This window comes from Lagopus leucura, unplaced genomic scaffold (genome assembly GCF_019238085.1).
Source record: "Lagopus leucura isolate 7727_CA_CO unplaced genomic scaffold, USGS_WTPT01 Super-Scaffold_100001, whole genome shotgun sequence".
NCBI classification, from domain to species: Eukaryota; Metazoa; Chordata; class Aves; order Galliformes; family Phasianidae; genus Lagopus; species Lagopus leucura.
Window position 1 is genome coordinate 86,053,176 of NW_024962262.1, and position 144,179 is coordinate 86,197,354.

Here is a 144,179-nt window from a genome sequence, read left to right on the forward strand (position 1 = left end):
TAAACATAAAAACTAAACAGTGACCCAGTTGAAAAGTATGTGTCATTGATGTTCACATTTTTTAACTGGAACACTGGAATACCACAGATTCTTATTGAGAAGTCTCATTAGAGCTCTGGTATTTATTCATATTTCAATAAGAAAGCCCAGGCCACAGCACTAAATGTTGCACAGGAAAAAAAAAAAAAAAAAAATTGGTCCCTAATTTGAGTTAAAAATAAAAAAGAACGAGTAATGAAAAATATCATCCTCTACCCATGTTTCCTAGAATTGGTGATTTATTTGTTGTCTTTTAATTATTTCAATCCCTTCGTCACTCGGTACATTTTCCTTTCTTTCACAACTGCTGTTCACAGCACTGTTCACAGCAAAAAGGATTACTCTCTCAGGAATTATACCTTGATTGGGCATCAGACGTTAATAAACATTAATAGAACTTATCTTTTTAAAAAAAAAAAAAATAAAATTGTATTCACTTTATTTTGTGTCGACAGAACACAAAAATAAACTTAGATTATTTTTTTTTCAAACAATATTTGAGAAAAAAATCCAGAAAAAAACCTTCAATAAGTCAGTAATTCATTAGACAGAGAGTGTGGGGCAAGACTGCTTAATACCACTACTTATTTAAATATATAGTGATAACTTTTTTTTCTAGGACCATGATTATCACTATTTTCAAATTATATCCAGAGAAAAGGCATGAAGTAAACAAGCTCTCTTTTGTTACAGACAGCACAGAAAATATCTACCCCCAACATGCAGTAAGTGGTGTATGAAGCCAAAAAGCCTTTGCAGGAATCAGACTTCTGTAATTGCAGATCAAGCCAGCCCACAGACAGCCTATGACAGAGCTCTGCTGTGGACCCATGAGTGCTTTGCTGATGGGAGAGCTTGCACACTGAGGAATTTATTTATTTATTTATTTATTTATTTATTTATTTATTTATTTTCACCCAAGTTAAAAGACTGTGCTAAGTGCAAAGCAAAATTAGCCTGGGCTATGATTTTTCATACCTTTCTCTCACTTTTAAAGATTGGCTAATGGAGAAAGGGATTTTCTTTAGGAACATAAGATTTTGTGGAGAAGACCTCAGGACTTTTCTGGCTTATTTGGGTTCTCACTAGTACTGTTTCTCAAGTTTGCCAAATCCTCCACTAGCCTGTTAAATGAGCAGTTGTTTGGCTATAAGATGTCATGTAGTGTTAGAGGCCATACCAATAAATGTGACTGCAGGAGTTCAGTTTTCTCCATGAAGCAACAGAAAGCCAATAGGCAAAATTCAGCTGTAACAACACCAAGGCAGTAGTGAGGACAGTGGCCCTTAGATTAGACTTTGTCTCATTCAATGCTGACACTTCATACTGGGAGCAGGCGAAAACACCTACTGGGTCAGAGCCATCATCATATCCCCATACACAGGCAGAGACATTGGATATGACAGGGACATGAGGGCAGGAGGCACAGCTCTACTTCAAGCAGAGCAATCTGACATCTTCCTTGTTCTTCGGCTTTGTGAATGTTTCACAGCCAGAAACTTAGCTTATGTGAGAGCAAAACAAGCAGAGACAAGGGAAGCCAAAGATAGTGACAAGTCTGACAAGATGTGACAATTTCCTTCCCTAGTTCACCCCCCATCTCCAGATAATCAGATGCTCACCAGTATTTTCATTACATCATTCATACTTTGCTCCTAATCACATGAGCTTAATTCTCTCATTAGCAGTACTTTGATGAGTGCTGCTACGAGGAGCAGGAAGTGCCAGATTTGCAGTTACAGAGTAATGCGAAAGTTGTGTTTGCCATTTACTGATTGCTTACAGCATGAGCCTTTGAATCTAACTGAAGACAAACCCTTTGTTTTAGTGGGTCTAAGAATCTTGATTTTTTCCCCTTAATAACTTTACTGAGGAACCTCTGTGAGGCAAGATCTCAGCTTCACACTGTATTGCTTTGGTCTCTCTAAGGGAACTAATAGGCTAAATGCAGCTCCAAAGAGAAGAAGATCATGAAATATTAACTTATTTTTCAAAAACAGAATGAAAATTATGTCTTTTATAGACATTTTCCACTTGCAGCAGAAGTGAGTATGGAAGGGTAAACAGTTTTCTTTACCATTAACTTTAAAAGCATGTAATTTTAGTGCTCCACTGCAGCAGAGAGATCTAAATTGGCCTGTGTTCAGCCAAGAAATAATGTCCTCATCTGAAGGTCTCCTGGCACCCACATTCATTAGCTAACTCACTTCAGGTAAACATGATTTTAGTAAGAATAATAATGTCCTGGGTGATGATCCTTATCAGGAAGTAGGGCTGTGTGGCAGATTCAAAATTGTATATATATTTAGGTTGCTCCAGAAGTAATGTCTCCTATTTATTTCCATGGAAACTACAATGGATACAAAGAGCACAATAACAATATTAGATAGAGCAAATTCTCAGCTACAAAACACTGTTGTTTTTTTTTTCAACACAGTTACCACCATTTGCCAGTGATGAACAAGAACTTACATGCCACACTCACAAAAATCTGCACCAGTGGAGATGACCCACTGTTTCACAGCTGCTTTTATGGTGTCATTACTGGGAAAATACTGCCCATGCAGTGCAACTTTCACTGTGCTACCGTCCGCTGCTTAGTCTCTGTAAATATTCAGCATCAGTGGATGTCAGTAAGTGCAACTTTTTCCTCATAAAGGAATTCCATGACGCAACTTTGCTTCATACGCACTTCCATGACAGACACTATTCTGTCAGACTGTCCCTTTGCTGCCATCTGTCACATGGAAGTAATAAGTAGTGGGATCCTGGTGGGATTCAGCCTCTACTACCATACCACCAACATCCGCCTCTGATGTCATGGGCCAACATAATAAAACAGGAGTCATTACTTTTGGATCAGCTCCTTTACACTCAAGTTAGTTACAGGCGTTATCAGTGATTTATTTTCTAAATGGAAGGAAAGGGAGAAAGGTTATGCCAGAAAATGTTTTGGATTTGGTACTGCTGCAAGTCTTCTGTAGAATCTTGAATGAGGAGAGACAGTGGTTTTAGTCAGTTTGGAAACGGGACCACACTGGCAAGGACTTCAAATGCAAAGAGATACAAGTAGTACTCAAAAGGATCACGCAAACTGCAGAAAGCAGCCTAAGAAAAAAAAACCCTTCAGGATACAGTGCAAGAATTCCTTCAAAGGTAAATCACAGAGTTCTGTGCTAGGGCAAGGATAAGTAAGTGCACAAGATAGGATGAGAAAATGATCAGGAAGAAACTGTGCTGAAGATGAGAGCTGGGATGCTGGGATAATAGCAGATAACTTGATGAAAGCAAACAAAACAAAACAAAACAAAAAGCAAGCTGGGATATGTAAAAGGAATTGTGCTGCTATCCTACCATTTTATTCTGTATTGGAATTCATAGTTTTCGGCATCACATTACAAGAAGTAATTGGATCATCATAAAGAATAGGTCTAAAAATTATTACTGGTACAGAATACATGATTTATGAAGAAAGTCTTGTCTCTTTTTCTTACCTCTCCCCTTATGAGCAGTTAATTAAATCTTTAGATGCAGAAAGCTTTAAGCATTACTATTTTGCCATACTGAGGCCTTCTGATAATAAGGAAAGTAAGGATTCCTTACACTAGGTCAGAAATGCTTTAAATTTGTGAGTATACTACAAATAAATTACTTTTGAAACTACCCACAAAGTTAGAGAGGGTAGAGACGATTTGCTTTGTCTATGTTGTGAAGAGCAAATGTAAGTCATAGAATGCCCAGAAACGCTTGGGTGTAATAGAGAGTTACCCTTGGACATCCACTGAGGCAACAACGTTTTAGGTTGAGATAATGCTACTTCGGACGCAACTTTCAAAGGCAGCATAGACCTCGAGGAAAAAAATGCTTATAAAAATGATCCCAAGGAAAGATATAATAACTTAATAACATGAGAGAGGGTAGATCAGTGGTTTTGCTACATCCTTGTATGAAGAGAAGACAGGACCAAACTTATTCCCAGAAAGAAAAAAAAAAGAAAAAAAAAAAGAGAGAGAAGATGACAGAAATAAAGAGTTAGTTATAAAGACTGTGGATGGAAAAAATGGTATGTAAAGAGAAGATAAATTTGCTCATTACATAGGAGTCAAATTCACAGGTTAGACAAACATTTGCCTCAGGACATTTTCAGTCAAGTAACTTTGAATGGAGAATGGAAGATCACCAGCTAATAAAATGTGAAGTCATTACTTGCAGTACAGGAATGCATTTCCAAAAATATGTACCCAGTACATTCAAATTAGAAGAAGTGGGTAATTTCTTTCTCGGAATACTGAAAGCCTTTATACTTGAAATTACATGTCTTATAAGAAGGATCTGAAGATTCATTGGCTCTAAAAGATATCAAAATAAGGTAGCTGAAGAATAATAAGGATCTAAATTACCTGTAAATAAAAAGAAAAGAGACCCATTAGTCTGTGTTCAGTAATATCCAGGGGCTATGAACAAGTTTTGGAGAACATAATTAGGGAGAGACATGAATAGGAAAAGTGCAGCATCCATTAACTGAAGATATCTTGGATAAGCAAATTCTTTTTTCTTAAAATTTCAGTTTTCCCAACAAAGGAGTTGCTTAATTTCAGAATTTTTTTAGCACATTTGATTTGACTAAACAGGTGCAATATTTGTTAATATGTATACATTCATTAAAATGGTAACAAGCAGAAAAACTACAGAGGGGTCTAAGAACCTACTAAATGAAAAATGACAGTGGCATTTACCAACTAGGAAATTACCAGCATGGAAGAAAGTTATGAGTGAAACTTCATAAAAATAGAAGTAAGATATGTAACGAAAGATGATTGCAGAATAAAAATTCTGCAATATGTCCAATAAATGCTATCGATTTGCAAAGAGTAAGTCATTGAAATATCATGTAAAAAAGTCTGAATGACCCTAAGGACTGGACTCATAACTAAAATGAAGTAAAATATGAAATCAAAGACCATTGACCTAGAAGGTGACAAGAACATCTCCTACAATCCCATACAAACCCTACAAACAAGCTCAATAGTCAAAATAGATAAAGAAGGAACATCAGTTGTCTTAAAGTATGGTGAATGCACCACTTAAGTATTATTGTGAAAGGACAATTGTGAAAAATCAGAAGTAGAAAAGTATAAAATATTGGTAAGTTCTTCAGTGCATATACAGGGTAACTGAATCTCAAGGAAATTTGTACAAAACTATGCATAGGTGTAAATCATTCAGATCACTGTTATGACAGAGTAATTCACAATTCCCACTAAGATGAAATTGTTGCTGATGAAATAAAAACACCAAATAAGTGGAAGATTAATGTAAGCTAAGAAATGTTATCAAATGGACTTGAGTAGATTAATTAATTTTGACCAAAAATTCACAGAAATAAAAGTGACATTTTGGAGCAGGTACTTAGCAAAAACATCCAGGAAGAGTAATCTCAGCAGTGTAGTTCAGAAGAGAATTAGATGACAGTAATGCTCATGGCACTAGAAATAGCACTTCTCTCTCCAAGTGGTCATTTAAGGTTCACAATACAGAGCAGAATAAGTACTTTCACACTTCTGTGTTAAGAGCAGTCAGCATAGTTGTGAAAGGTTTTCTGAATGAATCCAAGTTTTTTGTAGGTTTTGATTTGGGAGTTGGGTTGATCTTCTGGTCAGAGTTGTTTTTCTTCTCTTCTCCATCTTAAATATGATTCACTTATTGCTAACATGTGCTGTGTCTGAGTAGCAGGAGGAAACTGTTCTGCCTCTGAAGCACAGGATAAAAAAAAATACAGCTGGCTTGTGTATACACTTGAAAAAATGGTCTTGCCGCTTTTACTCCTTTAGAAGTGTTGGGCAGCTTGTACTATTAATGCCATATCATTCTTTGAAGGCTGATTCTGATATCTGTGCCAGGAGAAGAAATAACTTTCATCTTTTAGAAGAATTAGTTGCTGGTGCAAGAGGTCATTGCAACATTTTCCTGTGAATCATGGGCTGGATAATAAAGCCAATAGTATAACAAGACTTTGCATCCCACTATTGCCCAGGGACTCTAAAGAATGCAAATTGAAAAACTCAAATGCAAATATCTGTGACTGCACTCCACACAATTCCTATTGTTAAAGGAAAACAATCAGTAAAATTCCTGAGATAGAAACACTTATCACATTAGTGATGCACAAAAGAAGGAATGAACAAAATACCACGAACTTATTTTTCCTTGTTTAATTCACTTTTATATAACTTATTTTAGTAAAAAATATTTATATCACGTTATCTACATACACTGAAAAGTTACAATGGATATTTCCTTGACCCTAGAAAATGCATGGTAGAAGGCTTGCTTATTCATGCAAATGCACATCGTCATATTTACTAAGCAGTCTGCCCTCTAGTCAAAAATTCTGAGGTATCTCCATGTGCTTCAAATGATAAACCACAGTAAGAGAGACAGGGTGAAGCCTGAGTGAAATATTCATGAGGCACAAGGCCAACTGCTAATTGCTTCATATTTTGAAGTGACATAACTAACTTCATGTTCTGCAAATACAAACCTGGACAACTACTGAAGTCAGGAAGGGTTATTCAACACCAGAACAGGTTGCCCAGAGATATGGAGGAATTTCCAGCACTAAAGGTTTTCACAACCCTGTACAGGAACTTGAGTTCACCTCGAAGCTAAACCCAGCCAACTCAACAAGATTCATAACTAAGTTCTAGGCTCACTGAGTGCTACTATTTGAGTTTGTCATGGGGCTTGCCAGGAATGCACACTATAAGACATAGCCATTTCTCTCAATAGGTGCAAGGACTACTTTCCTTGACTTTGCTAGGAACCCTCATTTCTCTCTCCCATGCCAGCACGATTCACACCACTGCTTCACAAGACTTCACCTGGCTCTTGTGCAAGTGGTCCTCTGAGGCACCTGAGGTAAGGGCAACCCTAAACTTGCCCCAGCAAAATTTCTGTGCCAGCTTTGGGATTCAAGTCTGCAAACTTTTTGACTGATCAGCCAAAGCGCTCAAGTTTGAGCTTGCCTAAGAAGTGTTGGTATGAGAATATTGACTTCTCATTTCACACACCTCTGTGATTTCTGAATAATATAAAGAAGGTGGAGCTCCTCAGGTATGTTCACTGCATCAATTACACCCCTGATTATAGCTGCATATTACAAAAAACACAGTATTGTAATATTCTTTTATGATCAGTTATGTCAAGAATCAATTTACACTACACTACTCAGTATTTTTTCTAAGAGTAAAATACTTGGAAACATGCTTTTCTTGTGAGCCATTAGAAATCAGATCACCAGAGAACAAAGTAAGTGCTTCAGCTGATCTTTCTGTATGTCTAAAAAAATAATAATAATACCAATGCAAATTCAGCTTCTGCTTCTCATCTTTGAATTACTTTTTAATGTTGATAACTTACCATTGCTTAAGCTTTTCCATTTCAGCAATGTCGCCTTTACTTATAGAAAAAATGATCGAATTACTATATATATTTCATGGCAACTGTTTTCAAAATTCTCAGCAGTCAATTGGGATTTTTTTAAAAGACAGCTCCCCAACCAACAGCAATTTCTGAAATCAAGGCCCAAGCTGATACATCAGTAGTATCTGTATATCAGAGAAATCTCATACTAAGTTCTTACACAAAAGTCTCTTGTTTAATAAAGAACTTGTTGTACCACAAAGAAGAGAGATTTCCAAATTGTCTTCTAATATAGCTGCCATACCAGTTTTCAATTAGCTGGGGCTCAATATACCCAAAAGGGCCCAAGTTATATTAGAGGGGGGCCTACAGTAAAATCAAGATTTACTTTCACGAATATGTTATGTATATGTTCATGTTTATGTATGTAAACATATGCATTAAAAAGCCACACTAACATTAAAGATGATCTCTTTTCACACATATGAGATACCAATTATTCACCAGTGAGTTCCACCTTTTTTTGCTACCCAGATCTGGAAGTTACACGAAGATTTACATTATCATCTCTGTTTCTCCTGAGCCCTTCTGAGTCCTTATTAACAATGCCAGAAGAGCTTTATCTCCATGCAAATTTGTAATTTTAATCATAACCTTTTATTTTTAATAATTCTGTCATTCAACTTTCACCTCTGTCTGGTGAACGGTGCCTCACCATTGCTTCACAAACACAAAGGGTATCAGAAAAGGGCCATCTCAACTTCAACCAAAGAGATCAATTGTGCTTTTTTGTTAACTCAGATAAACTACCCAGCACAGTAAAGGAATCTTCCTATTCAAGACCAGAGTATAATCCAGACCATCACATTCTCAGAACATTTTCCTGCTTTTACTTTTGTCCAAATGAGTACTGTGTACAGCAGCACACAGTCATCTAGATTTGCATACTTTCTTTTTCCCTCATAAACCTCTCTCTAGATGGTTTGATCAGAGAAGAGAACCTTTCACAGATTAAGGCCTAAATTAGGAGTTATTGATCTTGATGTTACTGCTCAGGTAGCCAAATAGATGAGAAAATAGTAATTCTAGCCTAAGGCATGCTTTATCTTGAGTAAAATGAAAACTGAAAAATTGAATACTTCCTTATATGGAATTGTGAATCCATTGCCAGCTCTCGGAGTCTCATCTTCTTTGCAAGCATCATTCTTGCAATGGTGCAAAGTACTGAGAAGCTGCTCCTCCCAGGCAGAACATCACAAGTTTTGCTGACTGATATTTCCATTGCTTCTCCCTTTGATGCAGATGCCTCACTGAATAACATTTTCATTTTGTCTAGAACTATGGCAACCATGTCAGCTGCCAGAAGGCAGCTTTGGTTGACAACTCAAAAGACAAATTCTCAGGCAAAACAATTAGTGGTAACTGCTCTTTTCCAGGGAGGCAGACTTTTTGGCAAATTGCAGAACAAAGTCAGAGAATTCAAATGAGAAACCCAGCCTGCTTTGCCCAAAGGAAGGAATGAAGATTTTTATAGCACGAAAGAAGGAATTCTTTTGGTCTCCACTGTAGCTCCAAATACCAAAGCTGTTTGTGGCAACGGTCTGCACTGAAAAGTGCTCCACAATAGCATGATAGGCACTGTGCCACCAGGACTATACAAAGTGCTACATCATCAGAAGCTACCCACAAAAGAAGCAGTAATGAAGCTTTCCTCTGGGTACATTGCATTGGCAAACTTGCTGCATCTCAGGACCAGTGCTACCCACATTAGCTTGTTCAGTTGGATGAGGCAGCCCTCTGCCATGCTACAGAGAAACATCTGAAACACCTGCTGGTTTTGGCACAGGATCTTCTGCCAAAAAGGTCAAGTTCACCATTTGAGGCAGACACAAGCAATGCCCTTCACTATTTTCACCCAACATAACTTCCTCCTTCAAGACTAAGAAAATGTACTACTACAACAAACTCTGAATTTCTTCAGACCCCCATGCAGAGTCTTTCCAACGAATGCACTCTCTGTAGTTCATAATGTTAAACTGTCTTTCTAGGTACCAGCTCCATATTCCCCCAGCACTGGCAAACAGCATCAGCCATACCTAGGAAAACCATGCATTACTCATTAGCAGCACAGTGGCAATTGCAAAGTGAAGACCTCCCAAAGAACTTGTTTAAATCATGCCGAGAATGTGATTGAAATTGGTTGTGAATTACTGAGCTTAAGATGAGATTTCCTTCCCCGCTCTTGATTTTCTGCCTGAGTTGCCCTCCTCGTATGTCCCGTGTAGATACGTTATCAATTTACCTCTTTTTCCTTTAACAAGCACTGGGAGTTGGTGCCTATTTTTAAGTGCCCTCTTATTTAATGTGTAATCCTATAGCTTTGCTAACCTATGCGTTAAATTAAGTTTTTTTGTTTGTTGCTTTTTGAAATATTTCAGACCTATATTATTTTATTGGTATGTTTTATTAGAAATCTGTTAGATTGATGCTCTGCATCTATTCTCTACCAACAGTTCATGAGTACAACCATACTTACAGACCAGTTTGAACAAGACGCAAAGCAAAACTACTGAGATGATTCCGTCCCCAGGCAGCTCACAAGCTAATTCATATACAAACTGTGTTGGCTCATTTCTAGTTAAGAGTCAGAAAACTAATACAGTTTAATAAGATATGTGCACACAGAGAAACTTTTCACTGATAAAGCACTCACTCAGATTGCCTGTTATAAACAAGGGGGAAATTTAATCTTCTTTCCTCTATATTTAATTTAATGGTTTGCATAATTTTGTTTCCATTGTACTTAATTACAGCTAATACTATTATTTGGTTTCCATTTGTTTTTGCTTCCCGCTCTTGAATGAACAATCAGTATTTACAGATTAGCAACAGTTGTAAAGTGCCCTGATTTCTCTTCCATTTCAAAGTTACGAGTGAGAAGCTCATTATATTGGGTGCTCTGGCATTTTTGGAGTAGCTTAGGCATTCACAGTGCAAACCACTGTTATTCATACTGTTATAATTCCTCTGCAGTTAAGTCATTACTAGCAATCAGAGCAGGCTTGTAGTACAATTCCTTTTTTGGGAATGTCATGTGAGATGCCCAGAGCAATATGAAAAAATAAAGGCCAACTTGTCTGGCTGTGGAGGGATTTATAGCAGGCCACTGGCAGAGATCTGCTGGGAAGTATTAAGAGCTCCTGCTTAGCTGATCGTATAAACACCCAAGCCAGCAGGTGCATTACATTTGTACACTATCTTTTTCCTTCAGGTGCAGTATTAAAACTCCTGTCATCACAGCATGTTTATAGAAACTTGAATTATAATGGCCTTTTCCTGCAGATGGCTGAGCTCAAGTTTTTGTTAGGTGAACATGAGATTCATTTAAAATCACTTAAATGTTTTCTTTTTGCCTATTAGCAAATGACAATATTGCTAAGAAAAATTGTACTTTAGACATTGCTTTTTGTTTAAAGTGAGAAATAACTCTCTTATAGTAAAATCTGCTGACTATTAGTTACTAAAGAGGGTGTTTATTTCCAAACAGATGGACTCAAAGCAGATTCCTTCCTTCCAAAATACAAAAAAAAATTCACCCAAAATGAACCTTTTGGATAACAAGTTCTAAAATTGACTACAAATTTTACTATGCATAAAATTTACTTTTTTTATGTGAAGAGCTATAATGAAAGTCAAGAATTAGGTTAATGGATGAAATGATATCACAGAATCATAGCTTAGATTGGGAGAGACCTAAAAGTCCGCCTGGTTCCAATGCCCTGCATTGGGCAGGTTTGCCACCCTTTAGATCAAGTGCCCAAGGTCCCATCCAACCTGGCCTTGAATGCCTCCAAGGATGGGGCATCCATATATCTGGCAAAGAACACAGTAAATTATCACAGACAACCTGGAACTTGGTATTTTACATGAGAAATAAACTAATAAACAAATAAACAGTCAAAAACCCCACCAGCTTCTATCAATGAAAATGTTTGCTTAGGCAATCAAGGAATTAAAGTCAGGAATGGATAAATAATTGTTTTATATGTAATTTTAACTTAGCTCTCCATACAAAGTTCTTTAGTACATATACTTCAATTGCACAATCACATTCTTTCCTGCTTTTCATAGCATTGCATGTGATACATGACTATTTTCTACTGTAATACTTGGTGAGTCAGTACTGTAGAAGAAACTGAACACGTTTGTTAGTGTGTGTATTTAATGGCACTACAATAGCGTTGAGAAAATTCTCTCTTCCTGTTGTTTCCTTTTATGGCATTCAGGCAAACAAAACAGAGTGAGACCTTAGGACAGGGAGGAAGGATGATTCTTTAGGCGTGGCCCACAGTCATTCTTAGGAACTTGAATTCAGCCTGAAATCCATTCTATTCAATCTCTGGTGCCCTGCTGTAACCTAAGTTAAGGCACTTAGGGTGAAGTTTCAAATGTGGCTACTTTATTTTTGCTTTTCAACAAGTGATAGTGTCACTAAGAAAAAATCAGCTTCAGAATATGATTTTCTATTAAGCAACCTCTTTCTGCAGTTGATATCACCCACATCCTGCATGACTTTCTTTTCAGGATGCCATCTCTTTCAATTTCATCCTGGCTATTTCTTGAACTCTTCACACTGTGAGAAAATAAAACAGTACTGAGGAAAAATAAGTTTCTCTTGGTTTAAAGCAAAGAACCACAGCACTCATCAGGGAGTGAGATGAGCACCAGCACCAGCTGAAAGGAAACAAGGAGACAGTCTTTTGGCAGCGACAAGGTACCAGATATCTAAATTTGGAACCTCAGTTTTACTCTTTAACCCTCACGCACCCCTTGTCAACATTAGTCTGTTGCTGTTGCATTCATTAGTTCACAAGGACATAAGCATGCTCCTTACAAATACTTTAAAAATGATGGGAAAATTCTTTCACTACAGTAATAAAAAGTCATACTTCACAGAGAGAGAGGTTTTACACCAGTGTCTTAAAATAAAAAGTCATTGCTTTTGTAAAACCCTTTACTGACACATAGTTGGTTTTATACCTCCATGCAATTCCGCTGGCAGATCCAGAAGTGTTAGCACTCACAATAAGGTAGAGGTCTGCAGTAGTAGCGGTGGTCAGAGATGATAAGCACCTATCACTAAAGAATCTGATGCAAGAAAAATCTGTATCAAATCATATGCACTGTGCTGGAGACTTCCTTGGCTAGTACCACCTTAAGTATATCCTCCCTCCTCCTCCCGATAGTCATCCTGGCATTTAGCACTTGCAGTGCAGCAAAGCAGACACTCTCCTGCTCTGTAACTTCATATGTTACACTGATTGCTCTCATCCGTGATCTGCTCACCAGCTGCTCCTGAAGCTGGAGGGTACTAGGGAGGAGGCACAGTGCTCCCTAGCATGTCAGTGGCAAAGGCTACTTGGCCCTCTTCGTGTTAAGTACAATTTCCCACTCCAGTGCAGTTGGAACTACACCCAGTGCACTATAGTGCCTAAGGTATTAAAAAAGGAGGGGAAAGATAGAGGAGAGTTCTGCAAAGACTTTGGCAAACCAGGCACAAATAACTCAATACTTGCCAGCGTTAGTCCCAGTGTTAGCGCCAGACTGTGAGCGATGATTTTGATGACAGTAGGAGCCTTGCACATAGTGATTACTAGCTGCCAAACAGGGTCCTGTAACTGAACATATTCAAATACCCTAATCTGAGGGATTTGAAAGGCATGAAGGGATTTCTTGAGGTGCAATGTGGGCTTGGTGAGTGTTTATGAATTTGAGAAGTCTTTTTGAAAGGGCTGATCTCTTTTACCCAAGATTTTTACTTATGTGAAGACAGTGATTTGTGACATCAGAATGCTCTTTTCTCATACACCTGGGATGAGGAGTCATGTCAACAGGGTTTAGCAACTTGGCATGCAACCTTTAATCAGCTGTTTCTCACATTAGTAGAAATGGTTGGACCTGAATGGAGATATCAGCAAGAGAAAATGAAATGATATTTATGGGAAATGAAATACATGGGAGAAAAAGAGGATATGACGGATGTAATAGCAGAAACTGCATAAAGGAGATACATTTTGTAAGGTTAGGAAGAGCTGAATTTAGGTTTGCCCAGAAGATTAAGGGGAAATTGAGCATGACTTTCTTCGAGGCAAAGGTTTTTTCTGCAGAACGCAGTAAAGATCTCCTTAATGGTAAAAGAAAAGACCAAAAGTATTTTTCTTCTCAAGATAAATTGATGTCTGACTGCAGTCAACAGGAGTGACTCCCAGGTCTTGTTACTGGGAAGGAAGGACTGGATGGATAAGGAATAGTACCTACTTTACTAGTTGTTGGCTACATTTGACAGTATTTCATGGGTTATTTTGCTTACTGTGCTGGTTCAGGTGAATTTTTCTCCTATTTTCCAACCACTTTCAATCATCATCACCTCATCCTGTGCCTGAAATCTGTATTCCTAAATAATAATAATCCTAAATGTTAGCTTACAGAAACCACTCTCTACTTGAAAGGGATTCAAAATTTTTCCTTTAATTCAGTATATGGAATTAATGTCATTGAAGTGACAACTGTTAAAATTTTGGCCACATATGACTTTTAAATATTTTTAAAGAATTTTTCATCAAAAGCTCTGACTGTACTCTCGGGAGCTTAAAATACAGTGATAATGTTAAAATAAAATAAATCTCAAGAAATAGGAATATGAAAGCTATTTTTAGTCTGAAAAAAACTTGCTTTCTCCCCATAGGTAAAATGTGCAAAAACAATTTGTGAACTAGGATGTTCTGTACTTCAGTCTGTAGTGTCTTTACCAGCATTTGCGAAGAGCTTTGCAAACAGTCTCTCTGCTGTACTTGTTGTAGTATCATTACCAATTAGCAGTTGTTAGGAGTCCAGCAACCATCTAGCCACAGAGCAAACGGATGCCTGGGGAAAAGCCATATCCTGAAAGGTTTCTGTAGTTCGTTTGGAGTTCAGCCTCCACAAGGCACCACAAATGTTGCACAGTGTGCTCCATTTCAGTGAAGCTAAACTACGGTTTAGTTTTCATTATTCTTCAGTTTAATGGTGAAAATATGAGACTGATGATGGTGGCTGAGTGTCAACAGTCTGTATAAACTTCCCCTAACAGCCCAGCTGAGGTTCCTCTCCCAGCTCATATTAGCCTCCGTGTTGCACAACACGGGGTCTCCTGAGGAGAAGTAGCAGATCATGCCAAACTGTAGACGGTATAATGGCAAGGTGGGGAAAACTAATTAGGTGTCACATTGAGACCACCAATCTAATTTGACTGTGAGGTCAAGCTGGCTGAAATCTTGTCTCAAGGCTAGATATGGACAAAATTTGTGAGACTTTCTCTTTTTTTTTTTTTTTTTAATAAAGTCTATTTTTTTTCCTGTTTGCACACAGGAACTAGGCTAAAAGTCTCAAAAATGTGCTCTTAGTTTCTCATTGAACCACTTTTGTTTGTGAACACAAATAGGCATGTGTAAAGGCTGGACTGCCTGTGTTTCTTCGTACTGACAGGCCCCCTAGTGTGATCAGATCCAAAACTTAATTCATGCTTCTTTTTCATTCTTTTCCCTGTCTTTTTAGATTCAGTTTTCTTTTTTCTTTTTTCTTTTTTTTCTTTTTAATTTAATTTTTAATTTAAAAGAAAGGATTTGGCAAACATTTATACCCATCAACATAGCACAGGGCATTTTGATATTAACACTCTGGCAAGAGAAGATTGCAGTATATGCAGATTAGTCTTATAAACACGCCCTATACCAACTTTTATGGCCCAGGAAAAAGCCTTTCAAGAGACTGTCATTTCCTGGTGGGTGGTTTGTGTTTTTTTGTTTCTTGGGCACAGCTCTGAAGGGTCTAATACTTTGCTCATCCACTTCGGCTACAGTCTTTGAAGAACAAAAATTTTTCTGAGAATATTTCCCCCCAGTGACAGGACCTCTACTGCAGCTACAGTTCAGATGGGTTTCTCTTTAAGCACTACATAAGAATCTCATGTAATGTCATCCATAAAGACTGTGCTAGAGACAACATTCAATTAGAAGCCCTATAAGCCCAAATAAAGAAACATGCTTTGCATATTGAGAGTGACAGAGGCCACACATTTGAAAAGTCAAACAAGAAGAATACTGTTTTCTTCTCCTCCTTTTTCTTTCTCTCTCTTTTTTAAAGACTTTCTCTGAAGGGGACAGGAAGCCAATTTAATTCCAATGATATAACATTGCCTAAACTGGCTGTGGTTCAGATCCTAGTAGTGACAGCACTGTAATGCTATGCCTTTTTTTCTGAAATAAACTTGTCTGACTTAAGTTCTCACTTCAAAGTTACTGAAAGTTTAAAAGGGAAAAAATGATGTTTACATTTAGCAAGTGCACTGATGTTCTAATCTTAAATTATAATCAATGAAAGAATCAGAAAAATAAGAGTATTCATGTTAGCCTCTGGGAACTAGATAATGAACGACTTCTTTTTTGTAATCATGAAACTTTGACACAAGAACGAAGAGACACCCATTATTAACTTCGTGTACAACAGAGACCTTGACCTTTCTTATTTTTCTGTCTTAAGCCCAAGCACTACTCAATTCAAAATCAAAAATTTACAAAACATTCTGATCTAGAGTATGTGTGTCTGGCATTTGAGAAATGGGACCATCTCATAACAGAGACAAGTTGTTGTTTTCCTCAAAAAATATCCACAGGAGGAAAACTCACAGATATTTTGCTGTTCCTGCCAAGTGAATTTTCATGCAAACTACAAATGTTTTCGTAATAATGTATTACATTTTTTTCTGAATTCATCACAAGGAATAAACAAAGATTTCTTCCTTAGCTTTGTTATGTGGAGATATAAGGGACCTTGATCTCAGTGTGCTCATCTCAACTTTATTTCTTTTAATTTCAACCTATTCTATCTATGAAATAGAACCAATTTTACTAATGTGACAACTGTCAAAAAATGCGATTTTCTTCTTGACTAGTTATATTTTTACCATATATTTGTCAGTGTATTTTAGAAAATGATTACAGGTTAATCACTCAGAGGTGGTAATGCACTGGAACAGGTTGCCCAGAGAGTTTGTGGATGCCCCATTCCTGGAGGCACTCAACGCCAGGCTGAATGTGGCTCAGGGCAGCCTGGTTTAGTGGTTGGCAACTCTGCCCACAGCAGGAGGGTTGAAACTAGATGATCTTTGATATCCTTTTCAACACAAGCCATTCTATGATTCTATGTGCATGTCTGCTGTAAGTCACCATCATTACCATCACCATTATTTATATGCTCTTTAGAGTAGATTGTCTGCTCTCGTAGAATAACTACTGGTTTCTTGCCATAAATTGGTGAATCACGTTTTCTATGTCTCATATTTTTAATAGTTGTGATGTTTTCTGCTTCCTTTTGGAAATCTTCAGTGGCTAGATTATTTTTAACCTTGGTAAAAAAAGTCTAAGCTAAGATGAACAATCAAGTAGATGATCTAGTATGTTCATTTGGAAAAGGAGTAAATATCCCTTTCCAACATACAGATTTCACAATTTTCATTTTGTTCCATTTTGTACTCCGTTCAGTTATCTTTTGTCTATTAGAATGAAACCATTCCTTATAAGAAGAACAAAATTTGCTTTGTTGACGTTTAAATGCATTTGTTGTGTTTATTTGTCATTTTAAATATGTAATAAAAAATATATTGAACTTTATCATCATACAATTGCAAACAATTTATGAAATATGCCTTACTCTCTGCTAAGATAATTCATTTCAAATTCTACACTGAAAAGAACGCATTAAAAAGAGACATTTCTAATTTATTCTTGTGTTTGCAGCTTGTAGAGGAGTGATATTATTCCCCAGACAATATGCCTTGCTTTTTAAAACAGCTGTACTCATGATCACAAAAACAGAGATGCTAGTTGAAATTTCTTTCCAGACATGAGAAATCAAGAGAAAGATAATGTAAATTTTTTTTTTCTTCCACTTTTTGATTGAAAAATGAAATAATTATGGTCTTCTGGTTTTTCCCTACATACTAGTGTTTTTCTATGATGAGTGAGTAGAAGCTTTTGTCTTAACAACTTTTGATAGAAAAAAGGAAAAACTATTTTACATTAGAAATTCAAAAACTTAAAACTAGTTCTTTAGTGACTTTTATCATGATACATACGTTTTCTTTGATTTAGAATCTCCTTACTAACAGAGAGGTAACATTTTTCTAGCTACTGTACACTGTATTTCCCATTGCTCATGTTCACCAGATCTCCATACATCACTACCCCTAGTCAATACAGAAGGATTCTTTAGACCGGTCTTATGGCAGTGGCATTTGGGGGAATCTCAATTATGCAGGGCATTCACAAATGTATGTTGTGCCACTCACTTACTGTTACAAAGGACCTATTTTTTAAGCTGTCAAAGAAACACTTGTGGCATTACAGAAACAAGAGAAAAGCTGTCAATTCTATTATTAAATTGACATTCCACACATGCTACTTTCTGATGACAGTCCATAATAAAGTTGCCCTATTTCTTTGCCCTCTATTCATGTCACTACCTAAAGTTTGCTCTCTTGCATCTCCCTCAGACACTGACTGATAGAGCATCAGACATGTAAGCTCAACAAGAGGTCGTCATTGTGGTGCACTGACAGACATTTATAACACCTGAAAAAAAGAGGGGAATGAAGGTCCTGAAGAACCCTTGGTACACTAGGCCATTACAATGCATGGAGCAAGGACAGTGACATCTCCCAGGGTACTGTCAATCAAAGAGTACTGAGACAAAACCAGACAACAGAGACTATTGTAAACCCATTGGAGGGAAAAGGGAAAAAAAAAAAAAGCATAACAAGTCTTTGTTTTGACCTTCAGAACAGACACATCTGTGTTACTCTAACTGCTGCAAGCTTACAGGATAGCATGGGTTGGTCTGACCCCAATGGGAACAAATTGAATGCTAATTCTCTTGTACCCTGATCTCCAATGAGGCTGACAGTGCCAACTAGACTTCTTGGGAAAAGGAGCACCAGCTTTCCATGCTTCTTTGTTTTTAGATTCATTTAAAATACATAGGTTGAAGAAGCTTGGATTTCCCAGGTAAGCTGTCTCACCATGCATCCTGTTGGGAATCTTCTATGAAGACAGCAAGACAAGAGTAGCTAGCTCTCGCCCTCAGGGGTGTCTCGTTTAGTAAGAGCTTGTGACTGACAGCTGTTAAGAAGAATGACAAGATATTTTACATCTGTTTAGTGTCTTGACTCTCAGCCATTCCTTTCCACACTGGCTATTGTCATTCCTCCTATATCCAGGAATCCTACTGCTGCCAATGCAAATGTCAGACCACTGCGGAGCTATAGTGCAATGCAGCATACATTATACAAGAAATGAAAAGTGGATTGGGGTCACTGCATAGGGGAATGCAATGTTTCCAAAGTACGTTCATTATCCCAGACCTAAGAGTTTGGACCAATAATAACACCATTGGCTATTCTGTTGCACATACAAAACTCAAGAGTGAATCAAACACACAAAATTCTTTCCACATTTATTTATTTTCCTTGTAATTTACTGATGTAGTTATTTTGGTGCAAACTTTTATAATTCATCCACTACAGCACATTTGCAGCACTAGTTATGAATGGACATAACATCCATAGAACAATCATTAGGGGTTGGGATTTTCATGATTTCTCTATTCTCATCAAATCTGCTGACTATTAAGCAGTTGTTTTTCTGTAGCTTGAAAGAAACAGCATACAAAGTGGGTTATAAAAAAACCATGCATTTGTTTTGGAAAAGAACAGATAAATTAATCATATGACTTCAAATACCAATTACAACCAAGAAGACAAAATGTATTATAACGGAAATGTTTTGTCTAATTAGTAAGGACAGTGCTTTTAGCACTAAGTCTGGCCCGACAACTGCAATTAAAGAAAAGGAATAAAGTTCACAATGTGAAACCAGAAATTACCTGCCTGATGAAGACTATCTAAACCACAAGAAATGTACACTTCTTAAAATAAACAATAATTATAATGACCCCATTCAATCTTCATCACTCTTCAACCCATTCCAAGTCAAAAGACTGTGTAAATTATGAGCTCTTCAGCATGCCTGGAATGTTAACAAATCTGGGCTCTGGAGCAGTTGGTGGCAAGTGAACTTGGAAGTTAAGGATCATTCACAGGATTTTAGTCAGCAATAGAAGTAACGTCATCCTTCAGCTAAACACATCTCATGCCCTTTTAGGCAAACCTAAATTCAGCTCATCACTTTTCCACAAAGGCAAAGCAATCTACTGCACAACAGTGTTCCACATTCTTGGTGCATGATTCTAATGCATAAGAGAAACACAGCACTTCTGAATTTTCCTTGTCTTGCATGTGAAGTCCTGTCAGCTCAAGCTAAGAATGTTCTGAATAATACGTCAGTGATCTTCTGGATATCTTTTTAAACCAAGAAGATGTGTCAGTATTGTTTTCTTCAGGAATTAATAACAGAATTACATGTGAAAAAGCCGTGAGATTCTGCATCCATGTTAGTCTACAGAAGAAAATAGAACGCAGTCTAATTTCCTAGACTGCAGATCTGAAAAGTCTGGAAAAGAAGATCTGAAAAGCTGGCAATTAAAAGGGGTATGAAAGCCACATGAGGACAGCCGAAGTACAGCACTACTAAAAAAAGGAATTCTACTCAGGTGATAAATCTTAAGTATCATAGCAGTCAGCAGAGGTAAATACTTTCCTACTCATTACAATCCCTTTCAATCTTTGTGAAGAAAAATATGGAGAAAACACGTGCACCCCCATACTCTCTCATATACCTAGTGCAACTGGGACAGCTAGTGAAAACAAAGCCATTGAGTACATGTGAAATTGACAATAAATCATTTGGTCTACATATTGATAGAATTGCTACTGAATAAACACTTCAGATAAGCAACTAAAAAAAACCAACCACCCAAGCTCCAATTGCCTGTTTGAATTCCACTCAACAATTATAATCTGACATAAGCAAATCCATTGATTTGATACCAAAAATTCAATGTAACTGCTACCAGATTGGCATCCTGACTAGAACTCAACACCAATGGTGTCACGCACATGGACAGTCCCATACATTCTCATTTCTTCAACTCTTAAAAAATCTGAAGGAGTACTCATGCATATTCTTACAAAACATGATGATAGAAAAGCAGTAGGAAGAGGCAAGGTTTGCATTTTGCTCTTTATCTTCCAAGACCCACAGAGAAAATATTAGGTCTGATTTTGTTCTTCAGGCACACAGCTCTATTTTTCCTGTACAATGTAGCTGTTGGCGTAACATAGGAACAAGAGGCTGGCAAAATGGTATGAAACAAGTAGTCCAGATCTTTTTCAAGCTCTTCCTGCTGCCACTACATAACTAAAAGCTTAATAAAATGTGCTACTAAGATGCAAACATCTTGCACACATTGAAGTATTTTCTTTATTAACTTAAGTGATAAACCTGCCCATTCAATGCACATGTTCAAATATTAGCAATCTTGACCATCTGAGCAAAATCTAATATAAAAAACGAAGTGATTTTCAGATGATGATGATAACATCCAACATACTCCTTCCCAAGTCCAAAACTTAGAAGATGGAAAAAGATTTCTACAATCTGCTGGTTCACAAGAGAGAAGAAACTATTGTGTGGGTTTGAACTTTGGTGTGCTGCCTTTAAGCATTTGGTGGTACTCACAACTGCTTAAGAAGATATTTGGAATTCCAACATGAAAGGTCTGTTTCATATTTTAAGCCCAATAAATCTCGATCACAGCTCTCAATTGAGACAGCAGTCTGGCAAAACTACATGGACAGCAGACACTTTACTGTGGCTCTTTCTCCCTTCTCAGCCTCTCATTCCCTCAGCCTTTCCCTTCCCCCTCTTTCCCTTCCTCCCCCTCCCCACCCCCCCCCCTTCAGTTGAAGTTCATTGTTGCCAGAAAAAACAAGAAACAGCGTATCTGAAATTTAATCTTCCTTAAATTTGCAGAGCAGCCTACAGAGAAGATTAACTACATAAGCTGGACATATTTCATTATTCCTCTTAGGACATGCATAATGACTTTCCCCCACTCAGTGTTTTCTGTTGCTGTTGATTATTGAGTTTCACTCCTCAGTAAATTCAGTCTCAGCAAAGGTAGGACTGTAATTTTTTCTTGTTGCTTTGTTTTGGTATTTGTTTGTTTGCCTATGTCTTTTTTTTTTTTTTTTTTTTTTTTTTAAAAAATTTTTTTTAAAAATTTTTTTTTTTTTTTTTTTTTTTTTTCCCCAAAGGATAAATATACAGGTGCTGATGTGGAGATATTTTTGACAGATGTACATACTAAGAGCAAACAGCAAACTATCTGATGCTTAATTACAACATGTAAGTTACAGTTCAGTCAACAGATGTGATAAGAAAGTTATATTTTCAATGCACTTCAGAAAAATGTCTCACTATGTCTTGCTATATTGGCCCAGGAAGTTGACAGCTGTAATGTGCTTCTTGTTGCTCACCAGTACTCAACTGACAAAGATATTGCAAAAGCTGGTTGAAGAATGTCTAGGTGATACAGTATAGTTCTTAAAACTAACTTTTTTAAGACCAAAGACTGTTTAGGTATGAACTAAGCCTGATGAGTCCTGTAGAAACTCTGTGGTAGTCTGATATTCTTGGGTGAATATCACTTAGGACTTAACACAGAAAAATGAGCATATTCTGTGAGGAACTGATGTCCTCTTGTTTCCTCTGGAGGGTCTTCCTTAGAAGATCAGCATGTTTACAAATCAAAGTGACAGCAGAGTAAGCCAGTAAACTGATGAAGACATTTCATTTCTAACAATATGATGCAGACTTTTAGTTACGCAGATGTCTACAGCTTGTAGACAGAGAAAAGGCAAAAATTGACATATCTAAAACCTAAGTGTAAATGAGTTTTCTTGCAGCCAAATTTAGAATTGAAGCCAGACATTCAATGTTATTACTGTTCATAGATTCTTTGCTTCGTAAGTCAGAAATGACAAATATCAACAAATTGCCACCTGCTTTGATACAAGTTTGCATCACCTAATTCCTAGATCAATCCTATAATATTGGTGACTGATATCATCTCCATAGGCAAGCTTGAAATTCAATACCTATGTAATGTCTATCAGAGATAAGGTAATTCTACAATGAGGGACTAAAATAAAACAGTAACATCTTGTGTAAGCATGTGCATGACTGAACAGTTTTAATTTTGGCAGGAAAAAAAAAAAGGCAGAATAACTACCACTTTAATTTTTGGCTCTGCTTTCAGTACTCATAGGGCATATGTGAGAACATGTGTGTATCCAAAGGGATAGAAGGAAAAGAAAGCTCTTATCAAACTAAGCAAGCTTGATCCATCTTTCACCCCAAACTTCCCACAGTTCTGGATGCAGAATTTTATTTTCCCTTGTATGGCAGATTTAACAGCACAGTATATTACAAAAACTCAAAATATCCACGACTTTGGCAATTTTATATGGCAATCTACTTGTGCTTAGAGAATAAGTACAGAAGTTAGTTAGAAAGCCTGTTCTGAATGTTAATGGAAGGTCCTTACAGTGGAAAAGGGCCCTATTCATAGTAGTTCTCTAGCTCCTGTTTGTGTCACACTGAAGTTAATGCACCTAAGTACAGTTCTCATAATAAAAGACTTGAGTGGTAGACCTCATACATAAATTATACACAAGACATTAATACAGATGTAGAAACAGGAATGCTTAGGAACATTTCGAAGTAAGAGGAACAAGTTTATACCAAGATCTTGGCCCTTACAAAGCTCCATCTAGATAATACCTGTGCCATGAGGGATAATAGTGATAGCTCAACTAAGCACCTGAGATTTGATTTTGTAATGCACAGTGCAGTAACACAGAGGGGTAGCTCTGCAGGCAAAGTATGAAGAAATAGTCTGCCCTCTGCCTGGCCTCGTCAGTCATATGTTTCAAGCATCCAGGAAACAGAATCTTGGGGGATGTACGGAGGGGAGAAATTACACATAAATTAGGTAAAATACCAAAACAGATTATGGCACTCGGCTTTCTTCCCTTTAATGACTAAAGTAAACCTTTTGGCTTTTTTTTGGAGGTCAGGTTTTGTTTTCATTTGGTTTTATGAGAATATGTTTTTATTGGTTTTGTAGTATCACACAGAATACCTTTCAGAACAGACCTGCCATTAAATGGTATCTCTATAAGCCAATGCAACAGTAAAGCCTGCTGAAAACAATGTCTCTCCTCCATCACTGCCATGATTTCAAGAAATTAAAAGTAAATAAGACCACATTTTCTACAGAAGCTTTTTCTTTCCTAGAGAATTTGTTGTGTTGTATGACTGGGATTTTCTCCTTATTTTGAAGGCAGGAGAGGAAGAGTTTAGAAAAGACAATCTTTTCAAGAATTCACTCTTCTAATATAAATTGTCAACAAGACTTCAGTTTGCAATAATTTTTCTTTAAAGGAATTTGATAAAAACAGGTGGGCACTCCTCTCAGCAGGAAACTTAAGAACTTCATTTTCTTAGCAGCAGCATTCAGAAGTCCTTCCAACGACACTTTTTATAAAGCAGTTACTGTATCACAGGCCAGAATAAAGTGAATTTACTAAGTCATAGTTCTCCTCAGATCTAAATCTGTCTTTGAATGACCTTCCTGATTTAATCCAGATCATAAACATGCTGAACATCCTTTCCTATATACTTGGGAGAAGTGACTGAAATGGAATGCAGCATCAGCACTACCTTTATTTGTAATTTATCTGAGAGGTGTTCCTATAAATGATAAGCACAGTTCTCTTTTTTCTGTTTATGCTTTTACGAATGGCTCATCAAACCCACTGATATCCTGAATAGGTGTTCCATTATAAAAGACATGGTGTTTTTGCTATTGTAATAATGTGGGATTTATTATTTTTTTTTCTGCAAAAGTTATTATGTTTTCGAACTTAAAAATACTAAGAAAAAAAGAGGAAAAAAAGATGAAAAACTAAAGAGAAACAAATTTGGGATTTTTTTCATCTTTTTGCTGCTGTGTTGTGTCTTTTTCTTTTCTTTTGTTTTGTTTTTAATGGAAAAATCTAAATTTAGATGCCATTGAAAATCTTGATATCTAGACCTCACCTGTCCTAAATTCCAATGCCATTGGTGCCTTATCCTCTGAATCTGAGGGTCAAGTAAGCAAGATCTAATGAAATATAATTGTAAGACATGACAAAACAGTACAATAATGCTGCTTCACTATCTGGAAAAGATTTGGTAGGCCTACCTCAAGTGTCAAGATCCTGTAGGGTGAAAATGCTTCAGAAGAAAAAAAAAAAAAAAAACACATTTCTTTGTATCCCTTAATTCTGTATTCCATCACATTTATGACTCTAAGGAAAAAAAGTGGGAATTTGAAAAGATGTGGAAGAAACAAGACTTGAAAGGAACGGGCTCAACTGAAAGCAGACACTGCTAGAAACAGAACTGTGCATCTCATGCCCTTAAAGTTCTGCCTCTAAGAAGTATATTGGTTGCAAAGCAGTATATCACTTGTATTACTTATTTCTTTCCACAACCTGACATCACAGAACTAAACATCCTCAAATGAAAATGAGGAATGACCAACCTCCGAGGAGGTGCTGAAAATTTTTTTACCAAGTACAACCCAAATTAACAACTGACAGAAGAATATGATTTAGCAGCCTAGTTTGAAATGTCAGTGCCTACTAATGTATTTAAATATGTATTCTAACCAGGACAGGCAATAATGATTTTCCCAGGCTGTGTATCATTTTCTATCATTAAGATAATAGCTTAGGAGGCTGGATATTGGACTAAAAGAATATATTTCTTTATGTTTGTGTTTAAATAATTTGAAAGTGTAATCCTCAACAAGCTGCATCACCAAAATATTTGTAGAGGTGTGTGGCTTTCAAAAAGGCAGTCCTTGTCTTTACCAAATAAGAAAAACAGAAGTGGATTTTCTACTAAGGCCCATTGTGAGAACAGAGAACTGCAGCACTCTCCTGATTTTAAGTGCCCAGGAATGCCTGGGTATAGTTTACAGAAAAAAGATTTATTGCTTCCAGCTGGGAAACCCAAGAAGGGAGGTATTCCTAATATAATTTTCTATATTGTGTGCAGAACAGATATAAAGTGTATCCATGATACACAGACAACACCAAATACAAGAATAAATGTCCCTATTTACAATGGGATAGAATATTTCTACTTACATGCAGTTCTGACGTAAATTGAAGTAAGGGTATAGCACATTGTACAAGAAGAAAACAACTGTATTACTGATGGCAGGAGCTCTGTGACCTGACCTTCAGATTTGAACATGCAGCCTACCTTGACACCACAAGCATGCTTGGAGAAGGCAGCAGCTGTGCCAAAATAACTGCAATTTACTACAACACTGGAAGGCATAAAATATGAAAAGCTCTTCAGAAAATATCCCTAGTACCATGTCATTAAAATTGTTTATCTGTTACTAAGTCAAGAAATTAGGGCAATAAAAGATGGCTGTGGTGGAGGACCAAAGAACACAAATCTATTACTGAGGCTCAGGGACCAGCAAGTACTTGTTTTCTTTCAGGCATGCAACCTTGTTTTATTTCTCTCCTTTCTTCCTGTAATTTACTTCTGAACTGAAGAAGAATCTTTCTCGCCAGATCTAACCTTGCTCTTTCTTCAGCTCCTTACACACCTGACTCATTTCTTTATCTTCAGCTTAAAAAAAGATCTACTTCTGGCTGTGCAGCACACCACTCACTTGGTGGTTAAGCTCTTGAGCAGGGGGACAGAACAAACCAATTCATTAGAAGTGCTCATGGAAAAGCCAAGATGTCCTGTGTTCACTTAGCCCAATAAATATAGAAGGTCACATTTTTTCAATCAAAACATTTTTCAGCAAAAGAAGGAAAAGGCCTCTCTTTCTGAAATGGATACTTCTGGAGATAATGTGTTTTGTTCAAATTATTCGTTTTTGTCTATGGCTAAGTGAGTCCAAAATATTTCATGCACGTTTCTGAAAGCCAAGATTTTATCAAAACTTTTCAAAAAAATTGGAAAATATAACTGGAATTCTGGGTTCTCAGCTGTTTTAGTTGATTCTTTCTGTTAATATTTTTAAACAAAACATTTCTTGATTTTGTCTGTCTTATGGAAAATGCTTACCGTTTTCTAATCAACTCTGGTTACAACAGCTATGGGTTTGGGCCAAGGAGTCTAGGTACCTTCCAGAGTAGAGAGCTAGAAATGACTTGGTTGTCTCACTTGGCCTGCTCACAAACTTTGCTTTCTTGTGGGTACTTTGTTACTACAGTTCACTGATCCTCAAAACCTAGCATATACTCATATACCACTATTTCTTCATGGCAAGCATGCAGACAGCATATTTAAAAAGACCTTTCAGCAAGCCAGTTTTAAACTCGGTTTCCACGAACACTAGGAGACATATAGGTCTTTATTTTATACTACTGAGAGCCTCAGAGCAGATTTTCTTGAAAAACTGCTTCAGTGTTGAGACCTGTTGAAATTATCCAAGACTTTCTAGCTGCTAAACTATTCCTTTCCATATGCTGAGTGTCCACTTTGAAACCCTTGCTCATTCTTCCCTGCATCTGGCATGAATTTCCAGGGGGGCGGGGTGGGCTCTGCGGTCTGCACGAGAGGAGCGCAACTTCACAGCTGCCATTTCCTTCCTCTGACAATGCAAAAATATCTTCAAGGGGGGAATCCCATTTAACATGCAAGTGGTAATACCAAAGATATTTCGGCTTCTCATCCTCTTTGTGACAGTGTCCTGAAACTAAACAGTGCAGCTAATATTAGCCCACAGGCTCCCCCCCTCTTGAGTGTTCGTCCCTTTTCTTAACTCTTGTCATGACTGAGCTCAGTGTAAATACTATAAAATCAAAAAGTAGCTGAGCCATATGCAGTGAACAACATATTTGACGCTTTTCATCCTCTTTCAGATTTTTTTTCAGCCAGCTTTGATTTTTACACTTCAGATTACATTCAGTTTTTATATGCTGGGTAGAAAAGCTATCACAGAGTACATTTAAAATATTTTTTTCATTGCATTTCTGGCTCCTGGCAAAGCTAGTCACATGAGATCTTTTGCAGTAGGATAAAGAAATCCAATCCAAAAATATCAAAATCAGGGTATTGCCTATAGGTGTAGCAGAAACACCAAATTTCATTATCTAAATAGAAAGAGCAGAGGCATCTGCAGGTATTAAAGTTTGACCAAAATGAAATGTACAAGTAACTGTATTCAAAATCCAAGATGTGTATTTTGTGAAGAGAAGAGAAAAGGAAGACAGAAAGCACAAATAACACTGAGGGGATTTAGCTGCAGCAGCTGGAACCAGTGAAGACATCAACCTTGTCTCCTGTGTGGTAAGGTATTCTTTGCTTTTTTAACTTAGATATAAGCAACATTCAGCTTGCACGTAGCTATATGTAGGTAACCATTTTTACTGACAGTAACCACAATCATACTATCCCTGAAGAGAAGTTTTGCCAGCACCTTAGTCTATCTCTTTCTTACATGATTATATACATGATGAGTAAAAAGTCACTGCTCCCTAGCACATCTGAGGATACTGCTACTGTGGACTTTCTTGCTCTGCAGGCAAAGATAGTTTGAGATACCACAGATGAGCAGCATGGTTATAAGCACCCTACCGACATCATGGGATTCTGTGGGAGCCAACCCCATGCCATGTTGGAGACAAGCAGCCCCTATATGACAGAGACAAAATCTGGCATACCTTGGCAGTGTTGATTACCACTGTGCTGCGATCACATTCTGTACAGACAACTCATGATGGAACATCTCAAAAAATTTCACTGAGGTTCATTGCTGACCTCAGCTAGATTATGCTATTGAGGCCTTAGGGAAAATGGCAGTACCATCCAGCAGGTTAGAGGTGTCCTCAGCTGTGGTTTGCCCTTTCTTCTTATCTTCTTTCTTCTTGCCTTTTCAACTCTGTGTAGCAAGGAAAGCTGACAGGGTGGCTGGCTGCCACATCTGCCCAAGAGGCAGGAAGACTCAGTGTCGCTTTTCCCTCTTCACACACCCACAGCCCAGCTGGGTCCAGCTGGCCCCATGCACCCACTGAATGGGGAACTCTTGTGCATTACAGTCACTTAGACTACCTGAATTAAGCAATAATAGACTAAGTGTTTTAGAAGAGCTTTGCTTTTAAAGGGGTTTTCTTCACATGGTGAGTTTCTCAGCAAGAAATATTTTTGATCAAACTGCTAACCTGCCTTATCTTACAGGAGGCTGTAACAGTCAGTGCCTTTCCACAGTGCCATGCTTGTTATCAATTTGTATGGGAATGCCTATTCTTCCTCTTCCAACAATGTAAGTTATACAAGATTTGTTCAAAAACAAAAAGCAAGTACAGATGTTTTTTGTACAGTGTAAAACATTTAGCTGCCTCTCTGCAGTTCAGAAGTCAATGTTCATCACATATATTATTATTGCATTCTTTATATCTGAATTTTGGCAAATAGTGTTACTACAGCCAATCACTCTTTAAAGAATGAGTGATCACCCCTGGAAAAATAACAAAAAATACTACTTAACACCCATTTAGTGCAAAGAATTAGTATCTGTCTGTGAATTGTATAGCCTGGAGGGATCTCAAGGAGTCTTGGGTGACTCAAGATAAATTAATTAATTTCTCTGTTTTCCTTTACTGCAGTAAATAAACAATGGATAATTCTTACAAAGGTTTTCCGTCTTTACCCCTTCCCAAGCTGTGCATGCTTAGCTCCATAGAATCTGTCTCCTGCTATCACAAACTTTCAGTACTTTGATTCAAAATTTGCTAATCATTATATGCGGTTTCCTCATCCCTATACCTAAGCAAAATTAAAATATTAAATCTCTCTTAAAGTTCACAATAGTGTTCTCATCATCAGCCTTTTTGTAATAGCTGAGATTTACCCAAAACACTACACAGCTGGAGCAAAAATGAGTTTTCACAGAGTGATATACATTTTAAAAGGGGGATTTAGGATGACTGACTTTTTTGTGTTTGTTTTATTTTTTTGGTTCTTGGCATTAGGCTTTTTTTGTTTGTTTTTAGATGAACATAAATTGAAATCAAAAGTGAAGGACTCATTCCTCTCTTGTGCCCTCTTCTCCACAACAGGAATACCATTTCAAGGGGGAGAAGAAGTAGTAAACAAAGAATATTTTTTGTTGATGGGTCAGTTACAGTTCTATGTAGGCTGAAAAGTAGATTGTAATCCTGAGAAACGGCAGCATACTTTTGTTCCTCCCTCCCTGCCCCCATCTTGAAAACACACATGGCTTGACAAAATGCCACTAGAACGTGCTTGAAAACAGTGATCTCATTGTGAAGGCTGAAAACTTAGGGCTCAGTATAGTTGGATGATTGAGAAGCACAACATGCTCAACAGATGTAAAAACTGTATAATTCATGACTTTCTCAAGTGGGGAATGAGCTTCCACAGCCAGTTACTAAACCGCTGCAAGAGGTGTAAAATATCCAGCGATTTCCTATGCGAGTGCACCAACTATTTCAGATATGCACATACTACTTGCGAGTTTTGGCTAGTGGTCACTGGGGTTATTTCACTCTGCTCTGTTCTGTACTTGTTTGGGGGTATTTTAAGAAGAGAGGAAAGACAACATTTTATCCTTGGTTTTCCTATTAAATGATTGTGAGGCATGAAGGGGGGGATTGGAACTAGCAAACAAACTCTAAGCAACATAATTCTAGGAAAAAAAATAAATTAGAGATTACAAACTTTGGACTTCCCACTTGTTCTAGTGAGCTGGCAGAAAAACCAGCTTAAGCTAACTAGGTTTGTTGTTCCCTTGGGTCTGCAATCTTGCATAGACCTCCCTGGCAGATGATGAAATTTTGGAAAACTAAACTGAGGCCCACACGAACCCCTTTCCTTTTTTCAAAGGGCTTCCATGACTCTCTCTTCTGAACCTCAAAAACCAAAGCAACTAATTTCCAAAACTTTTCTAAAAATGCCCAGACTTTGTTCCTTTAAAATTGAGCAGTTCTTTCTGCTACTGCATATAGTTTCTGCAGGGCCTCACAGGGGAAGACTGCTGATGTTTCTTACTTCCAGATCCAGCAGGCAGCTGGAAGACATTTTATCTTCCCATACTATAGGTTAGAATAATGTCAAGGCTGTCTAAATTGTGCCCAGAGGACTTCTTGCTTGCTAAAGACTGTCATTCCTACCCTAGCTGCATCTTCTCTGGCTCCAGAAGTATTCTTCAAAATGAGAGTAGTTACCCCTGCCTTTGTAAAATTACTTCAAACAAAAGGTTCATGTGCCTGAAAATTAACATTAAACAACATTAAATCAGTTTATAGGTACAATCAAGGTATATTGCCAGCATCTGATCAGAGGATACCCCAGAGAGTTAGCCTGGGAAAGAGAAAAAAACAGCCTTGGCACATCAGATGTGTTCCAATATATGTATGTTTTGAAAGAGGAGCTCTTCACAAGAAGAGGATGACTTAGGCAGAATTATGGCATGCCATTCACCTACTAGAGATTTGAAGAAATCTTCCCGAATTAACACGCCTCTTTATTTTAAAATTTGCAGAGCCTTCTAGGCAGCTTGCCAGCCTTCACAGCTGTTGGCAGGTAGAAGAGAATGGAATGAAAGATAAGAGCAGAGGAGAGAATATTCCTTTTGGGTATATGCAGCCTCTCAGGGCAGATGTTGACTTAGAGATTTCATTTGGCACCTGTCAGAGGTTACTGTGATGTCCATAATTGCTGTCCCCAAGCATTAGTTTACCACTGCTGCCATGCGGTAACTATTTGTGACACTATTTTCAGGCTTACTGCATTAAAAAGACTTGTATCTTCCCTTCCTCCTTTACTGTTTTGGGTAAATTTTCTGATACACATTGCATGTACAAGCTGCATGATTATTTCTGAACACTTCTGAGGCTGTCCACGTGTAAAAAATAATAGATTGTCCAGCTGTTATATGCAGTCAAATTCTTTGAGCTGGAATAAATCAGCTCCCCTTCCCCCCCCTTCCCTCTTTTTTAAAGCTTCAAATTTGGCAGGTACTTCCTTCTGAATGCTGAACTCATGCTTCTCCTTGGTTGGAAAATTTTGATTTCACAGAACACAGCTCAGGAATAGTGAGAACAGAAGTATGCAGTTATTTTTTTTCTTTTTTCTGTACCTTATGGAACTAGAGGAAGGTTCATGTCTCCAAGTAGACATAGACTCACAATAGAAGAATGGTCTCACTGGCTGAGAAAGAAAATCTTTCTATCACTTTCTTAGGAGAGTGAGGGCTGTTTCCCCACAACCACTGTCTCATCTTTCTGATGCAGGCAAACATGTCCTTGTCATTCCACTGTTTTGATTTCTGTCTTTCATGTCAAGAAGCAGTCCCTTGCTTCATGCACTGAATGAATCAGTAAAAAAATGTTACATGAAGTTGATTAAGGCTAACTACGAAAATAGACAATTTGTCCTTGGTGACTTTCAGCAGACAAAAACATGCCACAGTGCTGTAGTTGGTGCTGAAGTATACAGCAGGCTGCAGAGCCCTGGCTTTCTTCCAGGCTTCACAGGCCAAACTCACTGCTTGGTCATATGGAGAAACTTTATGAACCCCAAGCTTGTTATAGTTATGCCTTAGTTTATAAAATAAATAAGATCTCATTTTAGATTTACTTTTTCACCTGAATTAATCCTGATAATGACTTTTCTGCACAATTAATTCCTGTATTCCAAGCCCAGGTTCATGCATCAAATACCCACTATCTTTAATGAAGATTCTCAACATTATCAGAGTACGGGAGAAAACCCATGAGCATGCTTGCCTCTATTCCTGCAAACTCTAGTAGACTTGTAAAAACTGATTTTAGAAAATCAGGAAAAACAAGCAAATAAATAAAACAAACAAAAAAACCACCAAGCCACTCCAAGCTCTAGAACCACTTAAATTGTCACAGCAGACACAAAAGATTGAATTACTGGAAATGGCACGAAGCGATTTACATTGTGCACTCACCAATAATTATCACACCAAATGCAGTGGCTTCTCTGGTTGAGAAAGGTTAAGGACAGTTGGACACTTACTAAGAAAGAACACGAAATCCAGATTCAAAAGTCTGTCTACAATGCACGTTTGTTTCAACATACAATCACGAAATATATTTTTGTTATGTATTACTGCTGAATATCAAAAGTATGTAGGAAGCCAAGAAGTGACGATGTCAGAGAGTTGTTCATGATTTCAGTGTTTCCACAACTAAAGGGAGCTTTCGCAGTCCAGACATGGATCCTCCCTCTTCACTCAAATAGGCTTTGCTATAGGCTAGGCTTTGTTTGAGAGCTAAGACACGCTAAAACAGCATTATGCTCATCTTCTGATATACTGCACAGGATCCCCTTGGTCACAGTCTGGGTAAAAAAGGGCTGCTCTGATGGCTGTGAATTTTGTTGAGTTCACTGAGAGCAACATCTCTGACTTCAGCAGAGACAAACCTAATATGTAATTTTTTGCATCTTTCTTTCATGAAAGAAAGTCCTTTACTGCAACTTCAAAATTACAGGAACAGACACTGTCAGAATTAGTTCATCATCAGTCTCTTGAATTCATGTCAGGAACAGGGAATGTTTAATACATTTTCACTCAATAAAAGAGATACGTTATTGTGCATTTTCATTTATGCTACTCTCTCTCCAGAAGACTTGTTGTTAAAAATCAGAAGCTAGATCATCCATCTCCATGGAAACTGGGAGAATATATCAGTGCTGAAGGATGTATTTCATATGTGTTGAATTAAATAGTTTACACCAGGGTTGGTGCTTTGTTCTAAAGACTTTTTGCTGGACCTTCAAACTTTGTTACTTGAGGCATAGACTCTCTCCACAATGTGACAGTGAGAGGTAATCTTCTTCAAGTTACATTTGGAGAACCCTTTCCTGTCCTAAACTCTCAGGAAGGTTAGGTTGATGTAGGCAGTTATTCCAAGGGAAAAAAGCATACTTTAAATATTTGAGTGGCCAGCTTTGCCTTCTGTGACCAATGTGTTCTAAGCCTTACCAGCCTGTGCAACTACCTTTGAGTTATTGTTGCAGTTCAGTCAATCGGGACTATTCAAATTATCAGCTTCCAAACTGCAAAGAAGGAATTATTCCGCAGTGATGATCCATTCTGTGTAACCCACAACTTATGCTCTCCGTAGCCATCTCAGGCTCACCAGAAATCCTGGAAAACATCTTTACCTGTGGTTACTTTCAGGCAGGAAAAAAACTGCACAGAAACAAAGCAAGTCATCCAACTGCTGAAAGACTTCTGTCTTGTTGTTGGTTTCTTAGTTTTTGGGATCTGGCTTAGTCTGAAAGGCTTTGTCATTATTTATGTTTTTGCTGCATTTATAATTATCTGTGTAAGTATTTGGTTGAGGACGGGCACTTTTAAAGTTGAAAGTAAATATTGGCTACACTCAAATTCCAAAATATTCTACATAGCAAAGTCCCTCTGAAAGCGTTTTGATTGACCTTGCTTGGCATTACTGCAGCATGATTACCCTCTGTTCTCTCACAAGGAGAGAGAAAAGTTGAATACTTCATTCAAAATAAGCAGACTGTTTTGCTTTAAGTACTACTTACTAAAGCAAACCCAAAATAATGAACTAACTTTGATTCTTAAATAAACATCTTTGAGATTGTTATTTTAACACATCTGGTAACATGAAATGGCCTCTTCCAAGTCTCACAAGCATCCATATCTCCTAGTCCCAAATCCTCATAAGCACTAAGTTCTTGTTTTCCAATTTGTCTTTTGGAATGAATGACTTTAACCAAATCTGTCACTGAACCTGCTGTATTTAAATAAGTGACTGAAGAGCTAATAAGTATAAAGGAGAACTGAATACTAAATTATTGGAAATAATGTATGAGAGATAATTGCAAGAATATGTGAGAACACTCTAATATATGTAAAAAAAAAAAAAAAAAAAAAAAAAAAAGAACAAAAAATCAGTTATTTTTACTCTGAGAGCTATTCCAGTGTGCAGCTCTAATTTGCTTGCACTGGATTATTGGTAGGTTTCACTGCTGGTGTCCAGATCTAGAAAGAAGATAAGGGCTGTTAACAAGAAACTCTCATACTCGGGGAAAATCTTCTAAGTCCTGAAGACTGTCAAAGAACAAAATCATTGTGTGATGTAGGCTAGTCAATTGGAGAAAAAAGAAAAGCCTCTTGAACACTGTGGGGATGGTAAATGTAGATTCCTTGAGGTGCTCTGGTTAAGTATATATGTGTGCTATTTTAACAGTTCTTCTAATGAGAGAGCAGATTGAACAGATAAAAGAACCTTGAAATTCATCTTTAATCATTCTAAAGATTAATTTTGTTGAAAGTAAGACAATTTAAGAATAGCTTATATAAAGCTTAGGTGAATTAGAAATACAGAATTCCTATTTTTCAAGAAATAATAGATGAAATAATGGCGAATCATATTCTTGTAAGAAGGTCCTGACTTATAATGATACCACATAGTACATGGTGATTTTAATTCACTTTACATGTGATTTAGTGACATTTTAGAACTACAAACATATCACAGAATCATAAAATGGTTTGAGTAGGAACGGGCTTTCTCCTTATGAAAATCATGCAGCTGCAAGAAAAGCAATAACAAAAAAGAACATGCTTTACATGTTTACATGTTTTTATCGGTTTTTGATCCACAGCTTTTGGCTTCTACAACTCTCATCAGTGATGCAATCGAAACTAATTCTGAAGTCAGAAAATCCATTTTAACTTATCAATATGATTGAAAAATGCTTTTCCATAGAATAATCATGTTAATTTTTTCATTCTCCGTAATAAGTCAAATTTCAGATACACAGATATACACTTCACATTAAACTTTAACATGCATTCACTGGTTAAACTGCAAGCATCAGTTTCTCCATTATCTTGATACATAACTGTTAGAATATTATAAACAGAATTCATCTTTGACCTTTACTCTCCTGTGAGTCTTCGTATCATGTTAACAAAGTGTTAAAATGAGAGTAAATTCTTTATCATTCTATAAAGATTCTTTTATCTGAGAAAATAAAAATTTCACATGACATTTTAAGTCCCATATTAATCTGGTAGAATTGAGGTCTGGAATAATACAAAGTTTCCAGGGAAGTCCTTTGTTTTGTTGAATTGTATAATAAGATCTTCTATCTACAAAATTCAATCATCAAAAGAGAAAACACCTCAGTACAATTTCTATGCAATCAAGGGAATACCTGTTATCAAAGCTAGTGCAAATGTAAATCATATCCTGAAGACTTTCAGACACTTTCCAATATTAATTTTTCCCTGAAGAGTATTTATCTTACTTTTTAAAAATAACTCAAAAGTGAAATAGCATTGGAAAACTCTTTTCCACTTACCATTGGAATCAATATAAAGATGAATTCTGCAGTTCATTCATACAGATGCATGGTTTGCCAAAATATATCAAACTCTAGAACTAGTTAAAGAAGTTTTAGGTTCATGTGGTATGTCACTAAAATCACTGTGGTCTTTTCTTATGAAGTAGGGAAAGATCCCTAATTTGTTCAAGATGGCACAATCAGAACCTCAAACCATCTTTCTGTCTGTGTGGTTGCAGTTAGTCAGAGAAGAAAAAACTAAGTTATTCTTTGATGAACCTACTAAGAATTGCCTGTTAGTAAAGGAAGTTTTTTTTTTTATTAAAAAGGATTTGTGAATTGTGCTGGGGTAGGGGAGAGGAGATCAGCCTGTAAATCTCATAATGTACTGAGGAGTCATTATCAATGAAATAAGAGTATTTTACTGCATGTTAGTGTTATCTCCCTGAATAAGGGAAGCAATGTCATCCAAGAATATAAGAATAAAATCATCATCGAGGTCTATCCCAGTAAAGGCAGAGTCACCTCTTGTTTTTTGCTTCCTTCTGTATGGATATTATTTCCATAATCCCTATAAAACCAAACAGGGGAAAGCTGCTGGTCCTGCATGATGCTAGGGAGAATTAATAATTTGCTTTAAGCTGGAGTAATTAATAAATGAGGTTCCCATTTTAATGAAAGCTACTATTTCCTTCACTTTTCTGGGGCAGAGAATGCCAACAGCATCACACAAATGTACTGACAAGTCTATTTCAATGAATTTCTTCATTCAGAGTAATTCCTAGTTATTACAAAGTGTGAGTCGACAGGAATGAAGGTAGCAAAGATTTGTTCCTAGGGTTGGAGTCATTTCTGCAGCAACAAGGTTGCTGTCTAAATTTAGACTACAATCTGAGCAGCCAACAAAGTAATCTCTGGAACAGAATGCCAAGTGTGATGATAGTGACTGCTACCAAAACATCTGAACCAAATGGCAGTTTTAGGCTATTCTTCTATCTTTATGATGAACTACAGTTATACTACTGAGGTGTAGTAGCGGAGTATTACAAGAAATGTTATTTCTTTGGCAGGAGAAGGGAACAGTCATTTGTATGCCCACCTTACTCTAGTATGGGTTCACATAGAACCATGGAATGAAACCCCAATTTATTCTTTCTTTCATAAGCTTCTTTACTGTTGTCACTGGGGAAAATGGAGAAGAGTTTGAATGGTGATTCAAGGATATTACTGGAATTCTTCAGTAACTTGGGTCAGAGTTTAGTTGCTATTACCCATGTCTGCCAGGTTGAGCTCATCACAATGCAAACTCTTGGCCGGAATTAAACCCACACATGAAGAGTTATGCTTGCAAGCAAAAGAAAGTGTCATTTCTGGGATGCAGTTGCTACAGAATTGTCTCCAATGGTTAAAGGCATGCATTAAGAGATTCTCAAGGAGAGGACACAAGTTCAAGACTTGCATTCCATATTGATTCATATGCTGCATTGCCTGTAACAGATATTGCACTTCAGAGTCCATCATCTCCTCACTGCTGATGATCTGACTCCAATTACACCACTTTTTGCCCTTTCTTTGCAAGATTATGAATCTGGAATTAATCTGAATTAGAAGTAAGCAACCTACAAGAACTGCAAGAATCTCAGGTTTTGCAAAGGAAAGCCGAAGTTTAGTTCTGCTCCTTCAGTAACAGCCTTTAAGATTAGGCTCAGGTTTATCTGTACATTTAAGTATTACACTCTCATTCTCACTCTCATAGCATTCTCATTTGCTACCAGCAACTCTGTTAGGCACTCGTGTGTCTTGAATACAAGTATTCCATCTTTCTCAGGTTCAGGCTAAAACCCGTGTAATTCAGTATTAGCTGAACCCAAAATGACAGCAATCTAAGGCATTCAATTTTTCCTACTCTGTACAGACACATATACTTGGGTCTTAAAACTAAGTAGTCAGGTAAACAACTATCTTTGTAACTTCTCTCTGGAAAGAAATTACAATTAAATTTTATTGACTGTATTAACTTTATCTTGAGTAACGAAAGTCTTCTGACCCTTTTCTAGTTATAGAGAGCACTCAGATGCTGTCGTGGTGAAGACAAGATGCTGAACAGAATTTTTAGGTGACTGGCTTTCTGGTTGAATTACAGTTCTTGTTAACACTGCAGTGTTGTTCTGAGGAGATTAAAGACCATAACAAGTGGAAGGAAGGAATAGCTACCTAGAACTCTCATATTTTCTCAGCCTGGAAAAGAGAAGACTGTGGGGAGTTCTCATTGTGGCCTTCCACTATTTAAAGGGACTTTATAAACATGAGAGAAATCAACTTATCAAAGGGAGATAGTGGTAGGAAAGGGGGGGAATAGTTTTAAACAAAGGAAGACAGATTTAGATTAGATGTAGGGTGCAAGGTTGTTTTACTGAGAGAGAGGTGAGGTGCTGGAACAGGTTGCCCAGAGAAAATTCGGATGCTTCACAACTGGAGGTGTTTAAAGCCAGGTTGGATGGGGCTCTGGGCAATATGGTCTAGTGCTTGATGTATGGCTGGCAACCCTGCCTGTGGGAAGGAGGTTGAAACTTGATGATACTTGAGGTTCCTTCCAATCCAAACCAGTTTATGATTCTATGATTTAACCTCATGCATACTTGCTTTGAAATAGCAAAAAGAACAGAGGAATGGTTAAGGAAAGCCAAACTTGCTAGACAAGGTGGTGAATGTTGTATTCGGTTAGATACATATGTACTTTTAATGTGTGTGAAATCAGAAAATAATGTCTAGCTTTAACATAGTTTCTCCTCCCACCCTTAAGCATAGGCCCTGGTATGAAAATACAGGTTATCCACATACTCCGGCTGCTTACAGAGAAGAGTTTTCTTGTGAGTTTGTGCTTGTAAAACTTGAAAGATGAATCTATCCCCAAGGCTTTATTAAATACTATTGCTAAGGAAAAGACACTTAATACAAGTATTAAGCTCCAAGCCTGCATTTTAAGAAACCTAACTAAATAGAGGAAGAAACATTCTGGACATCTAATTGCTGTGTGCAGAACTGAGAACCTTATTATGCTTGCACTTCAAGGAGGGCAGGAATTGGAGATGGGCTGCACAGTTCTAGTTCAGAGGGCATAATGGAAGCCAGCAAGCTATTTATACAGTGAGTGGTAACTGGTACTTCAAATGTAAGTGTAAGATGCATGAGAAAAAACATGGTTGCATTTAAAGTCTTTTCCAGGCTAAAGAATTCTGTCACCATATCTGCCCGTCTCCTGGGTCTGGTGTCAGATTGAAGCAGGGACAAAGTTGTCATCTTTCATTTTTGGGCCTCTTACTCCTTAGTCAGAATGGTGCAAGGTCAAGTAAATAGTGGAAGCAGGCCTGGATTCAAGGCACTGGCAAGATCTCATGTGCCAGAAAAGCTGGTTCTCAGGCATCACAAAGAATCCAGGACCACAGTCAGTTGAGGTGCCGCCCAGTATAGAACAGATTCTATTTTTGGTGTTTTAATCTTCTATCTCTCAGCAGGATGCTGCACCCTAGTTGCAGCTTTACTGGAGGACACTATATTGCTTTAGTAGCTGGGATTTACGCTGCATTGGTATTGAAGTTTTGCAGCACAGACTCAACAACAAGCAAAGTGCAGGAGATCAGAAGGCAGTATAGCAGTTGCCTCAGGTATTGCCTTCCACAGACCGTATCCATCCTCAGTGTTCACCTGAACTCTAGGTTGGACAGGAGCACTTATTTCAGTGAACCTTGGCTAAGCTGTGGGAGCCAACAATCGTCATGGCAACACCTCCATGTGGAGGATGCTATTTACCTCAAACACTGGTCTCTGCATAATCTCATCTAGACTGTTACCTCAGTTAAAGTTAGATCACCATGGCACCAGACAAATGACTTTCAGAGAAAAGTGTCTAGAAGTTGATGTGCGTTAATTGCATTTTGACACTGGACATTTCTGTGGATTTAGACTGAAAGGAAACTGTTTTCATATAAAGGGGAATTCTGAAAATACTTCTGGCCTCAAACACCAGTTCAGAAAAAAAGAAGATACAGTTTTGCCTGAATTCTACTTTTTCAAATAAAAACAAATTTATAAAATGTAGAACTGAAGAAATGATGATATTTGGGGCAAATAAAAAACATTTCAGTTAAAATGCAATGAAAACAACGACAAAAGCCTCAAGCTCATCTCCTCTACCTGCTTTTGCTTGAACAAATTAGCATTTTCCAGGGGAAGATCAGCTGTCAGCAGGGCAGAGATGAGGCAGAATCATATCCCTGGGAAACAAAACAATAGCTATGTCAGGGTCTAGCACAAATCAGGAAATCAAGAGAGGCACATAGCAGAAAGAAACTCTAGGTCAAGTAAAGCTGCTATCAACACACGGGTTTGAGAAGTCTGTGTCTTGGATCAAGCAACTAACAAGCATATTTTCAACTTCTAAACCCAAGAAGTACTGAGACTCACATAAGTCTCTAAGCCTATGGAAAGATCATTGACTTCTGGCAGAACAAATGCTCTCTTTTCCACTGGAAGAGTTTGAAGCAGAAAATATAAATTCTGAGGAAAACTACATGGAATGTTCTGCACTAGTAGCAGTGGTATATATTTTTTTCACTGGGACACAACAAAAGAGGATGCCCCCAAAGGTGCACACAAGTTACACAAAACACTGTATAAAGGCAAGCTCCACAGATGTTTTTTAAAAGACTGCAGGACTGGCAGGGAGAAGGATAACTTTACTTCTCAAGCAGAGCCAGAAATTCTTCCCTTTTTTAGGCAGTCACATAGTTGTTGCCATTTTTCATATGTCATATATCCAACGGTCAAGTACACTCATACCAATGCATACATGGGCCAAAGACCCTCTGACTCTAGAATTCAGTGCAAATCATGCTTTCAGCAGCAGTATTTTTGTGATCTGGAGGCAACGGAGCTTCTCTTCCATTCTGAAAACAAATTGTAATTTCCATATTTCCACAATATCAGATATTTATTTCATAACATATATGTGATATATGTTTACAATGAAAATGCTGAAGTGATACATTTCCTAATTACATTCTCAAAGAACTCATCCAATACGAGAACCTGAGCCACGTCCTAAAGTAATAATAGGGGTCCTCAACACTAGTCTGGGAGAAAATATAAGCCCAAGAGTCATGGAAAATCGTATTACTATTTTTTTCTATGCGATGAAGTGGCCTCTTAGGTGGTTCTTGAACTAATGCAGCCCACAGGAATCCTGTCGTTAATTTTGATAGTCTTTGGATCTGTCCTTATTGTTTCATTAAGAACTGGAAATAAGTCTTGCCTGCTCACATAATTTGAACCATACTGTAGCTATGCAAGTATAATTCACTGCAGTCCAGTTGTCCTGAGGGAATAGAGGCATAAATTCATATTATGTGAAGGGGGTGTAATTCATAACTGCATCCACAAGGTTGCTTGGACAAGTATAACACTATTGATCAGAAAACCACCTGCCTTCCCCCTCCCAGCACAGCCATGCACATGGCACAACAGCTGTACGTGAAGGGGGTCATTTCCCACAGCCCTCCTAATTTGTGCCTATCACCCGTGAGCATGCACACAGAGCTCTTAGGCTTCCATTTTCAAGGTCTCTCTGCTAATCCAGAAAGCCAGAATATTAAGAAAGCTATTAACTACATGAGAAATAATTGGCAAGTATCCAAAATATTTCACATAGCCTTGAACTACTCATGCTACCACTGCCTTCTGGATGTACACTGTGCCACCTACAATTGATTCCCTTAAGTAAGGAAATGTTAGAGTATCTAAAAGAAGGACATCTCTGAAACAAACACACACACACACCAAAAAAAAAAAAAAAACAGTTCACTTGATTTCCAGCTGTCTCCCACTTCCAGTCCCATTCTGACATTAAGAGTGTAATACTCTTCAGTTGCCTAAAAAGACTTAGGACAGTTATAAATAAAGTTAACCATCCTTACAAACTGTCCACCTGCTTTGCAACAGTGAACACATTTTAAGAAGTATTAGGCCCTCCATTTAACTATTCACACTTGTGAAACTAGAGAACAAATCACTTCTGTCACCCCGCCCCACTTCTCTACAGTTAGAGACAGATGTGATGAGTCCAAGGAAGAGAGACACTCATCACATTCCGCTCTCTATATGCCAGTACAATCAGACATGTATACTGTTCCTCTTGCATCACTCAACTTGTACAGTTTGTTCTCAAAATAAGGGAGGAATTTTGCAAATGAATTATAATCATTGGTTATACACAAATATTAGGCAAGGTGGATAATCATGTCCATGCGGGGAAATGATGTCACTGTCTTTTGGAAGTAGGAAAGAAAGATAGATGGGTAGCCAAAATTGCCAAAACAGCCTTCCTCATCAAAGTCACTGCTAGCCCTAAGTCTATGAGGCAGCCTAAGGAACAAGATAAGCCATTCAAGGCATTGGACTCTCCCATTCTGCAGTGTTGGGCTGCAGGTATATGACTGCTTTATTCTTATCATACATCCAAAAGATGTAAGTAAAAGTAATCCAGATGGGCTTTTTTTTTTTTTTTTTTTTTTTTTGGTTGGATTGTTTGGTTGGATTGTTTGGTTTTTTTTTGCTGATGCCTCACAAAATAATTTACAAGCCAAAAACTATGTGAAAGAGTGAAGTAACTATGCTCCATGCCCTCGTCCAAGACTCTGTGGGTCTTTTTGGCTAAAGCTAGCCATCTCTGATATTTTGAGCAGAAAAGTTTACTGGATGTGTACTGTGATTATTTCCAAGTACTTGTCTCTTCTCCCTCCTCTGCTAAAATTCAAAATTGCTTTCTATAAGCTATAAAGAGTGTTTTGAAATAATGAGCCAGAAATACACACATGTTGTGCACAGTCTTATGGATCTTGCAGTAAAGAAAATTGTAGTCTGGGATGGATGAAGGAAGATGAATCAAAACATCTCTCTGTACAAAATGCTTGTGGCTTAGCAGAAGTGGTCTTTTTCTTTCGTCTCATGGTTAAAATATATTGTGTTATGAGCCTGTCTCATGCTAAGAAGTACAGAGAAGAAAACATACTGATCTTTTAAATAGACAGTTGTGAGACCAAAGCTAATCCATGGAAAATTCCAAGTACCTTTGAAATGGAAGAGCTGCATTTCTGTCTCTTCAGAAGTCTGATAATAGCCTCATGCTAGATTTTATCATCAAGAATATAACATTTCCACAGCATTCAGAGTAAGGCATATGAGAAAACATTTCTGAATTATGACCAGAGCACAATCCAAGTAAAATTGAAAGTTCCGTTTTTGCTCACAAGCCAACCACTGCCCACCAATAAACAGGTGCACCCGCAGGTTATGTTGGTATCAAATTTAGCCAGGTAGTTTCAAGTACAAATAGCTAAACCATAGAGAACTCAGTGTAGGCCAAAGTCTGCCTGTATTTTTCACCTGACACCAGTAATGCTGGTCTGCATGTCAAATCCTTCAGGCTTTGTGGTGGTCATTTTTGCACCTTACATGCATCTTATGAGTTAAACTCAGTCTATCCCATTTGTTTTCTAGACAAAGAAGTACCTTTTTTCAAGAAAAGTATGAAGCAATTTGTATTGGTAAATAGCAACTTCTGTCATGAAAATGACCAGGATGCCACAGAGCCTTATTATCTCATGGTTATTTTCCATCTATATGCAGACAAGCGCTCATCGAGTATGAGTAACTTCTGTATCATACACCAAGCTGGAAGAAATTTATTCCCTATGAATACTGGGTGTGCTTTAAGCCACTTTATCAGTGCAATACATATGGGGCCTTGTTTTGTAAACTTTCTCACAAGGAGTCATTGGGTATCTTAATCAAAATAGCTTCACAAATCATATGGCCTTTCACTTCTGTTTTGGCATCTCACCTCCTTGCATTCATAGTGTTGAATAGCTGGTTATAGTTTTCACTCCACTTCACACTAAAAGGTGCCAGAATGCAACTCTAGAAGGCAGCATTAGGGAGAGCATGCAGTCTGCTTATTTTTAATAAGCTCATATTAACACTCCAAGCACTGTCCTTCATGAACTTGTGTGGTACTGAATTTGCATATTCTCAAAATAAGGATTTTTATTTTTTAAAAAGGAAGTGGACAGAGTCTTAAATAGCAAATCTTGCATTTCTCTGGCACCATCATCCTTCTAGTCCATGTAAAAAAAGAAAACCAAAACCAACCAACAAAAAAACAACAACACAGAAATACTCTTTGCAACCTACAGTTTGATCTTTAGATTTTTAATCCTTACTAGCAACAATTTCTATACACAGTATGTATCTTTTAGCACAATTAAAAGAATCAAACTAAATCTCTACAGCAGAGCTCTCAGTCTGATGCTGAAGTAAGATGAGACTTCAGTACTGAAAAATACTTCTGGCTTTCTCAACATTACTGAGGAAGAGGAGATAAATTTTTAATTTTTTTTTTTTGGTAGGTTGTTTTATAATTAGTGCAATAGTTAAATGAGAAAAGCTTCCTCAGAATATCTCTTGTCTTGCACTATACTAGTTAATATATTCACTTCAGAGTCAGCCAACTGGTTTTAATTATATCAGCATGTCACCGTCTTATTCCTAGCAGGAAAGCTGTGGTTAAAAAAAAAAAAAAAAAAAAAGTATGTAGGAGAAATTCAGGGCTGCCAAAGGTAAATTTTTATTTTTTATTGTTTTTTAACACTGAAGTCCAGCTACTCATCCATCACTGAACAGTACATTCTGTAAGTCACTTCATACAGGTGGAGAATAGGGCTCATCTAACCCAGAGCGTTTTACCCAGAACATCATGAGAGTATTTTCCTTTGCTTAAGGCCACGGACGAGAAACTGTTAAGCATAAAACAGCAGCTTTGTTTGTCTCTACAGTCTCACTATAATGCCAGCATTAAAGAGGCTGCCTCAGTAAAAATGATAGCTTTAAGGTATTCAGTTTACAGCTAAAATCTAATACCGCATAAAAGTGTAACATGTATTTTAAGAGTTACCTTAATCTTAGAGCTCTTGTGTTTATTGTTTTCGGAGAGTAAGTACTGATCAGTTCTGATCACAGTGAATTTCCCTACATCTATCACAGTGGAGTGAGAGTAGGAGACTTTCATCTCAAAATAGCAGTAAGATCACTGTGTTACCCTCTTTGGAGGACCAAAGAGCATCAGGACAAGCAGAGCAAAGGAGTGTCACTGTTGACCAACAACAGTAAGTAGAGCATCCCATATGTTTCTCTGATTTATGCCAGAGACTTGGTTGGCCTTGCAAAAGGAAAAGCTTAACTTTAACATTCGCTTTAGCTTCCTTAAGGATTAAAACCACATCCTCTGTTCTCAGTGGTTTTGTTTCATTTGTTTCATTTTTTTAAGCGTGTTTCTTTCTCCAACATTTTTCATTAAAGGTGAAAGGATTTCCCATCCTGGAAATCATTATCTTGCTAGCATATCTACATGAGCCTTAGTGTAAATCTCTACACCCTGTGTTGCAGCAATCTTGTCTCCGCTGAAACATCTGAGGCCCAAATTTAGGCTTGAGCATGCGCAATAGGAGACAAAATTTGGCTTCCCAAGTGTGAAATAGCTCAGTTGTTCACTGACTCAACATCAAAAAAGGATCAGCCTGTTGGAATGGATTCATTTCCAAAACTGAATGTAGTAAGGGAGTGAGAAGAGAAAACATAAAAAGGAATGGGGGAAAAATAAAGGAAAAAGCTCTTCGTCTTTTACAAAGATGAGTACCCATTCATAATGTTCTGTTGAAAATGCTCTTGATAAAACACAATACAAGATTTTTCTAAATTAACCAGGGTTTTTTTGCCATGTTAGATTTCTCCTTTTTTTTCCTCAGAGCTTTGTTACTAACGTTTACAGAACAGTAGTTGACACGGTAATTCTTCACTAGAATTTACAAGAACTAATTCCAATTGTATAGCATGGATTCAAGTACTTCTGAGAACAGGCACAATGTACTTTCAGCAAACAGCAAGGGTAGCATCAGACGTTATGCTGATTTTCATTCCATATTTAAAAGGAGACTGGCCACAGCTTCACAACCCTTAAAAAGAAACCAAAACACAGAGCTCATTCAAGGAGATTTTTAATCTCCAGTTGAAGCAAAAGCCATTTTGGAGACGAGGCAAGATGCCTGGCTGACACAGAGCCACTGCACCTGCTGCCTGCCCTCAGCGCTGATCTGAGCCATGCTGCAATGCTGCTGAGCTGCAGTGGCTTCCACAGGGTCACCCACCAAAAATCCCACTGAGCACCCAGGTTACTTAGTTCCAAGCACAGAGACATTCTGCTGGCTGGTGAAACAGTAGGAGCATTGGTGTCCGATAGGCACTAAGCACATTCCTTGTTGATCTGCTGGTACCGTTGCTATACTCCAGTGCCAGGAGGAACACTGTTACACTGCAATGGCAAATACACCATTGTCCTGGGCTTCCTGCTTCCTTCACGCTTTCCTCTGCACATTCCTCCCATCCGTCATAAACACTGAAAGCAAAGCCCAGGGATTTCACTGAACAGAGCTCTGAGTGGAGAGGATAAAGCTATAGGACCCAAATCCTGGTTACATGAAAGCAAAAGATGCCAAAGTCTTAAAGTGCTTTGGCAGAAAGCTAGCTCTGAAGAACGAGGAATGCAAGCTCTGTGGTCAGTTTAATCCCTGGAATAACTCTGCACATTTCTGAGTAATATTGCACAGTGTCAGTTTGACTATAATGTTTTGATATCTTTAAATTACTTACTGCTGTATTTTGCTTTCTTGTGTTTTTGGTCTTTTATATAAACTTTCCTTCTAAAACAATACAAGAGAAGTGAGAAAATACGTGTCTATCTGAAAAAAGACAGCAAATTTTGCTACAGAAAATCTGAATCCTGGGAGAGAAATTAGTTCCAGTAGCTGCCTGGGCAGTGATGCAGCCCCTGCTAGAAGGGATACATCTGCTGCCTCAAGGAGTTTCTCAAGAAAAACAGCAGTCCAAGAAAATCTTTATTACTGTTATTATTCTTTTTACTGCCATTAACTGAGGCTTAGGGCTGTGAAACCTGCACCAATCTCTTTCTGTATTGTTGTCGCTTTTCTGTGCCCAGAGAAATAATGTCAGCGAAGACCTGGAGAAAGAAGGGAACTGGACTTGCATGAATGGGACAGATGAGCTGGAGCTATTACAGGTTATTTTAGAAATATTATTTCTTTTCCATCTTTCTTCAAACATGGACTTGGCATCTGAATACAAACATCTAGTTTAGCAGAGCAAGAAGAGAGAGAAATGGCTTATGATTCCCATATGTCTCAGTACCTTTAAATAAAGGGATGGTAACACTTAAATAGTATTAAGCTTCAAACAGATGGTACTGTGTTACTGTAATCATCTGTCTAATTATATTGGAATGTGACGAGAAAGTAAAAAATAGGGGAAAAAATGAATAATAAAACAAATAAAGGGGGATTGCTTTGACAGCTCAGTGTTCAGGGCTCCCAACAGGCCACCAATTGGACCCTGAAAAAAGGAAGTAACTTATAAAAGCTAATGGCTGCTCAGTAATGTTACATAAACCTATTTCAGTCATTAATTACCTGTTTCTTTTTCTATGAGAAATATAGACTCGTTTAGACAGAGCAACATTTTTTAGGCTGCATTCATGGTGTATAAACAAAAATTAAAGATCCATTTGTCAGCCAGCATTTCCTTTCTGTTTTTGTTTTTTTTTTCAATTATACCCCTTGGCTTTTTTATACACGTAAAAACCTGTAACAAATCTTAGCATGAGTTCCTGATAACAAATGAAAATAATCTGATTTCCAGAAGCTCGAAATCATTCCAGAGTCAGTAGCTCTATGTACATTTGCACGAAAGGATCTGACTAATTCCCACAGCATTCAGAGAACAGGTTTTCAAGGCACGGATCCAAGCTCATCCACTGTTATTACATTCCTTTATTCTTGGATTCAGAGACATCTCCCATACTTAAAATACAATTAAATAAAAATAAAAAAGAAATAATGAGACAAAATGCTGAGCACCATCAACGTTACACAAAGCAGTATGCAGCTGAAAAAGCTTAACAACGAACAGGAAGAGATCTAGAGCATGATCCACCAAGAAAATTAGTGACACTAATTGAAGTTTTCATCCAGCTGTACAGAGGTTAATGGGGATCTTTTCTCTCACTTCCATGCAAGTGGATTTGGCCTTTTTTTTTTTTCTGTAGTAAAATAAAACTTTTTTTTTTTTTTTTTTTTTTGTCTCTGCTGCATATCTTCTACTATAGCATCTCTGCCTTTTTTTTTTTTTTCACCATCATTTTGTTCACATTTAAAATAGAACCACATTTCCATTGTATAAATATAGCATGTGAATTTAAATCTCAGTCAGGTGAGAACAGATGTTTTCTAATGTTTTCAGGTTCATTGCTGGTCTGAATTCATCCCACAAAATCTGGCAATTCATTACTCTGTTTTAAGATTGCACAGATAATGCTTTTCCACAGACAAGACCTACATAGTTAGTTAAGTTCAAAGTTGAAGAATGCCAGCTTTGCACAGGCATTTTTTTATTTCCATATCCCTGCATCCAGAAGTAATGCTCAATGACAGCTGCACAGCCAGAGGAAGAGTTGTTTCTGATGTTGCATGTCTGTAACTTCAAAGTGAGATGGTTCAAGCAAGAACCACTTCTGTGTTCACACACAGCAGAAAAGTTGCTTTGGCTCTGTATCCAAATTACTTCTTTTAATTTGGCATTTACAAACATACATGCTGATAGAGGATGTTCCTTTTATTGGCTGGGTAGCTGCTTATTTGCTTTTCAGTTTACCTCTACCTTCATTAAAAGTCTGAAATTCAGCCAAAGGCCTGTACATAAATGCAATCATTTAGCTGTACATTTATTGCATTTACAACAACATATTAGCTGTACAGTTCCCCGAAGTTTAGATGATGATCTGAGCATGAAAAAAAAATATGAATACACTACAAGTGTATTACTATTTACGTTCAGGTCCTTTCCCTTTTAGAAGTAACTGCACTGATCTGTTTGATAAAATTTTCTGCTAACATTTTCTGCCTGCTAACGTGTTAGTCATTTCACCTTCCACTGGATTTCTTTCTCCATTTTGTTTAAACACAAGAACGCATCTTTGAATGTCTTGTAATGAGAATTGATAGTGATGTCCTTTTCAAGGCATATAAAGCAGTTGTCAGGAGTTTTAATACAAGAAAGATGAGGGGAACATTCTATGTACTTGCTACATTTCACAGTATGTCTGTAGAAGTTGAGACAGTCTAATTGGTGATACAACTGATTCATTTGCCCACTGGTTTTTAGTATTGAATAGGCATTCAGTTGCTCCATTTATCCTCATTGTATTTCTTTTGTCACCAAAATCCATTTATTTATTTCTGCAACCGTAGTGATGAATGACATTCAAAGGCTGGAGTCACAGAAACATGAAACAGCTACATGACTTTAAATTCTTTACAGTTAGGAACATATTTTTAACAACCTAGTAACAATACTGGAGGATGTATCCTTGAAATTGCTCTAGTGAGTATTTCTGATTTTATAATAGGAATTTAGAAATCTTTTCTGGAATCTTAAAACTTGTCAAGGAGCATTCTAGTTGAAAAGACATAGTGGCATCAACTTTTTAGTTGATAGTGACAGGACATGGGATAATGGCTTTAAACTAAAAGAGGGGAGATTTAGGTTAGAGGTTAGGAGGAAATTCTTCACTCAGATGGCAGTGAAGCATTGGCACAGCTGTCCAGAGAAGCTGTGGATGTCCCATCCCAGGATGCATTCAAGGCCAGGTTGGATGGGCCCTGGGCAGCCTGAGCTGGTGGGGAGCAGCCCTGCCATGTCTGGGGGTTGGGGCTAGGCAGGCTTTGAGGTCTCTTCCAACCCCAACCATTCTGTGAATCTTTTAAGGGTCACATCTGAGATCACAAGAAGGTCATAACAGCATCGATGTATTAATTCTACAGTGCTAAAACTATCATATTAAAACAAAAAGTGAATAGCAAACCAAACAGCACTGGGACATGGGTAAAACACACAGCTTTCTTGAATGACCAGTTTCACAGTAAGTTATACTATTACCCATTTCACCTCCTGCTCAACCTTTTCCCCTCGTTTCCCAGCTTGACTTCTTCAGATGAGATCAGCTGTTCACGGCCAGTCTATAAACAGCTGCAGAAAATTACCCTGCTGTAAATGAGACCTTGCTTGTATAACTGAGAAAAATTAGCTAAATTTTAGCTTCTCTGTTAAGAGAGAGAAAAGCAGACTTCTTTACAAAGTGCACCATGAAAGCAAAAGAAAGGCACAGGAATCTTCAAAGTAGTTTATCAGACCTATTGTATTGTCTTTAAGGGTAGGTTTACACTTAAAGCTTCTGGCACTTCGAAAAAAATAAGACCAAACCTCTGTCAGTATATTCTATCCAAAGTTATTTGCCTTCAAAGCAATTCATACAGTTACTTCTCACTTAACTGTTCAGTATCACTGAAAACTTTTGCACCCTTAATACTAATTAGAATTGTTCCGGTAATGGTTCTCTAATTAAAACTAATTTGACTTTTGTATGTTAATTAGTTTCAACCAATATCAATTGAATAAAATAATAATGGAGTCATCTCACATTTGAATCACAGAAGCTTCAAGCATAAGCTGTGTTGGGAGAAATTAGCTTGTAATTAACAAAACCGTTTAATAATTGCCTCTAAATGTAACCACCAAGCTGTTGCCCAGGATGTGCCCTGTGGTTACAATTACAGCTATCTACGCAGAAATCGACATAGGCAAACTCTGAACAATTTGTCTCAGGATTTCAATTTGCTTGTTTGGTTTAAAACTCCCACCTTCATAATTAATGTTATCAGTCGTTGCCTTTCCTATTACAACATTTTCCAGGGAGATATTTGTTTCACAGGGACACAGCAACTCTGTGTGCAGTCTGCAGTCACCTGCCTGCTGACAGCAGGGGGACCTCCCTGTCCTCCCAGCTCCTCGCAACTATGATTGCATGCAGAAGGCAATTTGTACCAACATAAAGAACTGAATGCATGCATTGTTCACAATATAATTTGCACAGTTCACAAGAACAAATATAGAGAAAAACAAACAAACAAACAAACAAACAATACCCTAGGACCTTAGTGAAATAAATAGCAAAACAATTTTACTCAAGGAGACTCGGTGCTCCCAGATCCACTCTCTGAAGCGCACCTGTTACTGTGCATCCAACCTGGTAAAAAAAGTGTAACTATTGAAGAGTTCAGTTCAAGTGCAGGCTTCACTAGAAAAATCACAGAGGAGTTGAGGAAAAAAAACCCAACACACAAATACAGAAAACTGCATGACTCCCTCAGTAAGGAAACTAAAGCCACGTATGTAACTAGTGACCATATCTCTAAACACTTCCTCAATTCTAGGAACAGAAGTAGTGAAAACACAACATCCATTTAGACCAATAACATTTGCTTCCCTGATTTCAGTGCTCTAGAGCAGCCCATACAAAAGACGCAAAGTTTTAGTGGTTAAATAGGGATGACCTATCTGAGTTCTTATCTTTGTTAGCAGGGAGGTGATGAAATGTGGCAAAGCACCTTAACACTTCTTCTACTTGTCCAATGATATCCCAGGCTGGATGTGGCTCTAGTGGTTGGGGACCTTGCCCATGGCAGGAAGGTTGAAACTAGATGATCTTTGGGGTCCTTTTCAACCCAGGCCATTCTGTGATTCTATGACATGATTTTATGACACATTCTGCCTAGCTGAAGTTTCTAAGCTATTATCTGGACCTTTAGTTAGTTAGCTAAGCTATTTTATTCTGCATTGGAATACACAATATAAGACATTCATCCAGTCATGGACAACAACAGAAATGGATAGACAACCATCATACTGCGATTTGCAATCAGTGTTTCCCCCAAGTCCTTATATCACTACTGTTTGCATAGCAGTGTCACATTCAATTGTGTACTGAGAAAGAACAACTGCTGCAGTCTCTGATGCATAAAAAACAGCCAAATAGTGGTGCTGCTTTTGGATAACGTGCTGGTATTAGAACACTTCTTTAGTAGCAAAGAAAGAATACACTGGAGGATCTTTTTGTTAAGTATCTTTTGAAAACATGTCTGTTTCCCCTACTAATGCATGCAGCCTGCAGAAAGTGGGAAAAGCTATCATCTGTTCTATCATTCTCATTCAAATTTTAGAAAGTACGTCTAGGGCAGCAGTGTGGAGCTAAATAAACATGGTTAAGGAGTGGAGTAACACCGGTGATAGAACTGCGCACTTCTACACCTACCGTTTGCAGGAGTCACATAAACCTGTGTATTTTTCCCAAGAGACAGAGACTAAGAGCTGTTTGCAGTAACTATGGGTTGCATTTGTATCCCACAATGCTTTCTCTACTAACTGCTTTTGGATGGATTCATTCAGAGCTCTGTAATGCATTTATCATCTCCAATACCATTACCTTTCTTAGTTCCAAATATGGTTCTCTTCTTATTTAAGCCTGTTAGGGTCCTTCTCCAAAAGGAGGTACAGGGATTACTTCAGATACACCACCTCAGAGACACAAGTGAGTGAGGGACCTGAACCTAGATCAGCAATAGCATACAGCAGCAAGCAGCATGAATATGGATGGCCCTGGGAGAGCAGGGCAGCCGTAGCCCTTTGATGGTATTTAATATCATCTCTTTCCCGTTTACAAAGATAGCTATAAGTAGAAATGAATAAGCATACATCATTTGCGGTTTTTTTTCTTCGCAGAACTGCTCACAGAAATCAGGCACAGAGCAGTGGCACTCCTGGCTTGTCCCCTGGTCCGACTTCCAGCTCCAGCAGGATGCCGGCCTGGTTTTCCCTTTTCCGGACACTTCCATGGTCCTTTACAGCCCTGCTAAGTGAGTGTGAATGACTATCATCAGTTCTGAATGGGAACACTTCACACCCATTTCGTGCAAGTGTAAATGGCTGCAAAATACCTAGTTGGGAACATGGCCCATTACATCCTCTTGCTAAGGCTTTGCATAGTACATGTCCAGGCATCATATATCAAGTGCAGAAATAGTAGAAATTCTCTTTGTGAAAATCAGTTTTGATGCACTAGAACTTTTTAACTATTTCCAACAGCACACTTGCTGGATTTAAGAGTGGCATGAATAGGATGTGGTATCTATTGTATGTGACCTCCCTTTTTAGGGATCCCTATGAGATGTTTCCAAAGCTGTCTGATTTCTTGGTTTTCTTGTTGAATTTAAAATTCTGATCTCCAAAAATGAGTGAAAAAAAAAGGAATTGGAACATCTTCATGGCTTTCCTTCCATTCAAGTTAGCCAAATTAAACTGTAGCAGCATGAACCCTTCTTACCTTGATCCAAGATCAGTGTGAAGCAGCATCTTCTGAACCAGATGATGAATCGTTTCCAAAATTCTTTCATCTGAGCTATTTTACAGCATAGTCAATAACCACAGAATAACAAAAGTGCTACTCAGAATTTGTGCACCACAAGAATTCATATGACTTAATGACAGATAATAGCTCAGAGTTCCTAAATGTCTTATTCTCTTAGTTCTAGCTTAGTGCAAGCACATTTTGCCTGCAGATGTATAGAGTATTTGGGGGAAAAATACAACATGAATATATACCAATAAGATAGTGTCAACTCTGGGAGATTATACACAGTTGTCACTTCAGAACAAAAAAAGTAGATCTCATGATGAATTCACAGGATTATCACTCTCAAGACTCATGATGAAAAGGACAACATTTTGATGTTAACTATCTTAGATTATGTTAATGATATTAATACAATATTCTAGTAGTTAAAAAACACACACACAAAATGAAAGCAAATTCTTCCTTCAAGTGGTAAAGACATTATATCAGATGGGCCTTGTGGTGATGAAAACATCACATTGCCAATGAAAAGCCTCACTCCTATGTTCAAAAACACCTACAAGTGTGCAAAATCAGCTCTGCAGTCCAGCTGGAAACTTGTCTACGTTTCTTGAAGACAAGCTCCAATGATGGATCTGGTTTTCATGTGGACTTTCATGCTCCTTCAGAAAGGCCTGATTTCACAAGAAGCTGGTATGACCTACGAGTCAGCAGTGTTTGGACACAAAGTGGTGAAATAATCTTCTATCCACATTGGGAGGGTTTGAGTCATACCTCATGGTGTCCCTCCTAGAAAGCTCCTCTAATCCCTTTCTCATTGTCTGCAGTTACTAATGATAGGGCCATAAATTATTTGAATTATAAAAGCAATATGTAATGACAGGTACTGGAATTGATGGTTTCATCCTCTGCCATGTGGTATGCCTTTCTCAAAACAGTGGTTTGTATGATATATTGTGACTTTAATTTAGAGTTACCACCTCATGCCAAAACCGATAGGGTCTCACTGGAGCTCAGCAAAAGCAGTACATAAGTCAGCGAATAATTCCCTCTGGAAAGCCTTAGTGTATGGCTAAGTAATGTTCTTGTTTACCTCATTTAGCCCCCAGTTCTCCAAGAGCTAGCCATGAAGAGTTCTTATCCTCTCTGATATCCAGCCGGGACAAAGTGTCCTGTCTTTGTTTTCAGCCATGAGGCTTGTGTCAAACACACCCTGACAGCTGCAACAATTTTTGGTGAAAACAATAATTCCACTTTTCCTTTCCATCTGCCTGCAGATGGCTTAAATCTGACCCATCAAAAGGGAAAAAAAAAAAAAAAAAAAAAAAAAAAAGAGGAGAAATAGTGTTCCAGCTGAGATGAAATTGTAACGATTGCTTATTGAGAAAATAACAGGTCTGAGATTTGCAGAAGAGACCCCACAATGAAGCTGTATATGAGATAACTGGAGATTCTGATACTGGTTGATCTGGGTTCTCTATACTTACTCTCAAACTTACTTACTCTTCAAATCAGCAAAAAGCCACGTGAAAAGTAATCAGCAATGTATGTCATGGATAACAGGTTTACTTTTTTTCTCTACAAAGGAGAAATTTTGCTAAGAAACACTGAAATACAATCTGAAATACTAGAAGGAAATCATTACTGAAAGGCCAAATTTGCAGCTTGAAGTTTACATCTTGTTACTCAGTTTCAGTGTTCTATGCTTCACTATATTTCAAATCAAAATAATAACATCAACATAATTCCCTTTTTATTACCGAACTTTCACACTGCAGACACTGCTTTGTAAGCACACAGTTTGTTCATGAAGAACAGCAGCTACTGCAGCTAAAGATATACTCAAATGGTTTCAGTAATTGTCCAGATTTGATGACAACTGCACATAATGCAGAATATCATGAACACAAAGCAACTGAAAGAAACTAATTTCCACTTATTATGTTTGGAGTGAGGAATGAAATGTCATCCTTTTAAGACAACAAATAGGCATTGCAGTGGTGAGGACAATGAGAAGTTCAGGGTCTGGTTCAGCCCATGTATTCTTCTTGTCATTTTACATCTAGTTTTAAAGAAAAAGCAACAACTTCTCCATCACATAAAACAAGAAAAAAAAATAACCTCACAACATATGAGCCACAAAATTCTCTCTCTTTCTTTTTAAGTAACAAGCTTTAACAGTTGCCTCAAAGACTTTGCTGTACCATTGAGACTGGCAGTGATTTCCACTTACTGATAGGGAAAATGGGTGGTAGAATCTCTAGGAGATGTCGTGTGAGACAAGAGTTGAAGAAGCAAGAGCTAATGAACCTGTCACTTTTTAAACTAGGAAAATATAGCACAAAGATATCATAAAATGCTATAGATTGCTAGCATCTTATCCTCATTAAGTTGGTTTTTTTGTTGTTGGATTCTTTTGCATGAGTACAGAAGTAAGACTGGAATGAGGTTTCTAATCTCTCTGCCCAGAGAAGCCGCAGATGCCCCATCCCTGGAGGTGTTTAGCACTAGTTTGGATGGCACTCTGGGCAGCCTGATCTGGTGGGTGGCACCCTGTACACGGCAGGCTGTCAGAGTTTGATGGTCTTTAAGGTCCCTTCTGACATAAGCCATTCTATCATTCTGTGTTTCTATGATCTCATAAATATATCTATCTATCTACTTATCTGTCTATCTATCTATCTATCTATCTATCTATCTAATGAAGATAACTGGTGGTGGTAGGATCATGAATAAATGGCTTTGCTCTGGTAAGTCTAAGGAGATGCCAGTCACATAATAAATTCTATATAAAAAAATATTTCCAAAACGCTTAAAACTACATGTATAAAGGTTAGTTCCATTCAAAGTAAGCAGATCATTAAATTTATCACTATGATTTTTCCTAGGAAGTAAAATGCCCTTAAAACCTTTCCAGGATGACTGAGTCTTTAGAAAGTCTGTACATTATGTAAAGGTTTGAAAGGGTATGCTGCATCTGGCATGAGAACGTTCTGGAAGTAAGAAAATCTCTTCAAGCCTACCCACACAAAAATGTCTTTCTCAGCAAGGCAAAAGGACCTTTGAGGTAAACCATGAGACCATGCTAAACCTGGAGAACCATGCTTAGATTTTCCCAGATCATGTATTTGGGATACCTAGGTTAACTGGGAGCATGGAGAATGAAAAGTAATTAATCTCTGGAGAAGACACTATACTGATTCCTTTGCTAGAGTAAACACAGCTTTTTCTGAGAGCCAGGATGTCTTCTGGATTCCCGCTGAATGATGTTCCACTTCCACTTTGCCCATTACTCAGGGCTGCAGCTCATGCCAAGCACTTCCATTTGCTGTGATTGGGACCACCAAGCAAAAAAATGGAGCATACATTTGTTTTGCATCCTCCAAAATTCAGGAGTCCAAGCTTACAGACAAGTTGAACTCACTGTGCACTCAAATGCCAACTGTGTGATGCAGAGCCAGGATACTCACATCGCCAAGCAGCCAGAAGTTTGAAAGCCTGCTCTTCAAGAAGTGGAAATAGAAATGAGAGCAAGGATGAGGTTGGAAAAACATCATTAAAACAATAGGTGGCTAAGTCACACAGAGCATGCTGTGGTACTGATGTACTCAGAAGCGAAGTAGAGTCTCTTTGTGCATAGAGGATGAATTACCCTCTCTGAAAGGATGTCTAAAAAGAAACACACTGTATAATAAAAATGAATAAATGTGAAGAGTCTACTAATGCTATGGACTGAGCTTGTTCTGGGTGACTTCCTACTGCAGCGCTCTCAAAGCCTTCAGTAGGATCTCATGCATACGTAGACCTCAACTCTCTCTGGCTAAATAAAGGACTTGAGGCTGCAGAATTGTCACCCTTTCCTAAGCAACAGATTCAATTCAGGAAATTAAGACTCATACAGTGGTGACTAATGCTTTTGTCAGGCTCATTATGAAGTACTCAAGGATGCTGCAAACATCCTGTGCCTTACATTACCACTCTTGAGTGACCAAGTTCATTCAGGCCCACAGTGTGTCCCACCTCTATTGCAGTAACTGCTGTGTGCTGCCTTCAGTACGTATGCTCCCACACGTTATAGAAAGGAGTTATTTGCAGAAGTTCAGGCAGTCCTTACGGTATTGCACAGACATAGCCAGCCTCCTCCCTACTTGCCCAGTGGGAATCACAGAGAAGTGATTATCTTGGAACAGATGCAGATGCTTAAATAAAGAGGGGATGATGGAAAAAAACATTACATAAATCCTCCCCACGTGAGCAATGAATACACCCCACAGCTGCTAGCTTTGTTTTGCATATTTTACATATTTACATACACAAAATATTTCCAAACATCCCTATGTTTATCTAAAACTCCATCAGTAATAAAGCTGGCAGAACAAATCCAGTGCAAATATACTCACTGCATGAAACTTCTCTGAATTGATTTTAAGATGCACAAGGAGTAAAAGCTTGCTTCTACTGAAGTCAACAACAGCAAATCTCACATCTCCAAAGAAGGAAGACCTAATATACTCCTATACTCCTAAATTGTTCACTCCACAGCAAAGACCAGTCTGAAGATGAATGAGGCAATGTTTCTAAAGCAAGGACAGCTGGTAGATTAGGGAACGGGATATTTTTCTCATGCCAGTTGCCTGCAGGTGGGTGGTGGGGGTAGGTTGGAATGGAAATAAAACCTTCGAAGGAAAAACTGAGTATCCTTCTTCAGATAGTGCAGAGAAGTCAAAAAACAAACAAATAAATAAAAAAAAACCTGCTCAAGCTCAGAAAGGGTGGGTAGCCTCCTAAAGATAAATTAATAGAATGACTTGCATCTAATTTCAACCCCCCTGCGGTGGGGGGGGTCGCCAACCACTAGACTAGGCTGCCCAGAACCACATCCAACCTGGCCTTGAATGACTTCAGGGATGGGGCATCCACAACCTCTCTGAGAAACCTGCTCCACTGTGTCACCACCCTCTGAGTGAAAAATTCCAGCTTAAAAAAGGTAGAGTGACATCCATGTCCATGCTCATTGTCAAGATCATTTTGGAAAAGAACAACTAATCAAGGGAGGAAGCATATGAGCATAACATTTCTGGTTTTAGTCTGTAATACCTCTTTTCTCTTCCAGCTCATCCAGCCAAACAGGGAATGGAGCAGCCCACCTTCCCCAGCCACCCTTCTGTAGGCACTACGTAACCTGAAAGTGGAAAAGAGCCATGGGGAAGAGTACAAGACTGATTCCCACATACTCCCTTGATGAGAAAGCCAAGAAGAAAAGAAGTACAAGAGGAATGCTACTGCTGCACACCATCTTACTTATTATGTAGAGCAGGAATCTGTCTGTCACAGAGGAGGAATTAACTTCTCCACAAAAGCAAACCCAGAAGAAAAGAGTGAAGAAATGTAGTAGATCTGCAGCTTGTGGAGTTTCCATTTGGAATATACTTCTCAGAAGACAGACAAAACAGGATTGAAAAAACCTACCAGCCAGTGAGGAATATTTATCCAGACTCCCTCTCCAAAACTGCTTTATTGATCAACCTCTACAGAGGTCTTCCCCATTGACTTCTACATAGATGCCAAAAAAAAATTCTTACTCTTAAAAAGGACATTTGAAAGAGACTAGGGAGTTTCCCACTGAGAAAGTTCCTGAAAGTTGAGTTTTATCTCTATCTATTTCCACCAGTAAAGAATAGAGTGCTATTCTTAAAAGGGAACAGATTTTTTGGTTTTGGCCAGATATAGAAATCTTTGTTGCTATATTTGGCTTCCAATGTAGGACTTTCTGCTTGCTGGTGGGAGGAGGAAATTAGAGCTGGTGTTATTCATAACTAAATGGGCATGAAAAACAAACCACGTCTCTTTGAACTGTAGTGCTACTATGGGCATTCACATTACAAATCATTTTTAAAGCCTGCAATACCTCTGTGCACGCAACAGCCAACATCAAAACTTTATTACCCGCTCATTTTCCCTCAGTGATAAACCATTGCAGATGTACAGTTATTGTCAAGGCAAAGACATTGGTGTAGTTCGTGGTGGTGATTGTGCTCTGTTTTGTTTTTAAATATAATTTCTCGCTCATCTTGAAAGAAAGCAAAAGTGATGTTCTGAAAGACAGACAATTACTGGAAGGCTGCAGGATCCAGCCCCCCTCTTCTTCCCAACAACCCCAAAAAGAAATCAGCTAAATTAATTGGCATCCCAGCCCAACACACAGCTCAGCCATGAGGAATTCTCACCAGATGTCTCAGTCCCCACCCGGCCTCCCACATCACGCAGGCAGCATAACCCTTCAGAGCCTGAGGTCCTGTCGGGGCGACTGGCCCCACCGTGCGGGGGGTTGATGCAGAAGGCTGATGTTAGCCCCAGCAGCTGGCCCCCACCCACACTTACCTCCCCCACTAGTGTGGCAGATGCCAACCTCACTCCTCACATATTCCATGGCATTTCCCTCATGCCAAGCAGGCTGAGCACTGCTGAGGTTATCCGGCTCCCTCCTGGCACCAAGGGAAGCGTTTCCCCATGGCATCAGGCAGGACCCCAGCTGGCAGTCAGTAAAATCCAAAATAAGAGTTATCTGGATGGAAGTGATGAGATTTTTGATGGATGTCAGGTCAGTAAATCCAACTGAATGGCACAGATTTACATGAATGGAGGCTGTGGTTCAGCTTGAATATAATCAGTCACAAAACAATTCCTTTTCTGGAGCATCACTGCTTCCCCTCTTGTTTTCTGATGCAGTGAGTACATACAGAAATAACACCTATGAGCATTTGGAAACCAAGGCATGGGGCAAGGCAGCTGGAGCTCTACTCTGGTGAGAATAGTAGATGTTACTAAAGGAGAAAAAGCACATCAGCTCACTCATCCCCCAGTTTAACAGCACTGTTGTTGCCTAGAACACGTTTACTTCACTGAAGCTATTTGTGGTTGTCCTAAAGCAAAAGGGCTCTCCCAGATCTTTCCTCACAGACTAAACCACAGTGTACACAGTTCACTTCAAAGAAAGAAGTTTCCTGCAATGTTTATTCCAGCTTTTTCTTGACACTTAGTTTGTACCAAATTTCTAAGTCCTCACACTGCTCTGGTATTTTTTGATGGCTGTCATGTCCCTTTCTACTTCTTTCATGTACAAGCCAAGCAGTTGTTAGGCATCATTTGCTTATTTTGCAATGGTCTTTATCCCATCCTCACCTCCATCGTCCATGCGACTGTTTATCTCCCAGTAGTTTCCAACAACTTTCTCTCCTACAGAAAGTTCTGAATGCAAATTCCCCCTTCCCTGGTCTTCCTTTCCTTACATTTCAAGTTCTTACTCATGGCCCAAGAAAGAAAAGGGCGATTCTGAGCAGAGGCAAAGCACTCTGCTTGCAAAACTCTCTGCTTACTGTCCTGGAAATCAGTCCTGGAGCAAGACATATAGGGAAATTCCTGCTCATCTACTGGTGCTCTGATACTGTATAGCCCATATGGTCAGGATCTTCACAGAATTTTGCAACTAAACTCTTAACAGCTCCCTGCTGATCGCGTGCAAGTGGCAATTTTTCAAAAGCTCTGTGCTTGGCCAAAGTTTGGAGGTTTCCCCTCCCCTGCTGCTGGAACAGTAAATGATATATTTGTGACCAAAATACCAAACGTTCAGCCCTCAATCCAGAATGCAGACATGCGAACATCACTCAATTAAACAGCTGTAAAATAATTTTAGCAAGGGCATAGTCACTTCCTTAATGGGAATTACTGAACTGTCATAAAAAAGAATCAATTTGTGATAAAAAACTTTTATGGAAAACTTCTACTTGATGAGCATCAAAACTGCAACAAAATTATAAAACTAAAAATCTGTTACAGCAAGAAGCCTCAGGTCTACCAGGTATACCATCTTACCAGATCTGATTTTAAAATAGCCTCTCATTTTAGAGCAATTTAAAAGGAGAAAAAAAAAAAAAAAAAAAAAAAAAAAAAGACATTGCAGCAAATGCAACAGACCCTATCTAATGAGAAAGCTAGTGTCTTCATGCAAGAGCCCTTTTAGAAATCCCTTAGATGCTCACCTTTTGCTCTATCCTATTTCAGGAGAGAATCAGTAGTTTAGGACACTTGTTTTAAAATGTTTTCAACAGGAGACAAAGTCTTGGCTGTAGAAATTAATCTCATGAAAAAAAAATAGAAACTCAGGATGCTGTAATTTACAAAGAGATTTATGAGTTCTTCAGTTGCATAAGAATAAAAATAATAAAAAAAAAGCATTAGCTAATTGTTGAGAAATACAGACCAAGCTGAAAATACTACATTAAAAATATAACAATAAACTTCACATTAAATTATTTATTCAGTAATTAAAACAGTGACACTTTTCTTTATACAAAGACTCCCACCAGTTTTGATGAGAAGGATGAATGTTCAGTGGAGGTTTTGAGGGTAGCAGGATTAAGAATGAAGGGGGGAAGGAGAGGGACCCTGACTTGACTGATGGTTTTAAATGATAACTACAAACAGCTAGCAGAGAAAGTGCAGCATAGTTCTGCAGATACTTTACTAGATTACTGTAAACCTCAACTGCTATGAACATTGATTGTATATAGGTGCCAATTACCTGAGCCCAAGCTTGCTGGAATCAATGTGGATTCCAGTACGTGTCCACCAATGTTGGACCAGATCCTGGGCATCCACTCTTTTCCAGCCAACAATGGACTGCAGTTTAGGCATTCACAGCTGGTCCCAATGATCTTAATGGCATCAAAGTCTTCAACAGACTTTGAGGAAGAAAGGAGGAGCAGGGCTCCTGCCTGCAAAACACCACTGTCAGTGATACACAGCTGATCTATCTTGAAGCCTTGTGCCTTTGTGTGGGTGCATAACAACTGTGATGTTTTAATCACCTCCATCCCTAAACTTAAGTTTATTGGGAGCTAAAAACATCTTGCAGTTCAGAGGGAACTCCAAACAAGCTATCACAGGTCCCACCATGGTGTCATGGACACCACAGAAAAAGAACAGCCAGAGGATTATGGGCACTGTTCTGACCAATGGCTGCTAAAACAAATGTTTCCAGAGATATCTTTAATTCCCTTTGGTAATTAGTTCATCCCATAAGAGGGTACGAGTGTAAACTTGCAAGTACAGTCTAATTTTAATGTGTTGTGCAGCATCTGTCCAACCATCTACATACGATACTGGAGAAGAACAGTTCTGCTCACAGAACTACCATCTCAACCTTTGTAAGACCTCTCCTGACCTTGCACAGGCAAGAGTCCTTTAGTCTTTAAAGGGTCCTTTTCTGCATCATAGCTGTCAGATTGTGCCCATAGGGCTAATATATAAAAGCAGTATTTATTTTTAAATACCATCCTGCTTTACATGAGATTTCAGCTCCAATAAACATGCATCAACTTTTTAAAAAATTCACACAAAAACAATATTTATCATCCAAATACCCCTTAAAAGCTCTAAGGCAGATATATTAAAGACAGAAGTCAAGTTTAAAATATATATGTATATATGTAATTTTGAACTGTTTGAAAGAAACAGAAGTTGCTGGTCCATTGATATGGAGAAAAATATTGTACCTGAAGTGAATTAAAATAACTGTATTCAACAAGATACATTTGTCTACTGAAAGGCAACATATTGTATCTCTTTGCATAACTCCTTTGACACCATGGTCATCTCTACACACACAACAAATCAGGGCTTTTGAAAGATTAAGTTTTGGGGAAAGGGGTTGTCTTCTCTCTCTCTCTCTCTCTTTTTTTTTTTTTTTTTTCCTTTCCTTTCTTAATTTTATTTATTTATTTATTTTTTAAGTGTGGAAAAATTCCATTCACTCCTGAGGTTACAGAGAATGCAATAAAATACCTACTGTTTTTTTTTGTTTGTTTGTTTTGTTTTTACAGTCAGATGAGATTTAGTAATGTCATTCAGTTTATTTCCAAAGAATGTGCATTCGAAGCATGAGGGAGGAATGGAGGAAAGAAGGTACTAGGTATAACAACGTGTGTGTGCATATATATATATATATATGTATATAAATATATGCACATACATAAAGAAATGTAGGAGAAGAAGAGCAAGACATACATGATTGATTGGAAACAGAAAGGGTGGGTGCATGCCAAGGTAAGTGATCATAAGCACAGTGGGGAAAATATAATGCTCCCCTCATACAGCCTCTGCTCTCAAGAGGTGTACAACCCGCCTCCCTGAAAGCTGTGATGGGAAATTAATCCTCAAAAGCATGTTTCAAGGCAGGAGAAACAGAATATTGAGAGAATCTTGACATTCACTGAACACACTACAAAAGAGGAATCAGAAAAGCTGATGAGCAAATTGGTGTATCTCGTGAGTAGAAGAATCATTAAAAAGTGCATTTTACTGTCATCAAGCATGGATTATCCAGCTCTCCAGAAATAAAATCTGCTGGGTGGTTAGTAGCTGTAGTATTGCATCATCTTTTTAGGATGGAAATGCCCCAGCTGAAACAAAATGGGAATCTGCTTTCCAAAATCTGGTGGTCAGGTTGAACATCCCCTGCCTTCAAGCAAACAAGACACAAAAACTGAGAGCAGATTTCTCAACATTACCAGGAACAAAATAAAATCCTGGATAACTGTAAGGACTTTAATGTTTAGGTTTTCTTGAAATAAAACAATAGTTTCCCTATGTTCTCCCAGAAAAAGTGACAGAGTACATCGTGTTTTTATAAGACCTCAGAAAATGAATCATCCACTTTCTTGGGACAGCATTAGAGTCCACCACACACACACAGAAATGAAACTCCTTTAGTAACACATTAAGACACATAACTTGCCCGTAACCTGATTTTAAGAGTCTTTTATCCTATCTGTGGAAGCATGAGCAGCCTTAGTATTCCCTTTTCTTTCTCACTGCCATCAATGTGCCATAAGTGCAACACTGCAAGCAAGCACTCCTCTCCCCTTTCAAGAGCAGTATTAGCATAGCATCTGCTTCTCATAAGCACATTTCTGTGAGTGTAAATGTGCGTGCATAGACGCATGTGTGAGAGAGAAGCAAATCTGCTCAATTTAACTTAAAAACTTGTCACAGAGAAGAATATATTTTTCTTCTCTCCAATCCTTCAAATCAGAGAATAGGAGCAGGGCTACTGCTACGTACTCAGGCTTTTACTTTCCACTCAGTTGTTAGTACGGGGACTGTTTGTTACTGCGGAAAAAAAACTGAACCTATGTGTCTTCCAAAGCTGGCCGACTGGTGTGTGAACAGCTACAGACGATAGCAGGTTTTTATTGGCACTTGTCTCCTAAAGCCTGCAGAGTAACACAAGTTCTGTAAGAACATTCACAAGTTCAGCTGGGGAAACGGAGCACATGACAGCAGTCCCTGAGGAAAGCGGCAACAGATTCACCACATACCCATGACCTCTACCCATTAACTCAACAAAATAGTCAAGAAAGAAATTCCAGTGCAAACTCCTGGCTTGACTGTTCCTGTCCCAATCCTCTCTGACAACTACAGGCAGCAGGAGGAGATCCTTCATCATTTGAACTTGCAAAGAGGAAGGCAATGAAGTGACTGCTCTTCTTAGACATTAACTAAACTGTTTCAGGAAGTCAAACATATCACATCTCAAAAAGAAATACTGCTTTGCTCTCTTCTGCCCTAAACCCTCCAACTCTGATGTTCAAAGACCTAAATTACAACTTTCCTCATTGTTTCCCTTGTGAAATTTTGCCTCTGCCTTCCAGCTTTACCAAGACTGGGAGGAAAAAAAAGAAAATACTTGGATTTTTTTTTCCTCAGTATCTCTAATACTGTAAGAATTCCTAATTTTAAATTTACGTCAGGAACTCATATTTCCTGAATCATTCTGCCCTGATAAACACATCGTGGAGGTTTTTGATACCTTCCTTTCCATGCAGTTTTCCCAATCTGTAACTAATTCATTGACCAACTTAGGAGCTAGCTCAACCAGAACAGCAATGATATACAGAACTCTCCCGAGAGTGAAACTCAATAAAAGGAAGAAATATTGATAGACTATAAAGATAAGAGGTGCAAAAGGGGGAGAACAGCATTAATTTAGCATCCCAACATAGACACTCTAGCCCTATTATTTTTAAGTAACCTATAAGAGTAGTCAATTCAGCATTTTAACACTGCCTGAAACCTCAAATCAGTAAGGTACACGTTTAAAGATTTTCTCAAATTGTGATATAATCCTACTGCCCACAATGTCAGCATGTCAAGCCCTCTCTTATGTCAAGGGAGAACTCAACACCTCATAGGATCAAGTTCAAAAGCTTGGAGAGAAAAAGCAGTACAAGGGTAGAAGGCCTGAATTTCAGACTGGCAGGCACATCCCAACATTCCCCCTCCCCTTTCACACACACATCCATGTGGTGTCCACCTGACAAACTTACATTCACAATACTCACTGACTTAAAATTATACTGTTTCTTATGTCAGTCTTATGCTTAGGTCTTGGTTTCCATGTAGATGGTTTGTCTTTTTGACAGGGATGTCTAAAAACAATAGTAACAGAAATACAATAGGTTATGAGAGCCTTGGGAAATGTTACAGAGAGATCCCCAGTGTATTCCTTCACTGAAGGTATACAGAGCAGAAAGGCAACATTTCCAAGCAATATCCAGGATTTGGCAACCCTGATCCTGTGCCCAGCTAAACACGTACTGTCACTCGCTGGAGTTAGTAGGACTAGACAATGCCATCACAGGAGTGGGACTGTTGAGGGCAACCTTGCAGCCCTTATTCAAGATTGGATCATGTTCTTGGCTTCAACAGAAGTCATTAGAAAGCAAGTCAGACCCAAGACCCAAGGCCAGAAATGTGGCTCCTCTTACATTTTGCAATGTGCTGTGACTAGACATGGCCATGTCACTTCCCAGTTCAGATTTTTACCCTGACAGCGACAAAGCCCAGCTTTTGTGCATGCTGAGCATGTGCAACTTCTTACAAAATTCAAGAGCAGTAGCTGGAACCAATAATGCCCCCAGCAAACCTTGGGTTAGACAACCAGATTTTGAAGTCAACAGCAGCTGAATGTTTCAGCATTTCCCATGAGGTCCTCAGCAGACAGATCAGGCCAGTTGAAAACATTTTGTTTCTGCAAGTCATGCATTTTTATGAAAGTGACATTTCTTTCCTAAACATTCATGTTACAAGTTAAAACCCTCAAAATAGCTTAGCTGAAAGTCTTGCCTCATGAGTTAAAATAAGAATATTCTGGTAATTATGATTACTACGAGAGCCTGAAGTGTAACTCATAGACAACTGCATTCATCAGCCTCCATGGATCACAGATGAGGTCCAAACTCAAGTCTGATTCAAATCCGTGAAAGTATTTGGTCCATTTTGAAAGACGGGATGGGTTGGAAATGCAGTTCCTGCAACCCTATGATCCATGCTAAAGGCATTTGCAAGTTTCTGACAGCACAGCACAAAGCCATCTTTAGAAACAAGAACAAAAACACCCTTACTAGAATCTAACACCAGCAAGAAAAATATTTGGCTGAAACTTTAGGTGCGAATTATACTTGCTTAAACTAGAACAAAAGGACAAAAGCATCAAGATCTAGCAATGTGGAAACAAGGAAGGTTTAGCTCTTTAAAAAGTAGGGAAAGATAGACACTTGAGGTAACAAAACAAAACAAAAACAAAATGCACAAACACATCACAGACATCTAAAAATAGCATTTTATACATTTTTGCCAGTGCTTCTCTGAGAGCAAGTTCTTTAAACAGAACTTAACAATTTTTACAATTTTTTTAAAAAAAATATGCCATCCTAAAATAGCCCATCAATCCTTAACCAAACTTTCTGTATTTCTACAAAAATAGATGCACAAAGAGCTACAAAATAATGTATTCCTGAAAGGAGGCGCACTGCAGTCAGGGGAGTCTTCTTCCCGACATTTGAGACTGTTCATAAAGATATCAAGCTGAACGAAACAAAACACTGTTAAAGGAGCAGAAAGGAGTTAGGTTGCCCAGCTGCAGCAGGCTCAGATGAGGAAAGAAAGAAAAGCAAGTTTGTTTTTCTGTTGTTCATTTTCCAACACTGTGGGACCCATAAGTGGCCTTGCAATTAAAAGGCTCAATAGCAAAACGAGAATGGTTGGCTCTTCTTCTTCACTTGTGTCCTTTGCCCCATGCAAAAGAGTCAGCGATGGTTATGTCACCCGCCAAGCTGCACTGACTCCAGCTCTAGCTGGTCTTAAGTTATATCTGGACTTCAAAACCAAGAAGAATCCTTGCTCTTGTCCTGATGCTGTAGACCTGGATTTCAGAACAGAAAAGTAACGCTTAAAATCTGATACATCTTTTTCCTCCCCCTCCCTTCACCTCCCCAAGCATGCAAAGTGAGGATAAAAAGTTACTGATTTAAAACAAAACAAAACAAAAAATCAAAACAAAACCCACAAAAGTAACTTACCATCCTAGTGGATTTGTTAGTAACACTGCTACTGCTTCCAATTCTATCGTTTATGTGGGATAAGCTTAAACCCCACTTAAGTTTTAGACTGGCTTTAGCAGTTCAGGAATGCTGATAAAGTCATGCGTGCTTTTTTGTTTTGGCCTCATTCGAAGAGGAGCAGGGTGTGAGAAAATCCCCCCACAAGGTCTGCGTAGACCATCCACTACAGAACATCATCATTTTTCCTGATAGGGGCCAGCCACTGACCCCATCTCTTTTCAGAAAGATCTGCAACACTGTAGGATCTCACCATTTCTATGGCATTTCACCTTATGGAGGAGGGAGGGAAAGTATTCATGCAGTAAGTTAAAAAAAAAAAAAACAAAAACAAAAAAAAAAAAAAAAACACAAATAATTTCACCTACAGAGTGTCAGATTTTTAGCCAGGAATGGCTAGTGCTTCCACATGGGAAAAATTAATGATTTTCAGCTTGCATTTGTTATGAGTTCTTCTAACATTTTCCTTTATAAAAAGTGAGGACTATCTAATAAATGTGGTGCTATGTTGTGGCTTTAGCATTACGGACTTGGAACCTGTGTTACAATCTGGGATTCCTCTATTCCAGAAGGATTCAATCTTTGCTAGATTTACACCCAACAGGGCAGATACCTAAAATCCAGACCATAGTGGAGGAGGTGAGGATGAAACTTCCCAAAGAAGATATGGTTTTGCTCATTTACAGGGAAAGTGAAAAGGAAAGGTGCAGGCGCTTGTTTTAAGAGGTAGTAACGCACTTATGCCTCACTGATGTAAAACCTGCTCCTTGATGTTTTGTGCCAAGCAAATTAAATTTTGTGAAAGGTGCAATTCCCAATACCGCTGTATCGGCAGTGATTCTCTGTTCTGTATCATGCCATAATTTGGCCTCCTATGCCAAGACCAACACACAAATTACTTGATGTACTATGAATTTAAGGCCAAATCCACCACTAATTTAAATAGGTGCAACTCTCTCAGACTTCACTGGGGTTACAGCCACTGAAATACTTGTTTGGTAACTGGTGAGAACTGAAGAAGAGCTGAGCATAGATCACTCATTTCCTTATCTGATCACATAGCCAAGCCCACTGTGGCTCTTTGCTCCATTTAACATGCACTTACATCTATTTCTTTGGACTGAAAAAACTGAGACACGCCTCCAGTACGGCAAGCCACATTCAGAGACTTTACTGAATGAGGAATATTCCTTTTTGCTTATGAGTTAAAAGTTTTTCCGGCAGTATCATTTACAGACAGAGACATAAGCTGCTGTTAGTTTCCTTCAAAGCTCTCTCAAAGTCAGTGATGAGAATTTTGTTACATTTTTTCCCATCTATTTAATTTTTCATTTTTAAAGCAAGGAAAAAAAAAATAAGAGGGAGTCAGCAGAAAATTTTTGGAGTAAGGGAGTCATTTAAGTCCACCAGTCCAACAAAGGCCCCCAGAGACAGAGAAAGCTGAGGAGAAGAGAGAGATTATACGGTTCATACTGGTTTAATAAACAAAACAAACAAACAAAAAAACCCACAAATTACACACACATGTTTAAGAGGACATCTTCCTGACAGTAATGACCAGTAGAAGGGAGATACCAGCTGACCAGGCATGTTCCTATTTAAATATCTTTGCAGCAAACAGAAACAACTGCAACTGAGAAGTTTAAGGTATAGCCATTAAGTCCAAACAGCCATGGAAAACAATCCAAAGAAATAAAGTTGCCTTAGCTACAGATCTGAATGTGGAACACTTTCCATGCCTTTTCCTCATTATATTCCCATCTTCTTTATGGCAAGACTAACTGCACTTCTAACATGTCATCCAAGTGCAGCCCTACTAGCTAACCAAGAGCTTTAGTTTGCAGCCTGCTGCTAGAACAAATGTTTTCTCCTCCTCAAAGACATCTTAGCTTGTGCTGCATGAGCCAGTATTTCCGCACCAGCAGAACTCCCCATCTCTGAGAGGCCAACGCTGCAGCTAACTGCCTGCCACACATGCAGAACACAGGCTGTGTGGGAACATCTAAACAATCCTGATGAATGGTGACAAACTGGTAGTGTTTGAGCAGAGACAACTCTGCAGAAGGCAGCAGTTTGATCACTCCAATTCTGTGTTCAGCATGACATGCTGGCCTACAGAAGTTTTCAAAGTGGACTTTGCATGGTTAGCCAGGACCAGAGGACACCAGTTAGTTTACCTGTATTTAGGGACAGATGTGCAACTCAATTGGAAAATAGAATTGCAGCTCTCTGATAGGCCAAAATCTTGCTCTGCTTTGAGTGTGCTGGGGTTACAGAAAGCTTTGTCTGGCACATCTGTCCAACAGCAGGGCAAGATTTCCTTCTGGCAGGCTCCACAACAGCGGGGCATTGTACTCTCCACAGGGCAGCACAGCTGGATCTGACCGACACCTGAAGAGTGTCTGTGCTGGCTGCTCTGCTCCTGAGGGCACACAGGCAAGCACTGATGGCTGTAGGGGCAACAAGGCAGAAATTCTCCCTGGTTTTACATGCCCAACTCAGGCGGCACACCCTTAATATGAACACAAGGATTCTGCAGTCTCCATCTACATGTGCCATGAGCTGCTGTCATGCTGTCAGCATGTTAGAGGCTGAACTTGCTTTGCTTGGCACTGGGAGGACTGAGAATTTAAGGCTTAATCTACAAACAGGTTGTGCTCAGTGACTGATACAAAACTGATCCTTATTTTGAGCACTTCAGCTTTGGAAAGGCACGGTATACCAGAAGCCACAAGCATAACAGGTTGCTGCAGATTTGATTTAGGCTAGTGCTTTCTTTAATCCCACTTGCGCCAACACAGAAGCTCCCAAAAGGGTTAATTTGCAACATACAGCATGAGGATTAAGCCACATTTAATGGGAATCAGGTACTTAAATCCCTACTCATCCCTCTAAAACAGGACATTGTAAATTCGAACAGATGTGCATGACAGATCAATATTATAGTACCCTTGCAAACAGTGAGATGCTGAAGTCCCATACAATCTGTTCTGAAACAAATTCCCAAATGACACCCAGCATGAAAGGGGAACCCTCTTTTAACCTCTGCAGGGATTCAGCATCATCCATTCAGGAGATGGCATATTTGGCTTTGCATGGCAGAGATGCAACAATGTAGCTGGATGAGGGTAAAATTACAGCCAGCTTGCTCTGATCCCAAAGATATCACTCCATTTAATTCAGCATGAAAAGTTTTGCAAATGTTTCTATAATCCCATGTGGCAGTAGCATAAGAAATGTGACTTAATGTAAGAGGGCAAGAAAAAAAAATCATTTGCATATACATATCTGAAGGGCCAAGAAAAACACCCTCTGCTAGCTTTTTTCAGGTGAGTTTGGTTTTTGGTTTTTTGGTTTTTGATTTTTTTCTTTCATATAAATCACCTGAAGCTTATAGAATCCAACACGCTGATAGTTCCAGGGACTGATGTCTTTTATTCTCCGGGAGTTGTGGGCAAAGAATTCCAGAACTGAGGTTTTCCGCCACTGTGACCTTACTTAGGGGAAACCTCTTCCAAGAAGACTTTCTTCCAAGCCCTCCAGTTTTCAGTCTCTCTGCTGAGGTTACTGACCCTCAGCAAATATATATATAATGAAATTGTGTGTGATGTGGAGACTTATGCATTAAAAACCCTACCTTGGAGAGGAAAGGGAAAAAAATAAGATCTCTGCCGAGATCCTCTGTTTCTACAAAGCAGTCACACATCAGTTTTCCTCTTTTATTTCTCTCACAGGAACTCATGGACTTACACAATAAGCATGCACCAGAAACTGACTGTCCATGCTTTCCCCGCTGCTCCCACCCTGAATGGACAACTATAAGACATGCAAGATATTGGTAAGAACTGTCAAATCAGGGTCTTGAGGAAATTAGTATACAGCTGCACCCTTCCACAGGAATTTTCACAAGGAGCATGAAGCACCAGGCAAAAGCTATATTAGCCCTGAAAGGCAGTGCTAGGACCCACAGACTATTTCAAGGTACTGTACTCTTGAAGGAAGATCACCTGGCTTATGAGAAGAACAAAGAAGCAGTAAGCAAGCCAACTTGCCCAGCGCTGGAATAACTCACAGCTTAGGCAAGATTCAGGAAGTGGTTCTTCTTGACTAATAGCTCTTGATACAGTCCCTGCTCCATCCTCCAAAAGGTAAGTCAACTTCCAGAGTTCCGAAGCTGGACTGCTGGGGCCACTGTCAGATCAGCTGTCTGGGACCCTCTATCAGTGGCAAAAGCAATTTGCTCCTGCTTCAGAAAAAGCAACTTCCATAATGGAATTTGTCAGAACTTTCTGTCACAATGTTGTTAGATTACCATCTTATTCTTACAAGCATAAAACACAATACCTCTTGTATCATCTGCATGGCTGGAAATGTTATTAATAAATATAAAATTGTCTGGTATTAAGAATCTTATTGCTCTTTTTCTTAAACTCTTGAAGGAGCAAGTGGCATGGTATTTAGAAGAGGTTACTGGTTCTCAGTTACTATTAAAAGAAGAGAGGTTTTTAGTAGGTTCACTTAGCAATAATTAGGATATGGTTGCTAATATTTCATATTTAAAAAACAGCACTTTTTTCCCACCACCAATTCCTTGTTCTCCTACATGCTAATCAAAGCAAGGAAGCTCTTCTCATACAATGGTCAGCTAGAGCTACCAAGAAGACAGCCTCAAGAAGACAAAAACAGACATCTTAAGAAGTGAGATGCAAATGCAGTATTTCCTTAATAAAGTAATAAAAGTTGTTTAAGTAGTAATCTGTAAGGATATCTGCTGGTCAGATAGGTACCAAGCAGAAAAAGAAGGCCATAACAGTGTACATGAGTGTGGAAGGAGATGCTGGAAATGTATCACCCATCCTCTGACACCAAGTGACTATGAAGAACAGTGAGGGTTGCCAGACTGCTCTTAATACTGAAGTGAGAGCCTTCAAGTCAAAACTTGCCTATGATGCAGCAGATGTAGTTTATGAAGGCAGTCCCATGGACAGAGGTAGAATAAATCTAATTTGGAGATCTCTGCCTAGAACCTACAGGATGAAGTTTAGTGTGATGGTGAGTGCAGCTTAAGCAGCATCTCCGCTCTGTATGACACCTAGATACACAGAGGAAGGAAATGCTGGTCTGTTCCAATTTAGATCAGTAAGATGCAATCCTTGTGTACTGAGGAGTTATTAGTTCAGTCCTCTTTGGAGCTATATTTTGGTGAACAGACACACTAACTAGCTGAACGAGCTGGAAGCTTCAACATGGAATTGCAATTAATTATTTCCCACAAGATTTAAACCAGTAAAAAAAGAGTGTATCACACTACAACTCATTTGGCTCGAATGGGACCAAGAGTGACCGAGGTCTTTCAGTAAAAGGCAGAGAGCTGGATGTTTCACAGCTTGTCTGCCCTGACAGCAATTTCAGGAGGGATTCCCATCTGGAAACGTATTTGGAGAAGGCCCTGAGAAAAAACCCTACTTCAGCTGCAGGGACTCCACACTGCTTTTCTCAAGTTCTTCCTTCTAAAACAAGCCACAGACACAACTGAACAAACTTACCTGCATCAAACCCAAAACTTGGCACAATGTCCACCGTTCCATGAAAGGCTCCAGCCCATGCTGAGGTAGCGCTGGTGACAGCAGCAGGATCTGTCTTAGTCACGTCACACTGAGGAGCAGGAATCCTGGCTGCACGTACTGAAGGCATCAGCAGAGACCCATAGCGGGGGTCGCGGTGCGAACTGGGATGGTGATGGTGCATGTGTGGATGAGGGTGATGGCGATGCATGTACACGTCATGCATGTGTGCATATGAAGGGCTCACCTGAGATGCTAAAGGATAATGCCAGGATTCAGTTGCAGCAGGGGGAGGAGGAGGTGGAGTCTGATGAAGGCTGTGTCCTGGCCAGCTGCTGGGATCTGGTGTTGGGAAGGTGCCTGGTGCAGTAATGGGGAAATCGGGGTGTACTCCACTTAAGCATGGTGGTGGGGGAGGCTGATAAGAGCTGGTCCAAAACGAAGTTGGGAAACTGCTCCTTTGGCTTGATATTGTTGAGTTTTCTGGAAGAGAGGAGAGAAAATAAGTATGACTGAAGCTGGAAGAACAATTCAATGACAAAAACCCCTCAATAATTTTCTACTCTCAAATTTATAACGCTGAACCCAAGCTTACAGATTAATTACAGAATCACAGGATGGTTGAGGTTGGAGAAAACCACATAAGATCATCTAGTCCAATCCTGTTCAAGCAGGGTCACCTAGTGCATATTGTCCAGGATGACATTCCATCATATTTTGGACAAGAACCAAACTCCATACCCTCTTTGGGCAACATCGTTCAGTGACTGATCACCCTTACAATAAACAAACAAACAAACAAACAAGCAAAATGTTTTCCTGTGTTCAGATGGAATTTCCTGTTTTCTAATTCATGCCCTGTTGCATTTTGTCCTGTCAACAAACACTACTGAGAAATGCTTGACTCCATCATCTTCATTTCCTCACATCAGGTTTTTACACACATATAAGACATCCTTGAGAAGACTTCTCCATGCTGATGGGTCATAACTCTCTCAGGGTCTTGACACAGGAATCAGGAAGAGATAGTATCTCCTGACCAGACCAGAACTTATCATTTAGAAAGGCAGCTGCTGTGATTCTAAATGCTTCTGAGGACAGTGAACCAGCTCACAATGCAGAATGAGACATTTTGCTATTGGAATAATACCAGTTCTCTTCAAATTCATGGCATGCTTTAATGGGCTAGTGATCAACTGAATGCACCTCATGTTATTTTCTTATAGAATACATAACATTGCCTGTTGTCAGGCAAACAACATCACCTATGTAGCTGAAAATAGTCTTTGTCAGAAATAAAAGACTTGCTGCTTCTTACAGCTAAGGCTCAACTTGTATTTAAATGGATTCCAATAACTTCACATAATGAAATCACATTCTAAAAATTCCTCTTTTGAAGGTGCGGTTAGTGTTTTTGATGCGTAGGACAGTATTGGCATCTCCACTCACATATCGCTCTTGCCAACTCATGTTTGAAAGCACTGCTTCATGCAATATGTCACAGCTCAAATAGCTTGGGTTGGTTTTGGTGGGTTTTTTTTTGGTCGAAGATGGAAACATAAAAATACAGGACCTCTGATGAAAGAACAAAGTCATAAAAATAGCCAATGAAGAAATAAAGCCAGGGAAACGTAATGTTTGACAAGGTGAGGAGTTCTCTATTCCTCGTACAGCATTTACAAAAATGTTTATAATATTTTTCCTTAACGACTTTTTGTTTTGCGTAGTTTAACAAGCAACTGGAATGAGATTTGAGTGAAGACATCATTGAGAATGAACAGATTCTTCAAACACTCCTGCCTCTAAACTTTGCTTACATAAAATATTTTGGAAACAAAAACTGTAAAAGTGTTTTCTCACTGTATCACTAGAACACTCATGTATCTATTTTAAAATCTTTTCAAATAACGATTTTTTTTCCACACAACAATTGGCCAGGATTTAGGGAGTTTAATGAGTCTGATTAACTTCTGGTATTGGAAATACCTTTACAAATGCACTGTGGACAATTGTACAGAATTATCTCTGTGCCAAACCCTCTCATAGGCTGCAAGCCTATCTAGCAAACTGCAATATGGCCTTCTTCAAAAGATTGTTTCTTTTTTTAGCATTATATTTCTATTGTGATTCATACTAGAAGACTGAGGAGAGCTTCAAGCATCTAACAGAAGCTTCAGCACCCCTCTGAAACTGGTACTGTTCATCACTTATGAACTGTTCCTTGTTACAAGGGATTAGACTGAGACACAGAGTGCACAGGGCTTAATGTTGGTAGTAGGGTTGAAAAAAAAAAAAAAGAAAAGCAAAAACAAGCTTCTTCATACCCAGTCTGTTATTTTCCTCACTGCTCAACAGGGAAACAGCTTGATAATGTATTGTCAGTATTCTGGAAAATCAATCACTGTCGTGGGGAGTTTTTGAAAACCATTTGGCTATTATCAGAATGGAAAAGCCCTATATCCAAACCACCCCACTTCAAGAAAGGGCAGAAAACCACAAACTATCTGCACGATAATTTTAATTTCAGGAGGGTACACTTAAAAACACTGAATTTACCAATACGAATTCATCCCAGATTGCATATCAGCTTGACTTCACCAACAGATCTAGGCCACAGCAAACACATTTGATCATCCCAATTTGTCAAACCCATGTCCATTTCACAAAGCTGTTGCCACTGTCAGAAACTGTCGTGGTTCACCCACCACTGAGACAACCTCTTTGGCCAAGCTGAACTCATATCACTTGGGGTGCAATGCCCATTCACATTATATGAATTTGCAAGGAAACTTCGTCCAACCTGAATGCTCACAGAGGATACTACTAAACATTGTGTATATCACCATCAAGAAGAACCATCTCTGTACTGAAGCACAACCCACAACTACCATACATTTCCTCTGTGCTTGAAGGTTGTTCTTTCCTCTAACGTAGTTAGCTCAGATAATTACATTTACAGATGTTACCATGCCAAATGCTTGGCCTCTATGAGACATGGCAATGGAGATATTTCAGCCCTGTCCTTAAGAAAAAAACAACAAAACAAAACAAAAAAAACTGAGTAGTTTCCAGAGGCTTTAGAGGGGGAAGGAGGAGGTATATAACCAAAATTGTGTGCCAAGAAAGATATTCGGTTACCACTATTTCCTACTCTGAAGTGGAGGGAGGTAGGGAGATGGCAAGATCTCAGATACCACAAAGTGGTGACTAACGCAAATGTTAATAGTGGTTGGCCAACACACAAGGAAAACATGCCAATGCCCACATGCCATAAAGAAGACAATGTATGGAATTTTCTGAAGCGCATTACTTTTCCATTGAGGCAAGAGGGGAAAAATAACAACCCGCAAGAAAACGATAATTCCCCTTTGGATAGGAAAAAACATGTTGATAAAAATACTACAAAGGTAACATTTGTTTAAGTGTAGCCCCCAAGAAAGATTTCAGGTGCATCAGGTACTCAGCATTCATGTTACCTAAGTCTGTAGGAATCTATAATTTGTAGAAAGTCAATCTTGAAGATAATTTTAGCTTAATCTGATCAGTATTTTCTATATAAAATAGACAACTGATTCTCTTTTCTACACAAAAGCAAAATTCCTCCTTAAAACAAAAAATGTAATAATACCATATTTAAAATCATACTTTGCATATCCATCAAGACACTAAAAAAAGCTACAACTTAGATGAAAAATAAGCAGAAAACACTGCTAGTCCTTCCTTTCAGGTAAAGGAATTATAATACAATGAGCTGAATAGACAGCTAATTTACACACATTTTCCAGTTAAATCTGTACTTTCTAATACAGAAAAATCTTCTTAATTGTTTTAAAATTGATATTTTAATAATTTATTGACAATTCATTATTTATTAATCATGGTTTCTTATTTATTGACAAAAAGGCTTTCCACAAAGTTTATTCATAAAAGATCTTCAATCTAATGATATTTTAAATTCTTAAGGTAATGGAATGCAAATTCATACGCATTTGCTGTAAATGAGCATCTTCAACTATAGTATATGAACAAAAAGTCTAAAGCATTAGCATCATTCTTTCTCCACTTTTTCAAACAGTCATGTTTCAGAAGCTCACTTGGGTCCAATAAAGCCCTGGCCAAATCTCTTCTTTGAAGAAGCAAACATGGTGATCTTCCCTAGAGTCTTCAGTGCAGAAGCAAGCAGCCCTGCCTAGCAACCTCCTTGGGTATTTTCACACTGCTTCAGCAGGTGTAACGATAACAAGGGGCATATTTTCTTACTTTATTCTTGGAACACTTTCCAGACACGCAGACCTCCATGCTCCAATGGCATGGGGCATCGTGGCTAAGGAGTCAGCATGTGTGAGGAACTGCTGTGCCAGATAACCTTGACGCTTGTAGAGACCTCTGTAGAGTCATGTACAACTGAGAGGGTCAGAGCAAAACAGACTATGTCTGAGGCCGAAGAGAAGAACACAACCCCCACCCTGAGATATGTCTCAACATCCAGTAGAGAAGGTCTGTTGTAGGCAGGGATCTCTAGTGACTGCCTTGATCCCACCTCTAAAACACTTACAGTATGTCAGGGTCATTTATAAATGCTCCAGTCTCCTTTTTAGTAAGCACAGATTCAGTTTTACTCTCAGTCAAGTCAACGGAAAATTTCCCATTAACATTAATGGTCTCGTCTGAAGCCATAAATTCCTCTAGCTCCCTAGCCACTTGTGCTGACCTTTTCTTAAACTTCCTTGGATTTGTCATTATCCTTCTGGAAAGCAAGTTCTTCTGTGCTATTTTTCTCTTCACAGTGGTTTCCAAAAATCCTCTCTTTATTATCTGTGACTTTCATTAAAGTACTCTCACCTCAGCATCACTGATTATGAACACCACCACTCCTACAAGGATCCTCCAAGAATCTCTCACTCAGCTTGTTGCAAGGCCATTACTCACTATTCTTTTACAATCCTTTCGACAGTCCACATAAGGAGATCAGAATTCATGATCTTTTGTGTATCTGAAAAACTGCACAAACTGGCACACGCAACACAAGGGAAGCAGTGTCTTAATGGATATCTTTCTCCAGCCACCAACTTTAAAATCTTATCTGTAAGATCTACCTAGCTCATCTGGCAATATCTGTTCAATATTACACTGAAAATGCTTATATTCATTATGAAGCATGAATATTACAGTGCTGTTCAAATGCTTCACAGCATTGACCATGTTTCTACTTCCTGTTAGGAAGTGAAGTACTGTCAGTCTTATCTGATATGCAGGAGATCAGTAGCAAAGGCCATATCTCTCCTACAAGCTCTTCTGAAAGCAGGCTACAGCCACATGAGCCAGAGCTTCATCCAAGCCTTTTCCAGCCTGTGCCGGCGCCTCCCTACCCAGAAAGCAGCCACAGACAAATCCTAATTACCTGGCAAAGTTACCCAAGTATGCTGCATGGGTCTCCTCACTTCCAAGGACAGAATCCCAAACAGCTTGGCTTGCAGGCCAAGTTTCACACCTAGAGCTTAAAAATAAGCCTCAGATCTTGCAGCAGACATTTGTGAAGCCACATCAGCTCATCTGGGCTCCCTCCAGGCCTTTGTGGAACCATGGGCTATGGGAAGAGTGGTAGACTCCTGCTTCTTCCATGCCTTTGGAAACTCTTTCTCCTTTAATGCACCAGATCACTCAATCACAAGCAGCTCCTCATTTCTTTCAATTTTGGGGGGGAATTTTGAACATGCACAGGGGGGCAAAATTTCAGCTGCAATGTAATATCCATTACTATGATACAGCCCAAGTTCCTGCTCCTCTTACCTCTCCACAAAGGACTTAGCCCTGCCTTGCTCTTGGTAAGGGCAGTTTCTGGGTTGAAGCTACTGGCTTGGCTCAAGGCTCTTGAGAAGTGTTCATCCACTACTGAACCAATGTCTCCCTGGAAGTAGGTGAAAAGGACGCAGCGAGAGTTCAGGTACTCCATCTCAGCTGGCTGATCCTTCTCATCCTCTTCTTGCTTGCTGGGAAGGGTCACTTCCAGAGACTCCTGCATCTTGTTGTATACAGCTAATTTCTTCTGGGATTAAAAACAAAACAAAAAAGAGATGTATCACTAAAGGCATTCAGTACAAGCTCAACATCTGTTTTCCTTAAAGAAAAATAACTGAATGCATTGAATACTAATTTCAGTTCACTGCAGTTGGGCCACAGGGATATTTTGCACCAACATTTTACAAAGAAGAGATTACCAGAGGCACTTACTTAGAATCTTAATTCCTCACACACAGATGGACCTGCTTCTCATACACATTTCACAGACACAAGCAATTTAACAGCAATGGCTTTCACCCAATACCTTCAGAAGAAAACAGGCAGAGTCTAACAATTCACTGTTGACTCCCACCTGGAAGGGTATTCTCATCAGAAAGGGCTGCAGAGTTTGTGTCCAGCCCTGCAGACAGGTGGCCAAGTACACAAACTCTGTGTTTCATTCTTCTACTTGAATGTCCACCCAACTTTCCCAACTGCACTCTCCTGAGTGAGAGGACAGAACAGTGGGTGAACTCCATGATCCATTAACAGCCTTCCTCTGCATTTCAGAAATCCACAAAATACATAAATTGTTACTTAAGGCCAGGAATTTTTTGTTTTTTGGCTGCTTGGATTCTATCATGAAAAAGTAACTCTTCAGGTAGTGAGAATTTTTGGTTGGTAGAGTTTTCTTTTTTAGTTTGTTTGTTTTAACACAAATTTCTGGAGGAAAGGAGAAAAATTCGAGCAATAAAAAATTTAAACATATGATCTGGAGGAAGAGGGGGATTGACAAGTCTGCAAACACATGCAAAAAAAAATCCCTCCAAACTAAAAACATGGAGAAGCATTTTAAAAAATCAAGCTAGCACAAGCCATCTGTGAACAGCTATTTCAGAATCCTCTCTCTTTCTCTCGAATCAAACCTAAATGTCAAAATAAATGTGTGTGAAGATCCATTTTGCATGGAACATATTTTTCAGATGTTCCACTTTACAACTGTTTTCACAGAAAAAATCTCCCCACAACAGTTGTGCTGCAGGAATCATAGCTTTTAGCCAGCTAGCCATTTCCACAGCTGACTTTACACACAAGCAGCTTCAGGAACCCAAAACAACTACGGCACATATGCAGAAGTATTTCATCACTTTTCTATAGTCTTACAGCTTGACTTATCTTTTATGGTTTGCTTGGCAACAGTTTAGCGGCATCAGAATCCCTTTAACTTTATGGCTTCTTTCTCTTTTTCCAGAGTTGTTCTATAGAGCAAGTTAAACAACTACGCAGTCTATAAAGTTCCAGTTATACAATAAGTACGTTTGTCAGACCTAGAAATAATTGTAAGTCATTCTCCAATCTTGAATACTATCAATGTACGTACATTCAATGCTTTCTAAAATCACATAAGCTGACAAAAATTATCCCTTTGTAATACAAAATAGAAATTCAGGAGATAATTCTTATTAGTGGTTTAATAACCAAGTGATTATTAAAACCAATTAATTGTAAGAAAGATCTACTTGCAAGTGGAACTAATCCCTACCATACTACAGGCTCACAGCAATTATGCGATATATCTCGCATTGTGGTAGATTAACTGGAACACATACAACAGTAATATACTACACTTAAATTCTAATGCTGTTGTAAAAACTGCACTCAGGGATGTAACCAAATTTTTTTTTTCTGGCCTGGAACATCCAGGCAAAGGACCTGGAATTCAAATAAATCTCTATTTCACAAATAAGTAGTACTGTGGTTCTGCTTAGATAAGGACATACAGCTTTATCACAAGATGTTAAAAAACAAAACAAATAAACAGCAATAAAAAAAAGAACAAAATAATAAAATTTTACTAGAAACTAATTGCTAAAATGAAAGGTAGCCTGAAGCTATCAGACTCACATTTATACACGTAGAATTTGAAGTGACCTGTGCTTTTCTTGGTGTTTTGTGCATCTTCTAACCAACCAAAAAAAAAGTCTAACATTTGCTCCTGCATTGCTCACATGTTACCCACAGTGACCTTTATGGTTTTGTCTAAAAAATCATCATAGGATGAGACCTCAACAAGACAGAAACAGTTATCACAGTATCATACATACAGGAGAAGCACACATTAGAAATTGATAACACATCCATCTCAGTGGCTTGAAAATGTTTAAAGGTTCAGTACAACTCAGATCCTCCTAAAAAGTGGTTGGGAAGGAGACTTTTAATTTTTTTTATTTTTAACTATTTATTTATTTTAAATAGAGACAAAGTGTGGAAGGGATCCTTTAAAGATATCCAAATAGATACTGATATATTACAACATCTCAGATACAGTATGTCTGCTAGACTCCAAATACATGCAACACACTTTCAAAGTTGGCTTCTATCATTATAGATACTCTATTTGTATCTATACTGCAAGTACACAAATACATACACAAGCACACAATTATATACAGAAACACATCGTTTAATATAGCCCCTGGCTTGACTTGGTTATCAGGAAGGAAGTCTTTCAATGTTCCCATATAGAGACTGGAGCTCAGGAAATTAAAACTTATCTCCAGAGCCGCTTCTCTGTGCAGGAATGTTCCCCTTTCTACAGCCTAAGAATCTAATTCATTTTCCATTTCAACTCTCTTCCCTCCCCTCCAGTCCATGGGTAGTCATTACAAGACATTCCAAATACTAGCTGTTTTTGAAAACACTGAATCTGAGTCCTTTTTTTTTTAATGTAAAAAAAGATAGCAGTACTGATGGACAACTATAAGGGGTTGTGTACAGACTAAAGAAATTTACAGTGAAAAGTTATGTTTTGTGGAGAGCTTTTTGCAAAGAATGAGATCTCCTAATTAAAAGATGCTTCAAGACCGAATCAACCCTGTGATCAGATACAGATCTACTTAATTTGTATTTCAGGTTAAAAATATCAGCCAATTTTTTTTTCTTTCCTGTAATTACAGAGATTTAAATTTATAAATAAGAAGCAATAACAGAGATAAAGCAGATTTTCTTTGTATACAGTGGATATATGCCCTTTATATTGTACACATTCTTTAATAAAAATATTTTTTTTCTCTCCCTAACTCCCTTAGAATTACATCTCTGTGTATGTGTAAATTCTGCATCACTTTTTCTGACCATAAGAGTAATCTTTTCTTTGCATTTTCAGCTGCATTTGAATGAGTGGAAAAGCAGGCAAGACCATCAACTGAATTAATTTGTACCACTCTGATGAGAGAGAGAGAAGAAGAAATAAAACCAAAGGAGAAAAAATCCAAACATCACACATTAGGTTTCTGATAATGAAGCCAGGCTAGTCTGGTTTCCCTTCTATTTCTTTCTTACAAGGAGTTCCAGCATATATCTAAGCAGTCAATAGTACTTGTAAGGTCTTTATAAAGTGTATATGCTGACCAAACACTGCGTCTGCCTTGCCTATGCTCCTATTTGTAATATTTTTAAATGTTTATAAATTATACCTCCTTTTTCCTTAAAGGCTAGAGACTGAGGTCAGAAGCCCCTGAAAAAGAAAACAAAACAAACACGGAAAATCTCAAGTTGGCCAAGACACAGAGTATATAATTTAAAGTCAGATTAGCTTCTGGAAAATAGGTAGAGAAATGGGAAATTCGGTGTTTGTAGCATCTGATACCACATTCAATAACAGACACGAGTTTGCGGCTGAGGGATGAATGGTCTGATCTCCAAGTAAATAATACTTACAGCGTAGGCTGCATTCAGCTTAAACCAGTATTATTTTACATGTTTTGTATATTCACAAACAGACTTATTCCAAAGAGAATTCAAGCACTTACTGCAAGTGGTCTAACAAATGGAAGCTAAAGGTCCAAAGCTAATCAGCAATACGGAAATATTAAAGAAGAGACTGTTTATGCCAGATAATATCACGCAGCCTTTAGGAGAAAAACGGACCGCTCAGATCTTTCACGCTAAGAAAGCATGTGGATCAAAATCTCCCACAAAATCTCTGTCTTGCTGATTCCCCTTATTTTCTGACATACCCTACTCAGAACCAGGGGAAACTGCTCTCACGCAGAGAAGCCCCAGCCACATGAAAGCCAATGGCAAAAGTCCAATTGACTTCAAGGGTCCCGGATCTCAGCCGGGGTGTCTGGTAAAAATGTCAGAACATTCCTTTTCATAAACTGAAAAAAAAAAATTCACTTCCAGCTGAAAGCGGCCAGTGGGCAGCACACCCTAAAAACTACCAAAGCACAGCTGAGATTGGAAAAAGTTTTAGTTAAGCTGAATTTGAACCAAAAATTCAGGCTGGCTCTTATATTACATATAAGCTGGTTGCCTGTTCCTACAACTTATTATCTCCATACATGCCATCGTGCAGCATATGGTCCTTTATGCTCCCAAACATGAAAGTCTGGTGTGCCTGTGGCCACCTGTTACAGATTTTCCATTATGAGAGAAAGAACAGGAACCAAAAATAAAGAACCACTACACTGAGGAAATACTATATGACCCTATCCTGAGAAAAAGGCTGTCATTCGACATGAGCTTCTGAGAAGGAATTTCAGTAACAAACCCTAGGCAAATCACGGGCAGTACTTCATTTGTGGAGCTGCCTGCCAAGCAGGCTCATATTGATAACACAGAAAGTATTCAAGAAGACAATTTCATGTAATCATGGAGTGGAATGCTAAGCCTAAAAGCAGCATTTGATGCGTGCCTTGAAAATAGGAAATGCTAACTACTGCCCTTGCAAACAAGCAAACAGATAGCAAAGCAATGCTCTTTCTTCCAGGTGAAAGATGGGATTTAGAGCAGCAGAGCCGGAAGACCTCACAATATTCAGCTGATAGACGGAAGCAGTGGAAATAGTCTGAATTTATAATCTATTGGGGTACCTCTGAACAGAACTGTGCATTAAACCCTAGAGTTCCATTTGTACGTATTTATAGGAAGAAGAAATAGAGTTTGATCCAGATCAGAATAACCAGTAAAGCAAGACAAATAGTTGATATTAGCAGGTCCTCTCTCATGGGATTAAAACAGCAAGAACAACAAACTTCTTCCCTGAAAAAAAGAAACCAACCAACCTCTTCCTCCCCTCCGTCCCCCCCCTGAGGACTTAATCCCAGCTTTACAACCTGTAATTCTGAAAGCAGCCTTTGAAGCCCTTCATTCTGTAGTGAAGTCAGTTGCAGGGCACCCATCAGACTTCAGAACAAGCCTTTAGGAAGGAGCTGAGCTACAAAAACGAAACACAAAGCTACTGTCTGCCTTGCTATCTGCTGTATCGGATGCTGTGGACCACGCACACCCAGCATCAATATTATAACTCAGTCTTCAAAGCTGCAAACATGTGATGCAAAGAACTTTTCCGGAAAACTGAAGTACATTGTAAAAGCATGGGTTTAGCTACAGCCAGCTGACACAACAGTGAGCATGACTTGTCCCTGTCTGCAGCGATGTCAGTCTGGAAGGAAGAGTTGAGTTAGTGACCTAATTTACAAACAGAGACAAGCCCTTATCTGGAAAAAGTCTGTCTACAACACTGCCAGAAGAAAGTCTGACTTGAGCATATCACAGCTCTTTATGCAAGACTGATGTAGCAAGGATGCTCTTTGGCTTAGTTCTCCACATCTACATACCATGGAGATGTTCCAAAACTACCATTTACTGTAACTTCCCATTTAAAAGGTCGTAAGCTCAACTGTGAGTGAGCTACAGTGAATCCTACCTTAGCCTGAGCTCTGCAGCTAACTGTCCCTAGATGACAGAGTATGGCAAGCTGTCATTGCGTTCCTTGTGCACCAAGAATAAATCAGAATTCCTCGCCAATTAGGTGTTTCCAGACTCTTCGAACAAGCAACTCTGTTACACCCATTCCTCACCCAAGATATAAGCAATCCGAGGCTTACTACTGCAGTTTCAGAATTCTGAGAGGGGTTTTAATTTCATCATACCAAAGAGCTTTACAGTCTGGCAAGCATGACTCCGTACCACGTACGACAACATGTTCTTACTGTAACACCATCACACATGCACTCTGTATTTTGGCAAAGAAACATAGAAATCCCCTTTTATCTGCAGGAATAGGGTCCCAGCCCATTTTCACTAGTTCTCTGTGGCACCACGTAAGCACCTAAATATACATACTCTCATTTCTCTTCAGAAAACATCCTGGACTTCAGCAGTCTCAAAGATTTAAGGTGCTAAGTCTTCACTCCCATTAACATTCAATAGGAATTCAGGCTTCAGTCCACTGAGCACTTTAAAAGAAAAAGTCTCAACTAAATTAAGTTGCTAGCATGTTCTTTCTCTGCTGCAAAATGGTTAAAGTGGAGGTTCCACAAACTCCACATCACTGTGCAAGGCAAAATCAGATCTGCACTGATTCAGTAGAGTGACAACTACAGAAGAGAAATGTTGGAGTATCTTTGGAGTGGAGTATCTTTTAAGAAGGTGTGATGGAGCATTCTCTAAAGAGAAAAACAAAATAAAATACAATCTGGGCACATATAGATCCATTGTTCAGAGCAACCCAAGATCCGTACGTACAAAAAGGAGCTGACGGTTCAAACCCTGTTCAGCACAGAGCAGCGACACAGTGTCAGCTGCTTGACAGAGACATTTCTCCATACCCCCATGTGCAGCATGCAACCTACAGAAAGAGAAAGAGGTGACCTCCAGAGAGGTGCCATGCCCAGAGCTCAAACCTGTCCATCTACAATGACAGTTCCGCTGCTAAGGAGCTTGCTTTGATCTTCAAAGTGACACGGAAAGCTGCCATCACCCACTGTGTTTGAGACAGATGCATTACAAGGATCTACGAAGATGCATAAGCTTTAATTAGAGCAACACACTTCCAGTTCACTGAAATTAACAGGAGAGTCAAGAAAGACAAATTCCTTCACTGTCTACGGAAAGACAACAGAGTAGCATGAGGGCACTGGAAAATGCCCCAATGGAGTCCTTGGATATTTTAAGGGTGAGCTCTGCTCCATCAGCTTCAGTGCAGGGCTTTATTTTTAAAGATGCCCCCCTAATACATCTTCCCTCATTGTTATTTTTAAACCAGAGTTTTGATTCCAGCAAAGAAGAGCATTCTTTAAAATGGTCATCATCCCTACAAAGAGCGCAGGAGTATCTTACATGTTGAACACATGTGGAAGGAGAAACAAAAACCTGGCAACAGACTCTTCTTCCCTCTTTCTTAGGCTATTTACCACTTGATTAAATGTTCCTGACAGGATGATTTGGAAGAAACAGAGACTCACAGAATGCCATGCATTATCTAAGCAATCATTCCACCAAGACTGCAGAGAGATGGGGAGTCCATCCCATCTTTACTACTTCTTATTTTTTAAAAAGCACTGGATTAAGGGAAAACCCATCAACAGCCCCACACACGGTGGCTGCTGGAGGCAGAGGGCACAGCAGTCAGTTCAGCAAGAGCAGCTCGGTTTTCCAGCCTGACGCTTAACTGGTTTGTGAAGACCCTCCAGCTCCAAATGTTCCAGCGAAATTGGCACAAGCAGGATTAACTAAAACAAACTGTCAATAACGCGTGGGACAGCGAGTTCTAGAATGCTTTTTGATGGAAACGGGATACATTGTACTGGCCACGGCTCATAAGCTGCACTGGCTCAATAGAGCTGTGTTTCTTGCCTTGCATATCTACCTCCACATTTCATAAATAACACAAGCCACAGGAACTCAGTTTATTTAAAATGAAATTTCAAGAAACTTTGGCTTTCGTTACGGTGCCTCTGGGATGTTTCAGATGTGGTACTGCTTACAGCTGATGGAGAAACTTCTTGATTCTGTTTAAAAATAAAGAGCAACCGCACGGGAGTGCGATGCAGCCGCTAATGGGTGCTCAAGAGATTTTCATGTATGAAGTGCTGCAAAAGCTGGAAGCGAAACACAGCCAAGCGCCTGCAGAGCCAAGTGCCAAAAAGTCCACCCAGGCCTGAAGTTCCAATCACACTTTTCTACTTCTAGGTCCCTTAATCAAGGAGTCTAATCATTTGAGGTTATTTATTTTCCCTCTAAGTTGAGCAGGCTACTAACAGGAGCTCCAGATACTCAAAGTTCACAGCTAAAAACCACTGAACAAGGTGAGGTTTCTGCAAGCTGTGACCTAGATTAGAGAAGAAATAATAACACAGGCATGCAGGAACAGACTAAACTCGTAAGCTTTCCAGAGCCCATGTTTACAGAGAATAACATGAGCAACCTGGCAAAGTCCACTTTGGTGCCACACTACAAAATCTCTTCCTCCCAACGATAAAGAAAAAACAATAACAAACGATTGGAATTTTAATGGTTTAGCCCATATTTGTGTCTCCCAGGCAAGTTGATATTAGGGGTCACTTCCCATGTACGGAGAAAACAATCTTCATGGATAATAATGATAAAACCTTATGGAATGCAGCAACAACCAAAAAATGTATTCTCAGATGACTACATTAGGGCCAAGTCAATATTAGTCCCACTTCACCCACGCACTGCATAGTCTAAAAATGCTGTCAGCCTGATAAGAATTTCCTGATTCACTTTTTTTTTTTCTCTTTTTTTTTTTTTTTTTTTTTTTTTTTTTTCTTTATTCTTTTTCCCTTCCTAATACATCCGATCACCAAATTCAGCTGCAACCCTCTGCAGCGATCCCGCAGCAGAGCCGAGCGGTGCGCCGGGAGCGGCGCGGTCCCATCCCCGTGACGGCCGCACGTTCAGCTCAGTGCGCGGATGCGGAGCGCACAGCGGAGACAGAGGTGAGAAGCAACTTTCTCCCCTCGCCGAACAAGCCAGCCCCGCTCCCCAGATATACGACTGGGGATGGCTTTCAGATTGATTTCAAAGTCTTACCAGGGTCCGCTGCTCTGGGGCACCCTCACGAGCAACCCGCATCTCCAAAGCGCGCCGGGGGCTGCACAGCGCATCGGGCGGAGGTCTCCGCCCCGGGCAGGCAGCGATGCGCCGTGCAGTCCGCCAAGGGGGGGTTGGGGTGGGGGGCCGCCGCGACACCCCCATCGCCCTCCCCGCCGCATCCCCGCGCCTCACCTGCGGGCAGCCCCTCGCGGGCGGGCCCACGTAGCGGGGCACGCCGCACGCCGCCGTGCCGGGCTGCTGCATGGCCACGTCCGAGCAGCTCATGGCCGCGGTCGCGGTCGCCCCGCGCCGCCACCGCCTTCTTCCCCCTCCTCCTCTTCTTCCTCCTCCTCCGCGCGAGGCGGCCGCGGCGGGGCCCCGCGCAGCGCCGACTGCCAGCGCATCTTCGGCGGCCGCCGCGCCCCGCGCCCGCACTTATAGCGCGGCGGCGGCTGCGGCGCGGGACGCCCGGCGGAGGTGGCGGCGGAGCGGCCGCGGGGGCGGGGGGGAGGAGGCCGCGCCCCCAGCCCCCCCCTCCCGCCCCGCGGGCGCGCAGAGCGGCCGGAGGCACCTGCGGGTGTCCCCCAGCGGAGCGGTTGTAATTGCCGCGTATGCGCGGGCAACTGGCTAACAGCTACATCACCGTTGGCACCTTATTTATTATCGGTAACTTTTCCTTCGGGTGCGGGGACAGGACAGCACCCCCGGATGAGAGTTACCTGCATGGTCCACCTCTGCTTCCTATGCTATTGGTAGCACAGCCGCGGAATTCATCCAGGAAAAAGAAGGAAGGATCCTGTCCTGTAGAACCTGGCAAAGGTGATGTGTTTTCAGCTCCCTGAAGAATCTCTTCCCACCTTTGGTCTACCAATTTTTTTCAATTTTATTTTATATATATGCTCCCTGTTCATTGCAGGGGAGTTGGTCTAGATGACCCTTAATGGTCCCTTCCAACGCAAGCAATTCTACAATTACATATTTTAATCAATTAATTGCACTGCAATTCAACTTGAAAACCACACAGAAACTCTGAATCGGAGTAGGGCCAGAGCTGATAGAACCAAACCTAATCACGGCCTACCTCTGCATGTGCATTTTTGCCCGTGAGCTGCTCCACTGTAGTGCCGCTGTTGAAAGCTTTCAATCCCATTCCTCACATGGAAATGAGTCAGTGTCTGCATTGGCAGCATTACCCCAGGTTATAAGTCTGGGCACCACTGAACTTGTTTGCTCATGTTTTCTTCCCTTTAAATTGAATTATTTCAAATTTATTTTTCATTAATAATAATAATGAATTGCTTTGAAGTTTACCTATACTTAATAGTGTCCAAAGCCCCAAAAATTCTAAATGTGTACTCTATCTCTCTCTCTGTAGATACACACACACAGACATGTGTCTCCTCTGCCAGAACAGTGAGATGAATGCACGAGGTTAAAATAGCTCTGTCTGACCCTGGTAGGATTCCCTGTTTATAGAAAGCATTTCTCTAAAACATTCAGCTGCAATATTTTGAAAAGAGATCTAATTTCCTGCAGGTACATTGAATTTTTATTTTTTTTTTACTTTTTTATTTTTTTTAATTTTATAGTTTGGGGTATACAGGTCTTAAGCTAGGTATGTACTCCTTTAATAGAGCTCTGATAATGTGTCCCTGATAGCAGTTGCATTTTCTATATCTGCCTTTGTCTACCTGTGCAGCCAGGAAGAAGTTCAAATACACAGCTGACATGCAAACAATGCACACTTTGCTATGCCACATATATGGTCTTCTGAATGGTTTATTTGAGGAAAACCCAGTGCTAACTGTTATCCGTCCAGGGTAAACCTGGGCAATGTGGCTCTCTGAAACACCCTTCCCTCACTTTCTACAGCCCCAACAGTGAGGTTGGCAGTGCTGAATGCAACGGCCCCACTGTGGCACATAGAATCATAGAATCATTGAATATCCTGAGCTGTAAGGGACCCACGGGATTACTGAGTCCAACTCCAGGCTCCACAAAAGACCGAGATCATTGCCCTGACACTTTTTGAACTCCAGCACTTGAGGCTGTGCCCACTGCCCTGGGCAACCTGTTCCATGCCCACTGCACTCTGGTGCAGACCCTTTCCTAACCCCCAGCCGCCCCTCCCCTGACACAACTCCATGCTCTTCCCTCAGGTTCTGTTGCTAGACAACAGGGAGAGATCACCCCTGGGGCTCCTGCACCCGCTCTGGCTCCCCATCCCCCTGTAGTTGGTACAGATCAACAGAAGCCTGGAATACTGTGAGTAGAAGAAAGCTCTTCTCATACTCATGTATCTTTCTGCAGAGAAAATCCATTTAAACCAGCACTAGGCCATAACAGAATTACCGTCCATTTACTACACCAACACCATGTGTTGAGGTGGGAGTGCACTGGACATCACTTTACAACTCAAGTGTCTGAAGGGATTGCAAGAGGCTTGTAGATGTGCTGACATGCAAAGCGTTGTTTCCCATAGGATGCTGAAACATTCAGGTATTCAACTAGTGCACATTCCTCATTACTTTAGATCCTGCAGCAATTCCTATTCGATGCCTTCAGGCACAGTATGGCAGCACGACACATCCCATCAGAAAGCAGAGCAATGCCACTGCTCAGCAGATGTTTGACACGGAGTACCATGCCAGCCAGCAGCACCACACCATACCAGAAATGATTTTGACACAACACAGTGTCAGTGCCGCAGAGCAAAACTAGCGTGTTCCAAAAATAGGGACAAATTCACCTCTGGCACAAGTAGAAGTAACTGCAGTGACTTCATTAGATTTGCATCTGCTTATGTCAACAATGAATCTGGCCCGTAATCTGGAATTTACATAGAAGAGCGGTAAGTGGCTGTGTTTTCAGAGATCTTATACAACGTTTTGCTCCAGCGCTCAGCATCATGAGGCGGTTGGGGTAAAGCCACCACCTCTCTCTGCAGTTTCCTTTCCACCCCACAAGAAGCAGCATCAAGTTTCCATTTTTAGCAGTGTAACAGTGCCCCAGAGTATACAGTGTCACTTCTAGAGACATGGGCAGTTCCGAATTTGGAGATTTCTCAAGGAGTAAGAACACTAAGTAAATAAATAAATAAAATAATGGAATAGAAGAAGGTCTCTGCTTTCTACTTCCATACTGTTTCACAGTGTTCACTTTAAGCATTAGGGACCCAGGAACTGAGGCAAACCATAAAATTTCAATGAGGGACGGTGCAATAATAAAATAAAGTTATGAAAAAAGGAACTTGGCTGAAATGTTGCAGTGTCAGATCTGATGAGATATGGAAGCTTTCCAAAAAGAAACTGTAATGTACTGGTGCTCCCTTTCACCACCTGGGAGCAGAAAACACAGCATAGTGGTGCAAATGCATGACACTGACAAAGGGAGAGAAGGGAGCAGACCAGGGTATGGCTGATATGAGATATTCACAGCGGAGCAACACGCATGGTCTTTGCTTTAATCTGTCACTTTAATAGGGAACATTAGTTGAAATACAAGCCATTCAGTTGAGTGTATTCATCTTTGCTGTGTATTCGAGTTGCTTAAACCCATCAGGCTGCGTTACTAGATGAACTTCAGCAGTGCTAAGGGCAACCCTAGAAAACAAAGACCAGAAAATCCTGATGGAAAACCAGGTGAGTACAGCAACCAGACACAGCTTGGTACATCAGATCTATGGCCAATAGCACTGAGGAAGCTCGGTTTGCCTGCTACATTCTATTTCTGGCAGAGAGGAACTGTGCTGGGACGTGGTGACCTGCTGCACAGGTGCATTGAGAACCCATTTGTTTGGCTGTTTCGAGCTGACCTTTTCCCGTTGGTGCTCACTGCTTCCACAGATCAGGAAGTTCACACAGATGCTCGAGCAAATGCTGGAGAACTGTTGCAAGCATTTCAAACCTTCTGAACAACAGCAACAAAAAAGCAAGGATCCTCCCCTCCCTTTTCACCACGACACTGTCACTTCCAAATATTTCCTTGAGGAGAGAACTCTGTACGTTTTGCAGTTCTGCAGAGATTAAAGCAAGCAAACAAACGCGTCCTCTCCCTCATTTCCCCCCTGCCTCACTTCACCCTCTGCTGGCATCCTGTAAGTATTTAAACCATTGCGAACCACACCCAGCTAGCTGTGGCTAGCAGCTACGAGCAGAGCCCCTTGGCTTTGATACTGTGGTCCGCTCAACGGCCAAAAATGCAGAGTGTTACATTTTCCTAAAAGGAGAGACCAAATCTGAAGATATGCACTGAATTCCCAGGAAATAAACACCAGGCATTATCCATGCCTTATATGTAAAGGAATGGAAAGGGGGAAAAATATGTTTGCTTGCAAGAAGCTGGGAATTCTCTTGTAAGATGACAAATAAAAATAATTGATTCTGACAAAACAGAATTTTTGTGGAGAAGGCTCAACTTTTACAAACATCCTCTAATGCAAGCTAGGTTTCTGGTACAGCTTGCCACACAGATTTCTGATGGTTTCACACCCATCTGCACACACTAGGGAGTTTTCTTTGACCTAAGGACTCGAGGGCTCCTAGGGACATCCCTGTGAAGCTGCAGTGCCATCATCACGGTGACCTCACCTCCAGCTGAAGATGTGAGTCCCAGAAGTGCAGGAGGCACTGGAGAGTTCCACAACCACAGGGCTAAGCATGAGCTCTCCCTACACCCCAGGGAATACCATAACTTCGGGGCAGGCAAGCAACCCATTCCACTCCTGAAACAAACTGAATGGAAACACACTGAGATTATCCTAAACATCTAGATAGAGAGAAGAGAAGGATGTTAATTATTTCCTTCTTCCTGGACAAAGTTTCTCTCTATGTATACTTACACTGCCCCAGTTGGAAACAATAAGGAAATTCAGGGGCTGAGCGTTTGGGAGAAAAAGAAGTGTTCCATTCATTCAATGCCATTTTCATTCATAAAGCACCTTGTGAGTACAGGAAACAGGCTTAATGTTTCCTTTATAAATATAGCAATTACACACCACCATCAAGGTTTTGACCCCTCTGGAATGGAGGCAGCAGCTCGTGTGTGGCAAGCATGCTGCCCTAAGATTTCACATCACTCAATTCAAAGAGCAATGAAATGCAGCAAACAACTGACCAAAGATATGGTCATCAGATGCGCAGCAACATTTCTGTGTTTTGTGAGGATCTGGACACCTCTCCAGTCATATCCTTCATGTTCTGTAATAAAAAGAAAGCTGCAGAGCCAATTACACCAAATGTCTATCTTTAAGCCACTAACAGCTTTCACATCTCATGCCTGTAATCTTCAACAAATAGATCAAGGACTGTTATTCATTTTAATGCCTAAATGCATTATATTATTCTTGTTATAATATTTTCTGTTACCACAGAAAATGTTTGGCTCCCAAAGAAAAAGAGGGAATTGTGTCAAAAGCTCAAATTCTTCCCTGAAACATGAACGTTTTTAACGGCTTTAATGAAAGATATGCACTGGAATCCCAGGGCACAATCTGGCACTAAAATCCACTATCTATATTGGAATTCTTTTACCACGTCTTTTTCATAGTGCGTTATTAAACATGTTTCCTTCTCAACAATTGAGTTTTGGGGCCCTGTTATGTATATAAGGGAAGTACAAAGCAGCTGGGGAAGAACTGTAAAGGAGAAGAGAACAGAAACTTTCTGATGCAGGACGAAGCCTTTCTATCCCAGCATTCTCACAGAGCACATGGGGATCCTCCCTGTAGCTGTTGCAGTAGCAGCAGTTGGTCCAAGTCAGGGCTGCTCTGTGCCGCTCCCAGCCTGAAGGTTGCACACACCCCCCCACCCGCCCCCCCCCCCCCCCCCCCCTTCTGTGGATGGGGCACAGACACTCTTCTCAGTCTCCTGGTACAACTCTGGGGCTGTGGCAGCAGTGGTGAATTTGGAGCAATTCTGGATGAAGCCCAATGGTGCCTAATGTCCGCAAAGCTTGGGGGAACAGGATTTTATTGTTCTGTGAGCTGAAGACAGGCAACCTGTTCATGAACACCGACACTTGGCTCTGAGATGCATCCTGTTGTCTTCAGTGCAACTACATACAGCATACAATGGTCCTCCAGTCATTGGTACACCTGTAACTTCTGAACAGTATGGATGCAAACACTTTCTGATGAACACTATACAGAGTTCTTGTCAGTTTTACACAATTGGGGGCAAGCTGGCATTTGGCCTGGCCTGGCAGGAAGCCCATTGTGAACCATTAGCTCAGCAGCACATTTAGAATCAAATCTGGACCAATAAACTGAATCTGCAGCAGAGCACATCATCAGCTAACTTCAAAGGTTTTGATATAGTCCAACAAGCCCAAAGGTGCAGTCAAGGCTCTAGATGACTCTTCAGCCAGAACTGCTATCAGAAGAAACCCTCCCATCTTCCTCACTTGCTTTTGCTTCCTCTCAACACAGATAAGCGTGCATATCAGGTTAATAGAACAGGAATACTGGCCCAAGCTAGGAGTAACACAGTAAACTTATTATTTAACTAGGATTAATCATTGGTATGAATAAAATAATCTTAAAATCTGACTTTCTCACATCCAAATGATGCCTAGATTTTCTACAGCCATCTCTGCTGGCATAGCTGGAGCTACCACCTTCCCCCATTCCGCATTTTGATATCACAATCTGCAGGAGAATGGGAATGATACTATGTACCTGTTTCATCCTCAGGCTTCTGTCAGTATTGTACAGTTTTCTCACCAAATTTTGCAGATCCATTTCCCAAAGTAGGCTGCTTTAGGTAACTCCTTACGAAACAGAGTAATTGTAGTACTGCATCTAGTTGTGTTGCATTCATTTTACTTCTTCCTCCTTTTCTTCTGTTCAATATAAGTGGTTTCTACAACAGTTCAGCATGAACTAGTCCTTAAGATTCACTGGATGTGATTAATGACTACAGCAATACTTGATGAATGCCTCTGTTTGCAGAAACAGGGAAACACAAATCCTTTCTTTAGCTTAAATGACAGAAAGCGTTTACTACAAGAGATGCTGCAATGTTTTTAATATCAAGCATCACTTCCCAACCCTAAACATGTAAGTGGAAAGTAGTTTACTGCTATGCATGCAATTTCTTAAACACCTATAACAATTTAACAGTTGCTTGGGTTTCTTTGTTTTGGTTTTTACTTCTTTCACAGAGTGCGTATTAGAGTAATATAATTTGCTCCTATTCCAGATTACCATAATAATCAAAACTATCGTCATTTTCTAGTTTCTTTTCTTATTGCTCTTATGACTTCATTATCATAGTCTTTTCATTAGCTTTCCTTCACCCATCAAAAGAATGTGTGTACATGGTGAAGGAAATGGCTAAAAAACAGTTCTAGATTATTACTAGCCTCTTAGTGAATAAAATGCAGATATTAACACTTAAGAAGCTGTTCTCAGTTGTCTATAGCATCATTTTCCCCTCACAAAACTGAATAGTCTTTATGAGTAGGAAAGCATGTAGTCAAATCTTAGTGCTTTTATATAAAATTATTTTTACACATTAATATGTACAGCATATTAACTCTCTAATTTCTACAGTGGCTATTTAAGCTATCTCTACTGTTTCTTTTACGGTTGGAGATACAGAGACTATCAGCTTAAACCAGCTCAAAATCATGGGTTTAAGTCATGCCTCTTTTTGGTGTCCTGTAGGGAGCAACATTCATTGCATGACTGTTCCCTGTTTCATAGGCATCTCCATCCTACAGAATATGACTGCCCCAATGAAAAATGGAGGTCTTAAAGCAAACAAAATCATCCTGAAACTGCCTATAGAAAGCCATTTAAGGAAGTATATTGCTTTCAGTGATGATTCTTCACTTCATAATGGGCCAGAGGATAAGGAAAAATAGAGCAGAATGATTTCCACTTGGTCTCAAGCTAAAGCAAGCTACAAAATAGGGACAGTATTCCAAAATCAGGAATGAAAGACCTGCAGCTTAAGCTGCATACCCCATCCTATTCCCACAATGGGATTTTCACACCTTATGCCTGAACACGTATGTGGATTATCTCTACCATCTAGAAGAAATTCTCTCTTAAAAGTACATATCACACATGAATAGAATAGTTCAGCTGGAATGACAGTCCAACTGTCTGACCTCTTTCTGGCTAATTAAAAGTTAAAGCACATTAATAATGGCATTGTCTAATACCTCTTGAATACTGACTGGCATGGAGCATCAACCACCTTGCTAAGAAGCCTATTCCAGGGTTTGATCACCCTCAGGGTAATGAAATTTTTCCTAATGCCCAGTCCAATCCTCTCTTGGCAGCTCTCTACTGTCTCCATTCCGCTATCCAGGAGCAGAGCCTGGCATCTCCCTCTCCTTCCCCTCCTCAGAGAGCTTCAGGGAGCAGTGAGGTCACCTCTTGGTCTTCTCTTCTCCAGGTGGGACAGCCCGGGTGTTCTAAGCCTCTGCCCTCAACATGTGCCTTCCAGCCCTGTTACCAGCTTTGGTACCTCCTCTGGGCACTTTCGAATACCTTAATGTCTTTTTTTATAATGTGGTGCCCAGAACTGCACATAATATTACAGGTGAGGCTGCAACAGTGTCAAATACAGCTGGAGAATCACCACTTTTGACCAGATGGTTATGCTGTGTTTAATGCACCTCAAAATGCTGGTTACCATCTTGGGTGCCTGGGCACTATGATGGCTCACAGTGAGTCTGACATTACCAGCACTCCCAGGACCTTTTCTTACGAGCTTCCAACCAACCATTCATCTTCCAGTTTGTGCCTTTGTCTCTGTTACTCCATCCCAGCTGCAGCACCAGTTGAATTTCATGCCATTAATAATTTCTCAGTGCTTCAACAAATCTAGAGCCTTCTGCAAGGTCTCTAGAGAGTCAACAGTACATTCCAGTTTAGTATTATTGGCAAACATGCTAAGGATTAATTCAACCTTTGTACCTAGATCCTTGATAAAAATGTTGAATTCTAGGCTGGCCCTAGAACTGAACTCTGGGGAACAAAATGTAATTCAGAGTTTTGGAGAAGACAGAAAGTACTAGCATGATGGTTCTATTCGATTCAATTAGAATTCACTCTAATTGTCAGATGAATAATGAAGAAAGCACTGGTGAGGGAGTGCTGCCACCTCCGACAAAGTACATTACAGGCAGAAAAACGGCATGAGCTAAGAATACAGGCATGGCTGCTATACCTCAGTATGAATGAACAACTTAATTCTCACAGTCTATCAGTACCACAATTCCCATGAGCATCATCAGTGTGGTGAGGCTTTTTTTTCCCCCCTCCCTAAAGCTTGCACCAATAGAAAGACAGGAAATAGTTAGCAAAGCTAATGTTAAACCAGGATACTTGAATAGCACACTACAATTCATTTCAGAGGTATTTTACTGTTTCAGTACAGCATACTGGAGCACCTCTTTGAATAAAGGCAGACTTGAGGCCTTTAATCTTGTGAAGAAATACTAATTGCCTTCCAAATGTGAGAAGGGTGCACCACTGGGGAATGAGGTACACTGGAAGCAGCTTATTCTATACAGGTTTTCCAAAGAGGTGCTGGTCTCTACCAGTTCTGGTTGCTATATGATCTCACATCCTCGCCTAAACAGAGGAGCAGCAAAGAGCTCACCTACCTGTTCTTGCAACTCTTTCAGAGAAACCTCAGGAAGCACCTTGAGCTGGGCATTCAATAGGAATGGAACAGCATAACATTTCCTCTCCTAGGCCATAGAACACAGCAACAGCCCTCACTGACAGCACCTTTCCCGGGAGGAGAATAGAAGGCTGTTTGTCTCCTCCACCTTTATCCCCAGCCTCCGGGGTCCGAGTCTGCTGACACAACTCCAAGTTAGAGGTGGCAAAGCTCTTTCACTCAGGCTAAAGGCAATTACTACTTCTGCCAACAGCATCTGCATATCCCCAATCAGGGAACACTTTAAAAAGCAGCAGCAGCTTAGAAAGGTGGGCTGCAGAGTCCTAATTAAACAGCCACTGACATATCACTTTTCAAGCTAAACATCCAACCGGGATGCTCAATTTAGTGCACATGGTTTGTAAACAAGCGAAATAGAGCGCTCCACAGAACAGCCCTGCACACTGTTACAATGAAATAGGCTGAAGGCTTGCTGCAGAGCCTCCCTTTGCCCTTGTAACAAATGATCTAACGATTCTCAGGAGGAGGAAATGAGGCTGATTTGTAGCTCTCTTCAAGAGGCTAACGCAGTTAAGTAAGACTTCTTAATTGCCCGCTTTTTATTATTTAATGCATAAGAACATTTAAAAAAACCCTTAGGGCCAGATCCCGAAAAAGTATTCAGGCACATAAGCAAGTAACTAGGCAGAATTTAGCTGCAATTATAAATGGTGATATTAAAAACCTCTCCTCAGCTGCTACCCAACTCTGAAGGCTCTTAAACCTACATAGAACCTATTTTGGTTTTAAAGTTCTCCAGGTACCTAGCTTTGGGCTCCATGAGTGCCAAGGAACACCTCACTTCTGACAGGGTAAAGGCAGCTCAGTGCAGCCAGGAGGTTGGAGTTACGGCAGCTTGCTGATCTGAGGAGTGTCAGCCACAAGGATTGTTTGTCTGGTAGACAGGAGCATGCTACATGTATCTCTGGAAAGGGTTATATGTCAGCCTAATTATAAATTATTAATTACAATTATAATACAGCAAAGTAAGTGGGCCTGCCAAAAGGCACGTCACAGATCCAGCAGTTGCACAAGGAGAAGCAGTAAAGCTTCTAATGCTCTTGTGAGCACTTGGAGCTGCAAATTACAATGAACAAATGATCCAGATATTCCATCCATAACAAGGAATGAAAGCATCTTCTTCTTAGACCAAAGCTTGAAAATGAATCCTTTAAATGAGCTGGACCCAGTTCAAGCTATGCTGCCAGCTCATCAGCTGCAGTATCTGAAGGTAAGGTGCTGTCTCCAGCCTTCATCAGATTTTAGAATGGCTTTGGATTGGAAGGGACCTTAAAAGCCTGTTGACAGCCACCCAGTTCAAACCCCCTGCCCTGGGCAGGGCTGCCCCCCACCAGCTCAGGCTGTCCAGGGCCTCATCCGACCTGGCCTCAAGTGCTTCCAGTGATGGGGCATCCATAGCTTCCATGCCAGCGCCTCATTGCCTTCTGAGTGAAGAATTTCCTCCTAACATCTGTCCCATGTCTCCCTTCTTCTAATTTAAAGCCTTGTTCTATCACTATTAAACTGTGTAAAAAGTTGGTCCCCCTCCTGCTTGTAACCACCCTTGCAGGTCTTGCCCCACTTGGAGTCAAGTGGGACAAGGATGGGAAAGGCAGAAATGAGCACTGAAGCATATTCTCCACTCTACTCACACATCCCAATGGTGGCTCTATATGCACTTTTATGAACAACCTTGCTTTTCCTGACATTTGTGCTATGTCATTTATGTACCACCATTTTGAAGAAGTTAGTTATTTTGTTTTGCTGCAGAGAGCTTTACTCGCATTAATATTTGCTTGAGAGGAATGAGGTTCTTTCAGGAGAGTGTTTGAGACCAAACTATGCTCCACATACAATATCTGATAAGCTTTATTGCCGTATTTTATTAGTTCGCTGTGAATTCTGGTAGTGCACTAGTGGAACAATGAGATAGATCCTTGAGTTGGTAAATACGGGGTCAGAAGAAAAAAGGATTTATGTAAGAGTCTATAAAAGCAATATGGTTTAGAAATCAAGCAGCTGCTCCATTCTTGATTCCCTGCATTGTACCTCATATGGACAGATGTGAGACCGCCAGATCTCTTATATGCTTTGTTGCATTTTATAACGCATGGCCGTAACAGAGAAAACAGTAAAGATAAAAAGGATGTGTTAAGTTTTCTGTTGATCTTATGACACTTCACAGGACATTGCACTCCTGGGAGATTTGATTACTTTTAAAATTAACGCTGTGTAATAAAAACACTGTGCTATAGGCATACTGCAATATTTATAAATATAATTACACTCTTCTCAGAAAGTTCAACCTTGGTAGATTTCCATTGTTCTGAATAGCATCTATGTAGCAAAACAATAACAAAATAGGTCACGAGGGCCAGAAGTAGTTTTGTTTTATGTTTCAATTGCTGTCATGATCAGTGCCTGGAGACCACTCCCTGACACTGGGAAGATTGCTTACTGCTCTGTAATGAAAATGAGCTGGAAACAAAGCCTACTCGGCACAATGTTTTTGCCTCTCCAGAGTGAGGGTAGAGCTCCCAGAGTTCCAGACAGTAGGTGCCACATGTCTCCACAGAAGACAGAACTTTCTGCAGATAAAAATGGAACTGCCTTCCTCACAGTCCTTGAAGATTTCAATATTTCTTCTATAGGGTATAAGGAATTACTTTCTCTGAAACAGACGCAGTGACACGCATAGCAGTTTTAGTAACCAGCACAACTGCTCTTTATCCCTGCACCTCTCTGAAGAGAATGTAAATTGGAAGATTTTCAGTGCATTTTGCATGCAAGAAATACAATTGGTGTAATAGGAATATTAGTATTAATAGCAAAAATTAACATCCACCATGTTCAAAAGAGTATAAATTTGTTACACTCATCCATGGCTTCCACACTCAAAGCAAACAAACAATAAAAGATAAAAGCATACAGTTAATTTTTAGTTTAAATTAGTCAAATCAGAAACTTAAGCAATCACAGCAATATACACCAACATGTCACTTAACCATTCATCTCACTATTTATTATGCTTTTGAGTTTCCCAGATGACAGCACGTGTAGGGTTTTACTGACTGTCTTTATCTAAAGAGGTCTTAAAAGGCAGTTAGAATTAAAGCTCATTCAGAATATATTTTTCAAACAGAATTGCTAAGTTGGTAAGCTTGAAGATTCCTCTTTAGCTTTTCTATTTCAACGGCACTTTTTTGCCAAAACAAGCACACAAAACTTACCAAAAGTGTCATGTCAAACTTGAAATATAAATTTCTTAATGATATTGTTGTTCAAAGAAAAGCAACCCTACTCATTATGTGAAGGACTAGGGGCACCACAGCGTACTGTGCAATTAATTAGCCAGATACTGTACATGAAGGAGAAAAAGAGTGTACACAGCAGGACATTCTGCGCTCAAAGACAATAAAAATAAGACCTGCAGTGACATTCCAGTTGCACTGTGCTTATGGCCCTTCTGTTAGATGACTGAAGTAGACAAGATGAGTTAGGAGGGTTTATCAGGGTGTTGGCTGTGATCCAGAGACACAGATCCATCAGTTACTCATTCACTCATCCAGTAAGAGTGAAGGGAGAGTAGATGACCACAGCATACAGGCAGCATCTGAGCTACTCCTTCTTGTTGGCACAGCAGATGCGAAATCAGTAGCATAACTAATTCTAGCAGGAAAACACTTTGATTTGATGCTGAATAAAGCTTTACTTCTGAATAATTTTGATTAAATGGTCTCAAAATCATATCATGTTTCTGAAAAGAGTTCTGTGATACGTTTCCTGTTCTGTTGTCCATGATTATTTCCATGGTTTACTGTAGTCAAGATGAAAAGGGACTCAGGATATTCTTAACTCTTCTTCTTAAGTATAATTGATATGTAAATCTGTTTTTTAATCAGGCTATTTCAAGTTTCTCCCTTTGAATTTCACAGAGTTCCTATTTTTAGACACAATTCAGGTACTCTCTGCCTATTTGATATGCCGGTTGTACATCTCCTAGGCAGCAAGATCTAGGGCATACAAGCAAGAGAATTCATTCAAGTCTCCCAGGAATCTTCCCTGTAACATCTGCTGAAGGAAACGGAAAGAGATTGCAGGACTGCATCTTTAATTCATTTTCACAGTTCAGATCTCTCAGGCAATAATCAATCATTCTTCTTCAAAATTTCCACTTGTCCTCTGGGGGTGGGAATTTATCCGCTGGAAGCCAACCAAACTGACTCCAGATTTTGAACATGAAGGAAGTGCCACCAGCAACATCAGGATATACATATGAATCTGAAACAAAAGGAAGAATATAACCTTATCAAGAACAATAGGCTTCTTTAGGAAAGAATCCCATCAGAGATGCTCTCTAGCAGGCCTGAATATCTTGCAAATAAGCTTATGTCGTTAAAAAAAAAAATTAAAAAAAATTAAAAAAAAAAAAAAAACAAGCATACAAGAAAAAACATACACAGACGATGTTAGCGTACCTTTAATAAGCAGCTGGGGATTTTGCTGCTGTAATATCAAGTTGTATCCACTAGATGGACCTCAGTTTCAAAAAGTTGAGAGGTTTTGCTTCTGGGCAGAGCTGTGCGGAGAAAAGGAGGTGGAAGCGGGTGCTGAGTGCGGGAAGGAACGACTGCATCCCAGTGCTTCACGAACGCATTTCAGTAGGGCTGCAAAGTAAGCAGCTGTCATTTCAGGACTTATCTTTTTCAGGCAAGATTTTGCTTTCTGATCAACACATTTCCCTAACAATCACAAAGACTGTTTTCTTTTCCTATTTGACACTTAGCAGACACCTCAGTATTAATAGCTGAATATAGCAATTTCCACCAGCTATGTGATTTATCCACTCCTATATTGCAACTTTCTTGGAAAATAAAAACACTGACTTCAACTGTCTCTTGAAGGTTGCCCATGAGGTAGGAACAGGTGGTTATTTTCTCCCTTTCAGTAACCTGATAGGGCGCTATTGTTGATGTGTTTTAATCAAAACTCACAAGTTAGTTTTCCCCTAAATTCATAACTCAAAACTGACTTTAAAAAGATTGAGTATTAATAATGAGTACGTCTGTATTAGTAGATATCAGGCTTCTGAACTCTTAGGGCTTGAATTTTTTTCAGCCTGGTTTGTTTGAAGAACATCTTTCTAACTGTTTTCCTGTTTTCTCAATAACAATGAGACAAAAATTGCTTTGCATTTTAAATGAAAGGTAAAAAGTGTAAGAATTAGAAATACGTGACTCAAAGTGCCATGACTAAATAGCAAACATTGTGGTTTGCTATTGAGTGGTTCTCAGGAGAGTAACAAGCATTGGCAAAATTGGAACAAATTTCTGTCTCTTACCACTTTAGGCTGATAGTTGGCATTATACATGCAGGCACTTTGGTGTTACATGGCTATGCTTGAAACTATACTTTTTTTTATTATTTTTTAAAACTAAAACTGATTACCTCCAAGCTTCAAGACCAGCATAAAACAGTCATCAGTGGACTTCTCCAGGAAACCCTCACACATACTGAACCTCTGAAGGAATTGTTTTGAGACAGCAGCATACAAATGCTGGGCAGACGCAAAGTAATAAGGAACTAGTGCAGTAACCTGTAGAAAACTGCAGGATCAGAGATGTGGTTAATTCAAATTATGAGATGACATAGCAGTTTCTTCTGTAACTCGTACTTTCCCTTCAAAGATGATATTTAAGTCCCCAGTTCAGTCACAGAAGATATTGTCAGTCAAAGATCTGGCTTGCACATGAGATACTGCTGTCTATAGGTTAAGTGAATGCCCTGACAAATAATAGTACAGAGCACTAAGTACTTGAAGATACTGCAAGGCAGCCTTGTGCTAGTCAGCAGATCAGCATGAAGGTATTTCTGCCTCTGGTTCAGCCAGCAAGCCAAAGTAAAGCAAGGCCCATGGCAAGACCTGTTGGTTTTGAGGGACAAGAGAAGGAAATAAACAGCACAGCAGAGTGAGCAATCAGAGCATATGGGAAGAGGGAAGATCCTAGTGGGAAAGGTAAAAGACACATGGCACAGATCTGTATGAGCAAATGTCATTATCTTAAAGAGCATGTAACAATTTATTACTGTACCACCCTGATTTAACACAGCTTTCCAGAAGAGAGAACAAGTGAAAGAAGCTTGGACAGAAAGCCATCTGTGCAGCTTGCAGAGGAAATATAGATACAGTGCATGGAAATTAACATTTCTAGACACCTTCACACAAATAGCTGATCAAACCAATAAGCTTCTGAAAAACAAATATACATTAAAAATGAATTAACCTCCAGGCTGAAAAATTTTAATAAAAATAGATCTAAAATAGCTGAAGGGCAATGATTCCCAATCCAATTGCTTTTATACATCCTTGTTCTTCCTATAGCTTTACCTCTGAATAATATTTTCATTTTAATTGCATCAGCAGTTTTGCATTGTTCTTCTAAGTAAAGCTTTCATAACTCAGGCTAGCCATGAATAACTTTATTTCTCAAATGGAAAAATCAAAACCTGGACCATATTAACTGTATAATATGTTCACTGTTCCTCAAGGGAAATAAAAATACTGCCCCCGACTGTAGTATCGGGTCATGCTAAATACACCTTCTCATGGTTAGTGAGAGGCAGTTGTTCATCTTGGAGGAAGAAAGTAAAAGAGTGACTTTAGCCTATAGAGTTCAGTTCGAACTGTGAAGGAATGGACGTGAACTTTTTAGGCACCACACCAGAAGTCTTCTCAGCCAAATCTACTTTTTTTTCTGGGAGCACAGAAACTACAAGCACTGCTGAAAGGGAAGCAAGTAAAGCATCCATCTCTGAACAACTGTGAGAACACCTGTAAACTGAGTGATTTCAGTCCTGATAAGGCACGCTGAGTTGCAAAAGGAGCCACACAAGAATGAGACTGAATCTTCTTGGATGTAGGCAGATAAAGCCACTTCAAGTGAAATAGGTTTAACTTGCTGATAAAACCCATCCAATGTGATCATAAAACAGTTCCTTCAAGTATCAACATTGTAAGTAGATTTTATTCTACACTGCAAGAAGATTATTATTAATTTTTTTTTAATGGGTATGTCTTTATTACTTTGCTGGGCTTAAATCAGCTTTTAGTATCAATTATTTAACAAAAGCTAGTGGAGGGTTAGAGCAGGTGCTGAAGAAAATGACTTATCTGATTAAAACTGAGTAATACAGAGGTGCCAAATTGCTGGAGAGTATTTACCACAGCATAGTCAGTGATACAGTATCAATCAGGGAAACAGCAGAGAAATCTACAGTTATGACTTACTGAAGGGAAAACACTAAGTCTCTGCTAGGCACCTATAACATGGATTTACAAGCAGAAAATGAAATGCAAACTACCCACATAAGCTGGATTTTATTCAATCATGCCTTCTGTCTATTTACCTACTTTTTGTTTAAGCACATTAATCTTTCATCTTCATATTCATTCTGCAACTTGAAGCGGTGTTTCTTTTGAATGATGATTTCATTAGGATTTGTTCTGCCAGATAGCAATGCCTCTAGAGTTATGTACTACATTAATTTTGACAGATCTTTTACCTTGTTTTTATTTTTATTTCACAAGAATTATGGAAAAAGGTCCACATGTAAGAAGATTGGGAGTGCAGGAGGATGATAATTTTAGAAGCAGGAATAAGTGAGACACAAAAATTACAACACTGTTTGCCTGAGCTTGCAGGTGGCATTGTAAGCACCAAAGCCATTCCCATAAAAAAGAGTGGGGACAGAGAAAATTTCCAAAGGGCCAGCCACCAGAAAACTGCATCTTCCATTGATACGGGCAATTTGACGATGATGTGCCTCTTACACATCAGAGACAAACCTGGTAAACGTTAATTCAAGCCAAACTGAACTATTAACTAAGCAGATAGCTTTTCACTTATGTCTTTCGTACATTCTTGTGCATATGATAGGAAAAACCTCTTTTAAAACAATATTCAATCTTACCAAAAGCATGTCCAGAACTGAAGGATACAATGCAACTTTCAGTACTTCATTTTTAAGACTACTTGCACTAACAATTAAAAAAATGTCTCGTCTAAACACTAAACGCAAGCCGTGCTTCCCGAGATCCAGACAGGAGCGCTTCTAGGCAGCGTCCATTTACTATTTGCCAGCAAAAAAATGCTTTCTCGCACTTCTGCCCGAAGCGTTTCAAGCGTCCGCGCAGCGCTACCCCGGGCGTACGGGAAAGTCAGAGCCCCCGAACGGCTGCAAGAGCCGCGCCTCGACCTAACCGGAGACAGAAAAGAACAGCGCCCCCCTTCGGCAGCTCCGGAGCCGCGGCGAGGACACGAGCGCTCTAGGACACGAGACGGGTAGACTGTCCGCTATTCTCGAGGCTTCTAGCTTAGGTTTCATCATTAGGAAAAATTTATTTGCTGTGAGAGTAGTCAAATCCTAGAACAGGCTTCCTAGTGAGATAGTAGATCCCCATTTTGCCTGCCAGTAATTAAGTGGCATTTGGACAGTGCTCTCAATAACACGCTTGAAAGGTCAGGCAGTTGGACTAGATGATCTTTGAAGGTCCCTTCCAACTGAACTTTTCTGTTGTATTTTCATGAACTTCTTCCAGTTTAGATGAAAGCTGAACCTTTCAAACAAAGTTCACAAAAGACAAGTCTTATATTATTTGGAGTAAAAAAGAGACTATATTTTGAATTCAAAGAGCGCTGAATAAATCACAGGTTGGAGGAATAATTAGTGCTAATTATATTTTGCATTATTCTTCTGGGTGTTCAGCTTCTTTGGAAAAGTCTTATAGAGCTTCCTCTTTCTAATTGGAGTGCCAGCTTGAATCTGTCCAACGGATGAGCCCAAACTTTCAAATAAAACTGTTATTCTTGCAGATATGTGACATCTTATGAGGCCTCACATTTGAAAAATAAATAAACAAATGAATTAGAAGAAAACATACCAGCTACCACACTTAAGATACACAACTGCAATAGAAAGGTACTAATGACAGCTTGTGTTAACCTGTTCAATTTGCATTTTGTATTAGTTACATTGAGCATCACCAACAACATGGTGTTCATCAGGAGTTGAAAACCTTGGTTTCGTATTTTTTTTCTTCTTTTCCCTTTCCTCATTTCTCCCACAGCACTTTCATTCAGTGTAAATATTCACAGAGTAGATCATGCTGTGTTACATGCTGCTACACCACCAGATAGTTTAAGCTGCCTAAAGTATGTTTAGGTAAGGCTGAAGAACAACCTTGTCACCTGTAGGGCAGGGACATGTATCATATTTCTGTGATAGCTTAGACTGGACTCCCATTCCATTTTTATAATTTTCAGGTAAGCCCTTGCTGCCTTCAGGAGCTCATAGAAGAGTCAGCATTTTCAAAATTCCCTTCAGTGCAAGCTCTAGGTGTTCCTTATGACTATACTCATTCCTACAGTTATATTAAGTTACTCTCTCCATTAAAAAAATATATATATATATATTAGGACAGAAAAATCATAAATCATTTAGTCAGAAGAAAGCTATACAATAAAAACTCGATTTATTTTTTGTGGTGTAGGCTTCTCTCATTTAAAAGGGAGATGGAAGGTGATGTGCTCAGTACAAAAACACCGCCCTCAAAAAAGGCAGAAACATTCACACTGCCCAACTGTGAAGAAACACTCACTGTTCAAAAGTGAAAATGAATGAGATCCTACAAGCATCTCTGCTCCAGCAAAGAAATTCTAACAGTTCAGTTAAAGCAGTTTGTTTCCAGATAGGGACCCCTTTGACCTTGCCAACAGAGGCCCCCTCTAAAATAGTCTGAGGAAAAAGGTGACAGGGAGCAGAAGGAGCATTTCAACATGTTTCTCAACCCTTTTAAGCTTTCACTATCATCATCTGCTGTCAACAGTCTCTGTCTTCTCAGACAGTCTTGGCTACCTGGTGAAAGCAGCAGTTCAGCTAGATTCAGCTGTTAAAAAAAATATATATATATATATGCTTTACACTCCAGTATCAAGAACACTGGAAAGATCTTCATACAGAAAAAGATTGGATCTTATGATGAAATTTTAAGTCATTACCTATGATATAGTAGTTCCAGTTTGAAATAGGAACTAGAGATAATGGAATATTTAAAAGTTTGTTGAAAACATGTAGAGCTTTTGTCTTGCCTAATGGTAGCCAGTATTGGCTAGGCTCAAATTTTAGGCTGTGCTAAATACTGATTAATATAGTTTCATCTGTGCTTGCTAAAAATGTTGATTTTGTTCTAAGCACATAATTGTGCTAAAACAATAAGCATATGGAAATTCACTGCTCCTTGCAACTCTAGGTTCCCAACCTCTGCATAATTCCCAGATGACCAGCAGATTTACCTAAATGAATAGGACTGTGCAGACGTTACTCTGTGACATGATGTTAAAATCCTCTCACCATGTTCCAACACAGACCAGTCAGCAACTATAGACAGTTCCTCTTAGCAGAAATTTTTCATGATGGATTGGTTTTCTAGAGGCTAGCATTAATATTTATATCAGTGGGGCAGAGGTAAGGGATAAGCTGATTGACTTTTCACTATAGTCACATGAAAACACTGGGGTAAAGTCGTTAGCACACAAAGGTGCAGATCTGTGAACTGGTGATAAATGAATGAAAGAGTCCAAGATGAGAGAGAAAAGCCAATGAGAAACATAAAGCAAACTGGTGAGAAAGGGCTCAGCTAAATCCTGACTGTTTCAAAACCTTCCAGGCAGTCAAAGGGTGATGTAAGGAGATGGTAAGCATGAAAGCTGAGGGGTCTTGTGTGTGATAGTGATAGAATTTATGATGCATCAAATACTTGCAATGAAAATAGGTAGAGATCTGTGTCCTACAGCATTCAGAATCAGAAGTATTCCACTTCTAAGATCCCTCAGTATTGTGAGGTTAGAGGAGATGGCAGCTTTGATTTGAAGGGATAGCAGAGCTTCAGCCTGTTTCTCTTCTTGTATGAAAAAAAGCTGCATTAAAGTAAAGTTAATTAACTGAACTGTTGTCAAAGAATATGCGAGTCCATGTTAATGACAGTTTAGATTCTTAACTAAACCAAAATACTCTTGCACAAAATAAACATGCACATATCTGTACAGATCGTTTTAAATCATTTCTCCAGGATCAAAATAGACTTCTCCTATTTGAAAAGACTGGAGGTTTTAAGTAAAGTCATTGCAAGCCTGTAACAAGTAGCTGTGCTGTTAAGGCTCCATAATATGGCAGAAAAGAATATCCTGCTAAATATAAGTGCAGGGTGGAGGAATACTGATTGAATGATCCTCTAGAAGGAAGAAATTTGCAGAACTTCATTGGAAAATTTTAGAAAAGTTAGAAATGTTCAAAAATTAAAAACAAATTACCTGGAGAGAGATTTTTTTTAACTGCTTCATTACCAGGGCTGATATTCGATGTCACAGGCTTGACACCTTTAAGAGGAGGGGAGAAATAGTTGCATACAAGCTGCATCTTATCACATTCCATGGTAGATAACCGAAATATGTCAGATGCAACTGAGTACTTAGGATATGAAGCTAGAGATGTGAACAGAAAATACCAAATAAGTTTTAAAAGAGCTACTCCTTTCACTTAAAGCCCCCAACCTCAGTCCAGATGGAAAAAAAAAAAAAAGAAAAAAAAAAAGTTTTTAAAAAAGAAGAAGCTTCGAACTTTGTACTCAACATAGCATTTCTTTGAAAAAAAAAACAAGGAGGGGGCACTAAATTGATGCAGGTCTACAAATTGCTGCATTAAGTCTGTAATACACAGCCCACGTAAAACAACATAAGAGTAATGCAAAAACATGCATTAGAGATAAAGAAGAATATTAGACCCATCTCTCCTCCCATGAAAGGATGAGCTGAGAGCTGCTGATGGGTGAGAGCTGCTAGCAAAGCCAGCACTTCACTATCTGTGGGTGAACATTTCAGTCCTTTGTTGCATTCTCTTTATTATAAAGCCCACTGAGAACTTAAAGCTGCTTTTCTGAAGGAGCTGTTGTGTAACTGTGACATCTGGGGATTTCAGTCGCTGCCCTTTTTGAACTGGTTATGGAACACATTAAACCCAGAAGGCTCCACTTCAGCTGTTTACAAATCTTCCCCACTGTACTCCAGCATCCTAGCTTTGTCAACAGGAGTAAGTTCAGCACGGAGCTCCAGGCTCAAGCCTGTCTTTCTCAGATACGAATTACCATGGACTGCAGTAGGAAGGAACCCATGTTTAAAATGCAGCATATTATAAAGCATCTGAAGGAACCAAGACTGTTCTTTTGAAAAGTTTATTCTGCTACTCCACCTTTGGATCCACCCAAACAAGCTACTGTGCATATGAAAAAGCTTTGTGATTTCACATATATGTGAAGATAAAGCTACACAGGCCTTTAGCTGTATTACTGCTATAATTTGTATGTATGCTTGGAGTCATCTATGATGCTTTCTTCTGTTTGTTCTTTGTTATTATGATAGTCAAGTGTCATGCAGTAGGTCCATATGTGCTTGTCAACAGCATAACTAAAAAACCCATATAAATAATTCAAAACAAATAATTCTTTCTTTCTGTTCAATGCTTGTAAACACTTTTTTTTTTTTTTTTTTTTTTTAATTTGCTGTACAAAATAATAATGGCTTCATCAATGTATCTCCTCCTCACCCCACAAAAAACTGACAACTCAGTGCCAAAAGCAGATCTCAAAAATTCCCATGGAGGGAACATTGCCACAACACACTGTTGTATTTGACCAGACTGTAGAGAATCAGAAAACACCTAGATAATTTCATGAAAGAAGAATCCAGCAGGTTGCCATGAAACTCAAGGACATGACTTCTTGAACAGAATGTCTCTGAGCTGCAAATCACTGTAAGCTTGAGAAAAGTGTCAGGAAAGTATTATCATAGGTGTTCTCTTTTTTATGATCTTCCTTAAGCATGAAGGCCATCGTTGAAAAGAAGGGACTGAGTGAGACCCAAGATTGTCTGTACCTTTGATGTGACCTACTGCTGTCTTCCTGCAACACAGAAAATATTATCGCTTTGCTTATTGCATGGTTTGTGCAGCCACCTGCTGTAATAAAATATCTAAGTATTGGCAGATTTTGTTTATGGTAAATATAGCCTTTCAACAAAAACTCAAGAAAGCTTGTTTATCTTGTGTAACAATGGTATTCTGAGCTGATTCATCAAGGGGATTGTGGAGGCAGACATTACGGGTAGGTTCAAAACCTTGTTTCATATTTACATGAGCAACAGGTCCACAAATGGATGCAAAGAGAATAGATAGGAAGGTACCCACAAGTATCTTTCATCCACAGATATTGAATCTAGAGTAGTAGGAAGGGAATACAGAGCACGAAGTGGACAGGTTTTGTGTGCTCTTCTGTGAATGTTTAGTATATTGTGATTTTTGGCTGGCTGTAAGAGTTCACCAAACAAAATGAATAACCATATAGCATAATGCAAACAGTCAGCGACTACAGAGAAGGAAGTGCATGTAAAAACTGATGACATTATTCTTTACTAGTCTTTGCACAATAACAAGTTTTTTTGGGGAAAAAAAATTCTTTCATATTACTAAAAAAATAATATGTGTGAATGGCTGCCAACATACAGTCATCTCATTAGCTAAGGTTTAAACTAGTGGTGAAACAGGAAATATGCAGAAATGAGGATGTGGATAAAACTGTGCTTTGCATGATAATGATAGACCCTGGACCTGAGAGTTTACCTTCCCTGAATAAAAATGGTCTACTGCTTTCTAAGTAACTCCACTCAAATTGACTTTAATTTAAGTAAGTCAGGTGCTGACAGTTGTGTAGGTACAGAAGCATGGATTTCAGCACATATTAATGGCCTGGATATTTACCAAGTCTCTCTGGAAACTATAGTATATTCTGTTCAGTTGCAGCTATTTTCTTAGAAAGGACCCAAGCAGCTAGTTTAAAGCCAATTTGGGAAAAGCTGCATAAGAAATAGTAACACTGTGAAAGTAAGAAAGTCCCACTGTGAGTGACATTTGGCACTGCTCTACTCATTACTGCTGTGGTTGCTGGGAATGAGAACATTCGGGGAAACAAATACAGAGCCAAATAAAACTGTCAGACAAAAGACTTGGGACCTACAAGCAACCAAACCTGCAACACATTTAAGAACAGGCCCTGGAAAATATCGAGCTTACATACAGATATAAGGATGTCTGTAGTTTCCATCAATGTTCAAAAGGTTCTGCTTAGCTAACCAGCTCACCTGCTGGACTTGACTTTGATTTCACTTTCATCCATGTGAAACAACAGCTTTTTATCAGGACAAAGTCAGAGCAAAGTCAGAATCAGGTAGTTCTTACAGCAGTACCTACATGCTGATGGGATGTTATGAAACCAGAATACCATTCCATAAAGGTACACAGCATATCTGCCTGCATTAAAAAAATGCTCTACAATAAGCTAACCATTGATAAAAGCCTCTAAGACGGTGCTGTTTTTATCTATATAAATATTACTAAGAAAAAAAAACAACCCTGATAGCTAGATTCTTCAATGATGTAAAGTATGTACAGGCTGCTGTGCTTTTTTTACCTGAGCACTAATGGCAATTTCAGAAAAGGAATTCAGGCAAAGCGGTACATAATAGGAGATCAATTGTAAGAGGACTAAGTCATGTTAAAAGTCAAACAAGTACTAACATTGGCAGAAAAATTACCAGCCAGCTGGTTATGCTTTTACATAAATTAGCTGATACATATGTTTCACGAAAACATAAAAGTTACCAAAGGATTTGGGGGAAGAAGTAGCATTTAAATCCTCAAAATCAAAGTCTATTGTGTTATCGCTCTCAGTTTTACAGAATCCAAGAAATCTGAAGAAACTTCTGAACAAGTCAACCAGAGCATTGATTGCAGATTCAAGATTAATTCAGGAATCTTGCCTTGTTGGAGTGTGTGTGACTTTCTTACTTGATGACAGTGACATGGGTTGTTTATTTTTGAGGAAGGGAATTCAAGAGCCTGTACCTTGCCTGATTTAAACTGTACAGCATGCTATATTTTGATACAGATGGTGATAACCTAATAAAGAAAACCTAATCATAAGAAAATATTCCTTTAAAAGAAGGAAAGTTCTCCAAACTAGGACAGTGAAGTCAGACAATAGAATATTATCCAAATGCAGCTTTGCTGCTAGTTACCTATAGCAGAAACAAGTGTTGGATTCAGTCTATCTTTAATAAATAAGACTGCTTTTATTTTTGACTATGGGAAATCCCTTAAATTTCCCGTAGTTATTTTGCAGCTGATTTTTCCTACCCACAAGAATTCAGCTGTCCTTTGGGAACACAATAACACAAGTGCCTTTTTATATGGGAAAAAGTATGAAGTAACCAATGCCTCTCACATACAGCCCTCTATGGTCTAGCTTTTGCAAACACAGGGCCACTTAGGGCCTTCAGTGGCTTCATTTCTGAAATATGTCCAGGCCTACCACAAAGAACTAGCAAATCTTGTTTAACTATGGATATATTCAGTTTGGGTAATACTTCTATAAGCCTGTGGAATATGTCTGGCTTATGACTGAAGCAATGAACCCTGTCATATGCACAGCAGTTCTGGTGCCAGCTTGCTCCCTGCCTATGTAATGAGCACAAGAAAAACAGCTGGGAAGGGGCTATCTCACCTAACATTCCCCCAGCCTGAGCTCTCCTGCAGCATGTGTCCTGTACACACTTGTATCTCTAATGCTCCCAAGTCCTAATATGTGTCTAATGCTGACCTGCCATGCTTTTGCTGTTTGGTCAACCAGCACATTTCCAATTCTGTCCAAGCAGCTAACTGTAATTCAGGGTTCACAATTACTCTCTCCATAGGTTCCACACACAGGAGATCTCCATTCAAGCATAGCTTTTTCCTGCTGATTTGCTCTGCCCTAAAGAACAGCACCACAAAGTTTCATAGGAATACTCAAAAAGCTGTCCATCTGCTGACTATAGCTGTGCTTATTGCTGTGTGGACTAAGGTGCTCAGAAGTCAACTCTGCAGTGCTTCACTGCCAGGAGACCTCACGTTCCCCACGTTTATTTCATTCAGATTACAAAGTCTGCATTATAAAAGTCAAAAAGAACCTAAACCCTCAGTTAAAGACCCTGAAGCCATATTCCAAGTCTCTTCCAACCAAAGTGAGAATTCAGTCAATCCAAAGATAATATGTTTACTAATGAGTTTAAAATTTACAGAAGTGACCTAGACAGATTTTTTTTCCTCCTCCCAACACCTTCCCTGTTCGGATTGGGAAATGAGGACTTCTATTGCTGTAGATTATCTGGTGTCCAATTATCAAAGGGAAACTTGCAAGAAAAGGGCTATATGAAGTAGATACAGAGAAGATAAAGAAGATGAGGGAAAATAACTTATGAAGGTTTCTTAGAAATATACTGGAACCCCGAATTTTCTCTGCTGAGTTTATTTTTGGAGAAACAGTGAGAGCCTCTGAGCAATAAGAAACCTTGTTCAGTGAAGCCATAGATCCCATTTCGCACATCAGCGTCATACAGCTCATAAAGTCACTTTTGAGCCATTCAAGTCATTGTTTGCCACAGTAATTCAAGCACTTATTTGTAATACTTCTTATTCATTGAGTCTGCCTTTATACTTCGCAAATAAAAAGCCTCTATTTCACTTAAATGAAAACGGATGGGTAGGAATTGCTTGAGAAATTTCAGAGAGCCAAAACAGGTTCTGTGACTGCTTAAAAGCAGTTTGCTGTGTGAGTGGTGATGGAAAGCACTCAGTCAGGGGCAACAGGAGTCGTGATGGAAAGCAACTCTCAGAGGTCTGTGAGAGGGTGGAGACCTGCAGGATGCCAGGCTGCATTACAGGGAGGTAGATGATTTTGTCAACTGTCATCGGCTATGTAATATCAGTTGTGATAGTTGTATGAGTATTAATAAGAAGGTCTGTAAGTGCTTACAGGAAAGTATGGTTCTGAATATTAACCAGCCAATAAATCATGCCAAATACAGACTAGGTAGTTGATCTAATCATAAAAACAATTTATGAAATGGAAGTATAGCATATGCTATATACATAATGAAATTATGTATATATTAAACCACTTGGCCCACTGATTCATAGTATGTCATATATTAGAAAAAAAAACAAAACATTTTTTTCATCTAATTCTAGCATAGTGAAACTTTACAGGTAAAGTGATTATTGCTTCATTGATAGTTTTAATTGAGAAATAATTTGCCCAAAATTGACAGGCCTTAAGGGCAAAAGAGAAACCAAACCCACAGAGAAAGGGAACAAAAAAAAAGGAAAAATGCTAAGTTAGAAGATATAATTTCACTGGACAGGGATATACAGCTCTAATTTGTCCATATAAAACTGTAAAATTTACACTTATGTTGTACCACTGATAGCTTAACTCTTCCACAGTGATGGGAAGAGATATTGCTCTCTTGGAAAGCAGTCCCATGAGGCATGATGATAGCAAGAGACTGGGCTCACCATTTTTTTAGGTCACATTACATTAACTGATATGAGTAATTCAGTTACACTACAAAAAAAGAGGAAAACTGGTGGCCTTTTTGAGGTCAGGTCTTGACAGTAATTACTGAGAATTATTTCCAACTTTAAATGAAAGTGCTTAAATTAGTTTACAAGAAATAGATTGTTCTTTTTCCAAAAATAGGATTCCGTAAATCATCACAGGTAGCAAAGTCAGTAGAGTCCAAGAATAAAGTGTAAACAGACTTCATCTGCATAAAGGCAGAGGATCCAGCCCCATATACATCAAGGAAGCACATAGAGACCTGTTCCAGTTGTGTATTCTGTGTTTCTATGGGCAGAGAAAGTCACTGTTTGAAGCTCATGTTTAATAAAGCTTCTGCAATTAGAAAATGCAGAAGTTTTCTCTGTAATGTTAGAAATTAAATGCAGTAACAGTGAAGCCAAAGTTTCCAGCGCATAATTTTTGTGTTTGAGCTTTAAGTATCTGGATAACATTTTGAACATGTAACTATTGTTTCCAGCAATCATCCATGAAGATTGCTTAGTGAAGCATCTAAACGTAAAGCTGTTTCTCTACAGTGCAGCATATTTTATCCTTTTCATGCTGAAAGATGAGCTCTATTACCTCCATAGGATATCTAGTAAAAGCAATATATAAATGCTAAAGAGAAGAGCACAGAATTTGTTTCCATAACTTAAGATGTTGACAGAATTCTTGACCTCAAAGGATATAGTTAATTATGAGTTGGGGGAAAGTTTTCTCCATTTTATTAGTCCTGCAAAATATACTAGCACAGGCTGAGCCCACAATAACCACAAATACATTAACTTCCTGATCAGAGGTGGCTTATATCCAAACTGCTCAATCCAGATGTGTCCATAAGATGTGCTGGAAGGACTCAGTGATGGCACCAGAGGGCTTAACTGTAGGAACAACGAACTGAATCTAAGGGACTGGAGTTTGAAACTGGTGAAATAAATATCTGTACTGCTCCTGCCCTGACATGAATTGCCCTTATGAAAGAAAGACCACTGCTGCCTATAGCCACTGAAGTGCAGTACAGAGGTCTCCAAACTAGCTTTAAAACAGGAGCTCAGGTGCTGTTTTGTCTCCATTACAACACAGGCTTCAGCATTTCAGCAGGGTGATTTAATCAGTAAGGGCTCTGTGCTATTCTCTATGTCATGTCGACATGCTTTAACTATTTCTCTTGAACTCAACCTCTACTATATTAATGGGTTTCACTGCTTGACATATTTTAATTGTATTCTATTGCCAAAGGCTTTCTAATACCTTGATGATGTTTTACTTAGAAACAGAAGTTGCTGGTTGCTGGAAGACTGAGATGTCAATCTGAATAATTGCATAGCTTAAGAAGATGATATCCAAACATATGCCTGAAAATTTCACATTCACAGTTGATAACCCCATAATTTCTATGAATAATCTAAAAACATAACAGAAAAAACCCTGTGGCTCTGATGCATCTATTTTTAAAGTTAGGTAATTAGCATACAGGCTTCCCAACACTATCAGCTATCTAGCAGCTAATACAAACGAATTAGAAGTTGATAAAGAATAAAAGAGCTTGAGGTGGTTGGACTCACCCAAACTGTCCTTAGTAGAACTATTTTGACAATAGAGATTTTTGTATTTGTCAAAGCACATTCAGTCTGAGGCACTGATAGTATTTCACGAAGTGACAATTTCAGAACATAAATTTTCCATTTATTTAAGGTAAAAAGTCCTCTGAAATAGTTCATAGGATTGACCCATGAACAGAGGTGCCAGCACAGTGCGGAAAACAGGGAAAAGGTCTGTGCCATGGAATTTGAAACGAGTTGGGAAATCCGGATGCTTAACATTGCCTACTACTACCTAATATTTTGTATAGGAAAATGATAGCCACATAATTACTCTATTCCTAGAGAAGGAACATATTCAAAAGAAAGATTTGGAGGGCAATATCTTTGGCTGGTTTGTATTTTTTTTTTTTTTTTTTTTTTTTCCAGTTTGGGAAGGAAAGTTTGAGTCTACAAGATTGCCATCTTAAATTGAAGTCTACAACAGAAAATAAACCATGAAAAAGTTATGTAGAAAATATTGTTTACTGATTAATGATGTAAGGGATCCTTTAATTTTCCCTTTCAGCCTTACTAGCACTATTGAAAAACACACTTTTCCCTCACATGTGAAGCTGTCACATCTGTGGAGCTGAGTAGCACTTCCATTAAGATCAAGATTTTATCCATCCCTGATGCAACTACTGTAATTCATGCAATACAGATGTTGTTCTCATTGAAGGCCATCTCATACAGTCATTATGCTTATATTAAATGTACAAATTTAACCTCAAAAGCCAAAGGAGTGCTGTATGGCAGAAATTTTGAAATTTTAGTAGTTAGAGAAGGTCTGTCATGATGCAATTTCAGTTTTCACCTCTCTTGATTGATAGTGAAAAAACTTACATGGAAACTTGGGAAGATAAATCCTCAGGTAGCAGAAAAGTGGAAGACTTGCTCAAGTCAGTAGTCTTATTAGTTAACAGCATTTAAGATTTGATTCAGGTTGTGTGTTGCTTAAAAGCTTCCTTATTTCTTGCTCATCAGTATTCACTGTTTGCAACATTACCATGCATCTCTAAAGACAATCTGGTAAGGCAGAAGCAATGAATTATGTCTGCATGAAAGAAACAAGCAACTGGAGCAAAGCAACCCTTAGACTATCAGATATCGCATTTTTCATGTAAACATTAAAAACGAGTGGAAATACATGTTGAAAACAACATTTTAAGTGGATAACTTGTTCTTCAGAAATAAAACGTTATCCTCTATCAGCGATTTTAATCAAAATGACTACATTTTAAGATTATTTAGATGATAGTGTGAATAAATGCACAAGAAAACAGATAACACAGCTGAAATTTTAAAAAGCGTGATTTGCTTAGTGAGAATGACAGTGTCAAAAGAGTGTAACAAACCATAATGTTAAATTTGACAAGATAATGTCAACAAATGTATGTGGAGCCTATTATTCTATATTCTGCTAAATAATACTTAGATGTGCATTTTTTCCAACATTCAGGCACCACTTTATACAGCTGTGTATTTTTCTATTTTGGCTATATATATACATACATATCTTCAATAATTCAAATTCTTTTTGAAAATAATTTAAAGGATATTCTTCAGTCTTGCTTTTTAAATAAATTTGTTGTTTTGCCCTGCTTAGAAATTAAGAATATTTTTCCTGCTACAAAACTTGTTATGCTTATTTGACCTTATTCCAGCAGTATTAATCCTCTTTCTGTTTTTTAAATATTTCAGCATCTCATTAGCAAATTAAAATTTTTGATGACTTTAAGCAGCTGTGATAACTACAGCATACATTTTCCTTCGTCCTTTTTAATTTGATCCATGAATTCATCTTTTTGAAAACAAATAAACAAAAACCATGAAACTAATACTAATGAAACTAATCCTGTACTCAATCACACAGCTATCCTGGTGAAGAGGGATTTCTTTAAAAAGCCAAGACAGTAAAAACCACGATTATTTCAGTTTACCAAATGATATTTACAATTACATTTGTAAATGGAAGCAGTGACAGTTTAAAAAAAATTAAATCATAGGCGAACTTCTCTGTTAAGCTAAAGGAGAAAACTTCACTGAAGCTTCTCTACATGTATCAGGTTGCACAAAAGGCCAATTATTATTGTCAAAGCTTGTCAATCCTTAGTCATTTGGTGGATTACATTCTGTTTCATATCAGGAGTGTTTAATATCAGTTGTGAAGTAGAGGACTTTCCTGGTTTGTCTTCTATGAAGAGGCAGTCAAATAGCTAGTTGGTAACAGAAACCTCATTGTTTTCAGAAGTTGTGTGAGAAGGTAAGCCAGCACTGACATATTGCTCTTTAAAAAGAAAAAAAAACAAATTCAATTTCTAAATGTTTTTCTCATAGTTTAGTTGATGAATTTGTTTTTCAAAACCAAAACAAGGGAATACAAGGTAAATAGTAAATAAAACTGTATTTTTCTTATATTTCAGCTAATTGCTAGCTCTACTGAATAATGGATTAACAACAGCAGCTATGCTAACTGAAAAGTGTTTGATCATTAAGGTCTGTTTATAGCAAGGAAGTTGACTATATTAGAAAAGGTATATGCATCAGACATATATCCTTATACAAAATTCTTCACAGTGTAACAGAAATAGAGTAGGAGGAAAAAAAAATGGTTAATCTGAAAAGAAAGATTTAATGCTGGAAATACACAACAGATTGCATATTGTACTAGCTAATCACCATTAAAAAAAAAAAATGCTATAATTATAAAAACCTCCATTGCACAGAGAATCTTCAATTTACAGAACTTTCCTAGTGAAAAATTGTTTTCTGTGTGTGACCAGGCCTTTTAATTCTGGTACTCTACTTATCATTCCTTCCAAAGTTATCAAAAAGGATAGGATATATGTATCCCATCTCCTGTTTTAATCTACTTCATACTTTAATCTATTTTTTATTTCTTCTCAGAGTAAATGGACTCCAGCAATGAGAATAACAGTTAGAGATATGCCAAGTAAAACTAAACTATTTTGTCATAGTTCCTTAACTTAGAGCTTCGTCCTTGATTGAAGGTGCAGAGCTGCATACTTTAAACCAAGGGTTTTCCCAGTCCTCTCCAATTCAGAGTCTATATTGGTGACATTTCCATGCAACAAACAATTCTAAAAATAAATACAGCTACACAATGGTGCACTTATTTCATGCCCCTTCCCTGGCTTACCAGGTCTGCTCCTTTCTGCAGGGTAGCCTGGTTACCACAGCAATGAAACCACCCTCATCGGCTGTTTTTCATGCCTCGTCTGCACCATCCCCTCTATGGCACGCCCCAAACACACTGAACATGGAAATTCTGTCTAGTTTACTCGTATTGTTAAAATTAACAATCTGGGGGCTAGAGGGATGTCAATTCAAGCCTCCTCTCTTGGATGTGTATCACTGATAGGACTTCTAGAGCCTGAACAAATAAATGCAATAAATGCCAACAATGTGTCGCCAAGTTACTTCACGTAACCATGGCAAAGTGTAGGCAGCTAAACGAAATTGGCATCATTTTGGATGGCTTAAAATAATCTTATTGACATTGGAGAGGCCAACTGACTGCCAAAGAGGGTTCAGACCAACTAATATTATTAGGAATTAGACACCAAGATGGGGTTGGTATTTCTGTTTGCGTTGGACCTTGTCAGAATATTTCTGGTTAATAAAGGAGGAAAATAAAAATGATGGTTGATTTTTTGGCATGACTCCTTTCCCTTTATCCCTCAGGATCTAAAGTTCCAGGAAGAAGACTGCAGCCAGAACTGTGGAACTAAAGTAAAGAGGACCCAGTACAGATCCCTCTGTAAACACAGTGCAATAGATGGCTTTCACTGGTGGCCTGTGGACATCCTGAACACTTATGTGTAACAAAGCCAGTGATACAATACACAAAAGGAAAATATTCCTGGGAAGATTTTGCTTGTTAAGGGCTATGACCGTTACAAAATGTAATGGCAAATTAAGAGCATAACATAAGAGCAAGTTCTTAATAAATGACTTCTTAATAATCTCATTAGCTCATTTGAGACATGATTTTCCTGTAGCATTAGGATTTTAGTAACAGTTTCTCCACAAAAGTAGAAAAACCTCACAAGAAGACATCCTTTTTTATTTTTCTCTTTACTGTTGCAACCTGATCAAAGATGTCAGAAAAGGCTATACTCCATCCTACATTACATTACACCTGCAAAGCAATAGGTGGTAACTATGTAACTTTACAGGCCAATAGACTTAAATTTAATTGATGTGCAAAGGGATTGTTTCTTTGTTTGGTTTTGATGGGAAGATCGACTAAAACAAAGATACAGGTGTCTGATGTCACTTGAGGAAATTGTGATCTGTCTCTAGTCTTTAATGAGTCATGCTGAACTCTAGAAGTCGAGCATGTTTGGTTGTGTGGAACCCATTCAATCATATTCTGAGAAGCAAAAAACGGCCAAATTGCATTCATACAGTTGACAGCTTGATATACCTCATGATAAGGTACACCTTCTGTCAGCAGCAGAGGGCAAAAAAAACCACCCATATTTTGAGTAGATTTCTTTCAGCTTACTCATTTAGATAACTAGCAGCACGTTGTCCACTCATCTCTGAGAGAATAACTGTTAGTACAGTCAATTGTTTTTATTACGTGCAATACCTGAATAGTCTGAGACAGCTAGCATCATGCTAAGAACTACGACTGGAAACTGGAAATAATGATATGACTTACAGCATGTTGTTAGCAAAATAATCATTGCACTGGACTTGTTAATGATACTAGATCAAAAGAGATTGATCATGGTGGATACAAAGAGAATTAATTTTTTTCACATTATTTCTATCTATCTAGTAAATTTTTCACATTATTTCCATCAAGAGATGTGGCAAATCCTACAGGCATCATAAAATCATTGAGATTGGAAAAGAGCTCCAAAATCATCCACTCCAACCATCAGCCTACCACCAATATTTCCCCACTAAACCACACCCCTTAGTACAACATCTAAACATTTCTTGAACACTTCCAGGGATGGTGTTTCAATCACCTCTATGGGCAGATTGTTCCAGTACCTGACCACTCTTTCAGAGAAGAAATTTTTCTTAATATCCAATCTGAACCTTCCCTGGCACAACTTGAGGCCATTCTCTCTAATCCAATTGCTAGTTATGCAGGAGAATAAGCTGACCTCCACCACACCACAATCTCCTTTGAGGGAGTTGTAGAGAACTATAAGGTCTCTCCTAAGCCTCCTCTCTTCTCAGCTAAACAATCCCAGCTCCCTCAGTTGCTTCTTGTCAGACTTGTGCTACAGACCCTTCACAAGCTTCATTGCCCTTCTCTGGACACTTTCCTGGGCCTTGATGTCTTTCTTATGGTGAGGGACTCAAAACTGAACACAGTACTTAAAGTGTGTTCTCAGCAGAGCTGAGTACAGGGGAAGGATCACTTTCCTGCTTCTGTTACTAATAGCAACTAATTGTTATTATTTCTGATACAAGCCAGGATGCCACTGGCCTTCTTAGCTACCTGATGACTCCTGTTCAGCTGAGCACTGACCAACAGCCTCTGACCCATTTCTTCTACACTGTTTCCAGCCACTGTGCCCGAAGCCTGTTAGTGCTGCCGGGGGTTGTGGCCAAAGTGCAGGACCCAGCACTAGGTCTTGCTGAACGTAAAGTTATCCTTCAGGTAACTACGAACTAAACTACGAACACCCTCCCTTGTTACTGAGAAGTTCATGATGAAAACAGTTTTGTCTTCTAGCCCTGCTAAGAGAACCCAGGGTAGCATGGAAAGGCAAACGATCCCAGTTTCTTAGCACAGGCACACTAATCCTGATACAGAACCTGAATATTGTTTATCATTTCAGACAACAAAATTAGCCAAAGTCAAATAAGAACTCCTACTATAACAGACAGTTCCCTTCCAGTATTTAAAGGGAGTTTATAAACATGAGATAAATCAACTTTTCACTAAGATAGATAGCAATAGGACAAGGGGGAATGGTTTTAAACAAAGGAAGGGAGATTTAGATTAGATGCCAGGTGAAGTTTTTTACTGTGGAGGGGTAAGGTGCTGGAACAGGTTGCTGCCCAGAGAGTTTGTGGATGCTCCATCCCTGGAGGTGTTCAAGGCCAGGCTGGATGAGGGCTCTGGGCAATCTGATCTAGCAGCTGTCAACACTCCCTGTGGTAGGGAGGTTGGAACTTGATGATCCATGTGTTTCCTTCCAATTCAAGCCAGTGTATGATTTCTATGTTCCCTCTTCAGCCAGGTTTCCACTGATTTCTGCCATGTATTTCACTTATTCATTGAATCAGAGCATGTGTGACTTTAGGATGCAAGGTTTTCTTACATTTCTGCAGTGCATCTCAGAAAATATAGAACATGTGTTAATCATCTGCAACAGTAGAAAAGAATTTTTGAAATTCTCTTTTCGTATTTGACTTCTAGACAACATGAAAACTTTGTCTCCTTTGCTTTGCCAATCAGACACATACAACACTTAGACGTGCAACAATAAAAATGTTTTTAGACTTGGTAAACATTTAACAAACAACAGATACTGATGCCTTAAGAACAATGCATAGCCACAAATAGTTTAAAAAGCAGCACACAAATATCCACGAGCACAAAGAATTCCCTAGGAAAGTTCTAAACACCCTAAGCACCGTGTGAAGAAGACAGTACAGATGATTCTGACAGAAATTAAAGAATACAGGGGGAACTGAATGTGACATTTGTCCATTTCCCAAAGTATACAATTTTATCTTCAGTGAAGTAGTTCAGTATGCATTGTTATCACCATTGCTGATAGCACTTACAGAGCTGACATCTCCTTCCTAATCTGATGTATTGATAAATTTCTACTACAGCAAATCAACAGAATAGAAGTCTTGATCTTTGCAGAAGAAGCAAAGGCAGCTGCTCCCAGCATCAGAAATAGTTAAAAACACAAAAGTATTCCATGCAAAGTTGATAGGTATTCCCTTGGAGACCTTCAGGAAAATAGATGTAAATTTTCCAAGATAAATACAAAAACACCAAATTCAAAAGGCCGCAGATATCAGTGGCTCAGCAGGATTCTTTTAATAGTGTCTCACATTAATGATAAAATTTCGATTATTTTTGTTTAGTTTTAAATAAACCAAGCCAAAGAACAGCTTCCTCCTGTACCCCAAATATAAAGGAAATATAAATCATTATTTAAAAAAATAAGTAAAAAATACAACTTTCTCCTGGAGAAGTATATTCTATTAGGCTTGAATTTTTTGAAGTTGGTTATTTTGAGCTTGTTTTTTCCTTGTGAACATCTGGTAATGCTCTGAAATGGATACTGGGTGCCTAAACATAAGGAACAAATGTGTAACAAAGCAACATTTTATTTCCCTTAAGACACTCTTTGTACAAATATTCACTCAGTGCAGGTACATATTAATTCCTACGCAGGCTGCAAACCCAAATTTCTTTGCAGGACAAAAGCAATAAAATTATTTGGTTTTTTGATTTTCTTTTCAAATCAGCAAAGGAGATCTTGTAAGGCTATTTTTCTGATACCCTATTATTGTTTTGCTAAAAGATTAAAAAACAAAATAAAATGTCAAGCATTCCTAAAATGTATGAGACTATCAATACTGCTCAGTTTCCAGGAGTGCTCTGGGGGTCTGCCAAAAAAGCAAGCTAAAAGCTTAAATGACCAAGTGCTACTCTGAATAAATGTGCTGACATGAATAATTAAATTAGACTGCTCTTATGCTCTTGTCTAAACACCCAGTGAAAGGAGAAGTTTTTCTTTCTATTCTGCGCACAGTAAGGTTAAAACGAACTTCAGACATGGTAGAGGCCTAAGCTTCTTTATAGCTCCCCCTTCCTCATCTCTCATCCTTCTTGTCTGGCCTTCCTGAAACACCACAGGCCACCACTTCAATATGATTTATTCTTTTGTTACAGAAGAGTCAGTGAGTTTGTCCCATAAGGGAATGTGAAGATAATGGAAAAAAAGAATAATAACAGTGAACCTCTTTATGATAGTCCACAAGGGGGAAGCTTGTGCTTAGAGATGCTTCCTTATCTTTCTCTTAGTCTTTGCTCCTATTATGGTGTGTGAAGGTTTGAAAAACAACTAAATCTATATGTAAATCAGAACCAAAGAGGTAGGACACTAAAGATTTGTGGTTGAATCTAACAATAGTCTGCTAATGAACTATGTAAACTCAAACTATTCTCTTTCCTGCCACCCCACCTCTTCCCCCCCAGTGCTATAACTTTCTTGCTATCCCTGTTTGGCTAACAGTAGCAACCTTGTGGCTGCACTTTCAGCTGGTATATCCACATGTAAGTTGCCCTGACCTAGAAATGAGTCATTTTCACATAGACCAGGTGCAGGTATCTGGATTGCAGACGTTTTATTAGGGCAAGGAGAACAACTGATACAAACTGAAACTGCATATCACTGCTAACTGGCATGGCATTTAAAAATAAATATAACAACACTGAATATTTTTTTTCTAAGTCCTTAACTGTTTGAATCAAAAAAATTTCTCATAAGAAAGTAAGTTTCCATCACTGAAATGCAAAGAAAATAAACTTTTAAGGAGTAAGAGGTTTCTTTATGTCCTCAAATCTGGATATTACGACCAGGGGACTGGTAATTCTCAGGAGAGAGGGCAGGAGCAAGATCTCATTTTTGAATGGCTGTAGTTTGCAGTAGGGAACACATGAGAAACCTAAATTTGGAATACTATCAATTGCGTGACTGATAAAGGAAAAATATGCATTAAAACTGAAAGCAAAGGCATGGAATGGGATAAAAAACAGGAAAGAAATGAATTCTTTGGTCGACAAGAGTTTCTGAACTTGGATCAGTTCTTTTCTTGCTCAGTATAATTATAACACGGTTTTATTTTCAACAGATGTTTTTCAGTGTTCCAGATCTCAGTTTTCTGAAATTCAAGGAAAATTAGCAGTCTGGCTTCCAAAAATCTTGAAATGAGCTTCAGCATCATGAAATCTGTGATTATTTAGCTTTGCCTTTTCACTTTTGTATCAACAGCTTGCAATCCACTCAATATTTTAAAGAACTTCTCTGCAGAGGCAGAACATAGATCTTCTTCTTACAGTATTTAACTCTTACAAAAGCCCCTGCTCTCATTATTGATTCCAGTAGTTGAGCCTTCTGGGAAAACACTCAAATTACAAAACTTATGCAAGTTTTCATCAGAACTGAAAAGAACATTCATACAGCTGACTAATTTATTTATTTTTCAATCCTTGGTTTCATAAAAGCTACCACAATGAAGGACTGAAGGCAGGGTAACACTACCAAAGTTTTAGCAACATCGTAATCAAGTCACAAGTGGCAGAATGAACTTATTCCAAAAGCTGTGCGTTCATGTACTGTGGTTAAATCACTTATCAGAACTGATCTTTGAAACTGGCTCAGAAGCACTTGAACTTGGATATGAAGTTAAGGCTTCTTTTGAAGTTTGAAGTAACTCAAACATCCTTGAAAATATTCTTGGTAGTAAATGAGTTATCTATCTAAGCCGTTAAGCTTTTGCTTTATAAGTTACACCTCGTAAAGAAATAATGTATGTACCTCAAATCCAATTGTTTGGAATAGGGAAAGGAAAATGATTTTGTCATTCTAAAAGATGTTCTCTATATGGCTAAGTGCCCACTTTTTTAAGAAATTACTTAGGAAAAAAACAAACAAACAAACAAACAAACAAAAACATTCTAGTCTAGAGATTATGTTAAGAGTACTAATTGCTGTTACGTAGGTGTATTTGTTTAATTATTTGCATAATTTAACAAAACAATCCTCAACAAAAAATGGTATAATAAATTATATTCTAATTAAAAATATAATCAATCTGTTATTACTTTCTTTCACAACACAGCAAAGAGAAAGCAGTAATTGTTAAGTAACCACTAAATTTACATGAATACACAACAGCTAGGCTGGGGAAGAGAGCCTTCAAATTTGGCAAGTCTTACAGATTTCCTAAGCTTTAGCAATGTTAGCTGTCAAGAGAGGGCTGAATTAATATTTCAGGAGTTAAAGTCTCATGATTGAGATGTGCATATAAGATTGTAATAAGGCTTGGCCATTCTTGACATAGCAGCCCTATTAGTACCCACCAATCACTCTTTGCACACTGTAGATTGAAAAACATTGCTATATTTCCAACAATATTTGAGCCAACAAGTTGTGCTTGCCGGTATTTTATCCACTAAATTGCAGAGATAAGCTTTTAAACGTAAAAGCGACTAACAAGCCACTAGAGGGAGCATCTACAGTTTCAGAAAGTTAACAAGGACTAAATAAATACACTCAAGCATTAACACAGCTTAATGCAGAGAGCTGCAGGATTCAAAATGCAACCCAGATTTCACTCTGACCTTTGTATACATAACCTAAAGCGAAGGAGATGAAGTCTGATCAAATTCTCTTTTTTCTTTCCTACAAGAATCACAAAGGTAACAGAGTATGTTTTGTATTTACCCACTCCTAACACCTCACAGAATTTTTAGAAACAGAGATACAATGAATAGTGCATACGTATCAAAAAGCTATAATGCAAAACAATTGAGTTTGGCCCTCCAGTTACCATAAATATTGGGTAAAACCCCAAAAGGTTCCAAAATAAGAGAATCAATCTACAAAGAGTATACCATTTGCCATGAGAGAACTTAGGACAGCTGTGCATAAGAAACAAATACAACCACTGCTACATTTACCCTTCCTGTTGGGGAAGCAAAGCAGCTTAGTCTCTACTGAATGCACCAGTGGTTAACATTTACTATGTTACAACAGGAGTGCTAAATGTTTAACAGTGTAAAATTTTATTTTACACTGTTTATTATTCTTGTGAATCAGTTTTGCTTTGTGCTCTAGCATTCATGCCTGGAGCTTCAGGTTTGATTTGACAGAAAAGTGCATTAGTTGCATTTCCACAAGTGTTTCAGCCATTCAAACTCTTCTTTAGAAAAGCCCTATACCAGATAGCAATTATGAATTTATTGTCTCTCTTCCAGGAAAACCTCAAATGGACTCGACAACAACTCCACAAGGTTTTCCTGGTTTTATTGCTCTAACTGAATACAAGCTTGATGCTTTGCTTTTCTGAATTTCTGCGTTTATTACTCATGTCACACAAATTCCTTTAATAGTAGTAGAAGTTATGCACGCTGCCTGAGGATGTGATAGATGTCCTAAAGAATAGAAACCAATGAGGTTAAAAAATTCCATAGGAAATTGAAATGTGCCTGCATGTACACTAAGGAGAACATCAGTATGTGCAATACATAAAAAGCTTATTAATACAAGGTTTCTCCAGTCAACAAATAAATTAGAATGCTCAGACCTATAGAAGTAAAGTTTCTGTCAAGACCCCCAGGATGACGGTAAAAAATAATAATAATAATAATAATCCCTTACCTGTAATAAAAAGATGAGCAATAGAGATATAGTGCATGAAAGCTCTCACATCAAAGATTTATCCCTGAGAATGGCAATAAAACTAGCTAGTGCAATTTAATTATGAAAGGGAAACATCTTGGACAATAAATTTACTGTGAGGTTCCAACACAGAAATTAAGACACAGTACTTTGTATCTTATTGAATTACCCCTGCTCACCATAAATCAACAGAACAAGAACCTCTTGCAAAGCTTAGGAAAGCTAAACAGAAAGCTACTGCTGCCTTCTCAAGGCTGTGGACCAAGTTGTTAGCAGAGAATTTCCCTTTAGTTTTGGGAAAAAAAGAGTAGCTGCATTTTTTTTCTCCTGTTGTTTTCTTGAATAAAGAAAGGCATAAGAGAGATCCATTGGCATCTTCTCTTTTCAAAAAGTCAGGTTAAAGAAAACAACTTTAGTGTGAAAAATCAAGGACTCCTAAAAAACCTGCAAACTAAATTAGAAGTTACATAGTGTGTTATTTTTATTATTATTATTATTACAGAAATGTTTTCTTTTATGAAGCTTTCACCCTAACCCTTAGGGTTTTATCCTATAGATAACAAAAAAAGGTAATGGATTTTAGTATTTCACGTTAAAAAAATGTGTTCATATTCATTCCTTCATTTTGGACTTCTTCAGATATTTTCTCGAAGACTGTGAAATAAATACACATGTGCTGAGTGAAACGTAAAGCTTTCTTCCAAAAAGCATCTTAAGGATGCAAAGGCCTGATTCTGCTCATTCTAAACATTGTGGGGAAAGTCCATTAACTCCCATTGCTCCTTTGAAATTAGATCTAGAACAAACAATAATTTGCTCACATTACTGTTGATTTCCAGCAACTGAAAGCCAATCAAAAAGGAAAAAGAATTCTACACCTAAAATTAAGCCCTATCTAAGCAAAGCACTAATGGTAACAAATCCTAGCTCAATGAAGTAGGTATTTATTAATGCACTTTGATTTTGCAGTGTTCTTGTATGTAACACAGTGTGAATAGAGCCTACGTACTTCATGAAATCGAAATTATTTTGAACATGTGCTTAAATAGTGTGAGAATATGGGCCTTGGGGAGGTCTAAACAGAATTTATTGTGGGACATGCACTTACTAAACATCTGCTGAAAAAGGATCTCTGTCTGTTGTGGAACACAGTGTATTAAGATGCAGGAGAGGCTATGGGTAGCATGTTGATTATTTTTCCTTTCCATTTTACTACGTTTTCACATTACACACTTCCCTAATTCAGTTTAAAGCTATGTAGTGTGCACAGACTGCAAGTCAGTGACTTAAGCACAAAGTCAAGTGAGGCAAATAAAGTAGAGTGGCTGTGCAGGATTTAACAGCACCACAGTTAAATTTTTAGCTATCTTTATATTCGGTAATTATCTCGTATACTATCATTCTAATTATGCAGATAGATGTTCTCTGTGACTCTCTATGATCACACAGTTTAATTAAAACATAATTGAAATACCTGTGGTGATAAAAGTACCTCTGGGGAAAAGTAAAAGCCTCATGTATAAAGGAAGCTGACTTTACATTTGCTACTAGGCTGTGTCTCTGCCTTCTTCCACCCTCACAGAAGAGCTTATTTTGGTGCTCTGCTGGGTAAATGTATACTTGTTTTCTGACACCACAAGGAAATTGGAATAACAGTGCTATCCTCTTACTGAAAAATAAAACTTGGTTCCAAACCTTACCAACTTTTCAACTTTTTCTTTAGTCACATACATTTTTTGCAAAATCACTTAATGGAGAAAAACAAGTGATTTAGAGCATCAGTCTTTCAGATATGATTTGCACAAGATAATTCAGACCATCCAAGGAGGACAACTGTGGAGAAGTTGGCCTAGGGATGTCCAAAGCATTTGGGCTCAAATATTTTTCTGTCAATACTATAGAATGACAGAGCAGTGCTATACAGTAGGCTATATAACACACTACAAGCAGCTAACATCTTTAAGGCTCAAACAAACAAACAAACAAACAAAAACACCCAAAAACAAACAAACAAAAAAACCCTTCTAGAATGTTAAAACTCAAAAACAAAGGACCAGAAAGATAACAAAGAGACTGAAGCATTTCTCATGTGAGAAAATGTTGATAGATCTGGGAAGTTTTAGCCCAGAGAAGACTCAAGGGGGATCTCATGAAGTGAGAAGTGCAGGAGCATGGTGGAGCCTAACTCATCTCAGTGGTGCCTGCTGAAAGGACAAACAACACTGGACCCCCACTGGACTACAATAACTTTTTAAAATGTAAGATAACACCTTATTTATAGTAAGGGTGGAGGCACACAATATAGCCTCAGCTGTCTCTCTCTTCCATTGTAGCTAATCGTAGATGCCTACATCACATTGGGTTTACCCCTTCAAAACCTATTCCATTAAACTCTACATTGCACACTTCCCTTGTGACTTTATCTTCACAGGCAAGCACTGTCCCTGAAACTTTCTCACTCTTGTCTCATTCCAAAAATCTCAGTAACAATTCAGATAACGTAAGAGAATAGTAGCTACTATAAATCGCCATCCATACCAGTTGATGGTATTTTCTGCAGGCCCTGAAAAGGCATCTTAATGTTACAGAGTATTATTGAATATTAATTTAAGTCTGAGAAAAGAGAAAGGTAGAGTTCACGAACATTATTGCAGTATTTTTTTAAATGCAATTTAGCTTGTTCTATCAATTTTCAAACTGCTTTTCAGCTCTCTGTTACTGTTTGCTTTTTCTAGGAGGATCATATTCAATGTCTTTTCTACTTAAATTATTCAAATTCGGGCTGTAGTTATAAACCCCTCAAAATGAGCCATTTAATATACTAGAAGGAACATTGTAGGTTAAATTTATGAATATGTATCTGTATAATTTGTTTCACTGCACATGTATGCATGCACAGATTTTAAGTGTTATTATGAGACATTAAGAGTTTAAATGAAATATTAATTAGGAATAGATTACTGATTTTAGCAGCAGAGAGATTCAAGTAACAGTCGCTTAGGATTTGTTGCAAAGCCACAAGAGAAAAGGAGACTGATGGTGCCATCTGTTGGTCAATTCAAAATGGACATTATTCTCTGGAGGCTTGTAATACGAGTAATTATCTACTATGCTCACTATAACATCATCAAGGTAATACCTCGATTATCTACCTCAATAGCAGTCTTAATTGTGAACCACATTGTACTCAATTCACAATGATGTATAGAGAGCACACTGGGGCACATAACTCCAAACTACCGAGGTGGGGAGTTCTGCTCGTTCTACTAAGATGTACACAAACGTAGATAGGTGACTTTAAATGATGGCTTCTTTTAATTGACATATACTGGAAGCCAGTTTGCTCACAGTGGAGTTTCATTATAATTTTAGTTCACATAAGCAAATCCTCCTGATCGTATGCACTAACAGCATATACGTTCAGACAGTTAAGGGAGAATGAAAACTAGATTATGGTTTGCAATCTGCTCTCGATGTACAAAGCACATTCCAGTGGCTAAAGAGGAAAGAAGACTGAACTAACAAGCAAACTGTACAACCATAAAGTCCTTCAGCATGTTCCCAGCTTGCATGATATGCAAAGGACAGATCTCAACTGACCTAGAGCTCATATAATATCTGAAAGTAATTCTCATGTTATTCAAGGTGACATCTAGGTCTTTAAAGTTGATGTTGGCTTCCAGCTCTGATGTCTGTGCACCGCCACTATGTTCAGTATTTTTCCCAGCTGTTTTTTTTTAAGCCTCAAAATCCTCTCATTTTTACATTCTGTAACTTAACTGTTTCCATTTGCTGAACTTCTCATCTCTTTTGCAGCTTCCTGATATGTCTCTCTCCAGTCTTCTTGGTAATACACAGCATCAGATGCCATGTCTCCCTTGTCTTCCCAGGCCAGCCCAGAAGCACATTATAACAGCTACTTCTGAGCTCTTCCCTCATACTCCACTCAACTTTGAGAGTAGAGGATGTTTCTGTCCTGTTAAATTGATGGGCCATGGTAGCATATATAGAAAACTTTGTGTTTTGGCTATTTGCTTCTCATACCATTACCCTCTCTCCGTAGAAACCATTACTTTCTGTACCCCATCTCTATTCATTTCCAGATTTGTTATGAATCAGGTTGATTCTTACAGGAATTTTTAGTTGTTGTTTCTCCCAATACCATTTTTTGACATTGCTTACTACCAGATATGTGTCTTCCTTGAAATGAATAGCAGGAATTTGGGGTGTCCCATCATGTAAATGACAGGGCACATTCACTTTCCAAACTGGTATTTTAAACTCTTGTATAGAAGAAAGGTGAAAAGAGCTTGGTCAGTAAGGGAACAGTCATATTCAGCCATTCACATAAGCTGTTGATGTCATCAGACATGCTGTCTAACAGTCAGGCAGCTACAAGCTGATTGCAATTCAGAGTGACATAAAAGAAAACCAACTTTACTGTTCATAAAGGCATAGGTCACCATGCACAGACTCATAAACCCAGTGGGCCATGAGGCATGCAGCAACTCTGACAAATACACAAGCACTCAAATGGTGCAATTGACCTGTCCCTATTTAGAAACAAGGTGTAGGAGACCCTTTTCTGCTCAAAGACTAAAACACAACCGTAAGAGTTTTTACATCTTCCCAAGATATCCATGACCCTGCCTTATTAGCATATCATGGACTGTAGGAAAATCTCATATAGTGACCATGCTTACCTCATCATTGTCATCCTGGGCTAACCATCAAAAAGAATTGTGGATAATTTCAGAATGTCCTTCACAACTCCATGAATACCACAGGAAAAAAAGGCCAGAAAAATCATTTCAGCATTTCCCTCATACTATCTAAACACAAGAGGACTTGTGGATAACTTTAGAGCCATTGATCAGGACTTTTGTATAATACAGTTGCCAATCACAAACTGGTGTAGCAAGAGACTACTAGAAGGGGTGGCTCACAATACCCCTTAGGACCTGTCTTTCAAATACAGGAAGACAGTTTTACTTTGCTTCTGATGATGCTCCAGCTCTGGTGCCAGTTCAAAGGAGCAGGCCTTGACTGTGCTCTCGTATCTTTGCTAGATTTTCCCTGCATCCTAAGGATTACATGGCCCCCTGGACTGAACATATTGCCGAGGACCACAGCTTCCTTCCAAATGAGGTCATAGAGGAGGCTGTTTACAAGGTCTCCCAAACTTGTCAGTCTTCCAGAAAAGCTGCCAAAGTCTTAGAAGAAAGAATAATTTCACCAAACAACATATTAATTTTTCTGTCTAAAGGCAAGATTCAGCATCAGAAGCAGGTTGAATGGTAGACATCATTATGCCATTCGTAAATATGCAGGGATAGAAGAAAGGACACAAGAGAGAACAGAAATTAAACTTGTTTTCTCTATGAATCCTCACACGGGAATTAAAGATTGGTAACTAATGAATATGCTTGAAGCAAGTAGGAGCAGTAACAAGCTTAGACAGGATGCTGGAAAACAGCATGATATGAAGACAGAATGAGGGTCTCTTAAATACTTAACATCAAGGATATCACTTTTGAAACACATTTACAATTTACAAGTATAGATGGAAAAAGAGAGTACATTCACTGCCCTTTTTTTTTTTTTTTTTAAGCCATCAACCAAGGAAGATGCAGCAGGAGGGGAATGAACCAGACATCAGCAGATTATGAATTTTATATCCACCCACAAAAAAAGTAGCTTTAACTCCTCAGTGCCTAAGAATCCTGACTGTACATCTTCAAATTCCAAGAACAGTGATGTTTCAGTGACTATTGCCTTGGCTTGTCCATTTATAATGAAGTCCTTGCAAGAGCAGAGAGGAAACACTGTAAATGTTTCTCTTCATCGCAAATATTTTGAATAGAGAATTAAAGATACTATCATATCTCAAGTTCATATACTCCATATATATGAGATCTTGCACAAAATTTTTAGTGCACTCTATTGTGACAAAGTATTAATTTCAAGCAGTGCAGAGTACAGAAACATATTACACTCTGTAATTGCATTTGATCAGATCTAAGGACATAAATGACTGCACTTTTATTCGCATGGTTTCACTGAATCCCATTCATTCTGAAAAAGGATACAACTTTTGACATTTGACACAGCAAAGATATGCTCTGTAAATAAATATTTATTTCATTTAACTTACATGATTAATGTCATAACTTGAGGAAGAGATAAAAAGAGAGAAAGAGTTCCGGGCAATTGGATTTTCAAAAGTGTTTGCAGAGATAAGTGGAAAATGTATCGAAAATAGTGTCAATCGCCATAACAGATGTAAAAATCTCGTACATACGTACCTCTGAAAGTAATGTCTCCAATTTATTTCCATGGAAATTAAAACAGATACAAAGAACACAATGACACTACTAGGTAGAGCAAATTCTCAGCTATAAAACAATATTTTTCAGCATAGTCACCACCACTAGCTACACATTTTCACCAGCAATGAACAAGAGCCTGCATGCCATGCTCATCAAATTCTACACCAGCAAAGGTGATCCACTATTGCTGCCACTAGTGCTTAAACACAGAACCCACTGCCTCATTTTGCTCACATCCACTGTTTGTTCTCCATGAACATTCAGCAAGCATTGATGAATATCAACAGGCAATTGTCTCCACATGGAGGAATCCAATGACCCACCTTGGCTCCATATGCCCTTCCCATGTCAGACACCATTTTGTCAGATTGCCCTGCTGGAGCCATCTGTTGCACAGCAACAACGTGTATTGGAATGTTTGTGGGAAGGTTTAACCTCTACTGCCATACCACCAACACCTACCTCTAGTATCATGGGCCAACATAATAAAATTGGAGGCATTACCTTCAGAGCAGGCCTCACACTTACAGAGAGAGAAATGCTCCTGAGGGACAGCAAGAGAGAGCTTCATTATATTTGAGAAGAAATTTTACTTGAAAATAAATTTCAGATTACACCATAATTTCATTAATTCCTTCATTCAATTATTCGATATTCAGCAAATCATTACAGACTGAACCGTTCATTAAAGAGGAAAATATTATACATCAAACACAGAATCCCTCTGAATGAAAGCATTTTAAGTATTTTATAGTGTGAAAACCTTTCTGAGATGGAGACAAACAAGGATAGCTCTGAAAAAAAAAAAAAAAAAACCAGTAATAAGAGATGCTTCCATTACTTTTTTCTGTACAAATTTTCTCTCAGATCTACAACATGAAATCTTCAACTCTTTCTTTAGTATTCACTTTTCCAACATTCCAAGAGTCAAAATGAGGCTATCTCTTCAGGAAGATTAGGTCTTGAGAGGAAAGGCAAAGAGGAACAAGCTCAGATGCTGTCCTAGCAGATTATAACCATTTGAGACATGGGAACTCAGTAAACTCAAACATAAAGTAGTAGAGATTGAAAAAACTTTGCTATCAACTACAGAAACATCCTATCTTTTTCCACACCTCTGCATGTACTGAAATCTGAGCTACTGAATCAAATGATGTTACAGATCTTACTGCAGCATTTCGTGCTATGAATCCTGAAAGCTTAAGAGCTTTTTCTCTTATGCATCTACCTAAAATATTTGAGCAATTGATCTTTTATAGATTTTTTTTTCCCTCCGTTTATTTGTAATACTTGGAATTCACCAACTGACACATTTGGATTAGTCTCCCATTGCTGAGTACCATTACCGGTATGCTTTCCACAACAAACACTAGAAAACAAAAACAAAAACAAAAACAAAAACAAAAAAAGAAAAAGAAAAAAAGAAAAAAACCACAAGGGAAATTTGCTGATCACAACCAGTTGCAAGAGGAGGAGCTGGATCCAATAATACAGCAGTGCATTCTTTTCTTAAAATAAGTTTATTTTCAGGAGAGCAAGCAGCTCACTCACTAGGTATGTGGTACAGTCCCAATGTAAAAGGCAGCTTTCTCCAAGCCCTGTTGCCATATTAATCCATAAATACAAGCCATGATACATCAGATTCTTTATTCAGCTTCTGTAATCCTGCCTCAAGCCTTTGGTACACACAAGGAAAAAACAAAATAAACAAAAAAAAAAAACCCACAGAAGTCTGTGTTACTACAATCAGTAGTGCTGAGCTCTCGTTCTCCATACAAAAAAAACTAGCAAAACAACAAAAACAAGATTTGCTATTGTCACCAAAGTAAAATCACTAAAGTGGGTGGTTAATTATTTTTACTTAATTGTTATCTAAACTCATGTAAAACCAAGTTTGTTCATCTAAATCTTCATTATAAAGACACTGAGTAAAACTGCATATCAAAACAGTGCTCTTAATAGCTGAAAACATCTGGGCAGAGAAGTTAACAAAGAACACACAAAACTATAGCAAATATCAGGCTATGAGTTTGCTTTCTGACAGTGGCACACAGAACAAAAGCAGATTCTAACACATTCTGAGCATAGGAAGGGGCTACTTGGCTGTGAGTGAACCAAATGGCAAATGCACATGTATGAGAGGAAAATTTAAAAAAGGAAGAAAAGGGACCCATAGGATGTGATCTTCCTTCCCCATTCCAATGCCATTAGCCTAAATTTTAATTAGATTTTACTGTAGCAAATACTGTCAGTTGCGCTAGAGTACATGAGTGCAATTGCCAAAACTGCAAATAAAATATTATGTCTCTTTATAATTTTGATAATAACAAGTCTGCTACTTTTGTTCAGCCAAAAACTGTTCTCAAAATTCAGACAAAACTATCTAATCAACCTATAAGAATGATTGCAGAAAATATCATAGCATAAACAGCTCTTTTTTCTCCCATATTGTAAAATAAAGATATGTCAAGCATTCCACAACAACAAATTCTTATTTCTGAAGACATTTACATAAATTTTGGAATGCAGCTCTAGAATATCTGGGTTTTTGACTGTTGTAACCTCTTTAACAGTTTCAAACCACATGCATGTTTTGAACATTTCTGTGATTTACGTAGAACATTTAAACTGCAGGTTATACATGAATTAATAGCAGTAGTTTGTAACACCAGTAGCCAAAAAGCAGTCCACAGAAAATACTATATTCTCCAAGAACTGGAGAACACCGGGCATCGGCCTATCAGAGACAATATTTTTATGCCAAAGAAATCACTTAGAATATCCACATACGATTTTATCCACCAAGTTTCCTCAAGGTGATGATGTGCTTTGGAGAATCATAGAATATCTTAGGCTGGAAGGGACTCAAAAGAACCATCCAGTTCAAGCTATTTGAATAGTAATAAAAAAACATAAATTTGAAATCTTCACTGGTCATAAAACATGAAAATACGCCTTCATTTATAGCAAGAAGCGTCACTTCAGTTTCATATATCTGCATGAAAATTATTTTATTTTGTATATTTTCTTAAGTTCTCATTCATCAAAGGCCGTGCAGATCCTTCATATGACACTAATACTTTCATGACCCTCCTGGCTTTTTTTATATCTCTGCTTCAAAGAATACATCGCTGTCGCCCACTAAATGCTAAGTGATATACTTTCATTTCACGTGGTAGTTTAAGAAAGTGAGTAGTTTAAGGCTGCCCAGGGAGGTGGTGGAGTCTCCTTCTCTGGAGATGTTCAAGATCCGGCTGGACACCTACTTGTGCAACCTGGTGTAGGGAACCTGCTTTGGCAGGGGGGTTGGACTTGATCTCTGGAGATCCCTTCCAACCTCTAGATTCTGTGATTCTGTGATTGCCAGTTCTTATATAAAAGACGTCAACATTAATGATATATTTTGTTAATGACAAAGGTATTTAAAACTATTAAAGTTTAAAGATGTTTTTATATCTTTCTTGCCAAAATACAAGTGACTGGAAAGTTGAAGAGTTGCAAACTGATGCCTTTGAGCTGCAGTCACCAATAAAACCATCCTATGACATCTTTAAGCCAAAGAAATTATGTCAGTAGCCTTTAAACAGAAATGGTCTTCTATCTCCTGTTAAACCTTAGAAACAGAAGAATATACATTCAGTTAATAGAGAAATTTCATTATTATCCATTTTACTGGATAATAATACAGAGACTATTGTAAGACAAAATTATCAGTGATTTTTATTTATTTTAAACAAATTAAATTTTTGTTAATTTAAAACACTAACCCTAGGAAAGACCAGATTGTTCAGGCAGTTTTCCTGAGAGGTAGATGTGAACTGACCTTGCTACAAGGCAAAAAACAGTCGAATTGAATTTGAATGCAAATGTATTAATGCCAATTGTTTTCTTGTTTCCCTACTAGACTCTGAGGAGTTATTTTCAAGCAACCAAGGTTAAATACTTTTGCAGGATTTAATTAAGATCAGCACCTTTCCCCATTGACACACTATTACTGAGAGAGAAGGGGATTTCTTAATGCTTAAATTGAATATTCATATATTTAAAACTTCAGCAAGAGTATGTTTTTGGACATTTTTGCACTGATAGGAACATCTTGGCATTTGCCAGCTATGCTTTCCTGAGATGATGAATAACTTTTATGAACACACTTGGATCTCACTGACATGTAGACAGATCTGCTTTTCCTTAGTGAGATGGAAAAACAGGGAAAACTTAGGATGTTCCTAATTAACACTTTTTTACTTTTTTAATAAATTGTTCAAAAGACAAGCCCTCACCACTTTCTAGATCTACTTATTCATAGAAGATTTGCTATGTAACCAGACAACAAGACTTCCTTCCATCTTCCACTGACCTAAACTACAACCACTGAACTTAATGACAGCATTATAATGATTGCATAAATGTCTAAAGGGTGTTAATTTTGCTGCTCACAGTTTTCATGAAACTGTAGTAAATACGAAAAAAAACCAACAATGCATTGTATAATTCTTCATTTTCTCCATCAGCCAAGTGTTTAATTTCAGCAGTGCTCTGGTGGGTAAACTGTACATTATCAGTTACTTTAGCACTTCAGAAAATCCATATATCTTGACACATACAATACCTTAGATAGAAGTTATTCAAAAAGCTAACTCTTGTCCGTCTCACCATAGGTATTAAAATGGTTATATCTAGGAAGGCTAACTCTAGGTAAGTAACTTTCAAGCTGAGTTAAGGTAGCACAAGGGTTAAGAAAGTTTAATGGCCACGTTGTATTGGAGCAATCATTGTAATGCCAGTGCTCTAGGCAATGACAATCTGTTAGCTCTTTTCTAAACCTAGTACAGGCAATTGTAATGCAAATGTTAGTGCACTGAATATATGGCACTGTTTCTATACTCATTCATAGGAGCAAGCGAAAAAATCATGCAGTTCCACCTCCCTAGCAGCAGCAGATTGCTCATTGAGCCTTCAGCTCATTTACTTTCTAGTTTTTTTTGTCATCTAGTTTTAAACTGTCACTAAGCACAGAGATTGTTGTTCAGGACTCATTATAGTATTTGTTAGCCACGTCCCTCCTCTCCAGCATATAGCAGGTTGATGGATGTAGTGAAGATGCCCAGTGAAGATGAACCACCTCACAAGAATGTAGGCATGTAAAATTTCAGAGTATCACATGTTCCTATATTTTTCAAAAAAATACTTCAATATTTAAGCCCCAATATCTGTACAAAACGAAGTGGAGAATGTGACATGAGAAACAAACAAACAAACAAAAAAAAAAACTAAGGTGCAAAGTGTTGGACTTGGGTCGGGGCAATCTGATACACATACAGACTGAAAGAATTCCTTAAGAATAAAAAACAAAGAAGGACTTGGGGGTCCTGGTGAATGAAAAGCTGGACATGAGCCAGCAGTGCACTTGCAGCCTGGAAGGCCAACTGTACCCTGCGCTTCATCAGAAGAGGGGTGGCCAGCGGGGAGAGGGAAGAGGTTTCCACTTCTGCTCTGCCCTTGTGAGGTTGTATCCAGAGTACTGCATCAAGCCTGGGGCCCACAGCAGAAGGAGGATTTGGAGTTGCTGGAGGAGGTCCAGAGAAGGCCACGAAGATGATCAAAGGGCTAGAGTACCTCTCCTATAAAAAAGGTTTTTCATAGCTTGTGATTATTTGCAGTATTATTCATTTATAAGTTATCTCAAGAAAAGTAAAACACCTGAAAGTGTGAACAGCACAGTTTGTGAAAGACTAACCAATACAAAACAAAAGAGCAACTTCAAGCTGAGAAGATTTCAAGCATTATAAGATATATTTCTAGTAAGTATCAGCACTAATAGATATCAGTTTTCTTCATGTGGCAAGAAATGCTCTAACCATCTATTGTTTGGAATTTTTTTGTCTGTTTGTTTTTTTCCCCAGAGAAGCAAATCTAGTCTGAGTAATAAATACACACAGAAGTAATGAAAATGAAAACACTGACAATGAAATAACACAAAATAATTAGAACTGACATCACTGGGGAAATATAAAAATCCTCCAAGAGCATCAAGTTCTTGAAGATCATCATGGAAAAGGAAAAGAGGAAGGGATGACGGGAGGGTGGATGGAAATGGAAGAGAAATCACAACGTATATTTCAATCAGGAATGGAATAAGAATAACCTAACACCTGAGAAAGCTGATCAAGGATCTGCAGCAATTAGTAACTAATTTTATCCTTTCAGAGAAAAGCAGAATCTTCTGCAATATCACTGTATCTGAAAAAAGTCATAAAATGAACAAAGAAAACATCTCAATCCAGTTATAATCCAGAATTTCATATCCAATGTTCTTTGAATGAGATCATGTCCAATTGAAGACAAAAACTATCTATGAATTTCAAGAACTGGGTTAAAGCATCAGATACTAGCAATCACAGAAGACTGTGGAGCACCTTAAAGGGTTACATTTTATTAAAATTTTACTTAGACCTTATACAAACATATAGAACACACACAGCTTCAAAGGAAGGAAGGCTCAAAGTTAAAGAAACACCAACATGGAAGGAACTGGTTTGAGTGTGCCATTAAATTAAATTAAAAATATGTAGATAAATGTTATACATACGACTTATGTGTGTGCAACAACACCCAACTAATATTTTGATGACTGCTTGACTTTTCATGGATGTGTTGAGACAGACCTTACATTGAAAGACATCAGAATAAGTTGGAAAATTTTACACTGAGTACCCAAATTTCTCTTACAAGATCACTGCAGTGACAGCTTACCATGCAAATAAGCAAACAAAGAAAAGATTTTTATCCAGCTTTCCAAGACCCAAGAAATATATATATATATATTTAATTTCTTTTATTAGTTTTTTTTAAAGTACGTAAATAAAACTGCCAGGAATAAAACAACCTGGTTACTTGCCTTAGTAGAAAGAAATACATGACAAACTGTATCAGTCCCATTCCACAATTTAAACAAGATGGTCAAAAACACAAACGAAAAGCTCAAGTTTCGTATCATTCTTCCTCCCATTCAAATGCACAAGTTAAAACTAAAAATTCAGTAAATGTTCAAGGAGAGCTAAACTCTATCAAGGCAAACATTTATTTCAAAGCAATCAGCATGAAATAGAATTCTAGTTTTGTCGGCACAAGTGCTGAGACAGAGTTTACAGCTTCTCACCTCTTGAGCTACAGAAAAAAAGCAGATGGTGATTTATAATTTAAAAATGAAACTGGGTCCCCTGCCATGACACATGCTAGCTGAGGAACATGGAATAATGTGCTAAACGATCCACAGAGAGTATATGTTTCTGTATTAAATGCTGTTAACAGACCCATAAGGAAGAATAGGCAATACAAAATACTCAAGAAAAGTGGAAACCTGCTAATGTCCAATTGCAATGTTGAGCAGCAGAAGACATTGCTACTCTAATTTCTATGTTTCTTTCTTTGTAAAGAATTAAGACCTCACAATTCCACTGAATTATCATGGACCCTTTGAGCAGTGCATAAGGAAAAAGCCAAACAGTTATGAAAAGTATGGTGTGTTTATCTGATACACTAACTCATGCCAGTAACTCCATTTTGTTAAGCTTTATTTTTAATCTCTTGTATTCATTTAGTCAAAGAAATCGGTGGTTCTAAACAAGATGACAAAGTAAGAAGGCATATGAATACATTTTCAACAGCATCTAGCACAATAACTGCTAACAAAATTGAATGCATTTAACAGTGAAAGTTATAGTTAACTTCTACAGTCTTTTAATATGGACATAAAGCTGTAAAAAGCATCCGATTTCCCTTCAAAACAGATAGACATCTGTCATTACTCCATAGGACTGAACAGCTATGCTGATAAATGAACAACTTTAACACAGACAAGTCTCATATGACTGAACATCACACCTCCAACAGGTTAATGCCCCTAAATCAAGCTTATTTTGAAAATTCAACGTATCAGGTAAAAGACTTCAGTGCTTAAATGAGGAAGTACTTATCAGACAATGCTTATCTTGCTTACAATCAACAACCCACAGAACCTCTCTGATTTTGTTTAAATTGATTTCTACATATATAAACAATTGAGAATCAATATGCTGCACTACTTGGCTATGGAAGTGGGCATCTTGAAAACAAAATCAAAATAGTGAACTGCCATTTTAGAATATGGGGTGGAGCAGGACATTTAACTTCATACTTTACAGAGTGAAAAACTGGAACGAGCTAAAAACTACCAAAGACATGTTAGCATTGATGTCATGTGACAAATATCCTTATTGCATCCCTAAAAATGGTTTGTTTAATATATTTAATCGAAACAACTTATTAATATTCACAAACAACAAGGTTCATATTTCTTCCTCAGGGAAATTACTTTAAGACATTTTCATGATTCCCTAGGAAAAAAAAGAAAAAAAAAAGATAAGATTCCATTTAGCATTTCAGTGAAATCAGATGGGAAGTCCTACCAAAGGACTAACTCTCCTTAATGCCCTTATTCTCCCTTCATTGTATCACTGATGTCCCATGACAGCAACACTAATTTGACATGGATGAGTTATGATCCACTGTTTCTTGCACAACCCTCAGGAAGCCCAAGGCAGAGTTTTCTACTTTGGGCACTGGGGCCAGAACAGCATGCATAAAACCAGCGATTTAGAAGGAACAATTAAGCTACAGGTTGCTTTGCTGTAAGCAGTTAACCAGCTGTGCCTAATAAATTATTTAATTATACAACATCCTATGATTTTGACATCGATTGTAACCATGCATAAAACTAGCATTTGAGGATTCTGTATATTTGCTGGTGTGATTGTGCTATTAATTCTTCCCAGCAATTATTAATGGACCCAAAAAATCCAGAACTATTAGGTTTCCCATGCAAACTGTCAACACACTCACAGCACCTCAAAAATACTGGTAATAAAATTTCCTAAGAAGGAAATGGGAAGTGTTTCTTATTCCTATTTGCAGATGAGAAAGGAAACAGGTCTGAGCAAAGCCATTTGCACACACAGCAGAAATGGATAGGAGTGAAACTGAGGTGCATATATGTCATCTGTATTATACAGTGGACATACAGGCATAAACATAAACATAAATACACAAACATAAAAAAACAATTCAGTAGAGATATCAAAAATATGATAGAAACTCCTGAAATACAAGCCTGACGTATACGTATCTTGATGGGTGGGATACCATAATAAGGCCTGCACACTCTTTCTGTCACGTGCACTACTTTGCTATGTGAATCTTCATCATCTCTATGTGCACTGTTTTGTGTTTGGAAGCTGTGGACATCCCATTTCCTAGTCCTATACTGATCACATACTATGCTGCCTCCTTACAAAAGAAAAAGAAGTGTGCACAGACAAGAAAGCCACATTACACTGTCTTTCACAAGTACTGATTTACAAACACTGAA

At 38.6% G+C, this 144,179-nt stretch overlaps 2 protein-coding genes and 1 long non-coding RNA gene across 8 annotated transcripts; 2 read left to right on the forward strand and 1 right to left on the reverse strand.

Moving 5' to 3' along the window:
• The first annotated feature begins 21,433 nt into the window (after window positions 1–21,433).
• Window positions 21,434–63,179, forward strand: LOC122178246. Its single transcript, XR_006178259.1, has 3 exons — window positions 21,434–21,632; window positions 52,710–52,843; window positions 58,454–63,179. It is a non-coding gene; the product is annotated as an uncharacterized LOC122178246 (long non-coding RNA).
• Window positions 63,180–66,422: 3,243 nt separating this feature from the next.
• VGLL3 (vestigial like family member 3) lies at window positions 66,423–88,950 on the reverse strand. 3 transcript variants are annotated; one of them, XM_042868307.1, is made up of 4 exons: window positions 88,930–88,950; window positions 79,154–79,409; window positions 73,346–73,846; window positions 66,423–67,603 (listed from the first exon to the last, which is right to left on the reverse strand). In XM_042868307.1, exons 1-4 carry the CDS (start codon window positions 88,933–88,935, stop codon window positions 67,560–67,562), a joined length of 807 nt encoding a protein of 268 aa, XP_042724241.1. In that variant the 5' UTR covers window positions 88,936–88,950; the 3' UTR covers window positions 66,423–67,559. The 3 variants fall into 3 exon arrangements, with proteins under 3 accessions (XP_042724241.1, XP_042724239.1, XP_042724240.1); XM_042868305.1 differs by lacking the exon at window positions 88,930–88,950 and adding an exon at window positions 88,403–88,495 and having other exon boundaries at window positions 79,154–79,406; XM_042868306.1 differs by lacking the exon at window positions 88,930–88,950 and adding an exon at window positions 84,484–84,564.
• On the forward strand, window positions 87,984–120,969 carry LOC122178245. 4 transcript variants are annotated; one of them, XM_042868309.1, is made up of 4 exons: window positions 87,984–88,113; window positions 88,905–89,029; window positions 90,370–90,475; window positions 92,056–92,550. In XM_042868309.1, exons 1-4 carry the CDS (start codon window positions 88,088–88,090, stop codon window positions 92,351–92,353), a joined length of 555 nt encoding a protein of 184 aa, XP_042724243.1. In that variant the 5' UTR covers window positions 87,984–88,087; the 3' UTR covers window positions 92,354–92,550. The 4 variants fall into 4 exon arrangements, 3 of the variants coding, with proteins under 3 accessions (XP_042724243.1, XP_042724244.1, XP_042724242.1); XM_042868310.1 differs by lacking the exons at window positions 87,984–88,113; window positions 92,056–92,550 and adding an exon at window positions 120,724–120,969 and having other exon boundaries at window positions 88,800–89,029; XM_042868308.1 differs by lacking the exon at window positions 87,984–88,113 and having other exon boundaries at window positions 88,800–89,029.
• Window positions 120,970–144,179: the final 23,210 nt, after the last annotated feature.

Coding starts and splice junctions, on each gene's coding strand:
- VGLL3 (XM_042868305.1), bottom strand. CDS start 88,495: ATGAGCTGCTCGGACGTGGCCATGCAGCAGCCCGGCACGGCGGCGTGC. Junction 73,847..79,153: donor GCTAAGTCCTTTGTGGAGAG/GTAAGAGGAGCA, acceptor CCTCTCTTCCAG/AAAACTCAACAATATCAAGC. Junction 67,604..73,345: donor AAGTTTTGGGTTTGATGCAG/GTAAGTTTGTTC, acceptor TCTGAAATCCAG/GTCTACAGCATCAGGACAAG.
- LOC122178245 (XM_042868308.1), top strand. CDS start 88,822: ATGCGCGGGCAACTGGCTAACAGCTACATCACCGTTGGCACCTTATTT. Junction 89,030..90,369: donor TCCTGTAGAACCTGGCAAAG/GTGATGTGTTTT, acceptor CTCTTCCCTCAG/GTTCTGTTGCTAGACAACAG. Junction 90,476..92,055: donor CAACAGAAGCCTGGAATACT/GTGAGTAGAAGA, acceptor CTGCTTCCACAG/ATCAGGAAGTTCACACAGAT.